Genomic DNA, 139,743 nt, shown 5'->3' with positions numbered 1-139,743 from the left:
AAGGGTTTGGGAGACACATTGCCAAAGTGCAGAATAGCATCATTCCAGGGCAAGGGAGGGATTTGAAACAGAATTTCAGGGGAACTTCAAGAAGGGACCTGGAAAATGAAAGGAAAGGAAATAATAGGCTCAAGAATCAGAGAGTCCCTCTTGAGCTCATATCTTGAGGGATGCAAGGAAATGACAAATACTCAGGTACAGCTCGCTGATAGATATATAGACATTAATCAAGTTAAGCATTTGTTTCTTTAATTTCTGACTTTGAAAAACCTTTGAACTGCCTTATTGCTTTTGGCTTCTGCAAATGGCCTTAAAAGAAATGAAAGTATTTATCCTGGCTTGTGCTAAGAGTGATTTTGAGATATCAGTTAACATCAAGTTATTTCATGGTTATCATGATAATTTCTGAACTGCACAAGGGCCCTGGCAATTCAGTGCTTTTCCCCAAAGCAGGGAAACTAAAATGGGATGTATTCACTAAAGATGTTGGCAGACTCTTTGAAAGCTGGTTGCATGGAGTTTTAATAGAAGATGTCTCCTCACTGCAAAACATTAAATAAAGAAAATCTGCTGAACCTGTAATCAGCACTTCCTTGAAAAACTATAATCAATGTGATGTCAATAAATGTTTGTGAAATTCTGTCTTTGAAAAGGTAATAGCTTGCTACTCTGCTGTAAACCCAAATGTTTGTTACCATGACCCGATTTTCATAATTTAATTTCCATTATACACAAAACAAAACAGAGAAGTGGTTTGCTAATGGGTCTTGAATACAAAGAAAAACCCCAGTATAAATAACTGGTGTAACATCTCAGTGTACTTAGACCTAACTCTAAAGGTCTCAAAGTCTCTGTAACATGGTTGACAATCTGGAAGTTTCTGCACAGCAGCTCCATCTGAGGAATTTACTCAGCACTCTGACATCATTCAGCACCCATTATAGAAGGGAAGCAGGATTGTCCTCTGCAGCCCAGGCTTTTGCCAGCTGCTTGTGCTCCAGTCTTTTACCTCTCTTAGTTTACACTTCATTCTCTGGCCCATAGAAGAAGTGCCCTGGCTCCTCTCTTCACCCATCATTGACTGTGGTCATACAGCTCCAGAAAGGCCTGGCATCCTTAAGCATCATCCAAACTCTAGGTGGATATTTGCATTTTTTTCCTTTGTACTTTCTCCTGCAAACCGTTCACCCATACTCTTTGTATTTTATGAAGAGATGATTTTATTTGATTTTGTTTGCTTTTATTTTAATCTTGCTTTTCTTAGAGTGATTTTCACTTGAAATCCTTCTGGTAATCTTAAAAGATAATAGCTGTTTTTCAGGTCCACAAGCTCCATCTTGGTTATCTCAAAGTGGCTCTGTCTGTACCTACCTTTGGAGAATAGTTTGAAATTGGTTAATAAGGGTTTGGGAAGAGGAAATGTTTCCTGCTTCTCATTGTCAGCCAGAAAAGTTCTCTCATATGTAGCAAACATGGAGAATCTCACCTTATATCCAAGGGTGGATATAAGGTTAAAATTTCTCCTTGATAGATTGATTTATCCTCTGAAAGGAAAAACATGGGAGCTTAGAATAGAGGACATCCATTCCTCAATGGCCATTGGCCCTGATCTAACAGTGTAATGGTTCAACTATTCTAGTTGACATTTTCTTCATTTAATCCATTTAAACTAGAAAAAAAAAATTAAAAAGAGAAGGTTGGGATGGGAAGGCAGAAATAAGATAAATTCAGCTTCAGGGTAGCTAACTGGGCATAGCTGGTAATTTGACCAAGATAGCATGGAATTGAAGTAAATTAATTTATCCCTGGCCTAAGAAGGTTTTGCAGCCTGTGCTGTCCTCACTATTACTTCAGGGGTTTTATATGTGGCTGATCCAGCCAGCTTATGCACATCTACTCAAGCTGTTCTTGAGCAACACACACAGTCATAGCAGTTCTTTTCTTTATGGGTTGTGTTGTGCATATTCACTGGGAGTTAATTCTGCTTCCTGGATATTAAATGGAGTGTGACTCTTGGCTTCAGTGACAGGCAATCACTCACACAAACACCCTCCCCCCTCAATATTCAGTAAGGTAGAATGGCTTGGAGTATTGTGTACAACAATATTAATACAATATTTGGAGAGGATGTGGATTTTAAATTGGTGGCAAAGTAAGCAAAAAGCTGTGCTGGGGTACTAAAGACTAAATAAAAATACAGTTGGCTAACTTAATTGTCACTGGCAGTGAAATTACATGCCATTGGTAGGATAATGGAATTGAAATATTGCTGTGTTACTTGTACTTATTTCTGTGAATCAGCCTTTTGAATGGTCCACAGCAAATGAACAAGCACCAAGTTTATATTCAGAAAGTGCTCACTCTTACAGCTGTGTGTCCTGTAATCAGACACTCTGCAAGGAGGAGCAGTCAGTGCTCCCCCATACATAGTATTGAATCTCATCATTTAATCAGCCATGTCTGGGGAAGGATGAGCATAAAGAAATTACTTTCTGTATTCAGCTGAGGAGCCCTGATCTTGGTGTTGCAGATGGCTCTTTTCAGCTAAGTAATTAAGTGTAATGTGTGAGAGAGTAGAGGAACAATTTTAAAATTCCCAGATGCTGGAGCATTCCCCAAAGGTGACTTTAAGAAACATAACCACTCCTGGTAGTGGTGATCTCCTGCTTTCCTACCTCTGGTTCTTGAGAGGTGAGAGGAAACAGAGCCAGGCCAGATGCTCATACACTATAAATTTTCACTGTTCTGCTGGGTTTTAGCCTTTCTAGGCCAGTCATTGCCACCTGACCAGCCAACTTAAACAAATTTTTTAACTATTGCAAACACTTAAATAGACAGAATTCTCCTTCAGTTCACAGGTTGATTTACCTCTGAAGTGAAAATACTAATACTAATACTAATACTAATACTAATACTAATACTAATACTAATACTAATAATAATTCCTTAGAACAGATACAAGAAATCCCATGTCATGCTATACCCTTTAAAGTCCATTTCATGAAGCAATAAATCATAATGCCATAAAGGCAACATGTATGGAAATTTGCTGATTATTCAAGGGCCTAATCTTCCAGGTTAATAAGAAAGTTTAAAAGGTTTATCTGACTAAATGTAGATGTCTACGTATGAATTACTCACCTTCAGCTGTCTTCACAGATATAGTTGAAAATGTAATAGATTCATTATGAATATGATTCATGCCATAAAATTTAGCTCTAGAGCAATTTCTCCTTCTATTGCTCTCCATCAGATACAGTGGAGTTCCAGAGTACTTAGACATCTGCAGTATAATTATCTAGATCTGACTTAGAGTGAATTGTGCCTCTTCATCTGTGACTTCAAACTTTTGCCTGCAACCACAATAACAAAAGATGTCTGGGTTCAAATACCAAAACAACCTAAACTGTGACAGTGTTGAGATGCCCCATGATTCTGCCTATATTTGCACTGCAAACTCAGGAGAAGCAAAGCCAGTTTGTGAAACCCTGCAACACCCCTTCTCCCTCCTATGCCAAGTCAATGCCAACCACAGGTAAATGCAGAGAATCCCTCTAGCAGGCAGCTGTGTTGAGCTTTCTTTGCTTGGACATCTGTTTCCTCATCATCCCCCACAAGAAATCTTTTATTCCAGGAGGCCTCATACGGAGCATATCTGTTGTGAGGGGTCTCTGACTACCTTAATGTAAGTACTGGGTTTGAGGTTTTTAACTATAAAGTACCAAATGCTCAGCTTTATTGCTTACCCTGGAAAGCTCACTGAATTATTGCTGAAGGTGATGCTGAGAGAATCACAGATTTACCCTTGGTTTTGGTGCAAGTTAGAATCTGCTGGCTTTCATAATATAGTTTATAGCATCTTCATAATCTAAAAATACTGCCATGGCTCTGGATGTACAAGGCAGAGCAGTTTGTTTCCACTGATAGACTTTACAAGGCTGACAGTGATGTATATAAGGCTGCTTCTAGGAGGAAGCAGATACAAAAAACCCTTGTGAAGATGTTGGCAGTCACTGAGCTTTGTGTGATACCAATGTTGGAACTGATACCAGGTCTGGGATTGGAAGATGAGTGCTGAAGATGTTACTTTATCACTAGATCTGGCCAAGTGCTCATGTTTGGACAAAGGAATGGTGCCTGAAACAGACAAATTAATGATGCAAAGTATCTGTGGGGTGGTGTTCACTTGGAGTGTAGTTGAGGCTTTGCTTTGGCTTTGTTCACCATTCAGATCCACCAGAGACACACATGTAGGTTTTTCTGGGTGTCAGCAACTACTTTTGAAGGGAGACTGGTGTGGGGCTGCAGTAGCAGTTTCAGGGGTTATAGTTAAGTTTAGCCTCCCCCTATCGACTGATGGACAGCTGGGTTGGACAACCAGGCTTTAATCTGCAGAAGGAATGTCACTCTGGCCTTGGCTATGGGCTGGTTGCAAAAGAGAAGCCTATTATGTGTCATTTTGTGGCCTTCAGCTAAGGCAGAGGTTATGGCTAGCAGGGCTTGATGGAAAGTAGATAGTTTTGTGGCACTTTAGGGTTGGGGCTGGTAGCCAGAGGGCAAGAGCTCATTCTCTTTTCAAGCTATGATAAGAACCTAACTCTATGGCCAGGTGTCATGTTAGGGAAATAGAACAAGGCCAGAAGACCAGTGTTTAAAGGTGCAATCCAGAAGGAACTGTGGATACAGGTTTGTGCCAGGAGGCAAGAGTACTTCATGCTTCTCTACAGTTTACAGAAGGGTCTCAAAGATATGATCAATTTTACAGTTGGAGACAGCAGATCCTGAAATACTAGTTTGACTATTTGACTCCTTAGAGGTGCTGGGTCTAGGAATCAAGCAGATATCAGCTTTTTAGCCTCACAATCCAGTCTATAACTATTCCAGCTGGGGTTTGGATTTTTGGCTGCCAGGCCCTTACAAGTTTGACTTAAACTGAGAACACAAAGACTCTGCCTAGGACAAAGGGCTGTATAAAACCTTGGGGATTTTGAATGGTGTTCATATTACTTTGACACCTTCAGAAGGCTATATACATATATATGTGATGCATGTGTGTGTATATTGTCTTAGTTGATTTTCTGTGTTTGTGTAAAGGGTTAATAATCTAACTTGTGCTATGACTGGTACACTTACTAACAGCAGGTTCTGAAGATTTCAAGTTTTATGGCTACAGTCTTCAAGGCTTAACCTCCTAGAGCAAGAACCATTGCTAGAAGGGAGGAATATCTTCCTTTGGGTTTGTTTGTTTCCAGCTAGGCCTCTCTGTGTTAAAACTAAAGCCTAACTTTGTGGGTTGGGAATAAAGCCAAAAGTTTTGGTATGTCAAATTAGATACATTTAGTATGCAGGACTAGTCTAAGCCAAAGTTTTGTCAGTGAGTTTTTTACCATGAATAGAAGAGAGGAATCATTTCCCCACCACTGTTGAGCAGTAACCACATTCCTGACAGTAGTGGTACCAAGAGACACATCCCAGCAGCAGATGGATAAGCAATATAAGGAGTTTGCTTCCTTTGGTATCAGTCCTCATCCCAGTCTGCTAGGCCTGACAAGATCCCAGTCCTCCAGCAAATGAGGACTCTGTAAATGAACCTTAACCACAAAACCTAGCCACAGGCTTAACAATAATAAACAACTTATCAAACAAGAAAAAAGGTCATACTTCCCTATTGGTATCAGTCCAGCCCACATGCATCTCAGTATCTGTGAATCCAACTAGCTCTTCAGTTGAATCTTAATTATACAGCCCAGAGCTGTCTCTTCTCTGCAGTTCTCCCCTGAACCTGGAGTAACAAACCACACATGGCCCCACATCTCATCCTCAGCAGTGGCCCTTGCATCACTAACTTGTGATCTTCAGCCCCTTTTCCATAACTCTTATCCCCTCTCCAGCCTTAATCATAGGTGTAGATAATTTTTCAAGAGATGTAAAGATCACTTTAGCTACACAGATGAGCTTCTGAGTAACCTTAAGCCAGTTTCTTTCAAATGTGAATTCTATCCCACTCCTCTGCACCTGACATGGCAAAGCTGCTCCTGCTCTCAGTAACTGCAACCATATGAAGTAGCCCAACCTTTTTTCACAAATGTTCTAGAAATTGGAAAATATAGAAAAAACCACACAGTACTCAGCAAATGTCCTAGCAATTTGATCCTTCCATTCAGAGCTCTACATCTAAACCTCTCCTGGGTTTAGACTTGTTTAGGGCCAGAGAGACTCCTGCTACAGCAACAACAATCTAATTTCAGTATTCACCTTTATTCCAGCTCAGAGTGACTTCTAGTTTACTTTAACCTTTCTTCACCTGCACTTTCTGACCCTTTCTGCAGCAACAGTTCTAGCTGTAAACCTATCAATTATGTAGAAACATCTACCTGGAAAAAAAAAAAAAAAAAAAAGTGAGTTATTCTGTTCCTTGCTTGACCACATTTGTTTTCCATATCAGTGGACCATGCAGAAATGAGCCTTGCCTCCACTGCTCCATGTTCATGCCTTATCTCTGTTCCAGCTCATTCTTCTCCTGTCCTATAAGTGTCACCATGGCTGTTTCCCTACCTCTGAGTTTTTCTTTGGCCAAAGATATGTGAGAGAATGGTGGGCTCAATCCCTTAAACACAGGAGCTGTTACAGGAAAACATCCAAGATTAACTGCTTACAGACCTCCTGGACATCCTTTTGTTTCAGGAAGAAGACAATGAGTTCCTGGTAGTTTGTGTTAAAGATCTCTGAAGCTACTGTTCAAACTCTCTAGTTCTGGGTAAAAAGAGTGGAAAATGAGTAAGAACTTATCCAGGTATTTGCTTTCCTTGAGTTCTTGGAAAATAATGGTGCTTTTCATGGGACCCAGTCCAACTGGTGCCTGGCTGGGGGCAAGCAGAGCAGCATCAGCATCCCTGTGTGCTGCAGCCTCTGTGGCTCACCAGCTGGGCCAGGCAGATGAGCCAAGAGCTGCCAACCCTTTGGAGAGGGGCAAGAGAATCCCTGAGGGAGGAAGGGCTGGTGCAGTAGCCTCATGTTTCAAAGTGCAAATACAGTGTCACCCAGCACCTGTCACCTAGAGGTTAACTTTATTACCAACAACTAGGGGGATTTGTTAGATTAACTGTGTCTGTTAGAAACCAGACAAACTGCCGATAATGAGGACTGATCAGTATCCCAGGTTCTCCTGCAGTTTCTCGGGCTCTGGCAATGCTCCATGAAGTTGGATGCTGACAATCTCTCTTTAGTTTTCTTCACCACTCATCTTTTCTCATCAATTTCTCTTTACAAGTTCCTTTGTACTATCCAAAACTGTTTTTTACACCCAGTCAGAGGTTTTATCTCATCTACTATGGATATCTTACTCTGATTTATTTTTTCTTTTAACTTACTGCAGTCTCTGAACTGCCTCTATCCAGTTTATGTTCTTACTGAACTTAGATTAAACACAAGTAAGACCTTTCCTCCTACAAGGTCAGCTTTTTCTCAGGTCCTTGCATAGCAGTTTATCTAGCCAGGTTGTTTTGGGACCCACAATACCATGTGAATAACAATTCCTCCCATTGCAGCTGGCAACCAGCTGCTAAAACCTGCTTGGAATCTCCAAGAACAGACTGTCCTGCAGACCTTGGGGCATAAGCAAAACAGATTTACAGACTCAAAAGCCCCTTTAAGGGTGGGAGTACACTTGAAGGGACCTTCTAGGTCTGTTTTGAAAGGGGTCTCTGTGCACCCCAGCTGCCCAAGGTACAGCCCAATGGGTGCTATGTGGGTACCATTAGTGAATTAACTTTTAAAGCATGTTGTAGCTCCAATTTAAGAAGCTATTGTAGAGTTACACAGTAGAATCCTGAGAACTACTCCAGTAAGCCTCACTTGGACCAACACAAATATCACCAATTCTGTGCCCTGATAATGTTGCTCCTCTAGGGCAGCAGCTCTTCCATTTGCCACACGAGGTTCTGAACCTTTGCAAATTCACTGGAGCAGGGAGCTCTCTCATCCCTCCTGGGAGCACCAACAGTTTTCCCTTGCTACTCATCCTATGTCCCTGCTGCCCCTCTTAGCTCCTGCCAGCACAAATGAGACCTGCTTAGGCCTGAGTTAAGCTTTAGTCCCCAACACAGGTCTTACACTAGTCCTTGCAATTTTTCAGACCCACCTGCAAAGCTTGGACCTTACTGGCAGTAACCTTAAATCCTTCTCAGCCTAAAAGCTGAAGTAAAACCTTCCACCCCATGTCCTATTTGTATGACCTTCTCTTTAGCACAAATCAAACCCTTCACTCTCTGCTTTCCTAAATAAAAAAATTTAACCTATCCCTAATCCCAGTGCAAGTAGTAATCCTGTTACCCCAGCATGATCTGGTATACCAAATGACTGTGACTTTTTGGATCCTGTTGCTTAATGGTTTGGGTTTTTTTCTTAATTGAACCCCAGCTCATTATAGTCAGTGTCATTTATTCTCTCATTTGTTGCCAATTCTCTTCTTGATGCTAATGAGCAAATGAAAAGCACATGTAGGCTGAGTTAGCAGTCAGGTTATGCTAACAGCAGAACTAAGGGCTGAGGTTGTTTTAACATTCAAGGACAACAGAACTAGAATTTGGGGGTGGAATTAGGTGTCAGAGTAGGGCAGAATGCTTTGTCTTTAGCATAGGCTGTACCAGTGCCTCTGGGCAGTGATGAGAGTACTAGGAAGTCTGGATTTGCAGCTAGGCATTGAAGAGTTTGGTTTGCTGTTGCACCCAAGAGAGCCCACACAGGTGGTCTGGAAAGGGCTCTCCTGGCAAGGATACTGCCCACACCAGCACCCAGTGCTCTTCTATGAAGAATGAAGGGGATTTTGCGCTTCCTTCCCTTGGCCTAATTTAGGGTGGGGCAGTTTGGGCAGGCATCTGCTGCACCTGGCATCTCACTGGTGTCAGTGAGCCAGTGCATGGACTGAGAAAATTCCACTGCAGTGTCTTCATTACACAGAAGCTTGTCCAAGAGCAGATGAGGTGCAGATGTCATTCAACAGACAAGGTAATTAAGAGAATTAATATTTATTCCATGGTAGTGTCACCATCAAATGTAGACTCAAAGTGTTTTATTCCCACAAGGATTAGAGAGATTTAAGTGAGCACCTGAAACTTGCATACCTTGCCAGCAGACCTGAGCCAGCACAACAGGTTTTACTTGGAGTTGCCATAGTGTCTTGTTTAACCTAAATAACAACAGAACTGAAATTCTCTTGATGTGGCAAGAGGTTAATTTTGCTGAGCCAAAGGCCTGCAGATAAAGAGGGATCCCGTGACAAAGATAAAGAGGCAATTTGCAATAATGGAGGTCCTTAAGTATGCTGGGAATTGTACAAAAAAAATTATATAAACATATTAACACGATACCTGTAAAAAACTGAATGTAAGTCTTGTTGAAACAGGTCACACTGGCAAGCCTAGAAAATGAATTCACTGGTTATATAGAGCTAGCAGCAGTTCATTTACCACAATTTACAACACAGGCCTGTTTGAAGGCTGAATTCATCATGGTGGGCTTACAGGGAGTCTGCACACATATCCCAAGCAGTTGGATTTTTCTGAGCGATGATGAAATTGAGGATTTAAAGGGCAACTTTCAAAAATGTATTTGTATTTCTGAACCTCTCAGCTGCTGATGGAGAGCAGGTAGAAGAAGTGTGCTGTGTGGCCTGTTTTCAGCCTTGTGTGGGTATGGGGCTGTGTCTCAGCCTGAGACATTACATACAGTGTCTAATCCTCTAAACCATAAAATCTCACGTGAATAGTGCCATTGATGAAGCTTGCAGGCATGGGCTGCTTGTGTGAATGACTGCTTGAAGGACCCAGCCCTCTAATGTAGGGAGCTGTCCTAGCTGTGTTGTGTGTAAAAACACCTAAAAATCAGATCCTAGTAGCATTCCTGGCAGACTTGCTGCTGTGGTGTAGAAGGCATTGCTGATATTTAGCTGATGGCTGTGACTGTGCAAGACGATGAACAGATTAAGGTTCTCGGTGGAGCTGATCCTATTGCACTGGGAGCAGACCTGGCTCCCAAATGGTGGTGCGGCTGAACTCTGGGACTGGGGATAGGAAACAGAGACAATCCGTGAAAATGCTGAGAGACACAGTGAAACTGACCTTCCAGGCTCAATTTTGTGCCCAAAGGAGAAGGTGGGAGGCAGGAAAGAGGGAAGGACTCTGGTTAATAAACTTGTGTTCATGATGTGAGTCATTCCTCCAGTGTCTGCAAGGAAGCAGTTAATTTATCTTCCAGGGATAAATTAACACTGTAACTGCTTTGCCAGTCTAATTACCTTACAAGCTAAAGGAAATGAGAAGTTGTCCCTTAATAGCTTTTTCTACAATGAACTGCTGCAAACATTGGCAGTAAAAATAATGGAGATGAGGAGGTGTGCCTGGAGTGAGACCAGTGTCTTGCTGTAAGTAGAGAGGTTTGCTCATTCTTAGAGAAACTGGAGAGAGGCAAATTTTGTGCTCTAAGATACATTGGATATATGGGGCAGACAGCTGTCTCGGGTTAAGAAACTTGGAGAGTCTTCTTCCTCACCAAGTTTGCTCTGTTGCATACAAGGACTATTTAATTCTAAATGTTTTACATGGATATGAGCTATTGATCATTCCAACCAGGAGAGAAATAGGTTGGTTGGTTTTGGTGGTTTTGTTTTTGATGTTTTGGTTTTTTTTTTTTTTTTTTCTTTACCATTGTATATCTTCTTTCATGCAAGGCATAACTGGAGAGATAATTCACATAATTATTTAGACTCATATTCCAATACAATACTACATTTTTTGGTCATGAAACAGGTTTTCTGGTGCACCCAGGAAAAGGAATATTAAAACCAATATATTCCTGGGAAAGTGAATTTGAAGGCTTCAGAGAGCCAAAACTCTAATTTTATGTCTCTTTGCTCTTCTTTGGAAGTTTCAAATGATGCCACAAATTTAGCTGTGGGCACTAGCTGTGGAAAAAAATCAATGGCTATAGCATATGGAACTGGATCTGAGGAGAGTTGTCAGGTAGTTATTTATCACATGGTAAGCTTTTGACTAGATGTTTCTCTAGGCAGAATCAAACATTTAAGTATTGTTATAAAGGCCTCTGCAGGTGGGATTTAAAATTTTAGGCTGAAAATCTCACAGGATTTAAATGTCACAGTACTAAAATTCTGCAGTATAGGTAAAGGAGAGGTGAGCATTTTGGAGGCAGTAGTTGAAGAAGAAAGAATCAAGAAACTCACACTGGGAATATTTGTACCTGCATCTTCCCACTCAAACCCAGTATTTACTGTGAACAGGCTTTCAGAGACTGTCTAGTGTGACAGTTGCTTGAATTAAATGCCAATTATTCATTACTTAGTCACCAAAATGTCTGATAGTGCATCAGTTTCTTAGCAATTGTACAGCTGGTTAGGAAAAAAATAATCAATACAACACCTACTCAGCAGAATTTATTGATTTTTAGTCAAAACTAAAATGTTATGCAGAGATAGTTCTGATTCAGTGTGAGCCACAAATAGATATTTTCCCCTGGGAGCACTGCACTTGATGAAAGGGGTTGATGCAGCTCCTCTGCCAGAGGCTGTTACCCCAGCTGAGTTCTTGGTCAAGGGCTCCCTAAGGCCCATCCTGGAAAATCAATCCTGGCAAATCAGAGGGGCAGGTGGGGAATAATGGGCTTCACTGTTTAAATGAATGAGGGAGTGCTCAGGTGGGAAAATCCTGGGAAGCAGTATCCTCTTCCCCCTGTATGGCTGGACTTGGAGGAACACCCCGAAGTCTGAGTGCCTGGGACACTTGGGTATCCGTGAACCAGGTTTGCTTTTGCCTTTGTTTTGACTCCAGACAATTTGTTTCATGGTTCCTCTGTCAGGTGCTCAGTATTACACCCTGGGAATTTCCAAGCCCTACATCTCTGGGGCACCTGGCCAAGCTGAGGTTCTTTGGTGGTATTTGGTGGAGATGCTAAATAATTTTTATGCTGATAGAGTTTTGAATTGTGCCAGAGACAAAACTGTTTCAAAAGGCTGAATTCTTCTGCACAGAGGAGTCTGATCTCACAAGATGTCTCTGGCTGTTTTGAAATCAAAATGGTATTTTGACTGAAAGTGCACAAAAAGGCAGGCTCAAACTGAAAACTGAGATCTAAAGGTGGTTCCTGTGCAAAATAGGCAATTCTACTTAGCTGACATAGTGTTGTAGGAAACTGGAAGGGTGGTGAAATAAGTTTGGAAACTCTTTTCAGGGAAAAATTATTTCAGCAAGCTTTGGAAAATCTCACAGACTTTTCTGGTACCCCCTGACACCCCTCTTCTTCCTGTGTTATCTCTCTGAAGTAGAAAGAGAAACGTTCAGCATGCAGTGATCATCTCAAAACCTTTGTGAAGAATGCATTTTGGGGCAAAGAATTGAATGGAAGCAATAGAAAACCAGTTTGCCATGAAATGGCTGGAGGTGCAGTTGTGCCACCTCTCAATTTCTCTATTACTGAAGAGTCTTTGAAATACAGATCCTTCCTGTGTTGTGCCACCAGGGCAGTGTGTCTCCCACACTGTGGTTATATGGCAGCATATGGCTTCTCTATGAAAGGAGTAGTATATCACAAATAAGGCCAGCAGAAGAAGATTTTATCTTCAAGTCTCTCATTGGTGGCAGTAATTCAAAATATTAGATATTCTGATTTTGAAATCTGGAAAATGTATGAGTTTTGGGATAAAATTACTGGAATCTTGTAAATAATTGCAGAAAGAACTGTGCTTTTCAGTCTGAGTTTAAATCCATTAAATTATGGGGAAAGAAAATGCATTAGTTTCCTAATTCTATATTTTCAGTAAAATGTGGTCTTACTTAATTTTTTGCTTTTGTTAATTCCTTTTCCAAATTCTTGATTTATGTCCCTATTAATTAGGGTTTTGTATACTCTCTGAAACAACATTGTTGATTTCAAATTAGTTGGCCAGGAGAGAGTAAGGAATCAGAGGAAAAGTCAGGGGATTTTGATGGGTGAGAAATCCATCTGCTGGATTTTTCTATTAGAAATCCAACGTTGCCTGAGAGAACAGGGTTAGTTAGAATTTGTAGTCAGAATTTCAACAACAATATTTTGTGTATTGGGTTTGTTCCCTGACCCTAAATTCGTCAGATAAAACCCAAAATATCTCATGTTGATTTGAAATGTGCTGGAGGTTTTTATAATCATCCCAACATTGGGGGAGAAGAAAAGAAGAAGACTGAGTGCTAGAGAATTAAATTAAAACTGAGTATGATTGATTGTATCTGTGTTTTTCACTTCCTTCATAATGTATTTTTTCTCTTAGAATAGTTTGTCTTATGTGCCAAGATGTCAGGAAAATGTTTGTTCAGTCTTATGAATCTTATTTAAAGCTAGAAAAGGAGATGACTAAGTAATACCAAACCTGTAATAACTTTTTATAGATGTCCCCAGTTCCTGAGGACTTTCTTACAAAGCTGGATCTTTTCATGCCTCCAGGGTACGTTGGTATGATACACTTTTAACCCTGTTATCTGCCTTGTGCACAAACAAGATTGCTCTGCAGTTATTAGACCATTCTACTCACCTGTGGAGCTTTCTTTAAATATATATCTATAAATATATATATATATTCAGTACCTTCTTTCTCAAAAGACAGGAATAGTCACAGATTCCACAGTGTAACAGGAGAACCACCATTTTTGGGGAATGGGGGCAGTGAAATAAAAAATTGAATGAAACTAGAATATAATGTTATTAAAGTTGGTCAAAACCCAGTAATTCATTATTACTGGCTGCACTATTGGTGGCATTACACCTGGCATGCTGGTTTAAACAAGTGTGCTGTCCAGAAACTTCCATTACCTTGTGGAGACATGAGTAGTTATATTACAGTTCTTCATCTTAGAAGGTGGTCATAAGAAAGTTTAGTGCTGAAACTAGAAGAATTATACCAGAAATAAAATGCATAAGGTCATTGAAAATGCTTACACAAACGTGTGTGGTTATTCAGTTATAAAAAGCCTTCAATTTAGTAAAATATCTGATGTTTAGAAAAGACTGAAATTCTTATAAAGGTTGCTGTGGGACTTAAAATCTATTAAAAAGTATTGTGAATAATTACTTTTGGTAAATTATACTGACATTGACTCATAGGGTCTGATGTGCATTGGTTTAATGTTTCAAATAACAGGTCTTAAAATCCAGCTTCTTCTACTTTCAAGTGTCCCTAATACCCTGATAAATTAACTCTTAGATTAACACTTCATTGAATTAAGGTAATCAAATACATTCTTTAGAATCTGCATGACTCTTTTATAAGATCTCAGCTGTGTTTTTCAGAAATAATTAAAAATGTAAAAATTTTGAAAATCTCGAGTCTGACTTTCTCATAACTTCTGAAAAACTGATTAATTTTTGTTCTTTTTCTTTCTTTGTGTGGCACCATTCCTTCTTTGCTCACAGAAACAGCTTTGCTGGGCAAAGATGGGTGCAGTGCTACTTGTGTGTCCCCAGCTCAGGAAGTTGTTGTAGCAGATCAGGAGAAGGTGCTGGAAGGGCTGGGATCTCTATTTCTCTGCACTGGGGTGTGTGGTCAGCTACTGCTTGTTTTCAGGAGCATCCCTTGCTCCACTTGCCTCGTGGTGTGTGTGTTGTAGTTATGGTTTAAGGATCCATCTTCAGTGGGATTTCTTTTCTCTGTAGGCAGACACACCTTCCTTAGTGTGAGGAACCCCAGACTTTGGATGAGAACAAGAAAATCTGTCTTCTAAAGAAAAAGGTGTTAAGCCACAGCTGAGGATGACAGACTTTTCCCATGAAATCACTGCATTGCATTAAGTGCTGTACCTCTACCCCAGGTAAAGAAACCTTCTTTGAGGGGGAGAACTTCTGAAAACTTCATGTTAGTGACTATGTAAATATAATATGCTTTACTGGGAAAGTCAGTTCAGGATTTCACAAAGTGTGTTGTGCTAGAGAGTGATGGAATGCCATTTCACTCAGGCATGGCATGGAAATTTCTGTGCAGAAGTCATAACAAGGCCCTCTGGAAATGTTCATTTCTCAGCCTATAAATAGGTGAGACCACCAGCCCTGTAAAGGGTTACTAGGCTGCTGGCACTTTCTGGGCAGGCAGGGAAGTCATAAAATGAGGATTTCATTACTTGGTTGTGGAGCTGGAAGAGAAAAACACTGCTTTCAGAACTGAGGAGGGGAACAGAGTGAGAACTCAGAAAAGAGCAGGAGTGGAGGCTCCATGGGTGTCATCAGAAGGCTTTGAGAAGGATTTTACTCCTCCAGAGAGGTTCACTGTCACAGACAGTGCCAGAAGGATGGGGGCCCACTACTTGTTGAGACACCAAGTTTTGAATTTGATCAAACAAGAGTTTACATTGGAAAGGATCTTAACACCATTAGTTCCATACTGAAATACACTTTACACTCACTTTCATTTCTAAAATACCTATAGCCTGTGCAAAACACTAGAACCCGTGATTATGCTTAACTGCTCCAGCTTTTGGGATTTGGGAGTGACTTTAATTCTATTTTTTATTACTTAAATATTAACTAAATAGAGTACATCCATGGTTGGTTGTGAAACAAGACCAGTTTGAAATACTAGCAATGTGTTATTGCTTTGACTGGTGTCCATGGATCAGGACCATGCCAGTATATATCTTTTCTTGCCTGTTTTGGAAGAAATGCTCTTTCTCACCTTCCTGAGAGGAGGAATGACTTTGCACAGATCAGTTTAGGTGTGTGGGCATAAGGCTTATCAGCACATGCAGAAAATATTTCTTTGACTGATGTGGTAATGTCAGATGTAAAAGAGCAGGCAAAAGAGAATAGATAAGAAAAAAATATTGTAATATAACTTGTACAATAAAAACTCAACAGGTTTTTGCAGAGAACAATGAAAATTAATGTTGTAAAAGTGGCAAACAGGAATCATACTCTCTGCAGCCATTCACATAAATCTCTTTACTATGATGGCAAATTCAATGTAATTTTCTACTAATTTCTGAAGCACCTTAGGATTTTAGATTGAGCACTCCATTTTGTGTGAATAACATGATACTGTGTCAATTTAGAACACAATTAAAGATAGCGGCTACTGATGCCTCAAAACCTTGGAAATATCTGAATATTTCCAACATTTATTGTTGGGTAGGTAGAAAAGAGCAATATGGTCTCTACAAGAATGTTTTGAAGACCTAATTTAAACAGCATTATGAATATACAAAAATGTAACAAATGCACTACAAATTGGTGACTGGGGCTTAACCTGGCCTACTTCTTCTTGCAGTTGCTGCAGCTAATGCTACTGTTTAGATAACACCATCTTCCTGTGAATTTGTAGACAATAAGCAGCAAGACTTGCTTTTTGCTTAGCTTCTAGATCACAGGCATTTTAAATCAGGGGATAAACATACTCCTGAAGTAGATTCAGCAAAACCTTTTGCTTGTTTTCTGCAGATCTGAAAAAAATAAAAAAAGTTTGGAAATAATTCTGTCAGCTTTCTAAACATGGAAATGTTCAGGTACACTGTAGTAAGAAAGATGTATACCTTACAGTGAGGAGGACCAGGAAGTATTTTACAGCTCCTGTAAATTATTTCTGTCCATTAGTTAAGTGTTCAATAATTAAACTTTGTTTATTAAGAAGAGATTCTTTCAGTGATTGCATAATGCTTCTCTTCAACAGCATATAGTATGGGTTCTGAAAGTCTTAAAATAGTCACATCCTGACTGTGATACATTGGGAGAACTTCTATAAATATGTTAGACTGTTAAAAAACTGATTATTAGTATTTTGGTTGTAAATGTACCTATGCACAAACACATTATTGCCCATGTCTGTACTACCTCTGGAATGCCTGACTTCCTTCTGATTTCACAAAACAAACAGGTTTGGTTAATTAAACCACTTTCCCTAAGAAAACAGTGCAGACTTCAGACAATTCTGTTTTCTAGAGATTACAGATCAGATGGAGGTTGGGCACTGTGTTTGTCTGAGCAGTGCTCTGTACTGAGAGACCAAGGAGAATATGTTTACATGCTGTGAGAGTTTCAGAAATTATATAATTTTCTGACCTGTAAAACTTATTTTCTTGATTAAAGTCTACAAGTACTACATTCATATCTATTGCTGTAATACTGGAAGACTACTTCTCTTGAGTAAACTGGCTTAGACAATCTGTAGAAAACTTAAAATCAGTACCATCATAATTTATAACTTTTAAATAATTTGTACTGCATGTCTAAGAAATGGATTTTAAAAAAAAAATCTAAAATGGGTAAATGTTACTTTGAGTAATAGATAATTGCATTTGAGTGTATAAAACTTGCATTTGCCAGAAAAGTACCTGACCTGTTGAGAAACGTTTTCCTAAAACCCCTCTTAAATTAAATTTTGTCGATGAAATAGATTTTTGTAGGGGAATGAATAGTTTGTTGTGTCTGGGGTGGATATGACAAAAAGGACACCTCACTGTAACTTTAGGCAACAACAAAAGCTTTCCATCAAAGTTTCTAGACTTTCAGCAGATTCAACAAGTATCAATAATTAAATGTGTGTACTAAGTTGAACTCAGGAAGGGAACTGGTAAATTATTTCCCAGGATCCTTCTAGCTTTGCATTCTTTCCCATCACGTCACCACCCACTCTGCTCCCTCTATCCCCCCCACCAAGGAGCTGGTCATTAGTCCTTTTCAAAAAAGGAATGAGCTTTCCTAGACTCCCTGAAAAATCTGGTTATAGCCCTGCGGTTTCTGTGTCACAAGCAATGAGTCAACTATTAAATCAGGTGCTAAAGCACCTCACAGAGTTGGTTCTTGTCTAGGGCTTTGTTCATGGATGTGCTTTCCTCTCACTCTCAGACTGATCATGGAAACCCCCAGATGTGGGCTTTCCTCCCCCAGAATGTGGGCTTTCCTCCCCAGCCCACTCGTGGCATCAAAGCCACTCAAGGGCAACCCCCTCGAGGCAAACCAGGCAGTAACCACTGCCTTATTCCCAGGGAAAGTAGGTTCAGGAACCAACCTTTAAAGCCATCTGGATTTGACATGGGATGGACAAAGCAAGATAAATCCCACTGGTTCTTAACTACCCCCGTGTGTGTGTGCTGCCAAGTTACCTGCTGTGTGGCACACCCTTCTACAGGAACTTGTCCTCATGTGGTTTTCATTTCAAGGAGAGAAGTGCTCGTGGCTGGCAGACATCATCTTGTCTTTGGAAATATGTCATTCTTACAGTCATGGCTTTCTGCCTCAGGGTCAGGTTTTGGTCCATTTGTTTCTCTCTTTAAAAGAGCATGGCAAAAAGAGGGGGTAACCAGGGCAAGCGTGTACATTTAAAAATATATTCCAAAGCATTTTTATGTTATTCATTAGTACAAGCTGCTTCACCCACATTTCACCAGGTGGTATCTGGCTTTAGTGAGAGTGTTCTGTTTGATCATGGTTATATTGTCATTTGCTGGGTACTTCAGATCTTGAAATTAGGCTGAGTGGCCTATAGTCCTCTCACGTCATACCTAGCAGCCTTCTTTGGCAGCAGGAAGCACACCTGCTTTCTGTGTGTTTGCTAAAGGTTTTGAGATTGCTTTGTACTCTTTTAAACAATGGTGTCTTGATATTCTTTAGACTTTGTTTCGGTGCTCGGTGCAATTTATGTTGCATTTAATCAGTGGTGCCTGCAAGATCGTCTTTGTTCCTTTACAATGTAAGTTGATTCTCAGTAGCACTACTTGAAATAATAGCTAGCTTGCAAAGTCAGAAAAAGAACAATCTCTTTGAAAAAATCAGGATGAGAATGAACAGAAGTTCACTTCTTGATTTACAAATGGAGAAATAAAATTTGGTGTGTAATTACTTATTTAATCTCTAACTGAACATAGGCACTAATTTTCTGATGAGAATATATGCATATTAATAGAAAAGTTAAAAAATATATTACAGATGTTCAGAAATTTGTTGATCAACCAATCTGGTTCTTTTAACTGGTGGCTCAAAAGTAATAACAAAATAAGCATGTTGCAGAACATTACATATGTAGGACTTTTAATGCAGGCTGGGGAGTGCTTAAAGAGGAGAAGGAAAAGGTTGTTCTTGACTGGCAGCAGGCTCTAGAGCAGATAACTCGAGGACTTCCACAAATGCTACTGGTATGGTCTTAATGGGAAGCTACCCTGAAGCAGAAATTCAATTCAGTTTGGATTTATATTGTATTTTCTCTCCTTTCTGGACATGTATACTGGAATGTGGCACTGTCTGGGAGGACAAACTGTCTGAAGGACTCAAGATGGATGTATAGGGATCAATCAGATAAAATACAGGTTGCAGAAAGAATTCACTGAAAATTAATTATTTGAACCACAGCCACGTCAAGCCTTTCCCCTTCTTATAGGAAACCATAAATCCATGAAGATTAAACTATCCTTCCCTTCTCAAGTTTTGCCAAGAAGTTACACAAAACTTCCTGATCAGCATTTTTCTTGATGCTTTTTGCAAAGCTCGGTGTTATAACTCATCTTTATTTAAGCCTGGAATAGTGCCAGAAGAGTTGTATCTCAGTCATTTCAGGAAGCAATTTCTGACACTTGCCCAGTCCAAAAGGAAATAAAAGTTCCAAAGAATTTATTTGCAGTGTCTGAATAGCTCCTCGTGATTGCTGTGTTCACCAAGGAGAGTACAGGGGCTGCTTGCTCCTGGTGCCTCCAGGAGGACACACCACGCTGGTTCAGGGAAGGGGTGGAGCTGAGGTGGCACTGTCCCCCTCAGCATGACTGTCCCCCTCAGCATGACTGTCCCCCTCAGCATTAACCAGGTCTGCAGAATAAGGGAGGGAATAAGGCTTTACTAAAGCAGATGGCAAAGTCCAGCTTCTCCTGCTCTGCTCCTCTGCACCTCATCCTGTATCCTTTGATATCCTTAAAATCAAAGGGAACTGATGAAAAGTCTGCCTAGAACTTTCTAAAATCCTAATTGGACTTCTTTCAGGTCATTTAGCACTGACAGCTGGGAATGCCCCTGGTTTAACCATTTTTTGATTCCATATAACTGCATCAGAGGCTGCTGGTACCCGAAGGAAGGGCAGTGGGTGCAGTACAGAGCACATTTACCCATCTCAGTGAGCTGTGTGACCAGAATACAACAGTACAGTGCGTTTGGGATTCACAGACCCTCAGAAACAAGGACTAGCAGTATGAAAAAGGCTCTCGTTGTTGAAGAGTCCTAGCCAAGCTGCTCTGCAGCTTTTTGTAGGCAGCATTTTCTAGCTCTTACGTTTTATGGCTGATTCTTAGGAACAGTAGAAGTGGCCAGGGTGTGAAAAGAACAAACAGTTCAATGTCAAGAGCAAATCATGTGGCTGCGAGTCAGCCCGCTTGCTTGCCGCACTGAAAGTGCAGCCAGGTGACAGCTGGAAATTCCCACTCGGGACACAAAATTAAAAACTGTTTTGCCCTGAAAATGGGAGGTGTGGAGAGAGAGACAGCCATCCACTACAGCAGGGAAACCCCCAGGTTCTTGAGGGGGTTTCAGGATGGTAGAAAATCAGATTTAGTGGTGAAGGTGAAATGGCAAAGGTACCTGGAGGCTTCGGCGCAGTCCATCAGAGACGTGGAGCTGGAGGCAGCTCCTGCCCAAGCCAGCCTGCTGTGCTGCCCATGCCTGCCTCCAGGCTTTCTCTGGCAGCACCTATCCCTTCCATCAGCCCAGTCCCACTGCCTGTGCCTGCTGCCCCTGGGCAGCTGCTGGTCACAGCAGGGCCCAGTCAGGCTCGGGGGACTTGCTGCCAAAGCCTCTTTTACACAGGCACATTCTGCCAGAAGAAAGTCAAAGAGCTTTAGGGATGTTTATTTTTACTTCCACCCCTCTTCTTGCTTATTTTTGGCCAAGGTATACGCTGCACTTGCTTTAGCAGAGGATTGATGGAATGTAGCCTTCCCTTCTGACGTTGTGCTGTTCTCAGGGCAGCAGGACTCACTCCTGCTTTCTTTCCCTGTTTAACAGTTAATGATCTGGAAAAAAAAACAAGGGCTAAGGTGACATTGGCAGCACTGCAGCTCCTGGGGGAGACCGGCTCTCTGCAGGAGCTTGTGCCCTCTCTGGCTGTTGGGGGCCAGAAAGAAAAGCAGCTGCTGGTGCTCCCAAATAGCAGCCACTTCTTATTACATCTTTTATCCTTGACACTGGGATGGAAAGGCAATACTGGCAACTGCAGAATGTCTTCTTTGAAATTCTTTCAGAACAAGGCTTGTCTTAATTTGCCCTTCTGGACTTTCAGAAGATATATAATTTTCTCTCAGAAATTGCATGTTCGAGAGATATAAACAGCCAGCTGCTGTTCTAAAATTGTCACCTCATCACAACTGCTCAGGTATCAAGAATGTCAGCAGTACAGCAGGTCGATGAGAGCGAGGGACTTTACCTCCCACCCTGGATAAAAACACCATGATCACAGTAATGATATTCTGATTCTGTAGTTTATAGCAGAGAAAAGAATCAGAGGAGGCAAGGAAGCATACTTCAGTTTTATACTCTGAAAAATTTTTCAAGTATACTTATATTTTTCCGTTGGGTGAATTGCTGGAAGACAAGTTTTATTTCTTCCATGAATCCAAGTAAAAGTGAGGCATTGATTTAAGAATAAATAAGCATTGATTTCTTTAGTCACTGTCACTTTAACACTCACAGTGGCAGTGCTGCTTGGAGAAGGTGAACAATGTACTTTGCTGGCTTTTAAGTCGCACAGCAGAGAAGGCAAAGCTCTTCCTGCTCAAATTCTTGATGGTGCACTGCAAAATGATATGATAATTGCATCATGTTGAGCACAAGTTCACGGAGTCAGCAGCTCAGTTTTGCTTAGCTTGCAGCATGCCATGGGTGTTCAGGGATGCTTTTTCATTTGCTGGTGAGATGGAATCTTTTACACATCAGTGTGGCTTTGGGACTGTAGTCTGGAGCTAATCAGGAGGTATCTGCATGGTGTTTTCTGTTAGACCTTCTCCTTCTGCTCCTTCAGCCAAAACATACATGTATACTCTCAATACTAGTATTTCAGGTTTGGTATCAGTCTCTTTGGCTATCCATTTGTTTCTGAGAAGTATTCTACTGCATTCTTTTACAGAGGGATGATCAAGAAATGCAGTCCCCAGGCTCCAAAAACATAGAAATGTTGTTGGTTCAGATGCTTCATTTCAGAAAGGTGAAACCACGACAATTCAGACTTCTCAGTTTCCCTGTGTCCCATCATGTGAGACACCTTGAGTCAGGTTATTTGATCTGCAAGGGCAAAACGCTTGCACAACTGGTCACTTGTGGGAGGATGAGATGAGGAGGCCCAGGCTGGTGTGTCTGCTCCCCTGGCAGAGGATGTGGGGCTCAGTGATGCTGCAGGGGGGCAGAGAGGGGCTGTAGCACAGAGCTGCTGCCAGGGCTACCAGTGGTGCTGGAAGGAGAGTGCAGGGCTGCAGCTGATGGGCAGGTCTGATCTCTGGGCATGGAGCTGAGTGGGCCCAGGGGGTTTGGAGTCAGATTCAGAGAAAATACTTCCTTACAGTATCATGCTGCTTGCTAAGTCATGAGCTCTTCAATTAATTCCCAGTAACCATGATTCCAGTTTGGGAACAGCATCCACGGAGGCTGCTGGGAACTGGCTGCACACTCACTACTTGTGCCAGCAGGTTTCCTCCCATGAGCAGTTCCTGGTAACTGGTAAAGGATGTGGGCAAGGCAGGCTGGTCAGAGCAGCTCTTTGGAAATCATTGAAAGCTTTAGGAAAGAAACTACTCTGTCTTTGAGCTGGCTGGAGGAGGCAGCGAGTAACTGTTGCTTAAAATGCAGCTCCAAAATGCAGGAATTTGTTCTAGTTTCACCTTTCATGCTCCTTAGGACGTGCCTACAGAGCCCAGCTTATCCTGCTGTGACCTGTCAGGTAGATAAAGTGGTACAAGCTCATTAAAGTGGGTACAGTATAAAGAAAGCAAGGTTTGTAAAGAAAAGCAGTACCCTTGTTACAGCAACCAGTGTACTGGAAAATAAATAGAGAAGGTTTCAAGTACTTGGGCCTTTTCCCAGATTGTCTGCTCCTTACACAATCACAGGCACAGACATGGTCACTACAACACTGTAAATGTGCTGTAGTAACACAGCTGTTCCCAGGTGGAAAAGGAAATACACAGGTAACAAGCCCTGCAGTAGGTGGTTATATTTTAAAAAAACCCCCAAAACCCAAAAAACCCCCAACCAGCTGAAAAAACCTCACAAGCAGAAAAACCCAAAGTAAACCACTTTAGCTAAATCAACTGAACTCTTCCCAGCTCAGTTCAGCTTTAAACCAGGATTTAGAGCAAAGTTTATCTTGCCACATATTACCAAAACACGGCTTTGCAAACAAGTCCAAATTTTCTGCGGAGCAGAAAAAAGCGTAATCTTTTCCATTGCACTGTGAAACTGGTAATTCCTTTTGCTGACTGATAAGTTACACAAGGCATGTACACCTGGAGGCTTGGTGATAACTGGGATCTGAAGGTTCCATCAATGCTCCTGGCTGCAATCATATGAGGTCAGGGCAGGCTGGGAAGTCCAAGCAGTCACTCTGAAAATTGATGAGTTTCATACAGTTGTGAATAATGTCCTTACATTTGTTTTCCTGATGCTTCTTGTATATTCAGTGTTTTATGCAGTGCCTGGATTTCATCCTACCAAGAATGTCTGTATTGCCAGTTCATCAGTGTGCCATAGGAATTACAAGGGATGAACCTGGAAGGTTTTGACCACTGGCTAGAATGTTACTGGCATTCAGAGAGGAATATGTTTAAGTAGCACAATTATTTGTGAAACAGCTGAAAAAACCTCATTATCCAACTGTTGCTTGTAGCTTGGTGATCAAGGAGCCCACTGAATTGTGTGTGATGATTTGTGCTTTGCAAACACCAGTGATTTACTCTGACTGCCAAATTTGGGAATTAATGCTGGAGTGATTTGTGCATGTTTCATGTTTTCGTAGGCGTCGATCTGGAGACGTAGATCCAAAACCCTTGAATTTGGGGGGACGGGGGGAATACTGAACTCCACGGAGCAATGATGAAAGACTAAAATGCTGGATGCCATTCAGCCATGCCTGTTAAGGCACACTGTACCTTTGTTCTCAGGGGCTATTTTCTAGACTTTTAAAAAATTTATTTATTTTACTTTCTTCCAAAAGACTGGCAAGGAAATATTTCAGAACTACAATAGCCTTGCAGTGGAATTGACTTTGAATTGAATCTAGTTTCTCTGTGCACTTGAAATAACAAGGGGGTCATTAACTGCACGGTTTGTATTGGGCTAAGCAAACTGACTAAGAAGTGGTTACAGAGAATGCAAAAAACATCTCCTAAACAAGAGAATGCTTCAGATGTGTGAGGAAAAAAGTTTTGGCTTTTAAAGTGGCTGTACAGGCAATAGTTCTTTTAGGACACTCAACTGAAAAGTTGCTTATTTGATCTCACAGGGAGATGGAAGATCTCTTAGCACAAAATGCTGAACCATTAGGAGATTTGGATTAGGAAGGAATAATTTCTGTTCTGAGAGCAAGGGAACACTGCAGCTGAGATTTTTATTCTACAAGGATACATAAAGGGCTAGCAGCAGAACATTGTGCTGCTGCATTGGCAAGATGACAAAATTTGAAGATGGCAGATTTTAAATGAATAGGTGGAGATGCAATTACTTAAGATAAATTGGGTTTTGTCTCTTTTTATTTCACTGTTTTTATCACTTTATTCCATTATTGCTGTTAAGGACTAATTACACTGCGATTTGTATTGCAGTCTGTAAGAATAATTGGTCCTGTTTTAAAGCACATCCTATAAAAGGACCATGTTACAAGGCATTGACAGGAGTGCTAAATCCATTCTTGTTTGGTGTGCAGTGAATCTCTGGTAAGACACAGTACCTGTTTCAGGAATGAGCTTCTGTGGTTTTGATTATTTATGCAGAATAACATCCTGCTGAAATTCAGGATCATACTAGAAATCAAAGACAGGACTGCATCATTAATGCCTGAGTTTATGTGGAATAAAACAACTTCAACCTTTAACTGCCCTTTAATATTTTTAATGTAACATTTCCTATAAAATAATGTAAGGATATGGATACACACAAAAATTGATTTTGCTTTAAAGGTTCATTTCTTTCTGCCTTCCTTTTAAGTGCAAAAACTCCTCATGGAGCAAGATTTTGGATTTTTTTTAAAGGCAGGAAAGGTAGGCAAAGCAGCCCATGGTCAAGCAGTAACCAGAGTAATGCCAGAAACCACTTACCCATGCTGAAGAAAGGCAGAGGCATAAATTGTTTAATGTCTCCTGCCTTTGTTTGCAGGGCAGAAGGAAGGTTCCTCTTCTTGGAGGGTTTCTGGTGAGCAGGCAGCCTCTGAGCAGGCTGGGAAAACTCTGCAGCTTCTACCAATGTGAGAAAGGGACTGCCCAGAAGCAAATGAGCACCCATTTAACTCCAAGCCATGCCATGGTGAATAAAACCAACTTACATGCCCAAGGACAAGAGGGGAAATAATTTAGCTGCTTGAGCCAGTGTGAGGGTCCTAGATAACAAACAGAGAAACTGGAATTGCTCATTTCTGAATGTAAATTCAATAGAGATGGCATTGCTGGAACTTGATGGCAATTTTCTGGTGATTGAAATCTTTAAATCACAGGTAAAAGTCTCTGAAGAAAGGTCTGGTGGACAGAAGGGGAATAGAAATGGCACACTATGACCAAAAATAACAAAAGGACACGAATATTTTACTAGAGACAAATTACAAAGAAATTATCTCATAGACTGATTCCCCACTCTGAAAAGTGCAAAAGGAAGTAGGATTTTCTTTCTGTGTGAGAAAACCCCTACTTTTTATGAGGAACAGGTGACTGGCTCTATCAGTTAGTGTCTATAATTTATGGGAGGAAAAGGAAGATTGTGGGTTTTGTGGGAGACATTAATCCAAATGCCATATGCTTGCAATCTCATGCTGCCAGCACTGAAACATCTTCAGAAACACTAAATAACATTCTTAATTTTGTTTCTTAAAGATAATTGCTCCAGATATCAAGAAAACTCCAGATTTTGCCTCAGCAGAGGAGAGGAAGCACAGTAGTAAAAATTAGTGGTACAATAAACAAAAATATTCATAACTCAATTATGTTTGTTCAAGGAAAAAAAATGCAAATTAGTAGTTTTAGCTGATAAAATTTCACAAAGTGGAAAACAGTTTTGAATGAAGTCATTTGGGGGAAAAAATGTAAATTGTAACTGTAAAATGTCTAAGAATATTTTCCAGGCTGCCTAATAAGCCCAAACTGGGAAAAAATAAGGGGACATTCATTTCAAGAAAAACAACAACATTCTGGCTGAAAGGGAACTGTTAAAACAATAATCCTCCTCTCTTCTGTGAATATAAAACATGAATGGGGAAGCTGAGAATAACAAATACAGGACATAAATTTCTAGCTGGAAAAGCTGATACACCTCTGTCCATAGGATAAGATACTAATTATATGGAATAAGGTAAGATATTAAACCCTTAAACCCTAGGCTTTTCTAAGAATAAAAATCCACCTTCCCTTCTCAGCTCAGCTGTGCTCCTGGTCACCTACTGGTGCTGTTGGCAAAACAAAATCTTTGTCACTAACAGCAGAGAAAGGACTTAGAGATATTTATAGATACAAAACAGAGACATCATAGCTATGTCATATGACCGTATATCTTATCCTCTGGTAATAAAATGGGAGCTTGCTAAATTGCAGCTGAACATTTGAAAATGTGCAACTTCCCTCCAGGAAATGTAGCAGGCTGGAAGTCTGTTGGGGTGAGAGTTGTTGTGGCCACCAGGGAAGCCCTGAGGAAGGAGGGGAGGAAGCTGCATCTCAGAGCCCTTAGGATCTCACTGGGCACTCCCAACTGTAAGTCTGTTGGATCTTAATCACAGGAAAAATAGCAGAAACCATGATGGGGGGACTGGACTGATAACAATTTGAAAACAGATTAATGGAAAGCATTGTCCTATCAAACTTGAGAGGTTTGTAATGTTGTTATAAGAGGTGGCTGATATCTATTGTAATGTTGTCACTGTATATTTAGAGTTGTAGAGTGATTTTTTTTTTTTTTCCTTGGATGGTATTTGACACTTGTGTAGAAATTGGGAGTGATACAAAAGCAGTATAGCACACTAACATAAGTAAAGCAGGATAGTAATAAAAATTATTTACTTCAAGTGCAGTCTCTGAGTACTGCCTTTTGTTTGTAAGGTTTCATCAAATTCCTGAAAGGCAACCTTCACTCTGAGTCCTGAAGGAGTGACATGAGTAGAGAGCTAAGTCACTTCTGAAAAGGATCAGTTTGAAAATTATGTCTTCAGTGTCCCTGTGCAGCTCATCTTCCTCAGTTAAGCAGAGAAAACCCGATCTTTCCAGCTATCAGTAAAGACTAATATATTGAAAATAGAAAAATATATCAGAATATATTTCAAATATAATATAAATATATCAAAGTATTTTAAAAGTGGCATGTGGGTAGAGACTTAACAATGTTAGCCTTATATAAACAGTTAGATATCCCCAAGGTCTATTCACAAATAATGAAACTCATTTTCAGGTTTCATCCTTGGAGAGTTCATAGTTTTTAAGAACTGTTTCTTGCCAATGTTCTGTAGTGGTAATTATAGGAAAAGGTTAGTGCTTGCAGCAGGTCCTAGAAAAAAAAGACTTAAAAATTGAATAGATCAATAGAATAATGAAGTAGTATTTAGTCCTCTTGTCCCCCACCCATACATTGTGCTGATACTTAAGGCAGTGACAGCAATTTCTGTCTGTAAGAACTGGAGCTTGAGATGAGCTAAATTCCCATGTATTTAATAAGATTGAAGAATGCTCCAAAATGGCTTTAAGGTGTTCATTCAATAGCACACTCTCTCTGGTAATGCTAGAAATGGAAATGTGATGTTTATTTAGTGAGTTTGCTCATGAGAGCCAGAGCCAGTGTTTTAGGAAATGTCTGTACTTTCACAGTAAAGAATACCAGAAGGAAATTTAGGACAAGTCTATAGGGAAGAGTACCCATTACTAAATTCACTGGTTTCTCTTCTTGATAACAGCATGACCAGTCCATTTACAGCAAGCAGAATGAGTTCTGAAAGGTTTTCTCCACCATCACAGATTTATGAATAAATTCCATATTGGTTGGCCAACTTCATTGGGAAATCTTGGGTTTGAGTGGGACAAATGAAGTGTCAATGAAGAGCAGGAGTCAGAAATGCTCTACATGTAAAGTGCTAAGGTTGTACAGAGAAAAGCAGTAGTTACCTAAAGTTCCTCTATACCATAGCTTGTCTTAGGGTCTCACTTCTAAAGAAGAAATGGAAATAATTATCTTTAGTTTCAGTTATGTTGCTAGTTCAGTGCAGGCTCTTCTGAAGTCTGTTTTTCACCAGGTTCACAGTATGTTAGATGTAGTCCTAATCTTTCATTCTCCAGTTTGCTCTTCCTGAGGCAGTGGAACTGGAGCAACACACCTCCCTTTTATCAGGCTGTTTGTAAAGGTAACTGTGCTTGAAGAGCAGATGCATTAGAATATTTTGCTGATTGCTTGCAAAAACTGTTTCCTCCTTTGGTATTCCGTTTGTCTCCCCTCATCTTTTAAGGCATGCACAAATTCTTCACCACCATTCTTCCCTCCCATGGCATGTACTCGAAAAGGCAAATTTGATTTTAGAGAAAAACATGCTGTGTGGGAGAAATACACTTGGCACCTGCAGTGTCTCAGTATATGTTCTGGGGACAAAATGAAGAGTAGTTTCATTTAGGATAAGTGTGTTTCACCAGGTTCCTCCCCCAGGAGAGATACTGGGAGGTGTGATCTCCTCTCCCTGTGGCTGAAGATCAGGACAGCATCTTTGCTTGTTCTGTGAGGGAGTCTCTCTTGCCAGGATGTACTGTGATCCTGCTGGGCTGCCCTCAGGTGAGATGTGACAAAGATGTGCAGCACTGTTGGCTACAACACAGAGTGAATGGTTATTTGGTTTTGTGATTCTGTCAGATGGATGCTTTAAGTCCTAAATCAAAGAGGCATGAGCAGAGCTGGTTGTTGTTCCACCCTGATAATGTTTAGGCATATTCTCCATGGCAGGCCTTGGGATGTGTTATCTCTCTGATTGCACAGTCAGTGTTTCACACAGCCCTTGGGGCTTTGATAAGTTCCTCACACTCTCATGCGTGCTGCTATGGTGCTCTGGGAACCTTGTGATTGATTTAACATTCAAGAGTGGGATGGGAAATGAAACACAAATTTCTCCCTGAGTCCTTGGAAGCCATTACTTCTGGAGAGGCATCAGGTCTGCCCTCAAATATCCTCAAAGACAGCCCTGGTGTACTGGGCAGTCCTCTCAGAGACAGCTTTTCCTCCTAAATATGTTCTTTGACTTGTGAAACCGAGCAGGTGGAGTCCAGCACTTTCCACCTCCACTTGTCTGCAAGCAGGCAGGCTGGTGTCCGTGGGAGCTGGCAGATTGGCTCAGAGGTGATGCCTCTTTCTGAAGGGCCTTTTGAGGTATTTTGTGCTTTCCCTGAGCCAGGCTGTATTGGTAAAGTCCACATCATCAGCGTGGTTGTGAAGCACAGGGGACAGACACAAATACAACCCTAAATGTAAAACCTGGGATGAAGTGTAGCTTACAGCTCAGTTCAACAATATGGACATCCCTCTGCCTGTCACACTTCTGACTGGGGCTGCAATTGAGGATTTTGTTGCTTTTCTGTTTAAATACTGTGAAGTTAGATGTTTACTTCTATAAAAGAAACTACATGGCTTTACATGCTGCATGAAAAAAGCACAACACAAACTTTGTGACACATTTGTGCTTTCCCCCTGGCTTTTTTGTCAAAGTTTTATGGTTACAAGATTCTTTTAAAGTAGTATCATCTTCCCTGTGTAAGTGATGCCATTTTCCTTTGTGGCTTAATCTGTCCACTCCTCTGGGAGTAAGTATTAGTTTCCACCACTAAACAAAATTCTACACTGTGTATTAACAAGAAAGTAATGTGATGGTCTCTCCTTCCAATCCCAGTTGCAGTGACCATCTGGAGACCTCCCATTCAACTTTGGATGAACTTCAGCTGAAGTGTGAGAGCCACTTTGGCTCCATACAAGCTGTTCCAAGCCTCATTGTTGCTATTAGCAGTTTGTCTTAGTGACAAGGCTGCATTTTGCCTATTGCAAGTCCAGTTTTAGTGATTCAGCGTGTTTCCATTGTCCACAATTGAGAGTAGATCATTCAGGCTCTTATGTTTTCAGTGCTGTGGATACAATAGCTCATTATCCTGTGGAGGCTTTTTTGTTGGAGGTTTTACGGGGGTTTTGGATAGATGCATAATAGATGCAAGCTCTTTTCAGGGGCAAGTTCTTTTCTTGATACCCATGCACAGTGTTTATTGCAATAGGACTCTGTGATTTTAGCCTTCAAAGCAAGCCAGTCATGGAATAGAGTGAGGGCTGTAACCCCGAGTTTTTGTTCAGAAAGGCTGCAGCTCCTCAGCCTGCATGTAGCTGTGTCAATAGGTGATTGCATCTACACAATTCATCAGGGCACAGGTGAGACTCACAGACCACACAGGAGAAGCTGGATTTTATTGTCCTCTAAGTCCATTGGCAGCAGTGGCTTGGAAAATAATTGCAATGAGGGTGAAGTAATGACGATAAGGAAAGTTATTTGAAGGACACATTCTTTGTTTCTGATGGCTTGAACTGGGAATTACTATCAAAACAGGAGAGAGTTGGACTCTTACAGGAAAAACTGGAAAACTCCAATGATCAGAATAGCAGTGATGAGAAAGAGTGCAAGGTCATGAACCTAGAGGCTTAATAATACGGGAAATGGTTATCCACTGAAAGCAACAAAGGCAGAGCAAGCCCTGAGTGCTTTGGTTAATCATAAATTGGCTCTGAGCTACAGTGTGGTGCAATGTGGCTGAGTAAAGGAGGAGTGTGATTCCAGAGTGTTCTGGAGAAGAATTTTTCAGGAGTGGCAGGGAAATACTAATGGTGTTGTGCTCATAAGCCTGCACCTGGAATTGCCTTTTGAATACTTGTCACCTATGTTGGAAGACATGGATTCAGCTGGAGCAGGTGCAGTGAGTGGCTACAGGGATTAGCACAGGGCACTCTAATATACAGGAGTAAACTCTTCTAGCAGAATAAAGGCTAAGGAAGAATGTAATTGTGCTCTATAAATGAATTAAACACATCAAGTGAGAAGGCATATTTAAACAAAAAAAAACAATATTGCCTTGAGTAAATATGTGTGTGTGGCTTGGCTGTGATTTAAGTTTCTAAACAAAAGGTTCTTGAATATGAATAGGAGAAAAAAAACAAAGATACTTGTTAGGATTTTAATAATGGAGATGACTGTATGAAATCGTTATCTACATTGAGAAATCAAGCCCACATGACCTCTTACAGTGTTTTCCTGGGCTTCCTGAAGTATATTGTTAATAACATGTTTTGATCTTTGTATTTTGTGTGTCTGTGTCAGACGTTATATGTGCCTGAGTAGCACTTACCTTAGCACTAAAAGCTGGTGAATGCAAGTCTTAAACGCTCTGGTTTTTGACTAAATCAAGCTGCCACTCTGTTCAGAGAGGTACAATTTATAAAAGGTGCTCACCTTTGAAGATTTCAACTTAAGAACATGAGGTCAGGGCCCTTCCTTCACCAGAATACTTCTGATGAGCTTTGTGGGTCCTTTCCAACTCAGAATCTTCTGAGATTATATATGCTTCCTCATCCCCCTGTCCTTTATATCTTCAGTCTTCTTCTCCCAAGTCTGGCTACTTGAATGAGTTATCAGCTTTTATGACAATCCTTTCCCTCTTTTGTGGGCTTTCTACCTCCTGATGTTTCTCAGCTTTCCTAGACAACGTTTCTGTGTTTCTCAGTGTCACTTCCCAATCTGAAATGTCCCCTCCTGGGTGGCAGAACAAAGTGTCTACTGCTTTTCCTCCATACACTGCAGTGCAGGAGCACGTCTCCCCTTTGGGAGTGGTGCTGGCCATGTGTCACTATCAGTGCAACAAGGAAAGACACACTTTCACCACTAGCTTTCACACACAGTGACATGCAAAGAACAGTCTCTTCATCTGAAAAAGATTAAATTTCCAGCTCTTCGAAGTCCATTTCATCACATATTGTGCTGCAGACTTGGCTTGTGACTCTCTACAGCACTTTCACTCTTACTGTGTGGTATCAGACCATAGCCTGGACTGTGAAATGGCACAGGACATGGCAAAGTGCCCTGGCTGCATTCCTGCTGCTTTCCCTGAGAGCCCTGCACCCCTGAGATAAAGACACCTTTTACTGTTGTTCTGCAGCACCTACATGACGATGCCTGTGCTGGATGGGGGGAAAAAAAACTTTCTTCTGCTTACAAAGGAAGGTTAGCTTGGAATCACTTAATTGCATCTGGACATTAGACAATCAAAGGTGTGGTGAGCTAATTAAGAAAATTGTGTTTTTCATTTGTTGCCTCTCTCTAACATTCCTGTAACTGGACACCATCTTTTTTATTTGAGAGACAGATGAAAAAATAACAAACTTAGATAAACCTTTTTTGCTCCTCCAGCTTTTTTGTTTATTTCGTGCTCTCTCTGGTGGCATTGTGGGCATCAATTTAACATGAAGCATGACTGCCATGAAACTCCAGCTGAGATTTTTAGGCATGCTGTGCACATCTCTTTCTCCCTTTTCAGCTGCCCATCTGTATGTGAGTTCAGTGGTACTGTTCAGTATTCTGCAGGGCGCAGCTGAGGGGGAGGCCTGTGGGATTCCCCAGGTAGGGTACAAAGCCCATTCCCTATTGCAGCTTTCCACAGATTAGTTCCTGGGTGAATCATAAAACTCATGGAGAAATGACTAACACTTTGGAAGTTATAATGAATTCGTAGCTACTCTTAAATGCATGATACCTGAAAACTAGAAATGCAGGAACAGAGAAGAGGCAGCACTCAATTTAAATTTTGCTTTGAATTTCTCCTTTTAATGAGTGCTCTTAAAGAAGGTGAGGAAAAACTCTTATGTGGAAACTGCATAAAGTGCAGTATCAAATGGCAATTGTATTTAAAAACATCTTAAGCAAAAGCTCTTGACGATTTAATCTCAACAAAAGTTTTTCCACTATACAATATCCTTACAGGTTCTCATTACCTGAAGAAAAAACAATTTGCACCAAAACCCAGATTGCTTGTTTGCTAAAGCTCTAGCTTTTGTTTCTTTCAGGAAACACTGGAATTATCTGGGCTCAATGTGTGCTAAGGTTACACCTACCTCCCACTGTGACCATGCTGCAATGCCATGAAACTTCCAACTATTATTTCAGTGAATTGTTTTTCAAGACAGCTGTACAAAATGTTTGCACAGGCAGAGTTCTGGGTTTTTCCTTTTATTTTTTGTTTTACCTCCAGACCTTCCTGCTCCTTGGAATTCCTTGCTTCTGTAACCAGGGGTTTTGAGTCTAATTATCTGGCATATCAATTTTTCTGTTCTTAACTTTGGAGCCGTGACTTGGCATGGGGGCAGCTGCACAAAGCTCTGTTCACAACTACAATAACTATATGTAGGTGGGGGTGTTAAGCTCCTCTGGGAACTGCTGGAGGCTCCACGGTCAACTACCACTTTTTCTAATATGGAGACAGCAGAAATCTCTTAGCTATTCTCCTGCAGTGTTAAGAAATTCTTGCTTACATCCTCCAGCAGCTTGACCAAACTGGTTCCTAGGTTCTTACCTTTGGTTTGATGAAATTCCAGGTTTAGAAAGGGGAGGGCAGGAAGAGAATATAGGTATATGGTCCCCAAGAACACAAACCAGCTAAGAATGGGAGGGGGACAGAAACCTTGTTGGGGCTGCTGTGAAGGTAAAGTACAGTCCTCAGCTTGTTCTCTTCTGCAACACTCTAAGGTGCTTCATGTCTCTTCAGAAATGCTCTCCACAGCCAGGATTTTATCTCGACCTCTGGGCCAAAGACATTGACCTTTTCTTTCAGAAACAGCAAACAGTAGGTCTGGGTTTGAGATGTGCACGCTAAAGAGCAGCTATTTTAAGTCCATATCCAGGTACAGCAACTTGGATAACCTCACATAAGAGCTCTGGTCAGCAAGCTGCTGTAAGACACACCTGCATGATTACAGCACACCTGAATTACTAAACAAGTAATTTCACATCAGTGAGAATATTTTATTACGATTCTCAATTCATCATCACTCACTAATAGAAAAAAGGAAGTTCCCTACAGACTGTTCGACTGTTCTATGGAAAAAGATAGAGTGAGGCTGCAATTAGGCTGTACCTTGATCTTTAGTATTTAAAAATATAATCTAGATTTTTAAATGTGGGGTTTTTAGTTGCATAACATTCTAATTGTGTAGGAAAAGTATTGAAAAAGCTCACTTTGGCATACAGAAAATTCACTGCAATTTTTAGATGTAAGGGTTTTTCTTTCTTATATGGTGACAATATGGTACATGGCAAGATGTAATTCAGGAAGATTCTTTATGTTTCCATAGGAGATTCCACCTCAGTAATTTTCCTCCCTCTATACCTTTTACATCTCTGGATGTTGTAGATATGATTGAAAGTGAATCTGACACAAAACATCTACAAACTTCATCCTTCATGTTTTATAACTATCAAGAAATGGAAACTGCAACATTTGAAACAGGTTAATAGCTGTTTACTAAGTCTTCCAGTCGACAAGATGATGGTTTGGAAATTCAGTTCAAATTACTATTGTGTTGAGTGACTGTCCATGAAGGGATAGATGGCATTATTCCTACAGAGGGTCACACTGCATAAGGTCTCTTTCTTAGTGAGTTTTTAAGTGTTGATTATAAAGAACAGTGATGAAGGAAGAAGAAAAGAACTACTCAGGTACTACTACACCTTTCCCCAAAAGGTATCTGGAATTCACTATTCTTACATGGATAGAAGCAGAGTAATCTGCATGTTTTCTAAACCCAGAGGTTATTTTCACCTCCTGCACGAGTTAGCTAGAAACATGGAATATTTTTGGTTTTTAAAATGAACTAACATTTCCACATTGTGAATTCTCATAAAACAGGGATCTAAATGCAGGTGTGATTTGCTTTCTCATAATTACTTTAATAAGCATCACATAACAGATGTGCAGATGTGGCATTAGGATATGACTGAGTGGTGAACTTTGTGGTGGTGGGTTGGACTTGATGATCTTGAAAGTCTTTTCTAATCAAAATGATTCTATAGTTCTATGTTATTCCCTTATTTCCTTTCGTGTTTAATTCCTAGTGAACAGTTCCTTAATACCTTTGTTCCAACAGAGCTTGTCTGGCTATTGCCATTACAAAAGTCTACACTCCAGAAGGAAACCAAGCCCTTTGGCAACCATGACGTTTTCACACAAAAGTTCAGGTTAGTTCTTTAATTGGTCAGATACCTTACACACCCTCTGGGGATTAAAAAATCAACTTCACAGGCATAACATACACAATTTCAACCTGATGTTTTTAATATCAATAAGAAATGGCTCTTAATAACATGGTAATGTTTACTTAATGATTCACTTTGCCTTAATTACACTGTAACAAGCTGTCGTGATTCCATTGTGCATTATTGTGTAACATCTTAAAACAGATTATTACTTCTGCAAAAGACAATTAACTGCAGAAATTCATTTCTTGACCAACCCCCCAGCTTTCATGCTCCAGCTGACTAGCAAGTCCCAGGCTATGAAAAAGAAGCAGACTTCTGATGCTGAAAGACACCACTGTCGTGCCTCTTTACTTCTTCTAATTGAATCACTGGGAATTGTACTTGTTTTTCAAACCATTTGGCTACAGTGAGAAGCTGCTTCTCCTGGAATGAACGTCCAATGAACTGAAGCCCAACTGGCAAGCCTCTCTCTGAAAGGGCTGTAGGAACATTTATGGCTGGCAGTCCTGAAAGAGAAAAAATACACATGCAAAGATGTGTTATTAAACCCTAGAGTAATTTTTGTATCAATTTTAAGAAAACCAGAAAAAAAATTATGTAGAGAAAAAACAGCTAAAATAATTTGATTCCATGAACAGAATGCTAGATGATCACAAGAAATTAATTAGAGAGATTTTAGAGGTCAGCATCCTCTGAAAAAGACAATCAGCTCTCCTTAGAAAGATTTCTTTCTCTGGAACATCTTATCTGCAGCTCACACTCAGCTCTAAGGTGCCCTGCATCAAAATATAGTCTTATGTTTTGAAGCATTTAATAAACTGTCCTTAGACCCAGTTACCACTGTAAGACTTACAACACGAGGGTGAAATATTTTGATTCCAAGGAGGAGGTTAAATACCTAAAGAGACAGACATTTAAAATGACTAGGCAGAGGGAAACAAGTTGAGTTCCTGTCCCTACTCACCAGCCATGTTTGCAGCCTGTGTCAGGATGTCATCTTGAGCACTGCGGGTCCTGTTGTCTTCCTGGATGAATTCTGTGTACGGTGCTGCATCACTCAGAGTGGTGGGAGTGAGTAAAATATCAACACCGCTCCTGAAAACCTTCACAAAGTCATTGGCAATGAGACGTCTCACTTTCTGTGCCTTGACAAAGTACTTCTCATAGTTCCTAGAAAGGAATAGGGACATAAAGGCCTGACACTTTAATTCCCAAAATAAAGAACTTTTTTTCTTACTTACTATGGAAAAGAAAAGCCCAGTAATCCTTTTGGATAAAACTTGGACTCACATTGGAAGCTTAGTAACTACATGTGTTTATGCTCTCATAGTAGAGGAGCTGTCAGAGAAGGAAGAGATGAGGGCATACAGCTGAAGAAAGGTGAAGGGAAAACAAAACCCTACTTTACAATAATTAACTTAAAATCAAAACAACACATTTATGGCCATTTGGAAACTAAACTGAGTATTCAATTTCTCAGAATGATGGAAAATGCTGAGTTAGAAGGGACTCATCAAGATAATAGAGTCCAAGTCCTGTACAAGACACCCCAAAAACCACACAACATATATGAGAGCACAACTCTGGCTTGGTGCTGTGACCACTTCACTGGGGAGTCTGTTCCAGTACTCATCCACCCTCTGGCTGAAAAGCTGGTATCTGGCTGAAAGTTAGGTATCTAATCTAATTTCAGTGCACTGCAGCACAGCAAAGTCTAGGAAATACAGAACTACACAGGTCTGAAAAACAGGAATTAACCATTTAGGATTCAATCCAGCAAGATACCTGAAGCACATGAAAAAATCCCATCATCTGCAGAGAACACCTAATGGATTTAAAATTATGTATGTGCTTATACTATATGTCTCTGTAGAATACTCTATAAAGATCTCATCTTTACCCTTGTTTTTCCCCTCATGTAAACACATGGTCTATGGATTTCCATCTTTACACAACTCTAAAGAGAAACACTTTACTCAACTTTAGGTCTATTGTTCCTTTTAACTTCACATGCAGAACTGATAAATATGGAATCTTAAATTCAGAGAAGTTCAGTTTCAAAAGTAGCTATCATCTAAACACTCAGCTATTTGGGAAAGAAAAAAAAGTAAAGTGAAAGAAAAATGGAGTGGTGCTACATGCCAGAGTGTTTACAGATAAAACAACTGCAACTGTCTAAACCCACTTTGTTAGAGTAATCTAAAGATTTAAGATTCTGAAAAACAGCAATGAAAATGGTTATAATCAATAAACAGCAGATTCAAATTAATAAGTTATATAATGGGAATTAGACATTTTCCTACAATCACTTCAGAAATCAATCTAGTTGTTAACTTCAGGAAGTCCCTAAGTGACCCATCTACATGTCTTTTAAGTATCTCCAGGGATGGGGAGTTCACCACTTCCCTTGACAGCCTGTTCCAACACTTGACAACCCTTACAGTGAAGATATTTTTCCTAATATCCAATGTAAACCTCATGGGGTGCAACATAAGGCTGTTTCCTCTTCTCCTCTCACTTGTTACCTGGGAGAAGATACTGACTCCCACCTCGCCACAACCTCTTTTCAGGTACTTGTAGTGAGAATTATAAGGTCTCTCCTGTTCTCCAGCCTAAACATTCCCATCTCCCTCACCAGACTTGTGCTCCAGACCCTTCACCAGCTCTGCTGCCCTTCTCTGGCACTTCAATGTCCTTCTTGTAGTGAGGGGCCCAGAACTAAACACAGGATTTGAGGTGTGACCTCACCACTGCTGAGTACTGGGGGGGCAATCCCTGCCCTGCTCCTGCTGGCCACACTGTTGCTGATCCAGGCCAGGATGCCATTGGCCTTATTGGCCACCTGGGCACAGCTGGCTCATGTTCTGTTGACCAGCACTCCCAGTTCCTTTTCCCCTGGGCAGCTTTCCAGCCACTCTGCCCCAGCCTTTGGTGCTGCCTACAGCTGTTGTGACCCAAGGGCAGGATCCGGCCCTGTAGAACCTCAAAATTCAGCCTCAGCCCTGCCTGTCCAGATCCTTCTGCAGAGACTTCCTACCCTCCTGCAGATCAACATTACCACTCAAACTGGAGCTGTCTGCAAACTTGCTGAGGGAGGACTCAATTCCGTTGTCTAAGTCATCTCTAAAGCTGCTAAACAGAACTTCTTGAACAATCACCTTAGTCGTTTTAAAACTTTGAAAAGCAAGATAAAAATGAGGTGTAAAAGGCAACATTTGCAGGAGACACAGCTGGGTTTTCTCTACTACTTATTCTAAGAATGCCTTCTGAATCCTGCACTCTGTTCTTCAAGAATAATTTACTGTGGAACAGAAACACAATTCTTCCTGTTCCATCTCCGTAGAGCTAAAAGTGAATTCCTTCACAGAAGAGTTAACTATGTGAATTTTAAAGCAGCCTTAGGAAAGCTGATCTGGACAGTTGTACGCAGAGGGAGCACACTTGGCAGGAATATCGGCATTCCATAAAAGCTGGTTGTTACAGACTGACTGACAACATTCCTGTCTCTGAGAGCAATTAGAAGTCACATCTGATGAATACTCTTGCTGACAGAGCTCTTTCAAAGCAAGTGCACTACAGAGACTGATTACATGCCTAATATTTTTGTTAGTATCTGAACAAATTCAGACAGAGAAAAACAGCACCTTTACTAACATAAATTAGGACTGCTGGAAAAGGATTGAAAACTAAAAATGTAAAATTGATCCATGCACCAGCTTTTCTATGTGAGCTGGATAAAACCCTGACTTCTGTAAGGACTTCAGAACTTCTGCCAATGCCAAGCTCTTTCCCTGTACATTGAGGCGGAGAGCTGCAGTTAATTTAATTGCTGTGTCTCTGGCTTTCTCTAAAAACCTCGCTACAATGTACCAGTGGTTTCTCTATGCAGTTTTAATGAGATTAACAGCTACAGAACTTCTAACACTAGGACAGTAATGACTTCAGTATGATTTCAATGTTATACTATAGGGTATATTTCTGCCTAATTTAACTAATGGATGCCAATAATGCTCTGGTAGGGGAAAAAAATATCACTAAGTTGTTTTACTTATTTAATTTAGGAGGCTCACTGGTAAGACTCAGGGAAAACATTTTTGTTCATTATTAACAGTTCACTGGGTATTACTGAGCTAAAGCAATAATAAAAATACAAACAGCTCGTAGTGTAAGGGCAATTTCTTTTTCATGTCATGATGAACAATTAATCACCATTTGCTCAAGAATTCATTAAGGTGGAAAAGCTGAATTTCAAGATATTCTGCTTACTGTTTCAACAAGAAGTAGTTTCCTGATAGAATCCTTCCTCTTACGACATCATTGAAGCCTTCCCGCCGTGTTGCAGCATACATGCTTTCGGTGGAATCCTTCACGTTGGAACGATGTCCTGAAAAGGCATTTTGGGTATCAATAATTCCTGTAATCCTTAAGATTTAATAATGTCATAGTAGTACAATAGGTCACTGTTTGCTGCAGTCTGACATGCTACTATTCTGGAAAAACAACGAAACATATTCCTATTTTATTATGGAAATACAGAAGTAGATTTTGAGCTCAGACACTGATATACCTAATAATGAAAAATATTATATAATATTTTTACACATTTTTATCTGCACAAGATTTTTTACTGTATTCCATCTTGGAGAAACAACATCAAGCATCCAACCATGAAAAGAAAATCTACAAAAACTAATACTTTTACATGGCATCCAGAAATGTTTCTACTGTCTGAGAAAAAAGTTTTTTCAGAGGCCTTACCATATTCCAGTCCATCAAACCTGGCCATGTTTGATGCCACTTCTGCTGTGCACAGCACATGATAGCAGACAATTGAGTAACGAGTGTGTGGTAGGCTCACTTCAACCACTTTAGCCCCTGCATTCTTAAACAGGTCAGCAGCCTTTGACCAGAGAGTCAGAATTTCACTAGACAGCCCTGGTGCATGATATTCCTTAGAAGAAAAACAAGAAGAGGAGTTATTTTACACACTGGTTTACTTCTAATAGCAACCAAGACACAAATACTCCTTACTAAAAATACACTGAAACCATTATGTCACGACTACATGGTTTAAAGTACTCATTAAAGCTTTTTGCATCTACTAAATTCTATACAATCAAGAAGTATTAGATTAACATGATTCAGTCTTCTTAAGAGTATTACATTCATCTCAGTAGGATCAACATATGTATCAGAGATAATGGAATTTCAGCAGTTTCTTCTGAAGGAGTAATTGCTCAGTTATCCATATTTTTATCTATCAAAACTGTACTGTACTGCACTGCTTTGCAGTCATGGATATAATTTCTCCAGGTCTAAATCCTAAAACTAGGGCTGCTGCAAGCAGGAAAGATAAAAAGAAATGGCCATAGCATTATCAGTGGCAGCTGGCACACCTTGGTAAAACAAATAAAACCACCCACCAAAGAACTACAACCAAGGGGCTGGGAGAAGACTTAGATTAGCTACATTCCTATTTCACAGCCAAATTATAGACAGACAATCTCTTAAAACTCCTTATTTTTGAAGACACTTGCTTTTCTAACCCATAATATCAGGGTTATAATACTGTCTGATTCCTGAGTAGCTATGACCCATGTTTAAGGTATGCACGGATCTGTTTAGAATAACCTGTAGCAGTAGAAAAAACTGTCCAAAGGATAGGAAAAACAAACCAGTATCACCATTTTAGATTTATCAAGATTTAAACAGTAACCAGCTGATCAATTTTTTAGGCATGTAATTTTTCCATTTCACAGATGGTGAATAATTGGTCAGTAAACATCTCTGCTTACCAAATTAAAACTTTTGGTATGCCTGTTATAGCCTGGGTTCCAATACTGAGAATCTAATTAATAAATGTTATTCACATTGTCTCTTTGAAGGCAGAGCCTTTATTAAATTAAAAATAGGCTGAAGTCCCAAATTTTGTTCCCAAATTTCAAGTACTCTTATAGTTATAAACATGATTGAATTGCATACATCAGATGCCAAATTACAGATGTCTTTCAGTTCTTATTAGAACTCTGCAAATCACAGCTCCTTGTGCCATTCAACTGCCTTTAAAATTCTGCTCTATATTAACACAGTGCCATTTAGGCAAGTATCTCAAAGCTCTGCACAAACCAGTACCAAGCTCACTGTGTGGGAAGGCACCAAGAGCAACTAGTTTGAGGTTACAGAGTGGACTAATGAAAGAGCAACAGAGAGAACCAAGAACTGAAGTTCTCAATTTCCCCTAAAGCTCCCGATAGTGCTTCCCACTATGACCACAACATGTTTTAGATGATGAATTAGTGTATGCTACTCCAAATTGCCTGGACAGGCAGCAGAGCACACACATACCATTCTTTCCCAGAAGCTGCTTTTACTGTCTTCACTGTTTCAAATCATGGGCGACTAGAAGGTGGTGGGAAAGACAAGTATTTTTGTTATGTGTCTTTTATTTGTTCTTCCTGTCCATAACTGTTAACAGGATTTAAGTGTTACCTTTGGAATTCCTATTGAAAGCTTGCTGACATCAGTCAGATTAGGTAGTTCAAATGGCTTAAAGTCATCCTGAACAGTGGTAGAGTCCTTAGGATCATGTCCAGCAAGTGAACCTGAAATACGACACAGCACGTGAAGACCAGGAAAAAGTACATTAGTTACGTTTTAATTAACATTAATTAACGTTAGTTACATTTTAATTCAGAATTCAGACTGTTTTGAGGAAATGTTGTAAACAAAGATGTATGACATAGTAATACCTAACAAAACTGCTGCATCATCCACACATCTGGTTAGGATTCCTGGCACATCCATGGAGTTCACTAGAGGAATGAGACCATGGCGAGAGATCAGTCCATATGTTGGCTTTAAACCTACAACACCACAGTGAGCAGCAGGGTTTCGGGTAGATCCTCCTGTGTCTGACCCTAAGGCTCTATGGTTTCAAAAGGATCATCATTAGTAAGATAATTCAGAACATTTCCAAATCATAAGAATGTGTGGCTTTAAGATGCATGGATGTAAAACTCTGTGAATTCTTACAGATCAGAAATCGTAACAACACAGCCTAAATTCCACTCTGCTCTCTATGTCTATTTTTCATTTGTTCTCTGAATTTGCCATTAGTTCTCTTCACAAAGCACAGGCAGATAGGTAGAATTCAGACTAACTGAAAATGGCCTAAAATATCTTCTGTCTTCTGTGTTCCAATACTGTGGATTCCAACTGATATATCTCATGTGATTTAGGGAATAATTTTCAATACTGATATCTTATTGTGTAGCCAATGCACCATGAATCAGCATTTCCCAGGATAAAAATGAAGAGCAACACTTTTTGCCCCTAAGAGGAAGGCATACTTTGGAACGATTTCCCTGTTTCTGAATCTACAAAGATTGATCAGAACTCCCAGTTTACCACAGCTTAAGTACAATTAAAACACAGTATATTATTATTATTATTATTATTATTATTATTATTATTATTATTATTATTAGGTTTAATCCTTTTTTTTTATTCACAGGTAAAACCTTGTTCTTTCTAAATTGAAATTTTTATTTCAAAAATTGTATTGAAATGAAACATGCTGTTCTCTTGATTTTGATAAATTTAACTCAAGTGGCATTAAAAAGAGAAAGCAGTTTTCATTCAAATCTTTGCCAAAACAAATTCAAATTTCAGGAACAGGTATATCTTTTATTGAAGTGAGTATATGACTTTTCCCATAGCCATTTGTTTCTGAGATGGCTGAACCAATTCAACTGACTTTCCTGAAGTGGAATTTTTTTCAAAGTCTCTGTGTTCATGTAAAACATCCTCAATTTTACAGCATTTTTGGACATCCAAATCTCAAATTGAATTAATAAGACTGGCAGCACTCCCGGTGTTTGAAAGACGCTAATAGGATGGATATACAATAGGTTATATGCAATAAAATAGGTGGACAGAAAATCTCCCTGATCTGACAGTGTGCTGAGCAGTACAAAATGGGAGCCCAGCAACATAGGAAAAAGTGCCAAACCCTCTCAGGATCAGCCCATTCTGGCTCAGGATGAGGACCAGCAGCCCTTGGGAATGGCTGCACAGAGTTCAATTTCAATGGAATTAAAATATTGAGTAGGTTACATCCCAGTAAAGGGTAAGGAGATCAAGAGATATATAATTTTTAAAAGTAATTTAAAAAGTTATAATCAACATTAGGCAAGAATATTTTAACAACAAAATAGATACTTGTAATGTAGTTTATGGGTAAACAAGGATAAAATAACTAAAGAGCATTTTTAAACACGTTCCAATTAAGAGCACAATTGAAATAATCTTCTATAAAACATGCTCCAACATGTAGCTCTAAAACTTGCATAAAATGCAAGGTGTAAAGGTTTGTGATCAGTTTTTTTTTTTGTGATCAGTCAGATGAGAAGCATAGTATAGTACAGTATAATTATAGTATAGTATAGTACAGTATAGTATAGACAACTGATTTACTAAATAGTGTGTTGTTATTCCATACAGTTAATAATTACTATTTTTAAAAAATCCAGCTTGTTTACATTTCTTTAGGAAAAAAACCTCCAAACAACCATAAACACATACTTGCCTTAAGAACACCCCAACAATAAAACTGTCTTCTAACTTAAAAACAAGGAAGTCTGTAAGTATCTACATAGTAAATACTCTGTACTCTTTTGTTAAAAGAGTATGGGATTTTAAAGATTTTAGGTCCCAAATCTCATGTACTATTACATAACTATGCTGTAAAAACAAAGGAGCGGAGGAAAGATTATTCTACAGTCACAAATTGAGGGATGTTTTAATTTGCTGAATTACATTTTCAGTGTGTATTTGTGTAATGCAATTAGTAAGGAAGAGGATGTGTCACAAACCCCGTAAGACTTTAAGGGATTATTTGGGAATAAGAATAAAACTGTCACTCCTTTACTGCCATCATAATTTTATTTCATGCAGTGCAAAGTGGTCATACCACTGAACAATGCCTGAAATAAGTAAATCTAAATTTGCCTGCATGGATTAATTCTGGCTTCATGATATGCCACAAATAACCTAGGGATGCTGAAATAAATTTTTGCATGCCAGTGCCAATAACCCTCCTATTTCATACTAGCTTATGAGAAAATTATAAAATTAAAACATTCCAACATATTTTGAGACATTTAGGGCACGACAATTTTAAAAGTCTCTTACGCAAAACATGTGAAAGATGACACAGCAGCCGCACTGCCTCCTGAGCTCCCTCCTGATATTACCCAGTCAGACTCCTTGTCTTCAGAATGCGATTTTGGGACAGACTTTTCCTTGTACTGTTTTGAATAACTCCAGGGATTTCTGACTGGTCCAAATATTCCATCTGTACTCCCAGATCTAAGATAGTCAGACAGGACAAATACAGACAGAAGTGACAAATGACGCACTGTATTCACCAATTTAATTTTTAAAATCATCCTTGCAAATTCAATTTCAACACAAGAAAACTGGTGTACGTAAATCCTTATGCAGTCAACTTCTACAACATTTCATACAACTGTAAAATTTATAGCTGTTCATCGGTTTCTGACACAGAACCTGAACTGTTACATCTTTCTATCTTCTGCTAATGCCACTGAAACGAACAGAGTCACAAAGACATAAAAGTGATTTAGGGTATGTAGAAGGACAAGAGCACATCTCTTTCAAAACCAAGGTATTCCATGTTTCCAGCCCTGCATTTGATGCAAGATCACAGTTGTGAGGAAAAACATGCTGCTAGAGGTGGAGAAAAAGCTCCACAATACCAGGAACATGCATTTCTCTGAAATGTCACACTATTATTCACCCTGTAGCCCCCTGAGAGGCCACAGTTCACTGGTTCAGAATGCCAGACTGGCTTCTCAGAATCTGGTTTCAGTCATCTTGTGTCACCTAAGTGTGAGCTGCCACGAGAAGCAGGGCCAGGGTGTACTTTCCTTCCCCAGGTCCTCCCCCCACACTCCCCCTGAGTGCAAGGTGCCAGTGTTACCAGCTAAACCATTAGACAGAACAGGCAACTGACAGCAGCAGAAAACCAACCTTATTTAGACATCATTACTTTAGAGCTGGATCCACTCCCTGCCCAAGAGATCATGCAAACACAGACCAGAATGAGAAGCCAGTATTGGGATAAGCTTTTTAGGAGAATCCTGTGCTTTAATGAACTTAGATCAGTTGTAATACTGCATTATCAGGTTTTCCCCAAGCTGTTTGCCTGCCTTCTCTTCCACTGAGGAATAGCTTTTTTACACAAAAATTACTTTATTCAAAAAAATATTGGCAAAGTATTTCCACCCCATTCACGTGATTTTCCAATAGAACCTTCGACATTGATTTAAGTATAATAAACCCAAAATACAGCATTTCCTTTTTTCAGAGGTAACTAAAGTCCCAGAGATTCCCTTCCAAACCTAGCAGTAATTCCCATCCCTAACAGCCCGATGCTGTTCTCTGCTACAGCTTGACTGCCTTCACTGATTTGCAGAAGAATCAATTTGTAGGAGCATTTTTCAGTGTGCTCCTGACAAAAAGTTACCAATGTTAGTTTAGGCAACTTAAAAGCCTTGCTCTCTATTAGCCTGTGTGCAGCAAGTCAGGGAGTACCCATATAAATTACCCTAGTGGCCAATGGCAGAGGCAGTGACTGCAATTGGGGGCATGATAACTATTACCTAAGGGCAAAAAGCTGTCAGTAAGGAGAGAGGAAAAGGCAGCAATTAACTGTGTTGTAACCAATTCTATTAACACACTACTGAACCTACAAGAAGGCCACTTATCCTTGGCCTTCTGCAAAAGCTGGACTGCTTCTGCCTCTCAAGCACAGCCACATTTGAACACTATGTTCACAAAACTCAGCGTCTGTATCATTTACACAACACTACAAATGCTCAGGGAGAAGTTCATGCAGCTCTGCGTACCTCTGCAGTTAAGTATTCATTGTTGTCTTGCCTCACAGAAAAACGAGTTCAGGATTACAGGGAGATTGGAACAGATGGTAGGTATGCTATTATGTAAAATCAACACGTTAAAAATAATAAACATCACTCACCCCATTGCAAATTCATCTAGGTTTGTTTTACCTAAAAGCACAGCTCCCTGATCCAGTAGTTTCTGAACCACTGTAGCATTGTATGGAGAAATATAACCTGAAAACAAACAGAAAAATTAAGAGCAACTGGTGAGATACAAATTATTTTTACAAGTAGCTACTCTGAACATTTTGAAGTTGTCATTACCACTCAGACCTTACATAACCTAAGATAAGAACTATGACAGTGACATGAGACCTCAAGTAGTAACCAATTCACTCCATGAATGATGTCAGGGGCTTCTCCACTCCCACCTTCATCAGGAACAGGAACATCACTCCTAATATTCATTGCAATCAATCACAACAGGTCAGAGAACGTGCTTTAAGTAAAAGCATCTCACATAACATAACAATTTTTACAACAGAGAAGTAATATTTTTTTCCTTTTGCAATTAAAAAAAACCACAATCAAATTAGAGGTCTGCTATTTTGCTTCTACTATCTTCCACAAGGATTAATATAAAGTTTTACTTTATGAAGAGTAAAACAGATATAAGAAATGCTTCCCACTTTTGCTTTTATTATAAAAACATTGTAATGCCTTGAAAATGTTCATGACTTGTTAATAGAAACAATAAGTTTAGGAAACTTAAAAGAAAAAGCCTTAAAAGCATTATAGAACATGATTGTATGTTGGGATTGTTCACATCTACTTTTCCTACAGCCATATGAAAAAACTATTTAGGCCAACAATTATAAACAGAACAACAACAAAACAGGACTGTTTTTGGATTTCACTAGGCAGAACAGTACTGACTGCTCTCCTCTAGACCTAAAAGCAATATGAAGGAAAAATGTGAACTTCAGTACCATTTTACTGTGGTATATAGGCTTTTATTATAATTTCTGTTAAATGCATACAAATATAAATAGAGAGAATGTGCTTAGAAGAAGAAAAGGATCCATCTGTAACACCAGATGAACTTGGCCAGTGAAATTGGATAAATGTATTTCCTCAAATGACACCAGCTCATTTTTTGAAAATACTTGGATTTCTGGAAGACTCCATTCCATATGCCCTCTAGAGAGCAAAAAATCTGATTTTACTTTAAAAGCTTTACTGTACCTTTTAGCATATTTGATGCACATGTTGTCTCAATGCCAGCTGTACTAAAGTTGTCTTTTACAGCAATAGGAATTCCATCTAGAATGCCCAGTGGCTGACCTGCATTAGGAATGATTGTAAAACAATAGAGATTAAAGCAAAATCTGCTATATATATAATGTTCTCATCAATTACTGTTTATTTTACATGTCCCTTTGGGTGGTTTTTGGAAGCAAGATTGCTTTCCACTAGGCATTTGATGATTGTCTGTTCCATTCTCAAGAACCATCTACCATTCCAACTCAAGTGTTGAGCACTCTGCCAAAACCAGACCTGGCCTCACAGAGCAGAGCTCTGTGAATGTGTCTAAGCCCTCCAGACAGGCAGCTGTTTTCATACAGGCTATTCCAAAGGAGTGCATACCTCTTCCAATGTGACAACACAGTGCTTATTTTGGCCATAGGTGTTGCTAAATTCACTCCATCACTAGGCTGGGAGCCATAAACACTGCCTACTCGACAAACACAGTAGATATGAAAAATTACTGAAGCAGAGAAAATCTTTCCCAAGTAATCGATTATCTACCATAAAAAAACCCCTGAACCAACAAACAACACCACAAAGAAAAAAGCCAACCTGAAAACTAAAAGGCCTACATGAGGAAGGCAAGGCAATCTGGCTGACAATTTTATTAAGCTGCCAGAGGACAGCAAATGTCACCTCTTGGAAGGAAAGTGAGGATCTTGTAAGTGCTGCAGATAACAGCACTGAAAGCTGTTCTGTTCTCCAATTAGTAACTGCAATTAATGAAGGTGCTTTATTTTAATTTGCTTTCTTAATTAAAACTCAACAGGCTGTGGCAGCTGATTGTCTATCCCAGTCTGGAGGCCTGTGAATGACCACTGCACTTGCCTATTCACGGTACCTGCTGGCTACATATTCCAGATGAACTGCTGAGGGAAAGAAGCAGCAGACACCAAGCAGCAGTGCTGTCCAAGAGGCACAGAACTTCTTTAAGCTGCAATGCCTCGTTTGGCCCAGGTTTTCCCTCTGATTTTTGGACTAAATACTCTCCTGAGTGCCAAGTGTACATCCACGAGCACCCACGGAAACCTCATGCGTGAGCCTCACCCCCCAACAATCAAACAAGCCAAGACACCCCCTTTAAAAAGCAAAGGGGCTTCGTCTAAGACAGACAGCTCCTCCACAGCAGCTCTTTAAGGACTAACATTACTTACAAACCAACATACCTCTTTTATATCTCTCCTCTGATTCTTCAGCCTGCTTCAAAGCGGTCTCTTCCGTTACGGTAATGTAGGCATTCAGAAACTTGGTGCTTTTGATGAGGGCCAGGCATCGCTGGCAGAGCTCCGTGGGAGTGACTCGTCCTTCCTTCAACGCCGCCGACACCTGAGAGCGCAGCGCGTCCTTCGGGTCAGCCGGGTGACAGAGGCCGCGCCGGGGCGGTGCGGGAAGAAAGCGCCATCCCCGCTGAGGGCAGGAGCCCGCGGGAAGCGCGGTCCCGGGCCGCCCCGGGGAGAGGGGACACGAGGGGATCGCGGTCACCTTGCGAACCCGCCGCGCTCCTCGGCAGCCCCGGCAGGCGGACAGACCGCACTCACCTGTCGGAGAGAGGCGCGCAGCATGGTTCTCCCAGCCCGTCGCCGCCGCCTCACGCCCGCCGAGCGTCCACGACCCTTCTCCCGGAGCGGCGGCCGCCCGCCGCCATCTTGCCGCAACACCGCGCGGCGCCATTGGCAGGGCTGCCAAGAAGGCGGCCGCCCATTGGCTGCGGGGGCCGCCGGGGCTGAGCGCTGAGGCGCGCGGGAGCGACTGGTCCGATCGCGATCCTCATCCCGATCGCGATCCTTATCCCGGTCCCGATCCCGAGGCTCGGCCCGGCCCGGCCCGGCCCGGCTGCCCCGGCCATGCTGTCGTGGGGAGCGGCGGGCGGGCGGGCGCTGCGCTGGGCCAGCGGGCGGGCACCGGCCCGCGCGTTCCGCGCCTCTCCGCGGGCGCGAACCGCCATGCCCAGCTGGGTCATAGACCGGTACGGCAGCAACGAGGTGCTGCGCTTCACCAGGGACATGATGTTCCCCATCATACACTTCCCGAACGAGGTCATCATTAAGGTTCACGCTGCGAGCCTGAACCCCATCGACCTCAGCATGAGAAGTAAGTGCCGAGCCCCAGCTGCCGGGAGGGCAGGGGCTGTGCCGGGGCTGTGCGGCCCGAGAGTGCCAGGGCCCCGTCCTGCCCGGCAGACACCTGTCTCGGCACTGCCTCAACACACGTGTTTCCCCGAGCCCTGTGGAAAACCGCCGCCTCTTGGAAACTTCTTTCGGGTTGTCACGGAAGAGACGTACAAAAAGGTTTTGCTGAACTTCTTAGGGGAGAACGAAAAAGCCAATGACAAGAGTGTGTGTGTGTGTGTGTGTGTGTGTGTGTGTGTGTGTCTGTTGCGAGGGTGAGCTTTCAATTGAGTGATTGTGGTGCTTCTCTCTTGATTAAGAGACGTCTGGCCAAGGAGCTGCATCCCCCCTAAATGGTGCTGGATTTTCCCGTCTCCTTGAGGTCAACGGGCTGGAGGTCCAAGGTGCTGCCAAGTTGGCATTTGCAACCTAAGGCAATGAACTAATATTCATTGCTATGCCCATCCTGAATTGGCATCTGGGAACATGCTCTCATCCCGCCCAGGAAATCTGTCTCTTTCACTGCCCGGCTATTTGTATTTGACAGATTTAATCAGATTTTCCTCCCCAGTTTCTGGGTTTGAAACACAAGTTGTGGTAGTGGAATACCTTACATTTCCTGTGTAGAAGTGCTTGCAGATCAAATCAGATTCAGTAGAACAAGCAAATACATTTGCAGGAAGCTGTCAGAGCTGCAGTCTGTGTTTTGGGTCTCTAACAAATGAATTTTAAAAAAATCATTGAATATAATTGGGAGTTTGGTGATGGGACATTTCCTTCTTGAGGTTCCTGTTAGGGCACTTTCTAGCATGATAGGGCTCCTAGTCAGACTTGTCCAAACACTTGAATGGGCATCCATACCCAAATGCAGGCTATTTTTAGGCTGAGCAGTATTATTAGATAGGTAATTCTGAGACTTCACAGCATTTGTCTGTTGCTTACTGAATAGGAGTCCAGGTTACTCATCTTAGGAGATATGCCTTATTAGTTTTTACACTTGCTCTTTATTTCTAAAATCTGTAAAAGTATGAAATATTGCAGGTTTTTTTGTGTGTTCGGTTATAACAGAAATGAGGCACGTTATGTATAGATAATGCTTTCTAATTGGAGTTGCACAATTAATAAATTGTGGTTGTTTCCATGTTTTGCAGGTGGTTATGGTGCAACCGCGTTAAATATGAAGCGGGATCCCCTGAAACTCAAAACCGGCGTTAATGAATTTCCTATGACACTTGGTCGAGATGTCTCTGGTGTTGTTATGGAATGTGGTCTGGGTGTGTCTTATTTCAAACCTGGAGATGAGGTGATACCACCAATATCTTATTTTACTTTTTTCCCAAAATGTATAGTTAAAATATACTATGGGATGTTCAGCATTAATTCTCCTCTTAATTGTTTTTTTAAAGCTGTTGAACTCTTAATAAGGCCTATCTGGAAGTAAATTCCTAGAATACTGTCTTCCTTTAATTTTTTCTCTGAAAAACATGGTCTTCTGCAACTTAATTTCCCATCTGTGTTTTAGTTTTTGGTCCATTTCAGCAGTAGCAAGAGTGGAATTTGTTTGCTTATAAGTGCACACTCAAGGTGCCGCTTTGTTTTTAATTGAAGGTAGAAATCTAACAAGAAAGGGTTTGTTTTTATTTGTCCTGAGTAACTTGGAGTAGGAACTATGGCTTAACCAAAGAAGCACTTCTTGGGTGCCCACACAAAAATGCTGTTTGCTTTCACCTTCACCAGGTGTTTTCACATTTCACCAGTTTTAGCCTAGCAAATCCTGATTCTGCACCATCCTCATCCCTCTAATCTGGGCTTTCCCAGTATGGGAGTAGTTTGGGGAGGGGTTGAAAAATTATGTCTTATACACAAAGCAATGGTAAAAGTTATTTACATAGCCGTCCAGTCCTTCATTTAGTCAGTTCTGTGATTTTCTTTTTTTTTTTTGTGTAAAATAAGCTAATAAACTAAATAAGGTAAATAAACTGGTTTCTGGTAAACAGTGAAGACATTCTGTGAATTAGAAAAAAAGATTTCCGTAATGAAGGAAACCTCTGTGTACATGCAATTGTGTGTAAAGCTATAAAAATTGATAGTTGTTTTCTGTTTGGTTTTAGGTGTGGGCAGCAATTCCCCCGTGGAAACAAGGCACTCTGTCAGAGTTCGTGGTAGCTAGTGGAAATGAGGTAAACTTTCAAAACTGTGGCTAACAAAACCTCAAAGTTGCAAAGACTGGCATTTTTCTTCTTCAGTACCAATGTAACTTTATTTCTTAGTGCTTGGATTGATTTGTACTCCAGCTAGTTTTGAAGATGACTGAAAAAATGTGCAATACACGGTCTGCAATTCAGTAAAGCTTTTTAAAATATTTCAGTGTCACATAGAGCTGCTGTGTGACTTAGATATGATTTTATTTCAGGTCTCTTTTAAGCCGAAGTGTCTCAGTCACACAGAAGCTGCTGCCTTACCATATGTTGGTCTCACTGCGTGGTCTGCACTTAACCAAGTGGGAGGACTGAACCAAAGCAATTGTAGTGGGAAAAGGTAAGTAAATAGTTCCAGTACTAAAACTAAAGTTCTTCATTTTTATATTGATGAGCTGCTTCTAAGACATGTCCAGCAGTCCTAAAGACTGTTATACCATGACATTCCTAAAGATCAGCTGTCTGAGGATGATGGATTCTGTCTACACAGCTGCTGAGAGAGGCTTCTTTAGAGGAAGGCTCAGATGAGGTCCCTCTGTAGAAGTAAGAAATGTCCAGAAAAGTTGTGGATGCCCACACATCCATAAGTGGAAATATTTAAGGCCAGGTTGGGTGGACATCTAGGCAACCTGCTCCAGTGAAGGGTGTCCCTGTCCACAGCAGGGCATTTAGAACTAGATGAACTTTGAGGTTCCATCCAACCCAGGCCATTCTATGATTCTATTATAATCCAATATGTATCTAGTGTGTGTGTTATATGGATAATTTGAGGATATTATCTCTAGGAATTTATAGGGAGTTCCCCTTTCTGCCTGTTACAACAGCTAGCCAAGTGTAGTATCCTCTCAGTTATACTGGCAGCTCATAAAAAGCCCTCTCAAGGACAGACTTGTGGTTCACTCACTTCCTGCATGTGTGGGCCATTTGGAGCAGACTGGTTTTCCAGCTTTTTAGAGAAAAATAAGCAGGTGACAGACTCTTATTTGACCTACAGGCCAGAACTTTGATGAGGTCAGGAATGCAGACAAGAAAAGGAGAACGTGCAAGACGAGCAGCCAATGAAATAGAAAAATTGACTTTGTTTATCAGTCTGTTAATCTGACAATGGCAGATGAGGAAAAATGCAGTGAAAGATTGGAGCAAATACCATTTTTCTCCTGATAATTGAAATTTTCAGTTATTTTGACCTTTGGATGTTTGAGTAAAGAGATAGCAAGATCTTCAGAGTGGAAATAAGGGCAAAAGTAAAACTATGGGAGTTGAAAAATAGTAGTTAAAATTACTATGTTGCATCACAGGTTTAGGTCATGAAGTAATTATTGGGCATCAGGAGTCTGGATGCCTGACCTCTTCTTATCTTGACTGATACTTTGTAATGCAACACATTGCAAGGGACACTAGATCTATTGAAATTCTTCACCCAGATCTCTAGAAGACAATCGAGTGAGTGGTCGTTCACATGTCACAGTGAACTTCATAGTGAAAATATTGAGTACTTGTTTTTTCTAAAGATAAACAATGAATGACATTGTAAAATTTAAAGGAGTTTTAAAGAGACATAATTGAAATTAACTTCCAGCTAATAATAAAATTCTAGATAAGACCACTTTACGTTTTATTTTTCAATATTTAGACTTTTCATTGTCTTGACTTTCACATGTAAATATAATTAACCTAAAGATACACTGATAGGCTAGCCTTATTTAAATTGCCTTTCCAATCTTCAGGTAAGTGTTTAGATTGTTAACATTAAAATTCAAACTGCATTTGTAATGTGTCTTCACATTTAATATTTACTTTCATGTTCCAAATAAATTTTTAATTACTCTGCCAAAAAAAAGCCCATTTTAATGTACTTTAAAAACATTATATTTCCTCTCTATAAATTTTGAACTGTAAAACCAGCAGTGAATGACTTATGTGATGGTACCTTTTTTTCCCCTGAAATATTACTTGTAGGAAAGTGTTTAAAATGCGTTGAAGGAGCTGTGCAAAATTATATTCCATTAACTCTTAGGGCAATAATTTAAAAGTACAAGAATTTATATACTGTTTCCTAATTTCTTTAGATCATATATTTGGTAAGAAGTTACCTATAGATGTGATTTTATGTCAGTCTTTTTGTCTCCTGTAGTTATATGTGAACAGCTGTGTAGAAGGGTGTATGTGCACACAAAAATATCTTACTTTGGCAGAGCAGCTGTATTCCTTGATGGAAGCTACTTCACTGGTGCTTTAGTGCAGTGTTAAGACATCTTAAAAGCAGCCAGATTTTTCTGTTGGTGTGTTTTCTTATTTTTGCCTCTTTTAAGGTGTTAGTGTGGGCTAACCAGAAATACTTGCTGCCAGTTCAGTGTCTGACAGATTATCTTCTCCATCTGCGCATACTTTCACAGGTTATGTTTTTACAAGTTTCCTGAAGTGTGCTCTCATTGTTTGTGAACCCTCCTGCAATTCCAGTCATTTTTCCATAGTTTTTATTCTATACCACTCTAATTAATGTCAGTATTTTTGCAGAAGCTTAAATGTTCTTACTATCCTAAGTGTTCAGAATTACTCTTGTGTTGTGCTGAAGGTCTCTGTGGATACCTGAAGCTTCTCATATGTGCCATTGACCTGTTTCAGTAGAAAGGGGTTATGCTTGTTCAACACTAGCTGTTAAATATCTTGTTTTCTGTATTCACAGAATGCATGACAAAACCAAACCTGACAGTTTGGGAAGTTATTCAAAGTGCTACATTCCTGTTAAGTAAAAGTCTTTACGCAAATTCAGAGGCAATATCTTAGACTTTCATGTATGCTGGGCAGAAATGTTGGATTCTGTTAATGTAACTTATCAATGTACACTCCTGCTTTATATGGTTACAGTGAAAATTTGAATGGCATAATACCCCAAGAATTTTTTGTTTCAATGTGTGTGTGTTATTTCATCATTTTATCTGTCGAGAAGTGCAAATTCAGTGTAGGTTGTAAAACTTCTTGATAGGGCAAACACTGCTTGATCCAGGAATAAATTTTTTGGAGACATTTTGTTGGTATAATCAAATGAAATATAAATGTTACATCTAAATAAAGTTCATATATTTAGTCAATAAAAACATCAATTTTATAACCATATTAAATTGACGCATTTATTAAATTTTTATCTTGAATATAACTCAGTCACTGAAAAATTTTAATTGTTCATAATCTGGAGAAAATATTAGTCCTTGACCTATACCCCTCACTGCCCACCCTTTGCATGTTCTGGGGGGATGCACACACAGGTGAAACAGGTCCTGCCTCTCTGATGCTCCTTTCTGATCAAACCGTAGTTCCAAGCAGGGCCCAGGGAGATGGGCTAAACTTTCAGATCTTATGGTGTGCTTATCTGGAGAGATCTCCCTGTGATCATTTGAACTGCTGGGGCCCCATGGGGAGCTTGGTGAATGTTGTACCTCTGTCAAAGGGAGAAAAGCTTGGGGTACAAATGTTCTTTTTGTTCTTTTGAAAGAATTGGTTCCCTTGGGTCTCTGTCCAGGTCAGAAGATTTGTTAGTTTGTTGCCTGGTGCACATAATTGTATATTAGTTTACTCCTGAGCTCGCCCTTGCAGTGGAAACAGGTAGTTTCTATGTTGTGTTTTCTCCTGGCTGTGTTTTCCTGAGGCAGTGCAAACAAAACCGTTCCTGCTTTGGCATTTGCCACCATCTGTCATTCAGTACTGTCCTAACAGGTTCTGCACCTTCAAACACTCCCCCTCTTACTTGTATCTTGCTGTTGTCAGTGCTGTAAAAATGCTGATCTGTTGAGCTGCTGCACATGGATCTCCTGTGCAGATGTAGTTTATCTCAGAAATGAAGAGCTTTGTGAAGTCACAATGTGTGGAGAGAGTTTTAATAACTGGAAGGTGTGGTAGAAAATAGCCCATGTAACATAGTTACAAACCAAATCTGGAAAGTATTTCTGCCGGAAGGAATCTTGAGGGTTTTTATTGAAGGGGAAAAAAAAAAGTCCTAGCCAAGCTGCTCCCCAAACTGAAAATGTTACCTAAATCCTTTGAGCAAATTGTACATTTAAGGCTTTCCCCCAGATATGTAGTAGAAGAAATGCCCTGTAACTAAGGAGTGAAACTGTAAAGGTGGTTTGAAAAGGTGCTTTGAAAGGATCTCATTTTGACTGTTTTTTTTAAGGATAAAGATGGGTTTAACCCAATATCTTGAGTGTAGCTTTTTCAAGTATACTAAAGTCAAAATATGCATGTTGCTCCAGGCATCTGTCGTTAGAAGCCTGCTTCTGAGGATAAGTACATTTTGGCAGATTTAAAAGCTTCAGGCTTTGTGGTATTGTGGTTTCATATTCTTAATCTGAATTTTGCAGCTTGAATCAGTGAAATGGGAGGGAACAGTATCCGATCACTTACAAAAAGAGCATTTTAAAATGGATAGTGTGACCAACGCCAAGTCTCTTAAGCTGCTTCAAAGAACTTTTGTAAACTGAGACTCCAGATTGTATAGTACAGTTTTGTACTGTAAAAAGCAATTTCCTTCAACATCTTTTACTGTGAGATTTAAAGCAGGAGTTTCACCAGCTTCTGAAGATTCTGAGATTTTTCTGGCAAACAGAAGCTCTAAGAAACACGATGTTCCTCAATCCTATGCCAGGACTTGTGTCTTCTTTTTGTCCTAGAATTAGCAAATGGATCCAAAGTCTGTTTGCAACTTGAGCTGCAAGGTTTTCTTACTAATTCACTTTCTGATGTTTATTTTTTTAATATTTGGATTTTGAACAGTGATTAAACTTCTAGTAGTAACGTCCTCTCACAAGTAAACTTGTATTAATTTTTTTTGAAATTTAGGGTTATCAGCTAAAATGAACTCTCAGTTGCTAATAATTTGGCAGTATACTCTTTCATTTTCTTGCTTGCATGCCAGTTTCCACAAGCTGGCTTTTACAGGGTCTTGTTGAGATGTACTGGAAGGAACTAGAAAAATTGTACTGCTTTTTTCTAAAGAAAAAGAGACTTCAATAGAAATGGAACTTGTTAATGGTGAGGGTACTTCATTGTATTTTTATTTTTTAGATACACATTATGCAATATGGGAAAAAATTATGTTCCATATATTCTGCAGTTCACAGTCTCCTTACATAATGTGATACTAAACTACTTTTTCTCTTAGATAAGACCAATTTGTGTAAAATGTTGGTAAATTGGGTTTTTTTCTTTAGGAGATATGACAGTGGAGTCTGGGAGATAGAAAGGACTCTTAATTGATTTTTCCCAGACTAAACAATTGTGTTTGGGAAAGTAAGGACACGTACAGGGTTTTTGAGTGATATGAATGCTACTACCTGACAGCTCCACTGCCTGCATTTAGTGGGAAGCACATATGAGGAAGTCTCTTTAGCTGTGCTGAGATAATGCTTTTGGCACAGGACACATGATCAGCAATGTTAAGTCATATTTCTGGCTATCTGAGCTCTTGAATAACATTAAATGACAAAACCAGTCTTTTGCTAAAAATAATTCAGCGTCAGAGATCTATAGGAAACATTAGAATACATAGTTACTACAGAGTTTACTTAAAGAACTATTAAATATATTTTAATTTTCTCTTACAGAATATTAATATTAGGAGCTTCAGGAGGAGTTGGTACATTTGCTGTACAGGTAATATTATCCAGCATGCCCAGGATGAATCTTTTAAGTGTTTCAGTATGAAAGAATAACAGAAGGGAATTGAGAGAAGAATAGCAGGCTACTGATGAGTCTGCCTGATTGAGATGATTGATATTTCCAAAAGTAAAACATTTTCATATTTACTGCTTTCTGTTTATTATGTTGTATTTTAAAGTAGGAAGCAGAGACTTTCAAAAAAGGGCATTGTGTGTAAGATCACATTTCAGAATTTAGATGCAGGAAATCTCTTGATTGGTGTAACTTGAAATATGCAGCCTGTTCTCATTATCTTTCATTCAGCTCTGCACTCTAAATATGAACAGAACTTGCTGTATGAGTAGGAAAATGGATGGAGAATGTCACCTACCACAACTGCTGTAGTTGGTCAAACAATGTGAGAGGCCATGGGGCTTTTGTGTGCCATGGCTGTAAAGCACAGAGGCTTAGATTTACTTTCCCTCACTGTCTTTGCCCTGCTGCCCTTTTGTCTGTCTGTTCCATTAGCTCTAAACTTTGGAAAATCAACATGCTCTTTTGTTGCTTCATTAGTTGTAGAACATCCTCTTTCATGCTCTCAGTTAATTTGGGAGTTTTGATTCTAATTACTGTCATCTCATGCTGAAAAATCTTTCTCTCAATATTATAAAAAAATACAGAAGTTGGGTGATTGCATCACTGCTTTCCTTGTTGCTAGGCCATAAGCACAGTGGTTAAAGAGGTTTACAGCAGAATTTTTCATGGTAAGCTATTTGCCTGATCCATGATAAAGCAGATGACTTTCAGTATGAAAGGCTGACCAGTCACTGACTAGTTACAATTTGTAACTGATCAATCTTGGATAAACTACATTATTTAACCTGGAATAAAGATAAAAAGTGTTACTGTTGATGAAAAAATGAGATGCAGAAAGAGATAATAACTAGCAAAAATCATTTACTTTGCTGTAGCTTTTGGAGTCGAAGATAACCTGATATTGTCCCTGTGATAAATCAGAGATTACTTCCTTCTTTTTCTTGTTACTGGTACTTAACCTATTTGCAGCAACATGAAATACTTAAAGGGCATATTTATTAATATTTAATGATACGTCTGGTGACAGTTTGGTAGATTAACAACTTGGACAGTGCCTCTTGCTGTATGTTTAGCAGGCAGATTCAGATGGCAAACTGAGAGCCTTATTTGTCATGAAACCTGCTGTCTTTCAGTGGCATTAAAAAACCCCCACACTCCTTCCTTCTCACCAGCCCCCCTTCCCCACAACCACCTTAAATATTGATAAATTCTAGCCTTTATTTTGTCTGTGGGATTTATGACAAATTATCTTGTATTGGAACAATCTCTCCACTCCCTATTAAAGATGCTCATTTGTTCTGTAAATATAATGAGACTTTGCCTTTTAAGTTGTTCTCAATATTTCACTAAATTTTAATCTTTGGACTTCTTTTTTTTTATACTTGTTTTTAGCTAATGAAGGCCTGGAATGCTCACGTGACAGCAGTTTGCTCTCATGATGCCAGCACACTGGTGAAAAAGCTTGGAGCAGATGATGTGATTGATTATAAATCTGGGAATCTGGAAGAGCAGCTTAAAACATTACCCTTGTGAGTGTTAGTGTTGTTTAATACTGGGATGAAGGAGTTGGTGGTCAGACCTTCTGCCTTTTGATTGCTTGACTCTATCAGAACTCCCTACATTTTCCCCATTTCTAAAGCATTATTTTGTAAAGCAGATTCACCTTTTTGATTGCAGTTTGCAAGTGAGTATGCCCAGCACAGGCTTCATTGTAAGACTAATCCAGGTAATTGGGAGACTCACTTCCATGTGCTTCTCTTCTATGACTGTGATATGAACAGTTTTGTAGCTTCCATCCAAGTATCTTGGAGAATATACAATGCTTGAATAAATTGAAATAAGCCTCTGAAATCCTGAGCAAAGCTGGTAAATATGGAATTGATCTTATAGAGGAAAGAACTATATAATGAAGAAGCAGTGACTTGCACTGTGCAACTCAGCTGGGAGTAAATTTCTCTTCTGTTACATTTTCAGCTGCCTCTGAAAAACAATCACATTTATCTTGTCACAGCAGCTATGTTTAAACTAGCCTGGGATTTTTCTCCAGAACAGAAGTATTTTTTGCTTTTGTAATCATTCCATCTGTTTAAACGTAGTCTACTGTGACTCGTATTTGAATACGGTACTTACACTGCTCTTTTTAACTAGATTGAGCTAACTTTCTGAGAGGGGAGATAGAAGCTGCTGGATCTGTGAGAGAATTTTACTGACAACTGTGCTAAGAAGCTGTGTGCCCTTTAACTGTAGTGTGATTGTCAGCAGGCCTGAGGGCAGTTGTGAGGGCAGTGACACTGTATGGAGGACAGACTTTGCAGTCAGTGCTAAATTTGCCTTTGTGCAGTTCAACACTTTAGATGCTAAACACCCATTCTAGCAAGTGACCCTTTCTAAGAGATACCAACAACAGTGTCCTGGGGTGCAGTTTAATGATGCAGCTAGGCTGATCAGTCAGCTGGATTGATGTTTCAGAACCCATAGTGAGCTACTTTTTCCAGGAGCATTAGTTTTCATGATCTTCTCTTGCTGGCAGCTAACTGTTACATTAACTGAACTTTAATAATGAAATCACGCCCTTGGTAGACAGGCAGGAAAACTGTCATTCCAGAGAGATAAGTACTTTTTTATTTAATTTGCATGAAGTATTTTCCCTTGCATTTGTAAGTTATTTAGATTAGAGATACGTGTATTTACATATCTACTGCAATCTGGAGATTGCTGGAAATTTACAGATGAAAACAAGAATGAGTTGTGCATTTAACAGAACAGGTGCATAGCTCCCTGTTGCCCTATTCAGCCTTTACAGGCTCACATGCTGAGATAATGAGAAGGAACACTGAAACTATGGCTTTTTGTCAGAGGCTGCATATGCCCATTCCATGGGGGGAAGGTTTTAGATCCTTTGCATTGTTAGGTTCAGTGTTAAATAGGTAGATGTGAAGAAAAGAGCTATCAGGAGAGGTAAAATGGTCCCTAAATAAATAAGGAGGTAAAAAAAACAAACTTGGAGAAGTGAAGCTGAGAATTGGGTCACAGAAGGATGTGAGGAAATAAGCATTAGTAGAATAATTTGTTTATGTAATTTTATCCACTGGAACTGGCTTTTGTGTGAGTACAGCGTGTACAAGAGCTGTTCCTAGTTGAGGGCATGAGTCCAGACTAGTTTTTACATGTACATACCATATTGTTCAGTGCTAGACCTCAAGGCTGTTCCAGTAGTCTCTGTGGGAGGGCTGATGAGATAGAGCTCTAGAAGGCTTTAAGCAAGTGCAGAATGTAGTTGTGCACCTAAGTTTGTTTTTTGGAGTTTAAGTGTGCTTTTAAAATAGCCTGTGTCTGCTGTACAGGGAATGGGCAATAACTGTAAATTTAAATCCCATTGTACATTAAGATGGGAATCTACTGAAGTCCTGAGCATTTTTTGCTGCTGTCTTACAGGCTGATTATTTTATTGCATTGCAATGACAGGAAAAAATGTGAAGTATAGCCAATTTCTGCTATTAATTAGCTCAATTACAGTGAAGCTATTTTTCCCATATCAAGCTTTTAAACATGTTCTTTATATGTCTGCAGGTTTGATTTTATCCTAGATAATGTTGGTGGATCCACTGAAAAGTGGGCACTAGATCTCTTGAAGAAATGGTCAGGAGCAACGTATGTTACCTTAGTGACACCTTTCCTGATCAATATGGACAAACTTGGAGTGGCTGATGGAATGTTGCAAACAGGAGTAACTGTTGGTTCCAAAACTCTAAAGGTATTTGACAAAAATCCTATGTACTTTCATATTTTGTAGTACTTTAGTGACTACTTCTGTGGCTTGGATGTCAGTCACAGAGCTCATGGAGAGGCAGCTGTTGCATTGTCCTCATATGTCATTAAGTATACTATTCTTCTTTTCTTTCTTGCACTGAAATGTGTTGGGGTGGTGCTGCTGGGTGTATGCAGTAGTTTGGGGAGCTTTGAAGTTTGATTCCTTATTGTGCTTTCCATTGTGGCCTTTACCATATGGCCTCCCTGGTGAGTCCTGCTGACAGCCAGGGTTTCATAGGAAACACATCAAATCCCTGCCTCACTGAAGTGAGGGCAGTTTTGTTACTTGCTTTAGACTGGTCAGGCTTTCTCTCAAAAACATTGTTCCATGACTGATTCTCTTCATCCTGTTCCAGCACCAGAGAGTGGTTGAGGGTGGCTAGGAAGTCTTTCATCTCTTTCATGTTCATGTGTCTGGATGGTGATACTGATTTTTCTAGTTTTCATAAGTGGATCTTAAAACATTCTGCCAGTGGCCAGATCAGTAGGGCTTTAGAACTTTTCTCTTTCTTCTCTATGCTTGTGTACTTGCTTTTCAAGCAGTTGCTATGGTATTCCTGTGAAGGCTTGGCTGAATGAGATTTTAAGTCCTGCAGCAGTACTTTCACAAAAAAGCCCAAAGACAAAATGAAAAGATGGGGAAGAAACAATGTAATATTATTTCTCAGTGTGCATGTTTCCATGATGAAGAGGATTCTATGCCATATATAAAAATCTCTCTTTGGCAGATGATGGCTTTTATTCCTGTAATGACTTACTCAGTGGAGATGCTCTTGACTTGTGTGTGTGAGATCTTCCTGAAATGCTGTTCATGTGACCTGCCATCTGTCATTGGACAGTGATGACTTTGGCAGATACTATGGTGGAAAATGAAGTCACTGATACTGAAGTGGAAGGTTCTAAATGTCACACTGCTGGGTTTATTTCACCCCCTTTGTGAGTGTACATGAACACAAAACACCATTTCTCTCTTGTATAACAAATAAGGCTGTTTCTAGCTGCAGAGACAAGGTAATTGTTTTTCTCTACTAGCTGACTTGTGCAGTTAGACACAAAATTCATCCTGATCCTATTGTGGTAACACAACATCCTGGTCTGTACATTTAATCCACATGCTTAGGTGTGAATTTTTTCAGACACTAGCATATAATTTCCATATTGTTTCCTTAAGTTACTTCTTCAGAGATTCTGTCATTAATTTTAGTTCCCATTTCAGTTTGCTCTCATGATATTTTAATGGATTTATCATCTTTCTTGCAGCATCTCCTTAAAGGCGTCCATTATCGATGGGCATTTTTCATGCCAAGTGGCCCAAGTTTGGATGAAATAGCAGAACTGGTTGATTCTGGAAAGGTATGTCAGTAATGGTTACTTAGGTATTTGTGCTGAACGAGATGCTGCTTGGACTGAAAAATGGTGTAGTTCACTATGGGGAAATAAAATGTTCTGAGAATCATGGTAGGTAAAACTAAAAATCAACTTGTTCCAGTTTCTAACTTCTGCCTTTTGCATGGAAATTTGGAGTTCATAATGCTTAACCCTGTTCTGCCTTCTCCCTCTTGAGCATATGCTTTTAAAAACACAAATCTTACAAAGTTATAAGGACTAACGTCCAGTGATTTATTATTTTTGCCAGCTGGAATAATTTTTTATGAACTTTATATGAAAATTATGTTTTAAGAGGTGTCACATGGTTCATTTGGGCAGAATAAACATGGCTGTGTATCTGCATATGCAAAAATTGCTTAGCCTGGATGGTTGGGTGTCCTGCCCATAGTGTGTACACAGCTAGAATATTCTGATTATTGCATGTGATAGGTGATTTCCATTGGCAGAGTGGTGACAAGAATCTTGTGTTTCATTATTTCAGTACTGCAGAGTATGATGCTTGTGCTAATTCAGCACAGGGACTTGGAATGTTGTGAGCATTCATAAGCTTTTGGGGAATCTTAGTGGACTTAGGGGAAAAGGTCAAGATATTTTACAGTCTACTTTTGTGATCTTTTCATGTTTATGAACTTGTTACAAAATATATTGTGGGGGTGAACAGTTTATTTCCTATGTGTTGGGTTGTGTGGCGATAAAGGTCCTAGCAGTGTCCTCTTTGGGAATTTTGTCAACATGAAATTATCCAAGAGTAAAGAATATGGACAACTGTTGTTAATCTTTCTGTGTGGTGGGTAAGCAGAAGAGTAAACAGAGTCTGTCATGACTGCTGGTAATTCCAGTATGTGAACTGCCATCTTGTGTTCAAAATTTGCACATATTAGTAAAATTTAGATCTCTCAGAGTCTGAGTGTTGATCCCCCTTTTTTGGTATGCAATATGTTCTAGAGTTTGGAAAAGACTAAATAAACTGCTGTTGTACTGAAGACCTGATTGCTTCTATTTTGCCCCCTCAGTGCTGCTGATAAAAAGTTTTCTGCTTTGCATTATGTCCAGTGCTATAGGCATAATCCTGTGGTCAAGAAAGAAGCTGTAGAAGGTTCTCATCCTGTGATTGCATTCAGTCACACTGCTAAATTATAAGTGTCTAAGAAAAAGAAATGCCCTTGTCTTTGTTCTTATCGTTTGTCCTGTTCTCAGCCAGTTGCAATTTGTTTTGTGTTCTGCTCCTACCTTGTATGCAAAACAAATGCAGAATATGCTCATGAAAGCCTCTTGGGAAACAGCTGTTTATGCAATAGAGATGGGGCTTAATCAGTGTTCTTTGCTTACTAACCTGGACAGGTGAATTGTAATGCATTTAAAATGTACGTCATACATACATGAATGTCCTGATGTACTTCTGGTTTGAAGATGATTGTGAGGACAAAGATGTGCAAAAACAGGTGCTAACATCAGACTGTCTGCAGAATCATTATTCTAGCAGCATTTTATTCTATTTTGTGCAATGTTATAAACATTGAGCTGTCATCAGGATTTTATAAGACACAGTTGTGTTCCATTTAGACAGATATTAATAAGACTATCACCTTTCTTGTTTAAACACAAGAGTTCTCTTAAAAGGACAGATCATCCATTCAGAAGAGTAGGTGTTTGGGGAAAAAAGGCAGGAGAATTACTAGAGGAATTGTAGCACAGTTTCCTATAAGTAAGTGAAAATAAATGTTTATATTTGGATAGGAAAGAATAAAGAAGAAATGAAAAAAGCACGAAGCAATGAAGTGTATCTAGAAGCTTGGGGAAGCCAGCAAATTGAGCTCATGTAGTTGAACTTGTTACCTTTGAGTGAATACTTTTTAGTAATGCAGGGTTTTGTTTTTTTTAATTTTAGTCTTTTCTGTTAGACATGTTAATTTTGAGGTGGTATGAAGTGAGTAAGAGCAATTAGAAAGCTCCTGAAAATGAGAGGCTTTTTTTCAGGAATAAATTATATGGGGGGATTAAATGTAGGAAATTAAAAAGAGATGATGTTTTAAAGAGATGTTATAGTAAGTGAAGCATTGAAGAGCATACCTCTGAAACATTTACAGATAATTTTGATTTGACAGTGTTTCTCTTTACAGTCCTTTGGCAACAACAGAGACTTTTAGTTCTGATGAGTTCATCATCTTCCTTTGTGAAAGCAAAAGGATTCTGAATCCTTCAGTGGATGAAGTATAAGCAATTTTGTTACTTGGTTTTCACCTGGATGATCTTTGCAGTAAGGAATAGAGATTTGCAAAATATCAGCTCTGAGGAGGAGTTCTTTTAACAGCCCTTTCTTAATGGGAGAGTGAAAGAGAGGATTTGATGAGTTGGTAGTACAAGGAAAGAGAATAATTTTCCTTGTGTAATTTGCCTGGGGAAAAAAAAAAAAAAACATTTTCAGTTTACAAGCTCTTTTCTCTGCCTTGCAGCTGGACATCTTGCAAAGAGACTATTGCAAGACTGAGGGGCTGGGGGGCCGCTGCAACAGTTGTGGACATGGAGAAAACCCAGTATTTCCTTGACAAATTTTAGAGAGACTGGCTATTTTTTAAACTGCTGGAGAATCCCTGTTATGGTTTGAATTGCAGCAGTTAATTGTAACTCTGTAAGGACTGGCTTTATGTGGGCTCCACCAAATGAGTTGATAAAGCCCATTCAGAAGCTGCTGTATGTCTTTCTATGGTAGCATGTTCCTGGTGAATTACAATTCTCATCTAAAGACAACTGAAATCAACAGAGCCTTTAATTCAGGACATAGATCTGCTGGCACACTGTTCGGTGCAGCATCATCACTGAAAGGCTCGTTAGGAATTAATTTGGTGCGTTTGTGGTTGGTGTTGTGAATTTAACATTGACAGTTTCAGTTTTTGCTGCTTGCCCAGCATTTTCCTCCTAATAAAATGTCATATAGTCCTTGCTGAAAATAGGCCAAATTCATATAGAAGCTTCTAACTCATAACTGAGCAGTTACTTTGCCTTTTTTTTAAGCCTGGTGGAGGAAAGCAGCCTCAGTGTCATAAGCAGGAGCACTGAGTGTGTTGTGTATTCCTGCAGGATCGTAATAGGATTTGGGTTAACATGTAGCCCAACAGGAATGTGACATTTTCATTTTAATTCAGTGCTATTTAAATGCAGTACAAATGTGTGTGCAGTATTTCTGGTGACTTAATATTCTTTCCTTCAGAGCATTGTTGCATCAGATGAGCTGATGGGTGAAAGTTGTTTTTGCAGAAGGAAGGCCAAAGGGCAGAGTCTCCAATCATGAAATGAATAGATAATTCTCTTTAATATTTGCTTTTTAGACAGATGTTCCAGCACAGGCATCCATAGGAAGAACAACTGCATGCCTATATTAATGTAATTTGTGAATAGTGTTGATTATACATTTTGCTGAAGGCACTAGAGGCTTTGGGCTTAGCACCTGCTTTTATGGTTTGGAGAGCTGACTGTTCTTTGGCCCTGCTGCTGTCTTCTTGTGCAATGCTGAAGAAATCACATAGCCCTTTGCTACCATCATTTCTTGATCTAATAATGAAGGCTAATGCCCTTTATTCACCTTTGTTGATTTGCTCTGAGATACCTTGTTAAAATGAGGAATTGGATTGCTTTCTGTTCCTGGTCTTTCCTATTCAGGAAGTAAATAACACAAATGGACATGGCCATCCACTTTGATATGCCATGGGTTCTGAAAGTTTTTTGGATGGCCTTGATTTAAGATGGCTTGCACCTTCTTCTAATGTAGGTCATCACAGGTTTTGTATCCTAACCTGTGTGTATTGATTTGCTTCCAATCCATCTTGTTTCAGTTCTGCAAACACTTTTCCCCTGGCTCTTACTGCACTATTGTTGCATTTCTCCCAGCTGTGTGAATATCAAACAGTGAATATAACACTGAGTCCTTGAATGTTTTCCAAACATGGCATCTATAGTTGTAGCCTTCTCTACAGTAATTCCAGACTTTATGACTGTGATAAGGTATCCTGAGATACCTGAGAACTCACCCTTGTGTGGTGTCTGCTTCAGTCTCTCTTAAAAAAGGCACTATGGTGCCTAAGTATAGCAGTTTCTACATTTAAATGTCTCTCAACTAGAGATCAGTCCTTCCCACTGTCTTCCATCACACTTGTTCTGATTACCATCTTTCTTCATGCTAAGTTGCAAAGCTTGCACCATTTTTTTTTCTTTTTATTTTGTTTTCCTGTTGCAGTGCATTGGCTTGCCACGTTGGTTGGCCAGAGCACAGAGAAAAAGGTCTGTTCAGCCCTTTATCTTCCAAAAAGAACCTCTATCTGCATTTTGTCATGGCCACAAAAAAAAAATAAAAAAATCCACTGTGATTTTTATTAAACATAGTAGTTTGCTTATGCTCTTTATGAAAGTGCTGTGTGGTTACATCACAAAGTCTCTGTGAAAGAGCACTAATGGAAACTTTGCATACTGTGGGGAAATAGGGTTTCAATATGTAAATTCACTGACACCACAATGAGGTCTGGAAAAAAATTCATCATCATCTACTAGGCATTTAATCAGATCCCTTAACCTGATGTAATTGTAAATTGTGTGGAAAGTCAGTGCTGGTGTTCTGAGCTCTAGCCTTCTGGTATAGGAGGGAATTGTGCCTAGTGCAGGGGTAAAGTGCAGACAAGGCAGTCCTTGTCTGCTGTGAGTTTAGTTTGCTGAGACCGGGAAGATGTGGATCATGCCAGGACTGATCTTCTAATTGCTGTATATGATATGCTTTCATATGTAAATATGTATTTATATTAAACTGTATCAAAGTTGCTTCTATCTTAAGTGTATGATGACATTGACCAAGATTGCAGTAATTACCAGCATAAATATCAGGACAACTACCAAGAACGTGCCTTACCAGAGGTTCCAGAAGAGACTAATTGTGCTTTCCTTTAGTTAAGTTTTTCAGCATGGTCCAGTATGTAACTAAACCCAGGATCTTCCTTATTTCTACTGATTTAAGCTTGGGCTAGGCTGGCACACACTGCAGTTCTGGGCTTGTCCCAGTTTCTTATTGTGTTCTGTAGAAGCTGTTCTGCCAGGGCTAATTAACAAACAAGATTTTGAAACCTTTTCTACACTCTGAACTGTACCCTGATAGCTTACTTAACTGGAATTTGTCTGCTAGCATTTTTAATAACTGTACATGATACTCATGAGTTCCTGTGGGCTGCTGCTAGAGATTTGATATGAAAGAATGTACTTTGGTTTAATAACCAAACAAGATGGCTGTGGGATTAGACCTGGGACACTTGCCTTCCATTCCCATGTCTTAACCACTGCAGCACCATTTTTGTTATGGGTGTATTAGTGGATCACTTTTACTTCTGTTAGGTATTTGGGACAGAAATATCATGTACCTGATGTCCTTTAATGTGCTTATGGATGAAAGTGCATATTCTCTGAAATACAAGTTAATAAAAAACACAAGGAAAGTTTTTTACAAAACATTCAAAGATGGGGCTCTGAGCCATCTGGTCTAGCAGACCAGACCCTGCCTATGGCAAGGGAGTTGGGCTGAATGGCCTTTAAAGGTCCTTTCCAACCCAAACCCTCCTGTGATTCTGTGCTGGTACTGTGCAGTTGCAAAGCTACCTACCTGTACAAGATGTGACCAGAGGCAGCTGTTGCAGAAGGCAAGAGCTTCAGTCTTTGTCTTCAGTGAGGGATGACCCTAGAACTTGCTGTTGGCAAGCAATATGAGGCTTGGCATACATTGTTGCATGCCATTTTAAGGGGAAGAAACAATGAAAAAAGGAGTGAGATTAAGATCCAAGGAGCATGGAATACGAGTACAGCAGAGAAGATGCTTAGCTGAAGTAGGAGTGTCCCAAAACAGCATCTTTTTTCCCCCTTGGGATGACAATAAAGTAACAAATAGATAACCATTTGCTTAGTTCCAGGACAGGGACTGTTCTTTTCAATGATTTCTCTTCACGATTCTTGTTGACATTGATGAGAGACTCACTAAAGGCCCAAGGAGACCCTCAAGCTCTGCATTTGTGCTCACAGACTGCATTTAGGCCCGGTGGTAATTTGTGGAGGAAGACAGCCTTTATCTTTCAACTCAGCTAGTCAAAACAGCAGGCAGGTCTCTTCCATTACAGCAAGCCCTCAGGAGGATTTCGATGTCTGGTGGAGCACATCCCAGCTTTTGTTCTGTGCACGTGCAAGTTCCTTTCCTGGAGAGTGGTGTATGGGAGCCTGAGCAGCCTCACCAAGGTGGAGGAAGGGGATGTGCTGTGGGAGGCAGCAGCTGGGAGGGAAGCACTCTCCCAAGCTCTAACAAGGCCATCCTTTGCAGACCTGGAAGAGAGCCAGTGCACTGTCACTGTCCTTTGAGTGAGGGCACTTTTGTCCTCCTGTGCTCTGAGCTAGGCTTGCGCTCAGTTCCTCGCTCTCCTGAGAATTTCAAGGCTCTTGCTCTCCCTCCAGTGGCAGGAAAAAGCTCCACATTTCTTGCTACCAAGAGGGTCAAAGCTGTCTCCATTCCTTTCATGTTTTCTCACTTGTCCCCTCCTGATAAACTAAAACTGTGCCTTTGCTACCACAGAAAGTGGAACCTCCAAGGGTGGGCCTGAATTTGCCATGAGCAGGAGTGTGTTCCTGCTGGCAGTCAACTCCTGCCAGTGCTGTTCTCTGCCTATGGCATTCAGAGCTGGAGTGCCTGGGACACCACCTCTGTGCTGTGTGTAGGATAGCCTTAATCAGCATCAGCAACTACTCTTTTTATTTTTCCAAACAAATGAGTTCATTTCAAGAGACCGAGATTCATTTCTATAGTATGTCCTGCATTGGAGAGAATGAAGAGGAAGAAAATACCTTTCAGGCCCAATCTGTTTTCAGATAAACATTTCAGTGTGGGTATGTGTAATCCTTTCTCTCCCAGATTTTAGTTTAATCCCTTTTCCCTGAATAAATAGGTGTCCTCTGGCAAGGAATTGATGCGTGGCTGTAAATAGGCAGTGTTTTTATTATCCAGTTAATCTCCATTTATTATCACACATTCAACAAACAGCAGACGCTCCCCTACTTGTTTGTCTGCTCACAGGAAGAAATTTTATCTTAGTCAGTGGATTATGGTAAAGGCTGAGTGAATCACTGTGCTGCAACACGGTCAGCCCTTTTAGGGTTATTCAAACAATGGGACTGTCCAGCCAGCCAGATAAAATGTTTAATGCTCTAGATTGCCAGGATCATCAATTTGGTATTCATGTCTCTCTATAGCACTGCCTAAAGCCAGCATTTAAATGAAGCTAGAGGTTACATCAATGTAGCAGATGGGCTTTGAGCATGTGGTGGCTGCAGTGCACACAGTGTTTTGAATTGTGAGGCTGAATTCAGGACTCCTCTGAATCTCTGTGTCACCACTTTTCAAATGCAATGCTTTGAACTCTGCCCAACAGGCTGAGGGTGTAACATACCTCACTCTGTCAGTGTTATAAGCTGCAACCTACAGAAAGGGACTGCGGGTTAGCAAAACAGTGAAGAATCTTGTTCGTATATTCTCAGTTGCTGCATGTGGCTGAAGTTAACTTCTGCCTTTCCCTGGACCCCCTTGCACTTCACATCCCCTGTACTGCTGCTCTGCTTTCTTCCCTGAATATTTTTCCTCTCCTCCTAGCCTGTTGCCTTGTCAGGGTCATCTGTGTCCATGCACCAGCAGTCTGTGTTTCTGTATCTCTTTTTTCCCTCTTAATTGAAGCACAGCTTTGTACACAACTGCCACTAATAATAAATACTGTACAAGTGCTTGGCTCTGCAAGGTTCCTGAACTGTGTTTTCCCAAGCATCTGCAATGAAACCAAGGGTTGGTCCTCCTGAAAACAGTCAGTACTGATCAGCAGCACGTTCCTCCTGCTGATGGTCACAGCAGCTGCAGCTGCACTCAGATGCTGAGTTTACCCCAAACCATTGTCTAATTCAGTATTTTTGCTGCCTTGAGTCCACGTGCCTGACTTCACTGATGTCTAAGACAACATTTCCATTCTGTGCTGAATGCTGACCAGACATGAGTTTGTCTTGAACATGATCACTTATACCCAACATTTCTTCCACAGTTGCAGTATCTTTGTGGTTCCTCTGCTGTGCATTGCTACTCACTTTGCTAGGGGTTGGTTACAGCAGAACAAGGGAAATAAATTGCAAAGCCTTTTATCTTGCTGCATGGCAACTTTGAGGCACTCAGTGACTATATTTATTTGCACAGTTGCTCTCAAAGTGATTTGTCTGCAAATTTTGATGCATTCTTTGGAAGAGATTAATTCCTGATTTTCTGCCGTGTAAAGTCTCACACTATGGCTAAGTTTGCCTTGACAAAACAAAAAGGAAAATCTAGTGATATTAGGTGATACTGTGCAAGTTAAGAGTACTGATGTCTTGGATTACTGTTATCATACAAGTAAAGGCAGTAGTTATTTAAGTGCAAGGAGGGGATGTCAAGGTAGGGCACTGTGTATAAATGAAGAGGAAATTAAGAGATCTAAGAAAAGAACCTCCCTGAGCACAGAAAACTATCAGAGAGCATTTGCTGTGTTGTTGGAGAGGGTGCTAGGTGGTCAGCACTGCTGCTAGGAAAGTGTGTGTGTGTGTGTGAGAAAACCTTTTTTTAGTAGTGCTGCACACTCACCTTCTAAATAGCACGCCTGAAAGCAAAACCCTTTGTCTCATGGTAAAAGCAAGGCAGCTTTTTGAAAGACAGAACCATTCCAAAGCTGGCACATTGTTTGTGTCCTTATTGCTGCTGTATTCCTTTTCTGTCTAGCACAATGCATGTCCTGCCAGCAGAGAAATTACCAGTTCTGGCTTATTCAACAAGAGAGAGTGCATGCTCACAGCTGTAAGGAAAATGCAGAAGGTATTTTTTTCCCTGACACAAGTGAAAAGGATCTTCTAGCACTGTAAATAGTGTGTTTGGATCTTTGGTACTTCGAATCTTCATCACTGCAAGTGCTAGCTGCAGAGTCATCTACTGGTCATGTTTTCCTCTGATAAGAGGATTAGGGTCAGTGCATCAGTGCAAGGACATGCACTGGGCTGGTGTTGTAGGATCCAAGGTAAAAGACCAACCTCAGGGTAGGCAGATCTTTGGTAGGAGGTGTGGGAGGTACTTCTGTAAATAAATCTTATTTTGGCATTTGGAATGCTGACTCAGAATTTGATAGTAGAAAATAACCTCTTTCCTTGGACCAGCAGTGACAAATATTTTTCAGAAGAGCTGAAATTTCTTCTGCTTCTGTTGTTACACTATGACATCTAAAGAAAATGCTTTTGGGGGTTTCAGGCTCCTTAGTTAATAATGGGGGGAGTGAATAATCAGTTTCACTGTTTTTAGAAATGAGTCTAAAGCAATCCAGAAGGCCACTCTACAAAATTAATGTCAAAAGCTAGGCTTAATAATGATTTATGCCTCCTGGAATACACAGTAACTGAGTTTTCAAGTGTAGTTAAATGATTCAGCAAAAAACATTGGTGGACTTTTTATTTGTACTTAATTTGTGGTCTTTTAAGGGTACTGAGCCATGTGCTAATGCAGACAGGCATCAGATTTATAGGTATCTCTAAAGTATCTGACATTGTGAGAATTTTTGAGTTTAACAAGAAAACCAGTAGAGAATTCTGTTAGCATATCATTGTGGACAACAAAAAGTTAAACTAGAGTGTCAAGTTTTTGAACGGATGTAGAAGTTAAAGCCTTACATGGTGATGTTAGGTAAGGGCTCTAAACCTGGTGCTTCAAAACTTGGGCAGAGCAGCAGAAAGCCTTCTTCTGGATACAGAGTTATCCTTGAAAAATCTTAAAAAGCTAGTGGCTCTATGGCAAGTTCTTTCCTAAATACGTTAAAGAAACCTTCCCCCTTTCTTCATACAGTTTTGAAGTCTGAGGGTGATACATTGCTTTATTCCTAATCTAGTGACATTTTTTCTTTGTTCTCTAGATTCAACCAGTTATTGATGAAGTCTTCTCATTTTCTGAAGTTCCAAAGGCCTTTCTGAAATTGGAAGGAGGACATGCACGTGGAAAAACAGTGATCAATGTAGTTAGTAGACAATAAAGTATATCTAATCATTATTCTGCCTGCAGTCAGTCCTTCAGCATGAGTTGGTATGGAGCAAGTGTTTATTTTTTAAAAGCTCATACAGGATGCCTAGAAAAGCCTCTGATTCCTTCATACACTGCTTGTTAATAAACAGACAAGACATACTAATGTACCTTAGGCATTTCTAGCTGAAAACCATGTTTAGTATGTAGTTGTGACTTTTGCAGAACACCCCTCACTCTTAGGATAAGAGGAACAGTCAGCAGCATTTTCCTTTTGTATATCTTGGAGCTTTTATTTCTCAGATGTAACTCCTGAAATGGTGAGGCACACTCTTACCTACTTGTCTATATGAAACCTGTGCTGCTTTTCCTTGGCTTTCCTAGTTCTGTTTACCTTCACTAATGTAGATTATCACTCAAGCTATTTCATTCTCAGAACTAAATGGTCACATCACTGTCTCAAGACTGATACTTTGGTCTTATTATGGCAACTGTCTCATGACATAGCTAATCTAAACAGAAGCATGGAACAAAATCAGTCTGTAACTGATAATTATTCTAATTGCCTAACTCCTGGCCCAGATTCAGCTGCAGTGTTTATGCAGGTAGGGTAGACATGATTTTGTGTCTCTGTTCCTGATGTGTCTCATCAGTGCTGGTGAAGCACTGGAGGGGGTGTTTGTGTCTGGTGGGCTGTTTTTCAACTTGCCGTTTTGCCAGGGATGGGCTATGGAGCAGCTTCCCCTGCAATTATGCAGGTGGATTGAAGAAACTGGCAATCTCTTAAATGAGAGCTGTTCATTTACTGCAGTGCAGCTGTGGTGGTGCACAGACCATGTCATGCAATGTTTCCACCAGGGGACAGAAGTGGCAGCCGTGTGATGGTGGCTCCGTGCACAAGTGCCCTGAACACACATAGAAAAATCACCCATTCCCCAGAGCCTGCAGCTATTCCACACTGTGTATTCACTCTTCAGGGGCTGGCTGTCACAGAGGAATTATGGACCGAGATGGGCACAAGATGAAAACAAAACTAACCATTTCACATTTCTACCTTTAAAAATAATTTCAATAAAAAGTTACCTAACTTAAATTTATTTGTAAAATGCTATATTATATATAGCAAGAGCACATCAATATGACAAAGTACCACTGTTTGGAAGCAGTAACAAATTTTCTATTAAGGACTAAAAGCAGCACATTTCAGAGCAACAAAACTTCAGTGCATCTTTACAAAAAGAAGAAAATTAGTAAGGCACTTTCTCTAGGGTGCTAATAGTAAAAGCACCACTATCCTTTGAGGCAACAGAATAGTAATGAAAATGTTAATTTTAAACAGACTTACTATGCAAGACAAAAGCCTGGATGTTCCTTGGAGCAGCTTGTAATAACACTGGTCTAAGCCAGAACAAAACACAGCAGCATAGTACCAGAGTTTGTATTTTACCTTTTTGCCAACATTATTAAGGAAAACTAAGGTTCAAAGCAGGGCAACAGAAGGACCTCCTGTAGTCATCAGAACATCCTACTTGTCACAAGCTCTTTACTGAACCAGTGACACTTACTTGGAATGGGCACAGCCCTTGTGGCTGAGCACGTATCCAGGCTTGGCAGCTGTGCCCCTTCCTAGAGGAGTCTGACACTTCTGTCCAGTGGGAGCCAGGAGCCCACCACAAACATTGCTCTCCAGCATCTCCAGAAATACTGGGGAGTTGGGCATTCTCCATGGTAAGCCCAGCAGGCAGTGGCTGGAAAATTCAGTAACCACAGTGCTTACAGGCTGTTGCAGTCATATTCAGTAATACTTTCCCTAAGAATTCTTGTTTTCTATACAATTTTGGAGTTCAGTAAGACTCTACTTACTGGAACTGTTTTAAAAGGTACAAATGTGTCTTGTCAAAGAAGAAAAATACCCACAACTCAAGAAGTCAGGCAACCTAGAAAATGGGCAAATTCTTCACATTCCAATGCATCCTTTTGTCAGCCCTCTCTTTTTCTAACAAAATATCTGCTACTTTACATCCTCTATACATGAGAAAATCTAGGGTTTTTTTCTTAATTTAGGACTTACTATATTAGCATACTAACTATACTTGAAGCCACATGTTAAAAAAAATCTTTGGATGTGCTGTACTAGCAGTCTTTAAATTTTCAGTAAACGTAAGTTTGTTCTAGTGAACCAAATATATTAATTTCCCATAGTGAATATTTCTCTATACTACAGCCCATAGGTCCAAGTTGCTATACCCACAGACACACTGCACTCCTGTCCTTTATAAAATAAGTTACACTTACTGACTATTCTGGATTAACTACTCACTCACATAACTCCATGGGGTCTCTCCCATGTTCAGTTGTTCCCTTCTAGCCTGAGGCATACTGCCACTCTCTATCCAACACTGAATTGTAAGGATTTAAAAACAAAAAAAGAAGGTGGTTTTGAGATACTCAAGCTTTTATAGGGAAAATAATCTTGGATAGGGAGGTGAAATCATTCTGTTGCTTGTTCTTTTTAGAATGGTGAAGAGAAGACATAACTCTCATCGTTGATCCTGTATCCTTCAGAGATGGCAGTGCCAATTCCAGTGTCCAGAACAGTGGCCAATTCAAACATCATCTTTGCTTCATTGGGTTTATACAACCAGTGGTTCCCAACACTGCGTTAACTTTTCTTCATTGACTGTGTTGACAACAACGTGGTCACAATCATACTGTGTGCCTCCTGTAGAGAGAAATGTCAAAGAGGGGAGGTTATCTTTGAAAGAGACAAATACTCCAGGTTTCAGAATAGTTCCAGTAAGAGCTGGTGTAGATAGTTTCTCTTTGCCCCATGGCTCTGAGAAGACAAATGTATTTTTGTCATTGCCTGCTTTTGGAATTTATTTTTGAAACCGTTTTTAAATTAACTGGGATCAGTCTGCCTTATTCTCTCCACCCCTTTTGCAATTCAGTTTCTCAGCTCTTTCAGCCTGGATGGAAAAGGAAAAAAACACTGCAGTACAGTCAGGTGCAGCTCCTTGAAGACTGTCTCTTCCCAAAAGTCATGCTTGACTATTCAATTTTCCTGCAAGAGTTGTCAGTTGTCACTTGGCTTTAAAAATGGAGTGAAAATGTTTAGATGATGAAGTAAGTCCTGTTGCTAACTGACAATACACACGTGACCGTGTCAGGGACATGATCTGGCACTTGTTTACTCCTTGCCATTATAATCCTTTATTTTGACCAGATGAATCACAAGTCATCATGCACAATGTATCACTCAATGTTCAGCTGTTTCCACTAGCAGCTGAACATATCTGAATGCAAAATAGAAACATTTCTTAGAAGAGCTTAATGTACTTACACAATGCAATGCCAAACATGCTCTTATAGAAGAGCACCATTAATACCTGACTCAAGAAACTGGAAAGCAAAGACATGTTTGACTGAAGCTGAAAGTTAGAATTGATGTTTTTTTCCTTCAGATCTAGTATGTGCTGCAGAAATGTAGGCCACATGCATTTCCCGTGGTACAACATACCTGCAAAGCAGGTGGTATTCCCACTGGAAGCAGCCATCTGTGCCAACCATTTATACAAAGCACCAGGACACTCCCATGGACACTGTCTTTTTGTTCTGCACCCCAATTGCCTCACCCTCACTGACTAAGCAAAATACAAGCCTGGCAGCTGAAAGCTTATGATGAGTGTAACATTCTGAGCTACATAGCTAATGCTATGCTTTGTAGCTCAGTTATCACTGTGAATGCAAAACTTGTTTTTAAGTGGTGTCTGATAGGATGTAAATATGTCAAAATGGGAAAAGATGGGATTTTTTTTCAGTGGATAGACAAGGCTTTGTGCTATGCCAGTTTATCCACAAGGTGGCATTGGCAACTGCACAGTTACACAACTGCATTCATTTGCTGAGGAATTCTTTAAAGCACAATTTATGGTCCAGAATGGATCAGCAGAGTTGGCAGAAACAGGCAATGTTCCGACTAGGCATTCTCTAATAATAGCTAAATGTATCTACTGTTTCGTATTTACTGTTCAGATTTACTTTGTTTTAAAGCTAAGAGTGCATCTATACTTCCACCACCAGACCTATACATTGTAAAGTTCTTCAGTTACAAATGCAGAATACATAATTGCTTTTAACATGATTAACTGAAGAAAAGGCAATGCAGTAGTATTTCTGCTTGTTTGGTGCTACTTAGATTTTAGAAAAAGATATGCAGTCATTGTGACTGAAGATTGTCCTTGAACTGGAGTGTTTTTGCTAAGTTTGTAATTAATCATCACTAGGTTTTTATGGCAGTAAGGAGAATTTGTGACTATTTGTGCCACTGTTGTGTTATGGTCAGACATCAGATAACCCTGATTGCACAGTTCTGATAATCCTACCCAGCAGAGGTGGGTGATTGTCCCACTCTGCTCCGTGCTCCCCTTCAGTGAGCAGCCTCACCTCGAGTTCTGTGTGCATTTTTGGGCACCACAATATAAGAAAGATATAAAGCTATTAGACAGCATCCAAAGGAGGGCAACAGAGATGGTGAAAGGCCTTGAGGGGAAGCTGTATGAGGAGTGGCTGAGGTCACTTGGGTCTGTTCAGCCTGGTGGAGACTGAGGGGAGACCTCACTGCAGTCTACAACTTCCTCATGAGGGGAAAAGGGGCAGACACTGATCTCTTCCCTGGTGACCAGCAACAGAACCCAAGGGCATAGAATGAAGCTGGAAGTTTTAGGTTGGATATTAGGAAAAGGTTCTTCCAACAGAGGGTGTTTGAACACTGGCACAGGCTCCCCAGGGAAGTGGTCACAGCACCAAGCCTGACAGAGTACAAGAAGCTTTTGGACAATGCTCTCGGGCACAAGGTGTGACTGTTGGGGTGTCCTGCAGGGCCTGGAGTTGGACTTTGATGATCTTTCTAAGTCCTTTCCAGCTCAGAATATTCTATGATTCTAGGTTCAGTCCTGTTTGGCTCTAAAGGGCTGACTGTTGACTATGCTATTTTTCTGGTTGGTTTTGGTTATTTGGGGGGTAGTGGTGGTTGTAATTGACATAATTAATGACACAGCATCAATTAAAAATCAATTTTAAAAGCTAAAACAATTAATAGAATAGAACAGATATAGAAAATCACAAAAAAGAGCAATTATGTAAGAACATCTGATTATGCTAATTCTGCTTATCATTCAATTTTCCACATTTTTAGACCTTCTGTGAAGCTCTGAAAACAAAGTTTAGAAACAGTATCTACACAAATCAAATTACTATGACAAAAGTGACTCTAAAATATCATCAAGTGCTCTCAGACCCCAAGCTACTATGGCAGAATCTCATGCTTGCTGTATAGGCATAGTCATTAATAAACAAAAGAACCCCACCTTTTTGCATCTAATCACATCAGTATACAAGCCTGCTTTTGCTTTCCTAATATCCTTTGGCTATTGCATCTACAACTACTGTGTAAGAAAATTTGCACCTACAGAAATTAAAGTTAATGAGAAGTTAGGTTGTTCTTGCTTCACCATTTTAAATAATCATACTCACATTGCCCAAAACTAACTGAGGCTATCTACAGTGAGTGGACACTGAGAATACAAGATAAGCCAGTGCTGTGAGTTACTAAATTGTATGTAAGAGAAATGAAATGAAGTCTTAGGGCCTGTATAATTCAGGAGGTCAAACTAGCTGATCGGGTCTTTTTTGCCTCTAGATTAAAGCACCATCCTTAATTTATAGGCACATTTAGTGTGTATCCCATTGCAAATACCATGTAATTAAGACCCACTGTAATGAGATAACATTTGCTTACCTTTGATATCTAAAACCAGCTTGGGTTTCATCTTGCTATAAATTCTGCCATCGGGACTAATATGCCAATATTGTTTGTCTTCATTCCGCTCAAATGACAGGCCGAGTTTAGAGCCAGGAGTTATAAGATTTCCAACAATTGTCAAGCAGCAATCCTCTGCCATCTGTGTCATCAGAAAGGCAACAGCAATTATTCAAAATGGCCTTACTTCTACTGTCCACTGTTGTTTTGTTTTTTTTATCGAGTAGGAGAGATAATATCAGGTGAAAACAGAATTTAGGAATTACTTTCCCTCAAGGAATCTTATTTTTGCCCCAAACTCAAGACTCATCTTTCTTTTGTTCCTGTTTCTGCTGACACTCTCCACTACACAGGAGCATTAAAATAGCTATGCTATATCAGATCAAAAGAAACAATTAGCACCTGTCTCTAGCAGTGGCCAATAACTGAAGATTACATTGATACCATGGAGGGTTACATTGACTGTACTCTTGTATGCAGTATGTTCCTGGTTATCTCTTCCAGGCTACAGCAATTGCCAGCCCAGAGACTTTTCCATGCATCCCGGTAACTTTAATGCTCATTTTCTGTTCCATGTGTGAATTTATTAGTCACTACCCACCAAGATCAATGTAACCCTTTAACATGAACACCCTTGTGTATTGTAACCCTTCTATACTGTGGCAAGCAGTTCCAAATCCTAACTACTACTATTTTAAAAAAATATAAATTAAAACCAATTTGATATGCGACTCATTTTATTTGATGCTCTCCTTATCCCTTGATTATTTTAAAGGATGTGTTGTTCATGCTATGTTTGCAGAGACTTCATGCACATCATCCCTTTGTAGGCTAAAATATCCTCCCTATTTTGTCTCTTCCTTGCATAGAGGCTCTCCATTTCCTCTGAACATTCTTTTTTATTTTCCCCCTATCATTTCTAATTTTGGAGTAACCTTTTCATATAAAGGACATAACTGCACAGTATCAAGTGTATGAATTTCACAGAGTATCACAGTAATATTTGCTTCTTTGTTCTACACTCTTTTCCTAGTCACTTGTATTACTTGATTCCAAACATCTGCAAATGTCTTCTTCGTTAAAAAAAGGGTTGGCAAAACTTAAGCTTATTTCAAAAGAGTATTAAGGCTGTATTACTAAGTAACAGTTAATTTTTCTAGATAAACAGTAATTTTCAATAGATCACCATGAACTACACCTTTTAACTACTAAATGCACTTCTGTAGCACATTGAACACTCATCTGTCATTGTTGAAATGGCCCTAAATTATTTTTACAAGTACTATTTCTTGAAAAAGTCATACTTCTGACTACCATAACCTAGAATTAAAGAAAGTCAATTTAGTTGTGAAATTCTCGCTTGTATCTGAAGCATTCTAGTCTCTAGTGGGACTAGGAAAACTCTGACCTTAAACATTAGGCCAGAACTTCACCCATTTCCATGAAACTCAAAGAATAAGGAGACCTGCACTCATATCTGTTTCTGAAAAAAGAGCAGAAAGACTTTCATATCTTGCTTACTGGTTATCCCACATACTTAAAACAGCCCTTCCTTGAAAATCCCAGGCACAGCTCAAGGTCGCATCTCATGACTCAGTCACTGTGATGATCCAAGCTTACAGGAAGGTGCAGGTTCTTCCAGTGACCTATGTCTGCCTCTGTGCAGGTAGCTACCCATCCAGGAGCTCAGTTTTCTTTGTAATATGTGGTAAAACCCAATTTTTGGTTTGTGCAAATGGATTTACTACTATTCACCAGAAAGACGGCAGAGCTCTGTAAGAGTTCAGTCACTTAACATCAATGTTGCCAGCTTGCACTCTGCACTAAGCTACCTGATTGCTATACAGCACATGCTGTGTATTTTCTGTGCACAGAAAAACTGCTTTGTGAGACACTGAAAAGGGGGAAAAACCAGAAGCATTTATCTAAGCCATACAATACCACACTGTCTCAATATGAAAACTTTCAGTGATATGTTTGAAAAGCACCATCAAAAGAGAAGTCTTTTGTATGTCATATTAAAGCTTTTAGCTTACTTTGCACCATTTTGCTGTCTGCATAAATCCCTTTTACAACTGTATGTGTCCTGTAAACATGTCCAAACAATGCCTTAGCTTATTAACAGTAAGATTCTTCCCTCCAGCATAGATGACATAGTTATAAACGGCTCCTTTGAAGTTATACAATCCTATAGAAAAAGTTCACATGATTCTTCACAGCCAAGCTGTTTAACAGTATTAAAGTAACTTAATTTTCTTTTGGCTGGCATCCCTACTAAGACTGTTCATGCTTAAACATTATATGAACTGAGCATACCTCTGCTCACCTCAATGACAATTTGCGCATGATTAATTTTATGGACTGTGAGAAAAGTAGGGCTTCATTTGGAAACTTGTACAGAGGAAAGGAAAAAGAATGGATTTGACAAATACAGGGATAGCCAGAAAACAAACAAAAAACACTGAAAAAAAACCAAACCAAAAAACCCCCACCCCTAAATGACTCGAGTGGGATCTTATCTTTAAGCTTGCCTAAATGCAGAAGAGGATACTGCCCTGGGGTGACTTTGTGATGTCTGTATTTTCAATCATCTGTTTACTCCCTAATTTGCCCAAAACTAGTACAAATACCAACCTACATTACACTAACTGTCCTACTGCAAGGTATGCATAGGTCAAAATATTATCAGGACGGGTCTGTACTTTAAAAGGTCTCCCCTGCTTTGATACTTTCACAATACTTTCTCTGAAAATTCCATTATATCAAAAAAGTATCATACAACTAGTTTGTATCATCTGAAAAAGCCAGAGTTGATTAAAACAAAACAAAACCCACAAAAACCAACTCCCTACAGAAAGATTACGTTATAGTTGAAAAAGAGTAAACCTATAAAATAAATGAAGATGCTGCTGTAGGAATTAAATTCATAAAGCCCTACTGCTGGAGAGGAAAAGAAAAAAATGCACATTTAACTCAAACCTTACCCGACACTTTATGAATCCATCCTGATAAACCCAGATTTGATCATCTGAGTCTGTATCTTCTGCAACCTGTATTCTGAGAAGATTCAGATTATCTAGGTTTCCATCAGCTGACATGAATTTTCCTGTTTCCTTGTTTCGAAGCCTGAAGTACACACGTTTCTGCACAAAACAAAAGAACTCTTTAACCACAATCTTAGCAGAGAACACATCCTGCTCTGAGTTAATTTCAGAGCAGTTACTGTCAGTGCTGAATCCCAAACCTCCCTCTTTCGTTCTCAAAGCTTAACTCTCTTATTTGAGAATTTAATTCAGAAGTCCATAAACATCTGGACAAGACAAGCTGTGAGAACTCTGCATGGAGAGTGTTAGGCTTTCCTGTGCACTGAAATCAACACACAGCAGAGAGCTAAAAATTTTAAATTTAAAAATTTTAAAGAGCAGAACTAACTTGTCTCTGCTAATTCCTTCTATAGATGCTCTTAGCTTTCATTAAGGGTGCACTTGTGTGGCCTATTAGACATGAACACTTCTGTTCAGACAAGCTCTCAGCAGGGCTGTCAAAATGCATTATCCTAATTCTGCTTAAGGCTATACAAAGACAAAGCTATGACAGCAAGCAAACACAGTTGGTTACAGGTACAAGTAACCTATGAATTAGAAAAAGCTGTTTCTCTAATGAAATATGGCTCAGCAAGAAGCTCAGATGTTAAAGCTCCCAGGACTGCTGCACCATTGGACAAGGTCATATGGTCTTTATTTAGAGAACAAAATAAAGAGTGCATGACAAGAATAAATTTTGTATTAGATTTGCAAATTATTCTGCCAAGTAATAAGCAGGGAGGGACTTTCCCTCTTAAATCAACACAAAATCACTACTAACTGAAGTATCTTTTTTTTTTTAAAACCAATTTTCTTGTTGTTCCATAAATAATGCATATATAGTACAGACAGTATGCCAGCAACCAGTCTAACTGCAAGTTATGAAACAACTTAAAATTATTTATACATAGCAGTTATTGCCATTATTTATTAATCCTTAATTAATCCTTATATGCTGTCTTCTGTACTTTAGTTTAAAGGATGCTTAATGAACAGTTTAAGCAGTGTAACTGCAAAGCCATGTAGCATATTCATGCAGCTTTTATTACACACAAAACTCTGGAGTGATTTCTTTACACAATTGCCAATGCTTAAGTTTGTCACATGCCTGTGACAAGGCTGTAATGCTGCTTTAACTGCATAGTATCTCCCCAACCCCATGACAAGATATCAATTAGTGCTTGATGAGCTCATGTCAAAGCCCACTCACCTGCAGTAAAGGTCTCAGAGAACCTATCTGACAAAAGCCACTGGCTTTATACCAATCTGGAATTTCATTTGGCGTTAACAACATCTGACGTCCCCTGTAATTACTGTGTTCATAAATGATCCATCTATGAGGAAAAAAAATAAGACAATGTTTTAACTGCCAAATTCTGCTTTGGAATCAATAAATGAGTTTAACAGAAATCTGTCCCACAGAGTAGTAGTGCTTAGCTTTGGAAAGCCAATGACGTTCTTTGTCATGAAAAAAAAATAAAATAACATCCTGATTTACATCAGCCACATTGAGATGGGTATACAGGAGTTTGAATTTTAGAGTTCTGTTATTTAAAAACTACAAGCTGAGTGAAGCAAAGCAGTTTTTTGGGAAAACCTAACTTTGAAATACCGTTTGTTTTTGGGAGGCATTGTGACTCGTGTGCTGTACATACTACATTGCTGCAAGTGCATAATCAGCTGGTTTGTGTATCTGAATTTGGACAGGCCTGGTTCACGTGAGAAAGAACTACTATGGATACAGATTGGAACAAGCAAATACTGCAAACTGCAACAGGGTGAAGTTCTCTTGGGTATTTTGATAGAGGTTTTATTTCATAACATCTCTCTTCTTTCCAAATACCTGCATGGGGGGTTGGGAAGAGAGAGAGCAAGAGTGCACATAGAAAAATTTGTTTAGCATTCCCTAACACGCATCCAACCATGCTTAAAATCACACATTGAGTGTAATCTGTCAGAACCCAACTTCTGATTCTCCATTATAGGTACTGCCAGTGAATTATGTCTGAGCTTCAAAATACTCTGCCATACAGTGCAATTTCTAGAGTTTCCTCTCAGTGATGTGCTGGGACTGTCCAGTAGCCATGGGGGTTTGTGTACCTGAACACTCGATATGCTCGTTTTCAGGTTACCTCCTTCCTCTGACTGATTTGTCACCAGACCTCTCCATCCAGAAGCACACTGACTTTAATTTTGGTGCTTTTTCACTGCCTAATACACATCTATTCCCAGGTATGAAATTAAGAGAATTGTAAGTGGAGGCCTCTTAGCAAAGGAAGAGAAGATGAAACCCTCTTCAATAAGGGAGGCAGCAGGGGCAAGGAAACTGTAAATCCTGTATCATGACACATTTCAGCACCTGACACTGCTATAATGAAATCAAAATTGTCATATCATATTCTGTGTTTCCAGTGATCCACCAAAAATAAACCTCACATATATTCATTGGACAGGAAGCATACACAATTTACAATTCCATTACCTGGAATCATGATATTGTCAAAGAAGTAACTTGATGTTTCACTTCCTGCTATGGAAAGTGACAATCATATATTGTGGTTATGGTGAAAGATAATGAAACCTTGGGAGGCTTCAGAATATGAACATGTACCTTTTCTTATAACCTTTGTTTCAAAGTTCAGTTCAGCCTGTTAGGGAAACCCTTTGACCTGCTTATCCAGATGGGGAAAATGATTTGCTCTACAGATTTGCTTATCAGCTATCCACTTGAGGGCAGTCTTAAGCTACCCACAGCATCTCTCTACCTCTGAGATTTACCTCTTCAAAAGATCACATTTAAATGCAAAGCAACAGTAACATGGATCTATCATTAAAAAAACAAAAAAAAACTCCAAACTACAAAAACCACCAAAACTGGGGGCAAGCTTAGAGGTAGAGGTTAATAACAGAGGAAAAACAAAAAGAGAATTTAACAGATCTTGTGTAATCCTAGAATATAGGACAGTAGTTTTAAAAATGCTTCCAAACAGATTTTAAGCTTCATCACAGACTATTTTTTACAAGATCTTCAAGGTAAATTTAGAGAACACTACTGATTAAAAACACTTACCAAATCTAACTGCTAGATTCTCATCCAATTATTGAAGTAAAAGGGACTATTACTACTAACACCAAAAGAGGTGAGACCATGGTCTGTACCCCTGTGTCCATAGCAGAGATTAAAGGATGACCGTGAACACTTATTAAAAAACATTCTGACCTTATGACACAGATCACAAACCAAATTATTTTTTTTATGACTGTGACATAAACCAAGAGCACAGAAGTTGGTTTTAAGGATGCTATCCAAGCTGATTTTTATAATATGGCATGAGAGGAAGACATGAATTTCCTTGAGAGCTTTATACAAATTCATTTCAACTCCTAGCAGAGGACATGAGTCGGTGATAACACATTATTGAGACAGGATATGAAAATGCTCTGTAAGATGAAACTACATAATTATGTTATTCTAATTTTGCATTCTCTAGGTCCATTACACCTGTAAAGTTGAGGAAGTACTTCATTCTAAAGAATCAAAAGATGATTTTAAACTTACATGCCACCAAGGACTTGAACTGAAGCTATTCGAGGATTGTATCCCAGGAACTGAAGATTTAATATTTCTGTACTGAATTCGATTTTCTTTCCTTGGAAACCCATCTTTTCAAAAAGAGCTATGCAGGGCTCAGACAGTTCCTGCAAAAGGAAGATAAATGCTTTTATAGGATGTTGGAACTCCAGATGGTGACTGTGAAGATCAGTACTCCAAATACCCCTTTTATTTCAGAGGTTTCTTCTTGATTGTTTAAGATCAAAAACCCTTAATCAAAAACCCAACTCTCTTCTTAAACTTGAAAAGTCATAAAAAACCCTTATACAAAATACACAAGGGGTTTCTTGCATGGAACATAAAACTTCCTTATCTTAATGCACAAAGACCTCTGTGGCTGATTCTTGCACAATACCTTGAGTATGATTTAAAATACATTTTAATCAATGCCATATCTCTCTTCCATTACACTAACCCCCACTCGTGGGAATTTTCATAAAAAGAGCAGAACAGACAGTAAGATAATATTGATTTCTACAGCTTCAAATGATGACAGCCTTGTCAGCACTGCTTATCACTTATTGCATTAATTTTTAACTTTTACAGTAGGTTACAGCAACTTCAATCTCTGACTAGACAAAAGATTCAAGATTCACACTACTGAGGTAAAATTCATGACAAGTGAAAACTACAACATCAGAATTCTCCAAATTGCTGCAGAGAGATGATTCTTCTGTCAAAATGCTTGTGGTGTCACAGGGTTTCTGCCCACACGAAGCTCTCTGCAACACTGAATCCAGTTTGAATGTCTTCTGGCAAAGGAACCTTGGACTCTTTTCTGTGGGGCAAGGTATCTGTAGTGGACTAAAATAACCTGTCATAATGAAGGCCTTCCTGTGGAAGCTGGGAGGTAGGGCTTGAAATTCCCCAGGGTAAAGTCAATTAAGCGTGAGTGTCCTTGTGTTACAGTGTACACTCGTAGACAGAAATGACACTGCCACTCCCTTTCTCACCAATCTTCCAGCCAACGAGTGCATCAAACCAAGGCCCAGCCAGCAGTCCTTCCCTCTGGCACGTTCAGCGCGCTCGCACATCAGCTGCATCGGGAACGCCTGACATGACGCAAAGTCTCGACAGGCTCCCATCCGGCCTTGGGCAGGGAAACAGGCCCTCCAAGGGAGAGCTGGCTCCATGCATGCGTGGCAGCTCATAAATGCATGCCTCCATGTGAGGTTATTAGGCAAGACATCCCATCTACTGTTTCTAGACAGTGCTTAAATTCCTCTTTAATCTTCCTTTAGATGTTTAAGGGCTCAGATGACCACGTTGCATGAGCGTCACCGTTACCTGTGCAGCAGTCCAGCTTAGCACACAGCAGCTGAGTTGTGCTTCCTGATGGCACACATGCTGCTAGGCTGTGGAAAATGCCAGGAGAGGCCTTTTCACTCTACTCCAAAATCAGAGTATGATCAGCCCCACCATGAAAGGCAACACCCGTTAGATTGTCATGTATCACCATGAGTAAAGATCCCAACAGGACCAGTCACACTGTGATGTCCCAGTGCCCCTGAACTCTAAGCCCTTTTACAGACTGACACCTGCCCTCTGAGACATGAAACTTCTCAGGCAACAGCCTTTCAGCCTCATGCAATGCTTTAGAAATAATCTTCTTGCAAAGAAAACAAACAGAAAAGGAAATCCTCCAATTTTCTACCACACCTTACCCTGTGCATTTTTTTGATTCAGCAGCAACATTGTTATATAAAACAGTGAGAAGTGCAAGCTCAGCTCATGAATTTTCTGTCATTACTTCCCATGTACTGCACTGTGCCAAGCTGGTGTTCCTGCATATCTACATTTAGTTATTCCACAGTTTCTCATTAAAAATTTAAGATGGTAATTTCAGATGACTGTTCAAGTATAAACCACATTCACAGCTGTTTTTTATAGTATGCTCAGGAAGAAGAATGTGTCAAATTCAAGGAAAAATGTCATTTTCTATCTGCAGCACAACCATGTGGAGCACGCAAAGCAAGCACAACCAAGACATAGTAGAATCTAACCCCAAAACCCTTGAGCTTATAAACAGCCCTTAATATAGTTTCATAAGCTCCCTTATTTAAAAAAAAAACAACCTTTTAGCTTTCACTTACAAGTGTATCAAATACCCTTTTAATTTCATTTTTTAATTTTATTTCTCTTTTTACAAAATGATCCCTGCAAAGGGGAGTTTAACTAGATAAATACAGAAAAATGACATTAAAATAGCAAAGGTGCTTCTTGTATAGAAATGTCATGAGAAATCCTGAGGACAGTTTTAGAAATGGCAGATGGTGGGAAGGAATTAAGATTGGCACCGCCAAAATACAGTCCCAAAATAACTCTGACAGGTGAAACCAGGAGCTTAAATAATAAGGTTCAAGCTTTTTGAAAAACATGGAAAACAAACAATATAAGTAGTTGGAAATTATAATTTTTTTCTAATCTGGTTTGCTAATAAACCAATGAGCAAAGGAACCCATTCTCCTCTGCAGCTAGGGAGCCTCTGAATAAGGAAGCAGCAGCACATCATTTGCAGACAGATGCAGCTCTCTGCTACTGTCTGAAGTGTGATAAAATAGGACTAGAACAAGTTTCACAAGTGTAAAGAACTTAAAGAAGCACAGAACTGGCATTTCTATTTTAACACAAAAGTCTCTGTCACAAATAGTAAATCTTTTAAAAGTAAGCTGATCCTTCCAGCTTGAAACAAGCATTTTAAACCCAGGAACTACTGACATGTACAGAAAGTTTATTTTAATTCACGGTGATCACCCACCAAGCTTGGCTAGAAAAAGTTCTATTGTTTTTAATACATCTGTCTACTGGACAGCCAAAGAGTTCAGAAGGCAGATGTACTTGCTACAGTTGTTACAGAGTAGATCAAAATTCTCCAGAGCCATGAACGAGGATGACATTTTAGCTCTCCTTCATCAACGGCTACACCACTGACAGATTACCAAAATTACACTGGAGTGCAATAAAGTTGCCAAATTCAAAGAAGAGATTCAATAGTGAACTCTTCCTTTTTTAAAATGAGTACGATCTCCTCATGTTGCTGTAAGTTCCTGGAATCTTGACCACAATTTGCTAGTAATTACTTTGATCTTAAAAGATACTTGCAGATTCCATAAGTGATCCATCATAATGATTAGTTAAGGCTTGAGAAAACTCATTCCTGGCCACTGATGAGTTACAAAATATGTAAATGTAGTTTAGTTTGTATCTACCACACATAACAACACTGTCTGATTTTGCCAAATAGTAGTGGGTGTTGCTTTTCCTTATCTAGAAGAGTGCATTATTTTGTGATTAACACAAATTCCATTGTCCTGATGATAACAACAGTGTCTTATAATTACATGCATTTCATGCAAAGTTGCTTAATTAAACCTGCTTTTTAAATATGCATCCAAAACATGGTAGAGATATTTCTTCACACTGTCCTACCACTTTCTCAAGTGGTCTCTCCTACCAGGAAATAGACTTGACTCTTTACAGAAGTTCTTTTATAAGCTGCTGTTAAGTACAGGCATCCTAGGAAGTTGTTTCTGTAATGTCCTCTCCTTTACAAAAACAGCACAGAGGTCAAGAAATCCTAACTGCAGCTAAGACATTTAACTGCTACTGCACAGAAAAAAACCCCAAACCCAAACAAACAACCTCCCCCTCAACCCAAACCCTCTTCTCTTGTATGTATGCCCTAGAATTTTTACTGTTGCAAAAAATGGGGAATCATCACTGCCCTTATCTTTACAATATTTCTAATAGGTTTTACTTACAATATTTATGATCTGCAAAGACTTTAGAACTGTTTGGGGTGAACAACCCATTGCTGTCAAATCAGGATAGATCCCTTCTTCCAACACATACTGGTTACCAGCGAATTCCTCCTGGTCATACACAATGCAGCTGCAGAAAGAAGGAGAAGTTTCCTCTTAAGACGTCTGTGTCAGTAAAATGCAGACACATTATGTACAATGTTTTGTCCTGAAAGATTGATGTGCAAACGGCAGAGCATTGTTCTCTATAAGTCCCCATATGTGCAACCACCTCATGTGTTAGAAAACTGGTTGCTTTTCTAGAGCTTCTACCATTTTAGTGATTTTGCAGTATTCATTCAATGTAACTTACCTGCCATCTAAAATTTTTGAAGACTTCACAGCAAATGAATCAATACATCTTGTGGTTTTTTCAAATATTTGGCAGTTACCCTTGAATTCAGGCTCTGAAAATAACTGGACCTTTAAAAAGTTATAAACATATTTAAGGAAATTCATTCTTCTACCTCCATCTCCACCAGTAATTCTATAATTAGATAAAAAACATACTTAAAACACCCAGACTTCCATGGTTACCTATGTTTGTCACCTCTTCAATGTTACAATCCTTGCTCAAGAGAGCAAGGTAACAATTCCAAAATTACTTCTGGCTCTAAATCACTTAGTGACATACAAAATAATTAAAACAACACTAACGAGTGTAGCTCCTTGGTCTATCTGCCTGGTAAAATGCTTAAATTCCCACATAATGGCCAGAATAGGCACACATTTATTAAAGGGCCATAATAAGTTTTCTTTTATATTATCAATCTGCTTAATTTCCAAAATGCATACTCTTCCCAGTAAATGAAGACTCTCTGCCTCTCAGAACAATAATACTGCATTATCCTGGCAGAGGACTCATGCCAAAAAGCATGGTATATATTCCCAGGATACATGAACTTTATGAGCCTGTTACAGCTACAGACACAGTCTCGTGTTGGTTCTTTCTCTGCTCCAAGGATAAGAGAGGATACATCCCCCAGAGTCTTCTGCCCTTATTAATGGAAAAAAAAAATCTAAGCAGCAAAGTGGCTAATTTGGCTAGAGGATAATTAGCCGTGATCACACAGAAGTAATTCACATTACAACATGCCCACCAGCTTTATTCACTCTTAATAGAGATAGGAGTGTGGGCAGGCTCCAAAGAGGAGCACACTGACGGTGGATGCAGTGTGTTGGCTGCAAGCCACTACTTCTTTGTCTCCTTAGGATAAGGTCTTCCTTAGGATAGGGTCTTAATAGGCATATAATGTAAAGATGCAAATAATTTTTCATGCACACAGCTGAAAATAAGCAGCCTTGAGATTTTTATTCCCCGTAGTTAATGCATTATCCCTGTGCAGGATATTCCAGTGAAGTGTGCTACTAAACAGAAGTAGCAAACCAGGACAGCTAAGAATTTTCTCCTTAGTTTTTAAGGCCATGATATACTCACCACATAGACAGAAATTAAAATAAAAATAACTTTGTACAGGTTAGGATTTCTGAACTTGAAAAGGTTCAGAATTAAGAAAGATGAAAAAAGCTGCCCATTAGCCTCACTGTCAAAACTACATATTAGTACTTGCACAAAGGAGACAATCCAATGTAGAAATATATTAACTCACTGAACAGACAAGTTCTCCCTGCCATTTCCTTCTCTTATGTTATTGACAAAGGTGGCTTTAACTTTTAAGCACAACTCAGCAGTATTTGTGAGTGAACAACTCCCTTCAAGTGCAACCACCACAACCAAAACTCTTATCCAAAGAAATAGGTTCAAAAGGAATTTAGTCAGCTGTTCCAAGAACAACGTCATCTACCCTGTAGTGTCCTCACCAAGAACAACTTTGTTATCTTTGTTTATGTCTTTGTTATAGAGCCCTCACCTCAAGAACAGACTCCATGTCCTGCACCTCTGGAAAGAGGGCTTCAGGCTCCAGCTCCTAAGAACAATCACTGATACCCCAGAACACCTCACTAGCTGAACCAAGACACTGCCAGTGCCCTAAGAAAGTTCTGATAGCAATTGTGTATTAAATCCCACCTTCCTTGGGTCTTGATGTGCCTTACTCAAGAGGTTTGGAAAGTAGCCTTCCTCCACCTGCAGTTTTCACTCTTTGTCTGACTAGTCAGCCATCTATGCAAATACCTGAGTGTTCCAATGGACAAACAACCACTTCTTTATTTACATGTTACAGACATTTCACAGTATGTTTCATGTGCTTAGAGAAGTATCTTACCTTGACTTTACCCCTTTCGCTTCCAACAATATCCTGCAAAAGTTTTGAGGGGAAAACAGGGAAAAAATATTTTAAACAGTGATAAAAAACATACAAAATTTACTATTAACTATCACTTAAATAATGTAAATATACTGAATTTGATAGAAAAAGCAGAGTTCCAAATACTTCAGAGAAACTTGCAGAACAAGTATAAAATTAGCTCCTTACCATAACAATGGGTTGAACTGAAGATATTTTGCAATTCTTTCCCCCCCATGCCTCAATGCTGGGATACAGCCCTTTAGCCAGTATATACTGCTCCCCTGTAAACTCAGGATTCTCATAAGCCACCCATCTAAAATAGAAAGAAGAGGAAGGTGGTTGTTAGAAGTCACACTACCTTTTCAAAATACAGATGTGTGTTTTCATTACTGCCTTAATGTCAGAACAAATAAAAAGTCTCTGCAGTGCCAAATTGTGATGCTGTTAAAACCCTAAACAAACCAGTGTATCTGATAGTGCAAACTCTATGCAAATTTTACTACCTTCTTGCACTATGTTCATACCAATCAGAATGAATTAGCTAAAGCAAACCACAGGTTCAGACATATCATCTGCCACATATCCTAAAAGTTATCTCCAGTAAGAATATTTCAAGATGTTTTACAATGCTATTATTTTACCAACATCAAGTTCTTCTCTAAAACCAAAAAAAACAAAACCAAACCAAACAATAGGATAGATATCAGAATACACCTTTTTCAATACAACTAATTTTCAGAGTAATCTGGGCAGTAAATGTAGCAATACTAACTTTTAATGTTGCCTGTAGCTACAGCTCAGTTGTGTTTAAGCAAATACACACCCCCAACAGGATGTTGAGCTGCAACAACAGGCATATATGCCAAGCAGAGAAAGGAGACTGTTCCCTGCAAAGAATCAGAGAGAGAAAGAAGAATATCCCTGAAAGTTAAGCATTAAAACCACCACAAATTTGACCAGATCAACGTATTTAAATGCAAAACTGTTATTGTAACTAATCAGTTGAAACTCATGCTTGACATAGGCCAGAAACTCAGATTTGCATCAAGTCTTCTGTCTCAGTCAGAATATGCCTTTTTGAAAGACTTTCAACTTTTGAGATGATACACACTTGAAGTACTAGAAAAAGTAACCAAATCACTACATGTATCTCTCTGGTATCCAATTGCTCCTGCAGTGCTTTAGGTCCAATCTTAAATATCTGCTATCAGTTAGTCTTGCTAAGCATAGTCTATTACAGTCAATAAATCTTCTATTGTGTTCTTTAACCCTGGTTCCATACTGAAAGCCCAGAGCACTTCCTGCATCTATGCTACCTTTGATTTTGTGATAACCTGCAGAACTTGTCTTGCCTTTTACTGCTATACTTCCCAAACCCTCCCACACTTACACACTGACTTTTTTTTTCTGTTTGGTTGTTTTTCGAGTGCCCATATGAGAACAGACCACAGCAGCAGCTGTGTTTCATTCATTATATTTATGCAGGAATCAGGACATCTTGCTAGTTCCTGATTCTACAAGAAAAACTTTTACTCATAGTCAATCTGCTTTTAATTTTAGCTACTGCAGTGTACAATGAATATATGGTAGATTATGCCAAAATCCACCTTCAGTGAGCTCAGAAACTTACTGAGTTCCTACACTAACAAAAAATTTCATATAATAAAGCAAGTAAAATTATACAGATCTTAAAATCTGCAAGGAAAGATAACTCTCAACATCAAAATTCCCCATTACTTTTTTATGTGTGTCTGGATCAACTGGATTCTGCTAAGCTGCAGTTTTATTCCAAGTACAAATGCCAGTCTCTGCAGATACAAGAAGTGGGATAACCTCAGACTGAAATAAAGGGGCATGAACATGTATGTGCCAAGAGTATGAACTTTGTTTTACTTGTCCATGGCAAACACTCAAACAGTGATTCACATATATCACTATTCACATCTTTTGGTTTGCCTCAGATATAATCAATTATTCCAACTTGTTACGCACTAATTACTTACGGCATATTTCAAGGGCCATTTCAAAATCACCTCAGTAATTCATCAAAGAGACATTGGTATGTACCATAAATTGAGCAGAGAGTTCAAATGTCTCAGGTGTGTCTATACCTGTACCACATATACCAAAAGCAGTGAAAATAAGGTTTCCTTAAACAATTTCTTCAGCAGGCATTCATTAGATTTTTCAATGCTAGGATACAGCTATGGTGCATGGTAATTTTACTCAATTGAGATGCAAACTAGTGTTTTTGATATAAAGTGAATTGTAAGACATGTCAGCAGCCTCTTAAGAATCCCTTGATAGCAGTTATTTCGTTTCCCCCATCTAAAAACAAGCCTGAATGCACAAGTAATTAACGAATCTCACTTGCACATGTTTACATTTAAATAAATGGGATTTAAATAATTAAGTGCCACTCTTCTATGCAAGTCAGCCCATGAAGTTAGACAGTTCCTAGAGTCAGGGCTTAATGATAATACTTGTGCTTCTCCATTCAGAAGCCCATATAAGCTACTGAAAGAAGTAATAACATCATCAAGGACAGGCAGCAGAATTCAGTACCAGCTAAACCTGTCCAACCTCAAGATTATCCCTAGGAAGGATCACTGCCTTAATCCAACTTCTAACTTAACAGGAAGGCCTGGAGAGCAAGACATTGCCTCCACAGCTGAGCAAGAGAGCCACATTCCAGCTGCCAGGCACAAGAAAAACTGAAGTACTGCTCTGCAGCATGGCAGCAACCATCCTGCCCCACAGGCAGTGAGCTCTCCTAACACAACAGATTTTGTAACCCCCAGACGTACAAATTGCCTTAATGAGGCTGAGCAACAGCTCCATCCCAGGCTGCTGGCAGGAGGGTGCTGGAGACCTTCACTCCTGGGCACCATCCATGCCCCTGAAACCAGAAGAAGTGTAAAGCTTTCATTATATATTGTTAGTACTATTGCACACAGAGAATCTTTCTCCAAAAACCTCTAGGTATGACATCTAGGAAGCACAGCCAAGAAAATAATACAGACATGGGTAACTCACCAAAAATCAGATTTGCCCTCAGTTAGTCCAGGACTCACCTTGTCTAACTTTAGATCAGAGGTCAGAAAGTTAACTGGCACTTGCAGATTTGTACCACAATTAACAGATAGGATGAGGTAATAAAATTCTATTTATAGGAAAGAGAGAAAACGGCATGCTCCTTTGTGACTGTGATTCTTAGTATCCCAGGGACCTGCGAGCTTTAATTTTGTGACTCCTTGAAAGGTTTTTTCTGAACACGAGTTCAGACATAGAGAGAAGTTAAAGCTTTGTTTGAAGTGTTCTTCAGTGGGGTAACCAGGGGGATGTGCCCTTTTCAGCTCCCAGTGGATGTACCTTGTGTCTCCAGTTTCACTCACATTAGCTTCCTGAGTGCACGTAGGTTAAATTTACTACCTTCTGGTTTCTGTATATGAACCATTCATTATCTAATTATTGCCTTAATATCACTCACTATCCATATGTACTCTAGAAACAACCCAATCTACATTGTGGATTACTTACAAGAAAACTAGGGGAAAACCAGGCTGATAACTCTACCACAGTAAACAGATGACTACATAAAATAAACAAATCTGGGAAAATTCTTCCAGCAAGTTCAAAAGGAATCAACTGTAAGACAAGAGCTTCTTCAGGAGCTTGGTGTGTTTATGGATAAAGAAAAGGCACATTTCAAACATGCAGTTCCTGTGATTTTGATAAGTATTAAATAAAAGCTTGAAGAAGTTTTTAAGCAGAGGGGAAATTAAAATAATACAACACTTGATTTTAGTACGTGCTTGAACTTGTAAAGGGTGTTACCTGTTGCTAGCAAATAGTTCCATTTTCCACCACTTCAAATTCTGCCAGTTTGGAAGTAAACATCAAACCCTACTTAAAAGAACAAAGGCCCCTCCTATTTTCAGGCAGCCTGGATTGCTTTCTCCTACTTTAATGGTAGAAAAATAATTTTATGAATTCTATGTCTGACTAGTCTCCAAAAAATGCTCAAGAGCAAAACATTTTTATTTTCAAAGTAGTACATTTTCATTTTTCAAGAAGTCAATCCACACCTCCTTAGGATATATTTTTCAGGATGTCTTTACAATGGACTTAGCAAAGACATGAAAATATTGCTTTTTAGAAACATTTAGAAATTTTAATGCAGCTAGTGCTGAATTACCCTAAAATGGAACAGTCACTCCCCAAATGCAGAGCTGGGCTGTCTCCAGCAATATAGTTTAGAGCTGCAGTTGAGCTCACAACTTGTTCATCAGTATCTGTGCACTGCAATGTCAGGCTTTCTCTTCTTTGATATACCCTTTAAATTACAGAGCAATCAAATTAATTATGTGGGAAATACAGATCATCTGTTATCTTACTGCTCTAACTGCTTACCCCAGATACCTGTAGTTAAAAAATTGCAATGAAAGGTTGAGGGCTTCTTAAATTTTTGACTTAATTGTTTTCAATATGATACCAGGAAGGTTACTTCAAAATATTATGAAAAGCTTTTATTGAATCTGTCACAGTTCACTATGTCATCATCTGCATTACAGTCTAAACAGCTCAGGAAATTGCTCAATGGATTATTCATTGCTCTATGACAGATTTCTTGGAAGGAAAGATATAAAAAAGCCTTCTACCTGAACAGACGGTTAACACTTAAAATAAAGTACTGTATTGCCAAACATGACTTCACAGAGATCATTCAAGCTTTCTCACACATTAACATTTAGTGAGGTCAACACAAACCCCCAAACACTCACAACCTCTCTGGACAAGACTCTTAAGAACTGAGTACTAAGCACCTGTTATGCACAATGCATCTGAATTTTTCAAAAGCTTATTGCTACAAATTACATCTTTTGGAGTCTACAACGTGAAATTACAGGAGCGGTGGCAAGAGTCTGTGGGACAAGTTTTGTTCACAAAGACTTCTAGCCACCTTTGCCATCAGAGTATTAAAGTCACTCTTAATTACTAGAATACTCAAACTGATCTATGATTCCTATCTCAGAGGCAACAGACACATTTACTGGAACAACTACATGAAGGGCATGATAGGTAACCCACAATTTGTTTCCCAGTTTTGGAGGCGACTCCTTCCCATTAATTTCTCTTGCATATTACAGAAGACAAAAGAGCAGAGCTGCTTCAAAGGTCACAAGGCAGAAAAAAATCTGCTGTCACACCATATTCATATACAAATTAAAAGCATTCCTCTGGAATGCACCGAGCTTGATTCTGCAACCTTTATCCAGACAAAACTTGCAGAGATATAGCACAGATAACACACAGGAAAGATTATGGGTGCGGCTGGGTAAGGCAGAGCTTCCAGCAAGTCACCTGCATGCATACCAGGCAGGGAGACAGACTGTACATCTCACGCTTTTTTGGTTCTGCTACTTTGGTTAATTTTGTGTGTTTGCAGCCATGTTTACTAATACTTGTCTGCATTTCCAAAATACTTTGATACAGTCTGCAAGGCTGTGAAACTCAATCTGCACTTGATGGACTTGACTAATCAAACAGCAAAGTCTATAAGCTGATCAACTGCAGGTGACAGCACTCGTGACACTAAGTGTTGGTTTGTTAATGGCCATGGCTAATACAGACTTTTGGGAACCATATGTTAAAAAAAAACTCTAACAATAAAAGAAACACCACAGCACTAAACCACTGTTAACCTATAGGACTCACTGCAAAAGCAATGTTAATTTTCAGAACAGTTACTCTCCCTAGTATCAGAAGGTATTAGTGAGCACAGTAAAAGTTCTCTCTAATTAAAACACAAGTGAGAGAAAAAGCAAGGAATCTAGCTCTGATCAAATGCAAGAAGCCTGGAAATTATTTCCATAACAAATATTTCAAAACTGGAAATTGTTTCCATAACAATTCTGCTGTTGAAATGCTTCAAACAAATGCAGCCACAAGACCAAGCTATTTCTTCCTCTCTTGATGAAATCTTGTCTCATGCTTTCATACTCTGTGTATCAGGAAGTCAATGCTTCCTAGGACCATCTTATCCTACTGTAAGAAGACAGCCAATTTACTGCACATATTCGCCAAAACTTTACTTTTCTCATTTTGTGGTCAAGGGCAGAAAATTTTATCTGAAGACTCCACATAGAAATCAGAGTCCTGAAAACATCTGCAAACACTATCGATTTCTATAAAGACCAGCATGCCTAAAATGAAAGAGTGAATAAAAGCATCACTTACACGCCACTTAGCACATTTATAGACTGTGTCCTCAGCCCATATCCAGTGTCTTTCAAATTGGAAATGATACCTAACACGTTGATATTGGAACCCTTTGATCCAAAGTCTTTTTCACTGTACATTATCATATGGGAGCTTGTGAAGTCCTGTTAAAACAAAGAGAAGCACCATAAGGAAAGTGCCACATGACATCACAGAGCATCAGGAGACACCTGCTACGTGTCCTTGGAACTTACACCGACAATCGGTCGCAGGGACTGCACCGCCTCATCGTAGCCACCCCAGTCTGTCCAATCCCGATACGCTCCTTCTTCCAGCAAGTACTGATGGCCTTCAAACCCAGCCTTCTCGTAAGCAACCCAACTGAACAACAACAACAGCAACAACAAAGAGTCTGCACGTGAAAATGGATAAGGGCCACTCCATGTTTTCATGAAGCAGATAGAGATATGTGTTATTTATTCTTTTGCTGTGATTATTTTCAAATTTAACCCTGGTGTATACCTCAACCCAAAAATTACAAAAACAAAATAAACAGGGACTGGATTTGTCGACTGCAACTTCCAGCCTATGGAGTTACTACTTCAGCTGAAGGGTAAATACCACTTTTCCACACTTACACTCCTCCCAGCACTTTCATGGATCCCACTGACGTAAATGGAAGTCTTGTCTTGTCTTCTGATTCCTTGTCATCAAGCATAAAGATCTCTGATTCTACTTCCACATGTCTTCCTTCAAAGAAAGGCTTCTCATAAACAATTACCTGGAGTGGAAATAAAGTGAAAGAAAAATTGCAGGGAGGATGATGAATTCTGACAATAGACAGTTTCTTTTCACGGGCACATTGAGGGAGAATGCATAATGATGAAACCAACTAGTGGGATCTCTCCCTACTCTACAAGAGGATGCACTAGAGATCCACTACCAGAGATGCAACATGAGGGCTTGAGCATTCATTGCCCATCTGCATTATCTGGACTGCTGTTAATACTGTCATATATACACGTGATGGATGCAGAAATGTGACAGAAGTTGCATTTTCACTATGTGGTCACATACAAAAGGATTTCCCAGTAAACCATCAGTAGTTGGTATCCCATCAAAGCATACTTATCTACCCATGTGTAGTTCATGTGCTGTAAAACAGCTTTGGACAATCAATACATACTGACTTTTACCTTTGGCTCCCCACTGAATTCAACTTTGCGACCACCCTGTTAAAAGGAAAAAAAGAAGAAAAAAATTAAGCTGTTCATGACTTAGGCAACTTACAGATGTCTTTAAAAGTCATCAATTATTTACAAAAAGGCAGGACTAAGATGAAATATTCCTTACAGAGTGCAAGTGAAAATAAAAGGCAGATTAATGGCAAAGATGGATGCAATCAAATGCTGTAAGCTCAAGAATTTTACACCCTAAAAATTTTGGGTTTTTAAAACGAGTTAGATTTTTGTGTGTCCTGAAAAATCTAGCCAGCTTAATACATTATTTATAACACATAAACATAGGTTATTTAACTTGTAAGTAATAACAGTAGTTTACCATTTTCAAGGGCCTCATTGACCTAATGTAGGCTTCCTTCTTCTCCCAGAATAATAAATTAGGATATTCACCAGGCTCCAACATTACAGGGACTCCCTGAAAACCAGGTTCTTCATAAAGAAGCCATCTAAAAGTAGAGGGGGTGGAGGGATAAAAGCAAGACATAAAAACCCTAGAACATTTCCAAACAGTAAAGAACAAGACAATATGCTTACTTTAGCAGCAAGATCATTGTATCCTCAACAAAACCTTGTTTCTTTACTACCAAAGCTGCCAGCTACAAACTGGCATACTGACAAACTTCTGTGCTCCAAAGAACCACCAATCACATGGGTTTTGTTTCAACAGCCCAAAAACCCAAACAAGAACAGTGAACAGTAAGAATTTGATTCTGTATTATCTGAAGGCAAACATATTTAGACTCAAAAATCAACATTTAAGGTTATTCTATTATTTTTAAATAGTTTTAAAATGCAGAACCTATTTACAAGATTTTTTAAAATACCTACTAAACCTTATTTGTATTTGATGCAAAATCTGCTCAATAAAAAAGTTCTAACCTTATGTTGTTTACTAATATATAGAAAAATCTGACAACTCCTTAGAAATCTATGTCCTCACAACTTGTCTCTGCTAATAAATCTACTTTGAAAGACATAACTTTGAGAATTCTTTAAAAGGGCAGCAAAAAATAGTTTCTCAAAGCTTTTTAAAAATAAATCTTAGCCAGTCATCATTTGATGGAAACAAAGATATCTGATATACTGCTGATATCTACATAAGGAAGTCAGAGTATTTCTTTAATTTAAATGTGCTGATCTCAGAGAAGTGCAGTGTGGAGCAGTATTAAACACACAAACAGCAACATCTTTTGCAGCCAACTCTTTATTTGTGCAAGGACCATAATGCATAAATCTGGTGATACCAAAGAGATTAAAATAATCCATCACTCTGTCACACATTAAAGGGAGATTCCAAGCTAATATAAACTGGCACAAACTGGTATCATTCCATTGTAGACACATGGCTCCAAGAAACAAGCAAGGTGCTGTAGTTTTATTACTGTCTATAGCTGAATGTTTAATATATTGAGTGCCCTGTATTCACACCACTCAGTAAGCCATTGCTTGTGGCTGGTCACACGTGGTATTTCCAAGGGCTCCATACCGGGGTAAATTCTGCTCAATATCTTAATATCAATGATTTGCATGAGGGGATTTGAGTGCTCCTCAGCTGTTTTGCAGATTACAAGAATTTGGGTGGGAGCATTGATCTGCTGAAGGGTAAGAAAGCTCTACAGAGGGATCTGGATCAATGGGCCAAGGCCAATGGGATGAGGTTCAACATGGGAAAGTGCCAGGTCACAACATTCCCAGGCAGTGCTTGAGGACTGGGGAAGTGTGGCTGAAAAGTTGCCTTGGCAGAAAAAGACCTGTGGGTGCTGGTCAACAGCAGTTATACACAAGCCAGCTGTGCCCAGGTGGCCAAGAAGGCCAATGGCATCCTGGCCTCCATCACCAACAGTGGGCCAGCAGGACCAAGGCAGGGACTATCCCCCTGTACTTGGCACTGGTGATGCCACTCCTCAAATCCTGTGTTTCAGGACCAGTTATGGGCCCCTCACCACACGAAGGGCATTGAGGGGCTGGATTGTGTCTAGAATAGGACAATGGAGCTGGTGAAAGGTCTGGAGCACAAGTCTGGTAAGAGTGGCTGAGAGAGCTGGAGGTGTTCAGCCTGGAAAGAATGAGACTCTGGGGAAACCTCATTGCTCTTTACAACTCCCTTGAAAGGAGGTTATAGCCAGGTAGTGACTGGACAAGAGGAAGTGGCCTCAAGCTGCACCTGTGGAGGTTTAGACTGGGTATTAGGAAAAAATCATTCACTGAAAGAGCTGTTAATCACTGGACCAGTCTGCTCCGAGGAGTGGTGGAGTCACAATCCCTGTAGTATTTAAAAGATGTGCAGTAGAGGTGTTTAGGGACATGGTTTAGTGGTGGACTTGGCAGTGTTGGGTTAATGGTTGGACTGGACGGTCTTATAAGGCCTTTTCCAACCTAAAGGATTCTATGACTAACTTCACTGCAAGATCTGACACACATGGAACAAGGAGAGAGTACAGTCAGAAGATAAAGGTGCATTGACTCATTTCTGTTGGCAGCTGTTAACAAACAGCAATTAAGCATGAACACCGGGAAACTTTAAGATGATACAACCACACCCACATGGCAAGGTGACTCAGAATCAGAGCCTCCCTCACCTGCCAATACAGTGAACTATGTCATGCTTGTAAACTAAAGGCAAAAAACCCCTAACCCTGCACATGCAAAAAAGGAGAAGCCATCTGCTGAATTTCTCATGGATAAAACTTCTTTCTACACTGGACTAACAAACAGAAAGACAGTTGAAAAAGAATATATTTCACTTCCTAGTGAAAATATTAGTCTGCTTTCCTTCAGGGATACAAATGCAAGAGAGAGATATTAAGATAGTAAGAGTTTATGTGGATTTAGTAAAACAATGCTGTTACACTAATGCAAAATAAAAACAACTGAGACGTGCACAGGCTCTGCCTCCTTTCAAAAAAAGTTTGTAATTTTACTGGTCAGAGATAGCTTTAAGTGAGACAAAATAAAGTGGAGACATGGATGAAGTGAATTAACAATCGACCTCCAAATAACTTATCTGATTTCATTACTCTCATGAGACATATAATTTGGATTGAGATTGCAGTTCACCAGAAATAACTTCCTGTCAGAGAACCAACTACTTGGACATCTTCACATTTGTCTGTATACCAAACTGCTTCACTTTTTTCCCACAAATCAAGGTGTAAATATTTACTCAGATAAAATACCCTTTTCCTAACAACAAAAATGTCCATATATCATGTGGTAGATGTGAAAAATCTTTACAGCAGTATGTAACATCCACCTTCAGCTGGGCAGTTTTTGATAGTTAGACTATTTGCAGCAAGGCAAGTGCTATCAGTGCCCAAACATAAGAGCTAACAACCAAGGTCTGTACACCCTTTAAGAAGTTCTGCAGGATGACTGAAAGTGGCTCCTGTCTCACTTTTTCTGAAAGAAGCCTCTCTCTCCTGCATACTTTTCCCAGTACAACTTTGAAGCATGTTTTCTATAAGGATTTACAAGTTTATTTATTAAGCCATGAAAAATAATATTGGTACAGTACCTGGATTCCTCCTTAGAGGTCTCCTTTCTCATAAAAGCTTGCTTGGCTTACAATATTACCCTCCTAGCTCAGATGGCCAGATATTTTCAGGTGACATAATGTATTTGTATTAAACATCACCATAAAAGCCCAAATCAAAAGGTACAGTGAAATACAAGAATGTCATGAACAGACTCTCTAAAGCATTAAATCTCAGTTTATAACAGAAGGACATAAAAAATTATCTTCTTTTAGTAGGATGATTTCAAGTTTAGAAGAAAGGAAGTGGGAAATGTGGTCTTATTATAACAGCTCATTCCCCACCCTCACTTATGGTAAGTTTGCCTCAATGAGAAAAAGCAAGAGAGGCAAACTCTTATTCCTTGGCTACAAATATGCAAGGGTTATTCAGTATTTACTACACACAAAAAGAAGAAAATCTAGCTCTAACAAAACATTGCAGGTCAGATTCCCCAAGAATAAAGCATTACAGTGATGCACTAATACCACTGTCAACAAATACTGCCAAAATATAGGACTAGAATAAATATAGCCTGCTCACAAGTCTGACAGGTGTAACCAATGGTTTAAAGCAAATTCCTTTCATTGCACTACACATTCATACAGAGCTATATACTTACATGCCCCAATGTACTTTAATAGAGCAAGTCTTCTGAGTGGTTCCAAACACCCCTGTTTCTTCAGTGTCATCAAAAAAGGAAGTCACGATTCCTAACCCTTCAGGCTCTGTATACAAATCAATTCGGCAAACCCTGTAATCCTGAAAAATGAAGATCGCCATAATCACTTGATCCGTGCTCCGAGTTCTGTAATTACTGTGCATAACTAAATCAGTTTTGAAACACCTGTTTATTTTAAATTGTTTCCCCCCTTGTCAATTACTACTGCTATTAGGTGCCTATAATAAAAGTATAGCTAAGCCAGTTTGCCTGTCTCTGAACCAAGACAGTCAATCTCTAATCAGTATTTACATTGTTTACTTTCTGCCATCTAGGCAGGAATGCGTCTTCTTTCATCAGTTTACATCTCCTCTAGCAAATTAAATCCTAAGATAACACCAAACAAGCCATCCTTGAAGAGAACTGCAACTTAAACAAGAATTGTAGTTACAAGCAATATATATTCCTCCTTTTTCCTTTCCTAGTCAAATAACTTTATAGGTTGTGCTTGTTTTGGCAACCTGCAACTACAACTACTTAATGGTAGGTTAAAAGTGCATGTAGAAAGGCTGTTCCATCATGTGTGAAACTAACTAGTAAGTTTGCCCATACCAGGCAAACCAAAGTTGGGTGTTTCACATTGAAGTTTGCATTGAGTGCAAATTTAGTTTGTATTGGAAAAAAAAAAGAAAAACCTGTATTTTGAAAATACTAAATTATTGATGGTTTTCTGGATGCTTTTCCTGAGACTGACCAGATTACAAAGCATATGCTGCATGGTAGCATTTTGATGGCTATTCTAATAAAGCTCCCCAAGTTCTGTTCCTACCCTCCTTCTTCTTGATATTACCACAATCCCCCTTGTGCAAAAGCCCCACATGCCTTTTGTGATTAAACATGAAATTCAGAATGGAAGATTGTTTCATGCACTTGTAGCTCATGTTACACTTGTGTCCTACTGGACCAATCACACTCTCTATCAGTATAAGACATCACTATACATAAAGGTCTATAAAAAAAGTTTTTTACATATACTACTTGCCTTAACAACATGTCTGATTGAACCGATCACTGCAGGCTCTTGAGACTTGCAGTCACTTTGTTCTTCAGAAGTACCTGCACCCCAAATATCTGTGAGTTCCAACTCTCCTTCTTCCAGTGGAATAGAGGGGCCTTCAAAATTTGGTTTCTCATAGAGTATCCAGCTTAAAATAAATTTTTAAAAAATCTAATTTTTCATGGTTCTTTATCAAGTGTGATTTGCAAACATCATGTTCCCACTTAACAAATCATTTCATACACAGTACTGTTTTCAAACCCTGCCATTTCCCCAATACAGCTTATTCACCCAACACTGCTGATGCAAGTCTCTGTGATACCTTTAAAAACAATGATAAAAACAAAGATGCCTACTGCTGAATTGTACTCTTACAAAAAAACTCCTCCATCTTTCTAAATTGATAAATTGGGGCAGCAAAGACTACTGTGTCTGAATACTAGACTTTGTCTGAGATATTAATCAGAACCAATTTGTACATCAGAAAACAGTGACACTGCAGACTGCTGCATCATGTATAAATAGACAAGTTGCTTGGATCCTGTGAACATCATGGAGTTCCATAGGAGCTGGTGTAGATGTGCCAGAGGATAAGACTGCTCAGAAGACTACTTCATTTTTAACAGCAGATTGCAATATATAACTAAATAAGAACTTTATCCGTCTGCAAATACAAACCCTTCACGCACTTCAGTGGAAGGAGGAAAAAACCCCAAACCCAGTCCCTCTAGACCATGCTGGAATGACAACCTGGTTTACAGAGATCAAAAGGTTTTTGTTCCAGTTTTCTGAAGCTAAACAGCAATCAGTTTGCTTCCCAGTACCTCCTGTTGCAGCTAGCCCTTGTGTCTGCACCTTACTATCAGATAATTACTTTTGAGAACCTGCTATTTGACTGCATTATAGCCTGGCCACAGTATAACTTGCCTTGCTAGCCACACTACTAATGGCCCTTCTGTTGACGCTATGAAGAAAGCAGGAGATGAACTTGTTTTGAATTACTTTTGGGCAATATAGCTTTTAGAGCAAAATTCCTCCTTTTGTCAGAGAAACAGTCAATTATTTCTACTGCACCATCTTCTTCCCTTGGTCATGAAATAATCATGTAGGACCTGGCTTTAAACTTATTTGCTAGCCCTTTTAGCCCAATCCAAAAACTATGCAAGAATCCCTAATGACCAGAGGAGTTGAAGGGCAAAATAGGAGGACAGAATCTGTCATGTCATCCCACACCTATGTCCAGTGAAATCTTGCACCCTGCCAGATGGTAACACTCACTCAAGTAGTCAGCAAAATAGGTTTTCCAGCTCAGAACTTCCTGTTGCAGAGGTAAACTTCCCTATTTCTTGCTCACAGCTGTTCATGTTACATTGCCTTTTACAAAGCAGACTTACTGTGAATCACATGCCAGTTCTGTTTCAAAACATTTCTGGATAGAGTAAAAATCTTTGTATAAAGAGTAAAAATTTATCTCTTACCATCCTCTGATGACTTTAATTAAAATTGTTGGTGACAGAACCCAAGAACTGCAATCTGGAACATCGTGGAAAACTTCAATGCCATCTTTTTGACAGTCTGAGTCACAGTATATCACTAGCTGTATTAAAAAAAACCCAACAAAACAGAAAAACACACCAATAACATACAGTTCTATCTTCCTAAGCTTTAAATATAGAAAGGAACAGTAAAACTATTAAAATTGATCTTACCTTGCCAGGTCTGGGATTGATTTTACTTTGTCCATTTCTTGGAAGTGTCTAATAGACAGTGAGAAGAGAAAAATCACAAAAAAAACCCCCACAAAATCCAAAACATTTTTAATAAAGATACTCAGCTATAAAAAGGGTTAGTAGAACAAAACAAAAACTAGTCTAAATAGTAAAAGCTGGTTACCTTTAAACTATACCTATATACCCCTTCAATCTCTACTTCCCCTTGCAGAGCAGCATTTTGCCACAATTGTATAAATTTATACACTTTTTAAAAACTCTGAATTATCATCTCACTGAAGTCTACTAACCTCAGATTTGAAATGCTTTACTATCATTCTTATTAGCTTCCTATATATGCCAGGAGTACAATACCAAGAGATTACTTTAAACATTGCCACTGATAAGGTACATGCTGTACAATGATAAGGATGAGTTTAAATGTCTAAAAATATCAAGCCATAAAACACAATGTATTTAAAAGGAATAGATGAAAATACTGAGGATGCAGGATGGCACATACATGCATGAGCTAACTAGCATGATCAATTTTGTGAAAAATTAATCAATTTTGAGACTGTGAACTAAGTGATAAAACTACAAATATTCAGAACAAGTAAAACATACAATGTCTAAAACAATGTTAAAGTCAGCAGTAAATTATATGATATAGAATATATGGGAAAGCTGTGGTTTCATTGTGTCATCTTCAAACAAATAAAGTAAGTATTGAAATTATGTGTTTGGTTTCCTAGCAAGGAGAGGAGTGCCCTTTCTGGGACAGGGTCCTGCTCTTCCAGGAATTATTCACAAACAAAAAGACCAAACCAGATCCTGCCCCTAAATAGGCAACCAGCAACACGTGCAAAGAATTAAAGAGAACATAGTAGTTAACATGCAGAGCAGGCAGTGGTCGCAAGACAGCTCTTAACCACCACCAGGTTTTTGTAGGCATCATCAAGGCATGTTGAAGCACGACTGGTTTTTTAGCCTGCGCTTCAATTCCAATTAAAACTTGTTCTGTGTTTTGAGGAATGCCAAAGTCATTGTTTTGGGCTGCCCTTACTCTTTCCTTCACATTACCCACTAGCCATTGCATCATCATTTTCTTAGTCAGTGGAAGATGCACAGCAGGTACACCTCACAGAAACATTTTTGATTCCTAACTTGAGCCAAACAATTCGGTCAGCAACGGTGCCACAGAAATCCAGAAACCCTTTGAAGTCTAAAGAGATTCTCTCAAGTGCAGCCATAGGTATGTACACACTCCACTGCTATATCAGGCCTACACACATACTGCAAAACTGGAACACACTCAAGAACAACAGTTTAAGTAGCAAAGACCAAACTAAGACAGTACTAGCTTTAAATTCAAGTTTTTAAATCCAAGCAGTACCATCAGAGTAAGAAAGCCTCTTTAACTGGTAGCATAAATCTCACTACTGTAAGTAATACCCCTAATTTTCATCACCGCTCTAATTAACACAACTTCCCATACGAGAAGAACCTACATTCTCAAAACTGCAAGGTACCATAGATGGTTCTCTCCTGCAAGGTACAAAGAAAGGAGCTAATTCTGCTACTCCACTCCTTTTAGTAGAACTGTTACAGCAGATAACCATTACTTTTGGAAAGTATTTCTCAAAGGTCTTACATGCTGCTTCAATTCCACAGGTCACATTCATGTGGTATTAAACTTTCTGAAACATATTTCTTCCCATGGTTCTTAGAACTCCTGATTAATGTTTTCCTCTCAGGTCACAATAACAGCTGACATTAACAGAAATATCAAATACTACAGGACATTGGTTCACTATTTTAAAAATAGAAATTACAAATATATTCCATATTAAAGTTGCTTAGAGGGGAAAACATAGGTCTGTCTTCAGTCATGAAGAACAGATACTTGTAATAAGACCAAGAGACAGCCCTCCACTGTAGCAGTACTTTCTATCCAGTTCTTAAAGTATTCTTAAAGAATATATATCTTTCTGCCAATGCACAGGAATACAACAGAGGGCTAAAATAAAAAAATTTGCTCTGTTACTTATTTAACTGTACAATTGCTAATGTCCTGTTGGAAGAGAAGAGAGATTACTTCAACAGAAGTTTTCTGAAGTTCACAGAAAGCGTTCTACTAATTTGCAATAAAAAATTAAAGTTAGCATAAGATTTGTTTCAATATAATACAAAATCAAGTATGAAGACATATTCAAAAAATGCTTTCCATTCATATTTGCAGAAAATCTCAAAATAAAGACCTCTTAATCATGTTGATAAATGTCACCTCATTCTCATTTTCAGATAAAACAGGTACCATACCTAAGTTCACCTCAATGTATTTGTAATCTATATATATCCCAAAGAGGGGAAACAAAACAATGTATGCACATTGTCTATTGAAAACTTTGCAGGCAGCTTTTTAAAAACACAGTACTTACATCCACATCTAATAAACCAGGGGGGACATTTGACTCATATCTGCTTGCTCCTAACCAGCTCGAAAAACTTTTCTCAGGGTTGCCGTAGTTGGGCATTTGTAAACTTAGCTCTTTTTTGGCACCATCTGCTTGCAGGTACTTCTCCACAAAACTTGGAAACTTCATATCTGAAAGAGACTGAATTGCAAAATCAAAATTAACACTCATTCAACAGGTAGACAAACATTGTTTCATTTCCTGAATGATCTTTATTACCTCAGGTTTTTGAGGCATGATGAATGTCCCAGAAACATCCTGTTGTAAAGGAGGCATCCCTGAGGAGTCAGTTGCAAAAGCCGTTGTGTTATTTACTGAAGTGACAGAAGGGCTAAAAAACTTTTCTTTAGAAGATAGCAAGCTTGAGAAGAGGGAGCTTTTTTCAAGTCGTGATCTCTTAATTTCACCATCTGTACAATCAATGTTCTCTTTCCCATTTATTTCATGAGGAAAGGCAGGTTCCTCTCTACATGACTGCAGAGCTTTGAATATTATACTTTGCTCCGTTGATGCACGCTTGGGCCTGACTCTGGCTATTGTTTCCAGGCTTTGCATTTTAATTTGTTGTGTTGGTAACAGATCCTGTGTTTTTTCCCTCCTGATTCCCAAACCAAAAGTAAATACACTAGGATCAAACACTTTCTCTAAGTTGTCTTCATGAATGGGAGGCATTGCAAAGTGGGGTGCTGGAGACTTTGGAAGCTTTGACCTCTTCTTTTTCTGGGGTAAGCAAACTGAGCTGTCTAAGTTTTTTATAGTTTCAGCAAACTTCTTCATGTCAGATGGGGAATCAAAAATGCTGTCGTCTTCAGCAGATCCATTGCAGGTTTTGCCTGGGCTCTTTTGTGTATCGGTGTTGTGCTCTGATTCCAATATACTGTCTTGACTGCTGTCATCATACTGCAGTGCTGCAAAGTCCAAATCTCCTGGCTTTACCTTTTTATCTCCATTTTCCATATTCTTAAATTCTGATCTGGAAACCTGATGAGATGGTAGAGGATAATTATCATTACTGCATGGTGATAATGTCTCTGTGTTTGGCAGCACTTTTTCTTCGTTTCTATGGAATTCTGAGCTCGTGTAATTTCTTTGGTAGAAAAGATCTTGAGCATTTTCACTTTTAACAGGTGAGTGCAAAGGCAGTTTTAAAGGTGAACTTTCTTTCCTTGCTGTGGTTAATTCTGGTTCTGTTTGCTTCAGAGAGACACTACCAGCATCACTTTTGCTGCTTTGGTTAAAAAGGGATATTGCAGCTTTTACTTTAAGTTCTGTTGTCTTCCCAATATCCTCATAAGAGGCAAAGCTTTCTTCATTTTTGCCTTTTAACTCTGCAGTGCTTTCTTTCTCCAGTGTGCCATTCTCAAATAACTTCTGGCGACTGCTTTGCTTATTTAGTGTTTTATCAGGCTGTTCATTTTCTTTAGATTGTTTTCCAAATTTAAGCTTTGCTCTGCCTACGAATGTGCTTGGTACAGCACTATTTTTTGAAGCAGGGATGTCAGTAGGCCTCTGGCTCTGGTTAGCACATTTGTTTTCAAACAAGGAAATTTTGTTGGCAATGTTGCTGTTAGTTTTATTAACTGGTTTTTCAAGTGTCTCCTGCTCACTTTCTAAATTGTCTTGATTTGTAGGTGTTTTAAAATTCAGCTCTATGTTCTTCGGTTTGGCTGGACTACAGGAGGCAAAGTGACACAGAGTGACATCTTTAATTAATCTTGAACAGGCTTGTAACAATTTTCAGAACAATAAAATGTAGAATTATAACCATAGACTTAGTTTAAATTTTGATATCTCAAAAGGAATTAACTAAAAGGGGAGTAACTATATAGATTTAAAAATACTGAATTTTAAAAATACTGAATAAGAAGTATATATTTCAAACATGTACTTAGCTCTTTAAGGTTAGTAAAACAAACACAGCAGCCTACAACATCTGCAATTGAGGCAGAGAACTCAACTACTTATGACTGACAGACATTAAAATTTAGTAGTGAATAGGCAGAATAAATTATAAACATGCAATTCCCTACAGAGTTTAGAAAACAAATCCCAATTCATTAAGGTGATAATGAGTTGGTTAACATTTGCATATTCTCTCCAACGAGTTTTGAAGACATCTGCCCAGATTCTTTGTAGCCTTTACACCTACACTGCAGAAGCAACCTCAAATTGAAAGAACTCTCATGAATGCTTGCAGAAAATGTTAGCTGTCCCCAAGCACTGCAGCACCACCTTAGCTAAGCGAACACCACATCGTCCACTTTCTTCGGGCAAACTTAGCTAACAATTTATATTGTGTAAAGTAAGGCTAATAATTTCACAAGAATTGAACTTGGAAACTCAAAACTTTTCTATCAGAGTGGACAGAAAAGCACGTACAAGTACATGCACACAGTACTCCTGTGCTATGACAGAAGGCTGAAGATGCACAGCTGACTGTTTCAAGCTCTTTTCTCTCAATACCTACAACCAGGAAAAGTTATTATTCCACGTAACTGGCTACTGCCAGTATGTATGAACAGCTGTGAAGATGCAAGGCAGATGGCTTCAAAATTTACCAGTCAGCTCTAAGGAGTGTCAAGGAGCCCACCATCACCTCAAAGACAGTCCTGTTCTACAAAGGGGAATCTGGGGGACACTCAGCAGTAGGAGGACAGGTAGAAACTGCCCTACATGAAATCTGACAAAGGTGAGAGATATAAAGAAAACAGCCTGCAGAAGTCTCCAGGGTCCCAAATAATCTACCAATCATTTGGTGATTCTGGTATTTAGTGCTTTCCTCTTTTTTTAACCTACATAAATTGTGTTCACTAAGTTCTCAGGCAGTTCTCTAGCCGAAGAAGGAGGTGTGAGATACAGGAACAACCCAAAAAGTGAGATCCTTTCCCCTCTTCCTCAAGTGATCCATCCCAAATAAGAAATTAAGCCCTCCTAATGCAAGACTCTCCATTTCACAAACTTTTTTCTTGGGAATACCATGAGGAACAAACCAACTGAAATAAGAAGAGGATTCAAAAATTTTTACCCTCAAATCTATACAGAGAGAAACTGTTAAAAATCACAGAATCATAGACTATTAAGAGGCTGCAATGAATCTTAAAAGATCATTTAGCCCCAACTCCCCTGCCATGGGCAGGGACATCTCCCACTAGACCAGGCTGCTCAAGCCTCATCCAGCCTGCCTTTGAACACTGCCAGGATTGGGGCATCCTCAATCTCCCCAGGCAACCTTTTGTAGCGTCTCTCCACCCTCACAGTAAAAAGTTTCTTCCTAATATCCAACATAAATTTCCTGTCTCTCAATCTGTACCCAGTACTCCTTGTTGTATCACTACAGTTCCTGGCAGAGTCCCTTTTCAGCCTCTCTGTAGATCCCCCCTTCAGATACTGGAAGGTTTTTATGAGGTCTCCATACAACCTTCTGTTCTCTGAGAAGCCCTGACTCTCTCAGCCTGTCTCCATAGGGAAGGTGCTCCAGCCCTCTTATCATCTTTGTGGCCTTCTCTGGATTTGCTCCAACAGTTCCACATCCTTCTTATCATCATATCATTTCAGAGAAGCCTTCCCAACATTGCTTCCTGTAACTACCAACCTATTCAAGCTGGTTCACAACTGGAAGGCTCTTATGAAGAATGCATGATCAATAAAAGAGGAAATGGCAAACTTAAAATCCACTGGCCGTACTTCAGATAGGTGCTAATAAAACACACTTGGAAAATGTAAGGAAAAAAAAAACCACAACAAAGTGTTCCTGAAAAAGGGAAGGTATGAAGGGAACTATCATACAGCATAAATTAAATAGATTGAGGAACTACTTTTCATTTGAACTATAACTGGTTTTTTCCTAAATTTTTAAAAGTTAAATTATTCTATGACTTTTCTCTTTGGAAAATGAATACAAGTTGCAAGGGACCTCTAAAAATCAGCTAGTCCAACTTCCTACTCAAAACAGGGACAGCTTCAAAGTTAGATCAAGTTCCTGGAGGCTTTGCCTGACCAAGTTTTGAATAACTTCAAGGGTAAAGATTTCACAACCTTCCCAGTGAAGCAGGGTGGCCAGTGCCACTTTGAATTATTTTTGCCTTATATCCCATTAAAACTTTGTTGTTACAACTTGACCTGCTGGCTATGCTTCTGCCTATGGAGCACAGTACAGGCTTAGCCTTTACCTGGTACAATGATGCACTACTGACATGTGCTGAATTTCCTGCTCACCAGGACCTTTTATATCCTTTGCTGATTAGAAAAAAAATGTACTTATCCTTTTCTTTTACCTGTATTTTCAAGAGGTAACACTAATGGCCCAATTATCTTAACAAATTCATTCCCATACCACCCTTCACTTGCAATACTACATGCATTTATTTCAACATAACAACATGTATCTTCCCCATAAAATCCGTGTCTCTCTGTATGCCCTGACACAAGCAAGTTTAATGGCTAACAGTGATACTTATCAGCCACACCTAAAACCTATTTTAAATGAAGAGCTCACCCCTCAAAGGTATAGTTTCAAGCTTTGCAAATTTATGCAGAAACAACCACTCCAACACTTTGTATTTTGTATTCCCCAGTATTTCTGCACAGCAGCAGCAGCCAAAGAACATGAGAAAGCTCAGCCCTGCAGCTCCATTCATTATAGCTGGCCTCCTCTAATCTTTTCATTACAGTTTTTTCCACACAATGAAATACTGATTTTAAATTCAGCCAAAAGATGCACTTTATTGCAAGAACTGAGTTTCTAAGCTTGTTTAAAAAATGTTGTTTGAGTATCTTTTAAGCCTCTCATCTCATATGGGGAAAAATCTTAACAGTACAAATGCTTTCCCACAAGCAGTCCAGTGTGACTGATTCTTCACTACCCATTCCTGATCTGCAACGCCAGGAACAAGCAGGCACAAGAGAAATACCAATGTCCTTCTCTTTGGCTACACCTTGCAGCTAAACTGTGGAAGCAAGCAGTTAAACCTCTCCCAACAGTCAAAAATGGAAGGTGAGTCACACGTCAAGCATGCAACTGGTGCCAAAAACACACTGGTGCCAAAATATCAGATTGAGGTGAGCAAAGAAAGATGGCATGTGAAAAGAGAAGAATAATTCAACAAGTGAGCTTAAATATAAAGGCAACTACAAAACCATGTCTGAACATAAAGTATGACAACTGCCAAGTTTTCCGCTAAGCACATCAAAGTAACTACTGCCTCAGGTTTTATCTGCCAATTAAGATTTACCATCAACCTCATTTTAGTCTCAAATCTGATAGATTTCCCTTCCAAAAGCTAGAAGCAAAGTATCCTGTGACTTTCAAGTTATCCAGGACACTAACATAAATGGAGAAAAAAAATTCTGTCTTTATTTACAAGGCAATCTACATTTCTGGAGGTGAATGGAGAAACTGACCTGTTTTGAAATTGTTTCTAAAGAAATTTGATTCCCAGAATTGGCACAATGTCATTAGTAAGAGACACCATGCATTTTTAAGGAGAACTACTTGTATTATATAAAATCCATATTACAAGGGGCCAAGGAATCTCTAAGTAAATAGGTATTCTTTAATCAGAAAGGAAATTATGTGAACTACCTAACAACAACTTTTCTAACCTTTGAAAATGAAAAAGTTATCTGTTCAAAGCAATAACTAGAGACCAAAAACACACCATCTCCTAGTAATCACCATCTTTTCCTTTCCCATTTCACAGCACCTTAATCCACATCCAGGTTTACAGATCATATATTCTAATGAATGACCATGAACTATACCAGATCACCTGAGCATGTAACTCTGGCTAAAGAAGTGGTGCAGTGCTGTGCAATGACAGCTATCAGATGCATCAGAAACCTTGCAGGCAACACGGCAGTCCCCACCCAGGGCTAAAGTTCCAATAGCAACAGATAAGGCCAAGACACAGTGTTACACCCCCTACAAAATGAGATGAAATAGAACTGGCTGTTTGCTCCTTAAAATTCAGTCTTTCAGACAGGATATTTGTCTGTTACTTTATGAATACAGTAAAATATAATTCACTGTACAGCAAACCCAGGAGATAGAAAAAATTAAATCCAGCTGTGCAGATGTTTATAACTCCATCATCACTAATGACAGTAACACAGAGAAAAAACAATAAAAAAGCTACCTTACCTTTGAAGCTGTGAAGATATAAAGAGTTTAAGATTTGTGATCTATATTGCCATATGGCAAAACATCACCTAGTACGAAAATGCCACAGTTTAACTTTCAGTACTAGGCTTTTTAAACTTAAGTTACAAATTAACAACTCAGATGTAGAGTATTACAAATTGTGCAAAGGAAATTGCTTGTGCACTTCTCAGTTGTGGGAAGCATAATTGGAAATCGAGGTGTCTCTGAAACAATCACCTTGAACCACCACATCCCTCCAACACAACAATTATGAATGCTCAATGTTCCTCAGGTGGGCCTACAGGATTCAGTGTACCCCAACATGTACAACTGAACATGCCAGAAAGAGGAGTGCAATAGCACACAGCACACAGCCATGACAACCAAACAACAGAAATGAATAACGCAAACAAATCATTCCCTGCGGATGAGAATGCAATACTAGCCAAGTAATCAATCACTGGTCTCATACTAGTGGTAACGTGAACTTTATAAATACAGCCGCTTCTTTCTAATCCTAAGGAAAGCTCTGATCACCTGTTTGACAGAGAGTTTCTTCAAGTGTAAAATCAAAAACTGAAAACTAATATATGCATAATTCTGCAAATCAAAATTTAAATGATTCATCCTGCACATACTTAAGAAAGCAACTGTATCCATTCAAATCTCAGGAGTGTGATCATTTGAACAATCAATTTCTGCATCGCATCCTACATTTCTTCATAAAATAATAGCAGAACTTAGGCTCTTTCATAGAAAACTTAAACATATTTCTTATTCAAAAATTTTCACATACAAAATCTTCAACAACATTCTGATTTGGTTACAGAGGGAAAAATTACATTAAGTTCAATGATAGATAAATTAATCTGATCCACAACGATGATGACTGAGCAGTGTTTATATATGTTAAATTATTCCATATAATGGAACTCAAAAAGACGTTCCCTATCAATTTAAAAAATGAAAAAATGAATTATTTTTCTAATGCATATAGACTACAGTGCTTGTTAAGTGGTAGTTTTAATTATGGTAATTTTTTTTTTAAAGGCAGTTCTTAACTGAAAACAATTTACACAGCCAGTGTTTCCATAGAATTCTAAACACAGATACAAGCAAAATTACAACTACAACAACAAGGCAAACTAATTTGTTACTTACAGGCTGATCTTTGTTGTGACTGTTTTGGAAGCATCCAAACTCTTCAGCTTCGTGGTGTCTAAATCAGAGTTTGTCTGTCTTTCAGCTGACAGACACAGGTCTCCATTTTTAATCCCATCAGTATGCAAGAAAGCTTTTCCATCTGCACCATTACCATGCTTTACTGCCTTGGTATCATTTCTGCCCTCAGCAAACACCAAGGCATTGTCTTCTGTCTTAGCAGCCAAAGAAGCTTTGGGAGACTCCAAACTGTCTTCCCCAAAAGCCACAGGAGTAGCTCCCTTTTCCACTGAAGTTCTTTTTGTTACTGGGTTCGTCTCTGGTGATGCTAAAGGTTGCCTTTTTGAAGAGTAATCTTTCACCTGACCCTTCAAACCAGTAGGGGAAATGGGTACAGCATCCGATTGATTCTTTTTATATGATCTTCTCCTTGCAGAGGTTGTGTTTGAGATCTGCTGCTTGCCCTTGTCAGCTTCAGCTTTAGATGCCCCTTTGTGAGCAGATCCAACTTTTAGGTCCTGATTACTACCTGAGGAAGAGGAATTTCTTTCAGGAGTCTGTTGAAGAGATCTCACTTTTCGTTCAGGGTTTATTATCTTGTCTGAAAACACCTCAGAATGGGAATCATCCTCAAAAACAGATTCTTCTCTTGCAGTATTCTCAGTCTGGTTTTTCTCTCCATTTGGAATGTCATTAGATGACTGAGACTTTCTCCGTTTTCCAGATCTTTTACTAGCAGATTTTTTATCCATTGTGTCCAAATCACTGCAATTTTCTTCTGATACGAGAGTCACGGGTTCATTAAGGAGTTCGTCTGTTTTTCTTAGATAGATATCAACTGTTAACACTCTAGCAGAATGTGTGTGCTCACTCGCTGCAGATTCCAACTCGTATGGCAAATCCTTCGGTTTTGCATGCCCAGGCTCCTCAGACACCCACGTGTTCACAAGCTGCTTGTGACTTAAGATACTCTTCTCTAAGTCTTCGCTGGACAAATTTCTCAAGCTCTGTATGAAATCTGGAGTTGTGGAATTATTTATATCTGTGACGGATTCTTTCTCCAACCCCAGAGTTTCCACATTCAGGCTGCTCTCACAGAAAGAGTTTTTAATGGTTTCGCTGCTGCCGCTCCAATCTGCTGACCACTCGCTGTCAGAAGAGACTCCCCTACTACTCCATTCTGAAATGGTGTCGTGATACAGCGGTCTCACTTCCCCACTGAAATTATATTCCTGTGCCTCGGAAAGGGCACTTACGTTTCTCACTTGGTTCTGTACTTGAGGAGCTTCGTGTTCTTCTCTGAAGTGCCTACAGTACACTGCCTGTGCCCCGTGAGGAGAACCTGACCTCTCACCCTTATGATGTGAAGTGTGTTCTAGTGAGCTTTTGACATTTTTCCTCTTCCCTGTACCAAACAAATTTCCAAGTCTTTCCAAAACGGGTTTCTTTTTATTTTCTTCTCTGGAAGAATCTGGAAGGTGTGAGGTGGACTACGAAAAAAATCAAACAAACAAACATTTCGTTAATGTCAAAATTGCTTCTATAATACATTTGTTTGTTTTAGGACCACTTATAAATTAAAAGGACACAGTGAATAGAAACAAAACAGTTTACTGAATAATACTGGCTCTCAAAAAAAGAACAAGAACAACAAAACCCTTGAAAAACAATTAGGACTCCACAATGCTTCTGTATGTTTTTGCCTGCATTTGTTTACAAGTGTGCTCATCTTGCCTTAAAATGGCAGCTTATAATGGCAGATGTGCCAAATCTCAAACTTTTGCACAATTAGTTAACATCACCAAAAATGTTACAGAAAAGCATCCTGGTGCCTGCAAGATCAAGGTCAAACTTCATGGTCAAAATTTTCCTTACAAAAACATGAGTGAGGAGTTTAACTTTCTCTCCAGAGTGGCTGAGTCAGTTTTCACACTTGTGCCGGCAGAGAATAGTTTCAAAGGTGTAAGTTGTCTTACAATTCATACATTTCTCATTAATGAAGTTCAGTAAATATTTGGTTTGTGTTTTGGGCTAAAAAACCCAGAATAACAAAAGCCACTGCATCACTCAGTGAGTATTACTGGGTCAAACACTGCCCTGGATTACTCTTGGTGAAATTCTGCCTTACAACTTCTAATTAACATGGTAAACAGGAAACACGCAACAGCATCGCCGAGTACACATGCATATTTGCATTTTAATATATTAGCCCTTTTTACATGCCGGTACGATGAATACTTGTTTTGAGACGTCTATTTCAAAACACGGCGACTATTTTCTACCCCGGCGCACCAGACCTCCGGAGGAGAGCGGGTTCCCTCGGCAGCACGGACCCTGCTTCAGCAGTTTCCACCTTGTTTCTTGCCGCACATGTCCTGCTCCCCTGCACTGCCCGGCGCACTCCGAGCGCCCGGCGCGCCCCCAGCGCCCAGGGCGGGCCGGCGCTGGAGCCCCGCGCAGCCCCGCGGCCGCCGATCCCTTCCCTGCGGAGAACCGGCCGGGCACCACCTCACCGGAGGAGCCACAGCCCCCGTCCCGCGCGTTACCGCGAGGGGGAAGCCGCCCGAGGCTGCCGCTGTCCTCCCCCGTCCCAAAACGGGATAAGCAGGAGGAAGGTGCCGTGGCGGGCTTTACCCGCCGCCGGCCGCGCCGCATCCTCGCCTCACCTCCCCACCCCGCCGAGCGCCCGACACTCACCGCCCGGCTCGGCTGGGCTCAGGCTGGGCTCGGCGGCCCCTGCGCGAAGCCGCCCCACGGACCCGCCGCTACCCGCGCGGTGCCCGGCGCCGGCCGTCTGTGCGCTCCGCCTCGGCCCGCCCCCGCCGCCCGCCCCGAGCCGCCGCCCCGCCGCGGGCAGCGGCTCTACCCGGCCGGGCCGCCCCTCCCGGCCGCCGAGGGAGGCGCGGCGGCGGCGCTGGACCGGCCCCCAGCGAGCGCCGCGGGGCAGCGGGAAGCGCGGGCGCCCGCGGCCACGGGCGAGGCCCTGAGGGGGCGGCGGGGCGCGAGTGGGCGCCGCGCCCCGTACGTGCCCCAGCAGCCCGCGCTGCGGCTGCCGCCTTGTTATTGAGGGCAAAACGCCGCCCCGGGCAAAACCGACGCCCTTTGATGTTGAGGGAAAAGCACCGGGGGATGGGGGCGGGCGGATCGCGCCGCCGCCGCCCCGGCGAATTGCAGGGCGGGCTGCCCGACGTGAGGCGGCGCCCGGGCCGGGCCAGGGGCAGGGGCTCGTCCCGGGCCAGGGCAGGAGCCCTGGCTCGTCCTGGGCCAGGACAGGGGCAGCACAGTGCAGGGCCACCGGCTCGTCCCCGCCCAGCACGACGGCTGCGGAGCGTGCGGAGAGGCCGTGACCCGGCCGTCCCCCGATGCCGGCCGCTCGGAGGCGCCGGGAGCAGGCGTGGCATTCCCCCAACCCCGGGAAGCGTGCGGGGGCTGGCACCCCCGTGGGACATCTGGGTTCAAAGCTCTGCGGGAAGATGAACCCGCATCTTCCACCTCGCCCCGGGGCCGCGGCTGGCTGCCGTCTGTGCCTGCCCTGCCGGGCGGCCGGGGCTCCCCCCTGCCCCGGGCCGGGACACGGCTGCGGGCGGCCGCGGCTCCCCCCGGCCGGACCGGCGTGAGAATGACTCCGCGGCCGAATGATGCCGGCGCTCTCCCCGGGCGCTCAATTAGTATTTAATGTTTAATGAATGCTCAACTAGCCCTCTTCTAATTAAGGCTTAATGACTTATATGAAGTGGAACAGCTTCAACAGGAAGGACCACGCAAGTCTCACTTCGGAGCGTCTGAGGACCAGCGCGGAGGCGGGGGAGACACCAGGTCAGCCCGCCTGCAGCTGGCCGCGGTGCCCGGCCTGCGGTGTGTCTGGCCCTTTGGCTATTGAAGAAAATAAGGGCTTTTTTTTTTTTTTTTTTTTTTTTTTTTTTTTTTTTTTTTTATGGAGTCACTTCCTCCTCCAGCTGGAAAAGTGTTAAGTTAGTTATTTTTTCTTAATCAACAGCCTACACAGTCTTGGCTCTGGAGAGGCACACAGAACTTAATGCCAGTGAATGTGCAGCAGCAAGGCTGGCCCAAGCAATTGAGAAATACAAAAAAAAACCCATGAAAAACACAGAGCCTAAGCTGGGGAAGAGGTAGAGGTGACTTATACTGCAACCAAACAGAAATCCATGTAACCCTTGTCTTTGCCTATCTCTTAACCAATGTACTCAATTCAGCTGCTAAGCAGCTGTACCACCAACCGAGCAAGACCTGTGTCCTCACACAGGGATCTTTCACCAGTGGCCTTCAAATCTGTGGTCATTACCTTAAACTCAAGTTTTTGTATTGTTGGGGTTTAGGTTTCATTAGAGAGTGAAATAAATGAGAAAGTTGATGCCTGTCTTTTTCCTCTCCTTTCAAGGACTTTTTTCAACTAGCAGAACCAAAACAATTAAGTAAAGAGCAACATTAAGGGCTGCATTAAATTCATGTATCTCAGACAGGTAAAGTGCTTTCATGATAACAAAACCAACTATAAACTTCCCTATCAGATGCAACAATCATGAGTAATGCAGCTCAATTACTAATTTCTTATTCTATGTATGTATTCTATATATTGCTAGAACTAACTAATTATAGGGAAAGGATAAGGTTACAATAATGAACATTGCTATCTAAAATAAGTAAAAACACGAAATTTTTACACTTAATGCAAGTTAGTAAGGAATGATACTGATTTCTCCGAAAATTTATAATAACTACAAGTGTGAGGAGGATGACTATATTGTTCAGACTAAAAACTGCTGGAACACCAAAACAGGGGAAATTTAACTTTATTATGGTGTCAACCAGCATATTAATATTTGGATGAAAATAGCTGTCAGTCTTCTAAAGTAGTTGGGACTACATTATCAACCTGACCCTCATTATTACACTTGCTGTCAAGTTTTTAGTTTGCAAGATTACACCTGGAAAAATAAGTTATTTGAACTGGAGATCTGGATTTCTCTCTTCCCAGCCACTGATTTTCATAAAGTCCATGGGAACTTAATTATCATTGAGACATCTCCCCCTTTCAAATGTAGTTTAAACTACAACCAACAAGTTCAAAAGGTGTTGAATGGAAGTGAGGAGGGACAGCCAGCCAGTCCAGTCACATAAGCCTTGTTTCCTCGGGGAACAAGGCTAAAGATTTTTCCTTGATCTTGAAATAGCTGCCCTATGTAAACTGTTTTGAAGTAATTTCTTCATACAAAGTACCTTAATTATATACAGCTCTTTCAAAACACATAAAAGACCAGGTACTTGCCCTGAAGAGGTTGTATTTTAAGTCAGATAAATGTAGGTGAGCCAGTATTGCCAGTGCAAGAGGGCACAGAGACCAAGCTTCTCAAGGGACTCCCAAGTGGGACCCAGCCTGCCAGGGCACAGGACGAGAAGGTTTGATTTACAGAGCACTGCATGTTTGATTGAAATTGAAATGAGCATTGAAATGTTTGATTTCACAAGGCAAGAGTACCCTCACTCTGCAGATCAGGCTTCTTCAATGTGTTTATGCTCAGGCATTCTTACTCTTAACACAGTTGCTGCTTGAGAAATACCTGATCAAAGGCATTGGCAACTGAAAAATTTAGAGAACCTGCCTTTCCATTCCTTGGACAGTGTGGAGGAAGCCATTTCAAGAACTCTGCATGAACCTTGAAAGCTGTGTTCTAATCTGAAAGCAAAATGCTGTTGCCTTCTTAACCAAGAAATGTAAATCTTGTTTGTATTTATATTCATACGTGTTTATGCTAGCATTAAAATATTTCCTCTGTTTTTGGCTGGGGTTTTTTTCTCATTAGCTAATATAAGCTGCCACAGCCAAACCCCTAATTTAACAGTGCAATTAAACATGTGCTTTGCTGGTCTCCAGTGAAAAGAGACCATAAGCTGCTATGTTCTGTTGAATCAAAACTTCAGGATGTGTCTTGAGGGATCAGTTGGATGTTATTTTCTTAGATGAGTTCATCTGAGTCAGCTGAACATAAATGAAAACACTTCTTAGAGCACACATTAGAGAAAAAAGCAGTATTTTTACTAGTCATTAGCAACTTTGTGGTAACTAATAGATGGTAATATCTAATGTGGACAGTTCTTTAATTTAAACATTTCTTTTCCAGCATACGTTCATCTTCAGAGGGGAAAAAAGCAACGAACCATTTAGGGAAGAGTAAGTTTGAGATTTATCATTCATTAGAAGGTCATAAATAACTGTATTTCAAGTAACATGAAAACTTCTGAGACCTTTCTATCTTCAGCAACTCTAATAGTGTAGGACCCTTACAAATTCATGCTGGAAAGCCAGTAACATCAAGTATCTTTAAATCACACTATCATAATTCACCCAGCCATGAGAAACAGAAAGCCTTGAAGTTCTAGCAGTCACGTGACATCCTAAAAAGTGCTTTAGCCAAAAACATTTAAATAAATAAACTATTACTCTTCAGGCTTTGGCATTCTGCAGAGACTGAAACTTAAATATCCCACGCTAACAGTGCTGGGCTTTGTGAGGCTGAAAATTGCTCTGGAGTATTGCTGGCTCAACGTGCTGTGAAAATATTAGTAGAAAAACTGGAAAGAACAATATACAAATCAAAGCTAGGAGAGAGAAAAGTCTGAGAAGCACAAGACCCACTCGAGTCCTCAAGTTCCACAGAGAGAAGGTTTCCTACTGCTCTCCTGCAGGTGAGTGCCATAGCTACTGGCAGACAGAGAAGGAGTGTGTTGCAGATGGAAATAAAGGCTTGGTGCTCTTCTTTTGAAAGCACAGGGGAGAGATATACTTAACAAAACATTGGACCTGAGTCAATTCTTGTTGTGATTCACTGAAGGGAAAAAAGCAGTTATATTTTAAGTTAACCTAAATGATCTCTAAACTTAACCAGTTTAACTGACCTTGCTGTCAATCAAATGGATTTGAATTACTTTAATTCACCATTCTCATTGTTCATTGTTTATGCTGACCCTTAACAGAGACACAAAAGGGGGGTTGTTTGGCATATACTCTTTAAACATTTTCTTAGCATTTCTTTTAAGGATACCATGTTCCAGGTTGACAGTGTCCTCTTCAGAGTTAGAGAAAAAAACACACTTTAAATTTAAGAAGTCCACTCTAGCACGAAATTCACTCCCTGCCTCTTCCAGCTCTTTGCCTGCTATGCAGACAGAGGATATAAACAGCAATAACTGGATTTAAACTATTTCAGCTTTACCTGAGCAATTTGTATAGGCAATGCATTTATTTAGATTTGGGAACTTACCTGAATAAGCAAGGGGCTATAAATTTGAGACTTGAGCAGAGTGAAGTGAAACAAACATAAGTTTTCTTAATAGTCATTTTTTACACATAGTGTATTTTCTAGTAAGTCAGGATATTTTAATGAAACTATTCATATCTTCAAGAGAATAGGATCTGTCTGCTTCCAATTTATTTTTGCACCTTAGAAGTAAATTTCTAGTTCAAACGTATATTGAAAATTGACTATTTTGCAACAGCATACACTAATGAGCCTGCATGTTTAATGGACATTTTGGAAAGGAAATCATCAGCTCAAGAAGCATAAATGTGTATATAAATTATTTTATCCCATTTTATTTCTTAGGTGAGAAACACCTAGATTTAGATATGGATGTATTAGAAAAGAACAGCAAAACTGAAAGGAGCAAATCATGCAAAATCAGATGAATGGAAATCTTTCAAAAAAGCTCAGGAAAGACAAAGAAGCATTGATAAAATTAAACAGATCCTTACATGAGTATTTAAGAGACGAGGGAAATAAATAAGAACAGGCATGTCAGAAAAGGCATGTCAGCTCCCATCTCCTCTTCCCCAGAGCTAGTTATTTCCATAAACTAAAATCCTTCCCCCCACCCCTTCTGTCAAGAGGAGCATCTGCCGGTTAAAGAAACACTCTATAAAACTAATGGAGATTAGTTGATTTTTTTTATGAGTTAAAAAAATAACTGTGTATTAAGATTTCTGGTGGGGTTTAAAAAGGGAATAAAAGAGAGTGTTGTTTGCCTTACCATGATGATGATAATTCTTTCTGCTGTTAACAGAAGAATAAACAAACTATCATGTGTGAGATGCAGTCCTGTGTGCCACTAACCAAACCCTTTTTCTTAGCAATCCTCCCACGCTTTAACCCCTTCTTTCTTCTGGCAGCACTCAGGTAAAAACAAGCAAAAAAAAAAAAAAGGAAGTAGTATCTGACTTGAGCCTTTCAAACTGATAAGTCATTTGGCAGACAAATTAGAGGGGCTCAATTAGAGGATAGGAGAAAGAACTGCAGAAGGGTGGCAGCAAGTCCTTCAGTAAGCAGCTCTACAGAAGCAGAGAACATGTTGCAAAGAGCTACAAAGTTAGTGTTGGGCAAACGCCTTACGTGTATTAATTAACGTGCAATACCAGAGCGTAGATATGCAACAGTAGGAGAAAATATACCACACACGTTGGTTCTCACAGACCCAGTTACTGCTTTCTGATCCAAATTTAGGATGGCTACAGAAAAAAAAATCACCTGTGTCTTTATGCAGAAAGAGACTGATTTATATTGGCACCCTTGGTTCTTCACCTTCTTAGGTTGGTATGTTAAATCTGTATTTTTAGAGCTATTGGTGGTAAAACAGTACTAAAAAGGGACTCAAAAAAGCACAAAAGAACTAGCACCAAAAGCAAGAGCAGGGATTATTCAACACTGAGAGAATATTTAAGCTCTCCTGAACCTGAAAGACATCCAGAAAAAAAATTATATGCAAAACAATAGTATTAACATAAATGATTGCACTTGCAACTCTTTGTGTTTCAGTACAAGAGAAAGTGAGGAAGTTTGATGTGAGTTAGCCTCACATCTCTGCTCTCAGGATTTTGAGTCTTGCTGCTGGGTCAGAGCTGTATCATAAGATAATCTTCATAGTGTAAAGTTTCATCAAAACTACCTCTTTCAAAGTAAAGAGTGAATATAAACATATGTATGTTTTGTTCTAAGAGATAGGAACTTGAAAGTACTTTTTCTGTTAAGCAATAAAGGATAAATGGCAAAAGCATTTTGGAGAGGAAGAGAGTGGCTTGGAGTTAATTTTAAGTCTCCCCTAATCAGAAGCCACAACTAACAAATGTAACCCCTTTCCTTTTCTCATTTCTGGATGCAATTCACAATGATAAAGAATCTATTACGTAAGCAGTTTTGATTTAGCAGATCTCTTTCTTCTACACTTGTAAGGCTCTCTTCTGTTTTGTGAGAGCATACAGTGTCCTGTCACTAAAAGGTGCATACTGGTTAGCATAGATTTAACATAAATTGTCTAATTTAGATCTATAGCTTACTGCAACACTTACTTCTTCTGGATGAAGTATTTGTGTATAGTTACCAGAGACAAGAAATAAGATTTGTTTTCTGCAAACCCAGGAGTATCTACACCACAGACTGAACTATCAGTCTCTGGAAATCAGCTCTTTCTTAAGCACCATCAATCTTCATCTCTTCCTCAGGCTTTCACACGAAATTGTTGCTGTCAATAGGAGCTCAGCAGTCTGGAAAGTCTATGGCACTTGAAAAAGTCTTGCAGCATTACATTAAATGATTAGAAGGAAATAATCCCATGGAGCCACCTATAATATCAGTCTTTGCCAAACAGGGCACTGATGTGGCTACTCTGTGCTGGGTAACTGAACTGGCTTTTCCTGGGCATCTCCTTTGGGTGCCACAGTGCAACAAGGATATTAAGCTGTTAGAAAGCTTCCAAAGGAAGGTTACAAAGGTGGTGAAGGATCTTGAGGAGAAGCCATATGAGGAGTGGCTCAGGTCACTGGGCTTGTTCAGCCTGGAGAATGGGACACTGAGGGAAGACCTCACTGCAGTCTGCAACTTCCTTGTGAGGGGAAGAGGAGGGGCAGACACTGATCTGGATATCAGGAAAAGGTTCTTCACCCACAGGGTGGTCAAGCACTGGAACAGCTCCCCAGAGAAGTGGTCACAGCACCAACCTGGCAGTTCAAGAAGTATCTGGATAATGCTCTCAGGTACATGGTGTGACTCTTGGGGCGTCCTGTGCAGGGCCAGGAGCTGGACTTTGCCCTTCTAACTCAGGATATTCTGATTCTATGCAGCTCAAGAGTAATTTCTCATATGCTCCTGTGCCCAGTGTTTCTTTTTAGCTGGCTTTAAGTGCTCAGCATAGGAAGGTTATAGATTGTCTCACACTACTAGGCAGAAAACCTAGGTCTCACCTACAGTTTTAATTCAGTCTAGGGAACAGATACCCAGGAGTTAGTTAAACTAACTAAAGCACCGAAGTGTCCTTCAGCAGCTCTAGCTCTAGATATCTAGAAGTAACTCATTATGTAATTTGAAATTTATAAAATCAGAGATCTTTTTCTTGGATAGCAGACAGTCTGAAACTATAAATGGAAAACTAAAAGCCTTTTGCTAGCTACACAGGGACTTTTCCCAGGTCAGGCACAGTAGAATATAGGCTGTCAAAAGGCAAGAGGCAAAAAGCCATCCTTGTGAGCACTGTGTTGCTAAGGTGAGGCTGTTAAGGTGTGAAAGAATAAAGACAGTAAACAAACTGGAAATTGGACTGCTAATTTAATCAAAGCCAACTTTAATAAACAACAAAGTGAACTACATGTTTAACATGCTGGCTTTGGAAAGCTGATGTGATGGTCAGAGAAAAAAAAATCCTGTATGGTTCTGGAAACCATTTAGCAGGATGAAAAATGACAATATTTAATCAAACTGTATTTAAATATGAAATGAATGTAGTCTCTCTTCTCTATAGAAGCTCTCATTAAAGAGATTAAAATCATGCAATGTAAATCCTTATACCAGGGTATCATTGGGTACCTTCCAACTGAAATGTGTCTTATGTCAGCCCCCCAATATCAAGGTGCCCAACACAGCAGGTGCTCTGGAAAATTTGGATTTGATAGCCTGTGTGCTTCAAAGAGCCCTTTTATGAAATGCATAAAGTGTTTACACTCCTTGATAACTTCTTTGATGTACAGATTTTCCATCATGTACAAATGAAGAGTTTTAAGTACAAGGAACCATTGCTACTAAAATACCTTATCCTGACTTCATAAAAATCAGCTGAATACCTCATTTTACATCTGAATTACAGTACTATAACTTAGTATTTATTCCAAATAACAATGTTCACCTAAGGCTTCCAGAATTCACTAAAATTATTTCTTATAATAGTTATTACAGAGAACTGCCTCAATATTGGTTAGAATAAACTTATGAAGAAAATGGGAATGACTCCAAAACCTACTGGTTCCCTAGTGTTGTGGGCAAAAATGTAAATCAAGTGGAATAGTCCTTCAAACTCTCTGCTTATAATCCCACAATTACCTCCATATCGCAATATTCTCCATTAAGCAAGAGAAACTTCTAAGAGGAAATGTTCTCATGAATTGCATCTTTATTCTTAGGTGTGTTTATTTTAGACTCCAAACAGAACTAATTAATGCAGAAAGCATTCAAATAAACAATAGGTCTGTCTAGAAAACAGATACATTATTATTTCTGAAGAAAAAAGGGAGCTACATGTTTTCCTGCTATTACAGATTAATTACTACAGTCATGCTGCATTATGCTACTGTGCACTCAAACTGCTAAATGTTAGCTACTAAGAGATACAACTACAACATCATTTAAATTGTACTACTATTATTGGTGCATAATTGGATGAAATTTATAATTCCTACTTGGTATTAAAAAAGAAACCACATCATGTCTTACCTCTAAAAATATATTTTGTTGATCAGCAATAATGCAAGAGGGAATTAGACCAAACTAGATGCAACTGTATAGTTCAGAAATACCCAGATTTCCAGGAAATGCCAAGAAATACATAGAGTTATTCATTCTGCACTTGAATTTCTGAAGTTGTTAGTTCAGATATAGGCCAATCCAGTATACTCTACGATTGCCTTTGGTGTCTGTGGCTTAGAACAACAGATTTGACAAAGATACTTTTAAAGCTAACCCTGAAAGGCATCATGACTAACTACAGTTTTAGCTACAACAGTTCTAGTGTTGGGCTCAAACTATTTTAGAAATGAATTATAGCAAATCCACTCCATTAGCAACTCCTGGAATCCCCTTTGCATAAACTCACTCTATTATTTGTTGGTGCTTTGGAATGCAGGAGGGAGGTGTTGTGGACCATTAAAACCTGGTAGACAACAAGCATTTCCTGTATGCAGAAGGCAGGCATGAGTCTCCTCTCCTGTTCCTAATCTACCGCTTCCCTCCCACGCCTTCTTGGCACCTGTTGGGAAAGGCTGGGAATACAAATCTCTCCTACCTGCATCATTTTTGTCTTGCTAGCTACCCTTTTCCTCTGCAGGTGACTCCACTGTTTTTCTCTTCTGCGACTCAGGCTTTGCCAGCCAGCCATGCAGTGATCCTGACAAGGCTCTTTGGCTTCCCAGCTGTGCACAAGGCTCTGAGCAGCAGCCAGCAATGAGAAGGGGGAGCTTCTCTTCTGCTTGGCAGACATTTGGAAAAAACCCTCACAAATTGTCTACACATCTCCCATGTTTGGAAAGTGGGAGTCTTTTTCAGGTCCAAGAGTCAGAAATTTATCTAATAAAAACTGTCTGACACACCAGACAAAAAACATACTCTTGGTATTTCCAGAAGCAAAGCCATCAAAATTCTCTGGAGAAAAGGAAGAGGAAATACCCAGAATTACCTCTGATGAGCCTTTTAAAATCACAAATTTCTCCAGAGGAAACACAAAAATCCAAAACACATCTTGGTGGGTTTTTTATCTATCTGAAATCTGGCTGCTAAATATTTTGGTGTGGTTTGTCAGATTTCAGACTTTTCAAAAGCTAAACTTTTAAATCTCTATTTTCCTCTGAGATTTTTTTCCCCAGCAAATATACCCTAGAAAGGATGGTAGTTCCATCATAAAAGCAAAGTTTGTAGTAGAAAACATTACATTCTATTTAAATCTTTAGCTATTATTTGTAACCACAACGAACTGAAGACTTATCTGGTGAAATGTTGCCCACTGTGATTTTGAAAATTACATGAATAATACTAGTTTGCAGTAATAGTCTTTTACAATCTCTAAATCTTATTCAAACAGTAGTTTAGGCAGTTTGGCTTTTCAAGTGGATCATGCTTTGCTTTCACAGGTCTTGAGCCATGGCAGGTCGAGTGCTTGTTTTAAAGAGGTAAGTGAAGAAGCATTCCAGCTTATTCACTCTAATTCAGTTCTTGAGACAATAAAACCAGAAAGATGAAGTTTTTCATGACTACCCTCTTCAAACCCATTATTGGGTTTGAAGCAGCTGGCACAACAGAGCAATAAATTACACATATATGTATGCATATACACATTCCTAATTGTCATGCACATTACACAGCTTAAAAAGTGGCAAAAGCCTGGTCAGGAGGAATGGACTATTAGCAAAAGGTTTGTGTCGCAACCTCCTCAGATCTGAGGGTGCTCAGGTGTACTGTGAGCCACCTGGTCACGTAGCATGGCAAAATGGAAAGAGGGCCACACCCAGGGAGAGAGCACAGCCAGCTGCCAAGGTCCTGAAAACCATTCCAACACATTGCACAAGTGTGGAAAGGGTACAAGAAAAGCATGATGCAGAACAAGTCCTCAGCTCTCCACACTGCAGATCACTGCCCAGCAGCCCAGTGTGGAGGCCAGAAACAAACCCCTGGCAATTCAAAGAGCAACTTCACAGGACTGCACTCACCAAGGGAAAAAGGAGGGAGGAGTACACCCTTGGGAATAAAGCAGTCAAGTGCCGGGTGGCATCCTAAGGAAAAGTTACATGCTAGCATAAGTAACACCTGTGCAATGTTGAAATGCTATGTAGCTGCGTGTTTGGCATGATGATACACAGAGGTGGGGCAGATAAGGGATGGTCACCGATAATTCCAGACTGCACACTCCCATGTCACCATTACCAGAGTCATTATGTACTGTCAATGCTTGATCATTGATGACAGACCTCCTAAATAATTTGCAATGCATGAAGGGCTCATTGCCTTCCCTGGGCAATACCACACTGAGTATGTGGCTGTCCACATTATCTCACTCCTGCAAAGGGCAGAGGTGTGCTGGTTTGATAGACCTTTTATTTTGTCCCTGCTTGGGAGACTGTAGTTTATTCAGCAGCCCAGCCCTGAAGGCCTCAGCACTATCACATTCCTGGAGCACTGCTCACATGACTTTAGGCCATCATTAGTCCTCTCTAAAAGAAACACATGTTCATCTACTGCCTCCACTAAATTTGTTCACAATATTACATGGAGCATGCGATAACTCAGATGAAATTCAATTCCAAACACAGCTGAATACGAATACTATTCAGGATTCATATCCAATGTAGAGCTGAACATAACTCTTTTATACTTCACCTTCATCAAGGTGAATATATTGAATTGCTCCAAAGGAAAGTTATCCAAATGACATCTGTCTTAAGTTGCCAGCCAAGAATAAATACATGCAAGTTGCCTGATACAAGTACAAGTTTGTTTGGGTGTTTTTAACTGCATATATAAAACCCCTGCAATTTCCTCAATAAACTTTTTGAGTACTTGAAAGATGTCTACCAGAGTAAGAATTGACTGGTATCCCTGCCTTCAAATATATTCTGAAGGGGTGAAGGGAGCCTTCTTGACTCAGTACATCCACTGCTGTCTTGAATGCCAAAGTATTAGACTACAACAGAAATTCCTCCTACACCAGTATTCCAGGACCTATGCTCCTTTTATGAAAATGAAACATAACTCCATCTTCCCTCCTGTGTTTTGCCCTTCTCTAAGGCCCATGTTCATTGTCTGCTGTGGTCCTGTACAACTACAATCAACCATAGCTTAGTTGCTGTCCTATTAATCTCACCAAAAAGCAGCAGAAATAGAAGAGAAAAAGACGTTTTCAAGGTCTCTCTGAACCAGCCACAAGAATGGGACATAACCTAACCTAGATGTTATTTTTAGGAAATAAGAGAGTTGGTGTCTTAAGCCATATTGGAAACAGCAAAATGAAAACCTTTGTAAGTTAGTAATAAAATGAATTTGTGGTTCAAATGGAGATAATGAGCTGGGGATATGGAAAAAGTTAACTGACAAGGAAATTGCCATGATGCCATCAGTCTAGTCAGCAGCACAGTATTTTATTAAGCAGAGAAGTAATTTTGTTGAGCAATACTCAGAGAGGTTTTGTCATGGATAGCTGAGAACCTCTCTTGTGCTGTAATTAGCCATAGATTTCCAGACTTTTTGGAAGACAAAAGGATGAGCGTGTCTTCAGTGGGCTAATGCCAAATCACAATAACCAGATAGTTTTAGAGTGGACCTGATGCCCAAGCTTTTTGACATGGAGACTTCTCAGAATTTTGGTTCTCTGCCTACACAGTGAGTATGACACTGCATATGTAACTAGTTGCTTGATTCTTCTGTCTTCACTATCAGCAAACATGGCTGAATTGAGGACACCTGTCATCTTCTTCTGTTAAAGAATCCTATCTTTGTATCCAGAGCATCTCCATTGCAGTGTTATGAATGCTTGCCATGTCCTGGGAAACCTGGGCAGAATGATGCTTGACCAAGGTTCGTATCATTATGGATACTCTAAACTAAGGAATCCTTAATTCTGTCTTATGTCTTAGATCAATTGTGTTAGAAAAGCAATTCTACTATGAATCACTTACTCTTTCAGGGATGCAATTATCAGAATTTTAGTTCTTTAAGCAGAGATATAAAATCAACCTGACTTACAGCAGAATCCTAGAAAAGCACAAACCTTTTATCATTACCTGAAAGCATTTAAATGACAGAAACTGCTTATTCAGTCTTCTGAACACTCCTACTTCCATTTTTGGGTTAGCTTTCTTTCCTATCTGCTGTGAATCCAATCTATAAATAATTTATTCTTCTGCTTTGGGGTTTTAGCTTGCTTTTGTGCTATCTTTTTCATCTCTCCTCTCTAGTATCCCTCTTGTCCCCTCTTCCCTTCTCCTACTGAGTCCGTAACAAAAAACAGACACAGAGAAAGCAATGGATGTGCAATTATCACAGCCCAAAAGCAACTGGGCTTAATGTACACAAATTCATATAGCATTTCTCTTTATTTAGTTCCGTAAAAAAAAGACACAGTGTCTAGATTCTATCACTGCAATAATTGCAATAAGCACAATGCTGACTTACAGCTGGCTGCCCAAGTGCCCTGATTCAGCATTCCTACAGGAACACCACCCCCCATGCACTATTAAAAGTATATTGCCTGTATAAGGGCTCTGCTATGTTAAAGCACAGTACCATATGTTATTAAAAGTGAAAGAATTAGCAAAAGTGTAGTTCAGTCTTCCACTCCTACTCAATGCTGTTCTTTGGGAAGAGCTCGCCTACATGTGTATTCTCACTGGCAAGTGGTATTGCACAAAGACCATCTGGACATGCTGGGGTTAATTTTGCTTTGTCTCCACGATCCTGAGCACCCCTTTAAGTTAAATATACTTATGGTAGTCAACACTGCCATTATGTCTCTGTAGACCATGTTCTTAAATATTCTCTCTGCAGAAAAAGCTTTGATAGGCTTTTATATTCAAGTTATTCCCCCTGCGCTTTGTGGGTTTTAACATTTGCCATGCCACTTCAGTTTCCTGGTTATGACACTACTCACCAAACACTGTGGACAAGTAACTTAATATACAGTAGCTTCTTGGAACACAAGTGATTCTGGGAGACATCACTGTGACTTAAATTGCCAGCATTTAAATTCTGTCCCAGTTCTGAATTTCCTGGCTTCCATAATGATTTCAGTACTCTCTAAATTCTGCTTTTTTCTTAATGTTTATGGTGATGTTGCGTTTTTAATTATGAATTGCATATTTATCAACTAAATAAATCTGAAAAAATACTTCTGTATTAATTATCTCATATTATTGCAAAACAGAGCATGACTCAGAGCTAAACATCTTTGAAAAGTCTAAAAGTTTAAGGGACAGAGCAAATTAAATATTTGTTAAGTGTATAAATGCTTTGTCAACACTCTAAGAAATGCTGGCATGGCCAGGGCAAAATGAAGCCTTCTTTTTCCCTTCCCACATTTCTCCACCCTACTCAACTGGTTTGGTTTGAGAATTTGATTACTTCCCCTCCATGAATTTCAAAGTAAAGACTTCAGTGTTCTTCTCCTATTAACATCACTTTCTTGCCCAAACCACATCATGGTTGCAGCCCAAGAATAGGAACAAATTGTGTTGAAAGGATAAAAGGAAAAAAAAACCCAACTTAGTTAAACCAGTATGGCATTCTCATGTTTTCCTATACATTTTAAACCATAATAAGGAATTACTGTGCTAGTAGCACAATAGCATCCTATTAAAAGGATATAGAGAATGAATAATGTAGCTGTTCTGAATGTTGTCAAAGGACTATCATGATCCAAGCTTCACCACATCAGTTCTTTTTCCATTCTCTCTCTATATTGTTTTCTTCAACTGATACAAATACATCAGGACAACAATCCCAAAACCACGGTTTATGAATAAAATCCTCCAAAAATCCTTCCATTTAAATACATACCCATATATACATATCTCTTTATAAATAAAAATGTAAATAAAATTAGTACACATATTTTAGCCTATAAAATATTTTTTACTGTATTTTTGATTGATTTAAAGGAAAGAAATGTATTCATTCAGATTTCCCATAAATTGTGCCTCTCAGAGGCACATCACATGCAAGCAACTCTCACAAGCAGACCTGTCTATGTAAAGAACTTAAAAGTTATACTTTAAATTTAAAACATGGGAAGCTACTCTCTCCTCTGTAGGGATGATAAAGGGGAGCAACATGATTAAAAAGTAGCCCTAACAGAGTGAGCACAAATATGAGTTACTGAAAAGGGAGTAAGTGAATGTCAGCTTTGTGTAGGGATTATCAAAGGATTTTGAATCTGTGTGTCTATTAGCAAGGGGTAATTTCTAGTAGAGAAAAAAATTAAAAGTAAGAAAAGAAAGAAAAAAGGAAAGGAAAGTGATTCAACTGGTTAAGCCTGGGAAAGAGGTGGAAAATGTGACCATTATTTCCAGGAAGCAAGTTACGCTTGGGGAAGGATGGTGGCTGGAACCACCACTCGGTAGCAAATGACCTGTCTGCACTGAACACACACTCCCAGCGAGGTGTACAACCACCCTGAGTGACCCTTCCTGTACTTCCCACACAAGAAATAACAGTAATTTTATGAAGTAAGGAACACAACAGCTATACCAAGGAAGAGGGGGAAGAAAAAAAAAACCAGTTGAGCATAAATTGAACAAGAATCCAGACACGCAGCACAGCACTGAACAGGCTCTTTTCCTGTCTTTGTCCAGGTAATACAATAAAAGTTTGTCCCTCTGCAACATTTAATTAGCTGGAAAGATATAACCTATTCTAAACAGCTGAGGGAGGACCTATCTAGATTGTAAAACAAAACAAAACAAAACCAAGGAGGCAGCCCCTGCCTCACTTATGCCTCTCTCAGGTGACTGCCTTCCTATAACTCCACCTCAAAAGAAAAGGATGCTTCAGTGTCATAAAGTTTCCCCCCCTTTTCTCCCTTCAGTCTTTGCACAAGGCAGGTTTGTGTTCTCCTGAAATTGTGGGTGTTTTTATTCCTCTGAGAAAACCAACACCAGCAAATCTTCTCGGCCCCTGCATGACTCATTTTTCAGGTCCTTGGCTACCAGGTTTTGTTTAGCTTTCTGATCCCAAGCTGGAGAAGGAGGCCTCTTCTTTCGGTCCCAAATTCTGGGAGGAGATTGGTTAACCACTGAAAGGTCTTATCTATTAAAAATTGAGGTGAACCTTAAGGCAACAACTTGTTCTCCTCTGGACAGGTTCCTCTCACCTATCCATGAACTGATAATTTTGTTGTCTGTTACTTTGGAAAGTGACTCGCCTGCTTTTTCACTTATTTGGTAAGGAAGTTTATCAACTGACAGTACAAAGTTCTTTATTTCTACCATTTAAACATCACTCTGGGAGGTAATTTAGTAACCCCCACAGATCCCAAACAGACTTTAGGTTTTGTTATTTCTTGAGAAAAGAAACCACTGTAAGAAAAAGCAGTATGACCAGCTAGGCTGAATGTCTTGCTAACATTTCTCTGCTCAAGGCAGACAGAAATTAAAGAAGCAGATGAGGAATCCAAACCTGAAAATATCTTAGACCTTGATGAACTATCATCTTGAAAGATGAGTTAGAAGAGCAGGAGGAATTAGAGATCTGCATATCTGCTGTCTCAGGAATATGGCAAAGGCAGCGATAGAATAAACTCATTTAATCCAGTAATTTGACACAGAATCAAAATGGGCTTCCATAGCCACACCTGGGTGTTAGAAGTACTCCACCCAGTTTCCTTCGATGAATATTCATGTTACAGAACTAAACCTTTGTGTGAGAGGCAGTGGCTGTGTTCAGGTAGCAAGTAGGTGTGAGAACTCTTATCTAGATGGAGAATCCTGAGAAACCTTTAGACAGGTACCTGGTTATAAATCTGAAAATATGACTAATCAACACCTGAATATAAAAGCAGTAACAGCATTAGAGCACACAGATGCGACTTAGAAAAAAAGATGTTGAAACCTAAGTATCTTACATGGAATTTTAAAGTCTAGATTTTTGTGATCATTATTCCTAATGCACAGGAAATATATAAATAATGAAGCATTAAGAACTCTATTTTCATTTACTCATTTTACTATCAGCAGAAGCCAATGTAAATTTTAAATTGTTCTCTAGGGGAATAAATGCCTTTCAGCATACCTATGCAGAAACCTATCAGCTTAACACCTCTTTGTCTTTAACTACATAATTTAAGGTCATTTGAGTTTGCCATAGCACAGGTAGGACTCCTTCACCCTTGCTATCAGTATTTTGTCACTGCTGAAGCTGCATGACTACAAAATACACATTTTATCAGTGATTTGGTTCTCAAATTGAATTATTATTTATCCAAAGAGAAAGAAATTAATCAAACATTCAGGAAGTTGTTTTTCCATTCATACTGAGAACACTGGCCACATTGTTTTATTAATAAGTCTAAAAGATACAAAAAACAGATAATAAAATGATGGCCACAGCTATCTACTTCATGCAGTACAGGCTATATGACAGCTCAAGCAATCCTCAATGTGAATCCACACAGCCATTCTAAATATAAACAGGAATCTAAGAAAACTATTTTTCCTTCACTTGCAAACAAACTCAAGGATACCAAAGGTTCCTATTTAGCTTCAATTAGAGAAACTGGAAAATACAACCAGTGACACAATGCATTATTTGGGAAAAGGAATAACCTGAGTTTTAGAATCTCGAAATAGTGTATTTTGTGGATCTGACATCTAGAAATTATTTCTGAGAGCTTTTTAATATTTAATAATGTGTTATCAAATGTCTATTTACCAAAACACTAAAAGAGAAACAGCTAATCTTCAATTTCATGAAACAAATGTTTGCACATTAAATAGCACAGGACTAGAAAGGTCAAGAATCACACAGAATCACAGAATATTCTGAGTTAGAAGAGAGCCACAAGGATAATTGAGTCCAATTTTTAAGTGAATGGCCTATAAGGGGATCAAACCCAAAAATGACATATATACTCAAATTTGTATAATTTTTAATTTCTTATAGTTTCAGTTACCTCCTGTGACTTAATAAACATATGCAATTTGTAATTTGGTAAGAGCACTCTCTAATCTCTCTTTCATTGCTATATAATTGACATTTTCAGTTTTTCCAATCAGAAGCTTCCAATACACAAAATTATAGATTCCAGATGGCCTTGCAAGGGGAAAGAAAGTGAAAATCTGTACAGAAACACAAGTACATCTGAATCAACATCAGAAGTATTTGATGAAAAAGAAATATTTTTTCAGAAGGATGCCTCTTTTTTCCTAAGAAAATTATGCAGTGAAAGGGAGTATTTTTGCCTTATAATTTGGGCAACACAACATTTACTCATTGAGTAATACTATCAAGCAAGTGATCTTAAACACTTTTTAATATCCTGCTCTTTTACCATCACTATTTATGGAAGCCAAACAAAAAGAAAGAGAAAGAAAGTTGCACTGTACATCAAGAACAGTTGCTGTGAAGTACAGGAAGAGGCGAGATGAAGATTTGTTAATCCTGGAAGAAGATGAAAAAGGACAACCTGGGTATATTAAGATAGAAGTTTATTATAGGCTAGCTTTTTGGGTGGAGAGAAGTCGTGTTTTTTGATCACGCAAGGGAAACATCTAAAAGGACAGAACCTGATGGCTTTAATTACTTCTTTTTTTTTAATTACTTTTTTTTTTTTTGTTGGAAAATAAATACAAGAGGGAGACAGTCCAACAAGTTCTTGGAATACGCTGGGGACAGCTTTTTCTTTAGAAGGTAAAGAAAACCATTAAGGGAGTGGCCATTTTAGATCTTCTGCTGACTAGTAGGGCATGGACTGGCTGAGAGGGAAAGGCAATCTAGGTGAAAGTGAACTCCATTGCTACCATAAAAAAGGAAAGAGGCAAAATCAAATTACTTTTTTTTTCCCCAGAAAACAAAACCAAAATTTTATGAGCTCCAGAGACTGATAAGCAAAGTTTTTTAGGAAGACTGTTTAATTAACAAAAGAATGTAGGAGAGCTTGTCTTAGTCATTGCTGGAGTCAGTTCTTAATTACCCAAGGTAAAGGGAATAATATAAATTAGGCAAAAACAGAGGATAAAACAAATTAGTCTGGGCACATTATTCTGCAAGACTCTACTCAGTACATTTACCTTTGAAAGGCTTATGAACAGATTTCCATGAAAGAACAGCAACAGAGAGGAGCCTGATGCAAACAACTTATGTTTTCTAATGCCCCGTTTTCTACCACTCTCCCACAAGAAATGCTGAGGGAAGGCAGGGCTTCCTTAAATCCCAATCCCCATAAACCATCTGTCATCAGCAGGTGACTGTGTTATTACACACATTAGGAGATTATCCCAATACAAAAGAAACTGCTGAATTCACACACACACACACCCCCAGGCGATTTCCTTGATTTTTATGATTTATCTAACAATCAGACTTTTGCGTTATACATCAAAGTATAAAATTATGTGGCCAAGTCTCACTCACTTTCAGAAGCTTCATTTAAAAGGCTGTAAATGTTCTTAGTAAAAATGGATTGATTCCAGGTTGGAGAAACGACACCCCTACAGTTTAATTTAGCTGTAAGTATGAACAAATTATTCCAAAAGAACTAAATGCCAACACAGAACTTTGTAAGCCACATCTGAACCCTCCCATTCTTCACTGAAAGTCCTTGCAAGAAGCTAATATACAGGACAGCAGTAGGGTGAACAGCATTTTTTTCTGTTGGAAGGACAATTTCCCAGCTAGCTTTACTACAATGGAATGTCGTCCCACCACAGTAAATGTGCCATTTTGCTGTTTTGTGAAGAACTGAGATCTTTTTGTAGGATGTTTCAACAGTATCAATAGAACAAAAATCCTGAATGAGACCAAAAGAGATATTTGGAGTTTGTGTTATTTATGTATTTAGCTAAAGACCAATGAGTCTTTTCCAAGTGCAGAAATTAGTAGATGAGATTTGCTAGCTTGAGAAGACTGAAAAATAAATGTGTTTGTTTTAAAGACAGAATATTTTAAGCATCAAATATATTCAGATGAATATTAGTTCCACAACCAAGAAGAAAGCAACCTTTTCAATTACTGGCCTACTGAGTGCTTTTGTTAATGTGGAAAAATAGTATTTCTCTCTCCACGGAGAGATTACAATAAAGACAAGAATGGCATTGCACAACTGTGTCTGCAATCTGAAATTAAGTTCTCACATTAGAACAGGAGTAATTAGCATTTTCCCTAGCTTGCTTCCATGCAGTAATACTGCTGCCAAGCAAATGAGTAACACTACATGAGCTAAATGAACAATAGAAGCAAATGTGTAGCCATTCCTCCTTCTCTGGGAAAAAAACTTACAGAGAAAACAGTACAGGTTAAGTGGGGAACTGTAGAAACATAGGTGCTGTTCCTTTATTATTTTGGATCTCATATTTTTAATGAACAAAAGGGAAAAGCCATATGGTTTGTGGGAGCATGTGGAAGATCTCCTCGAGCCATTTTCTTTTTTGTCTCTTCATGCCAGCTATAGTCATTACGTACCTTCCTTATTTCCGTACATGTTATTAACTTGAAAATCTTCCAGTACTTCAAACACAGGTCTTTTACAGGAAGATTACAATTATACCTTGTGTTAAATTCTGTTTTCAGAATGGACATCTTCATGATATATGTAAGCATGTTTGTGTAGATTATGTAATATGAAGTCACAGATTCAGTTGTGTCCTACCTTTCTGAGTGCTGCTGGTAGTGAGGCAGTAGACATTGATATCGCTGGGAGAGCGTAAGAGTGGGGGCAGATTACTGACGGAGTTTGGTTCTCCTGAGCAGTGCAGCGTCTGCCTGACACATCATAGTACCTGCAAGGAGAGGAAACATGGTTCAGATAAGGCATCCTAGGAAAAAAAAACCCTGAGTCGGTATTTGCTGTACTTCTGACAGAACACTAAGGTGTTTTCTCCTGGGGCTTCCAAAGCTTACTGCTTTATTTTAGTTAACCTACTTGCTCCTCTTCTTAGACATTAATTCATCCCACCTGCTTTAGCTCTCTGAAACTAACCTGTCAGCTTTTTCCTGATAATAAAACAACCAAAATCCAAATACAATACTCAGCAGGATAACCACATCAGAGCCACAAGGCAGAAAAATTAGTCGTCTTATCTCCTGTCACTCCACCTCTTCAGAGACAGCAGATTACAACCTTTGGGGTTTACAGTTCCACATTACATCACATGTTCTGTTCACCTTCCTTCTGGAAGCTGTCTCAATAAAGAATCAGTTGAATTCTCAGAACAAGACACTT

General features: G+C 39.6%; 3 protein-coding genes across 3 annotated transcripts; 1 reads left to right on the top strand and 2 right to left on the bottom strand.

Annotated features, from left to right (window-relative positions):
- Positions 1 to 35,538: 35,538 nt before the first annotated feature.
- On the bottom strand, positions 35,539 to 49,539 carry QRSL1 (glutaminyl-tRNA amidotransferase subunit QRSL1). Its single transcript, XM_056486731.1, has 11 exons — positions 49,257 to 49,539; positions 48,885 to 49,044; positions 47,656 to 47,754; positions 46,548 to 46,644; positions 44,678 to 44,854; positions 42,235 to 42,410; positions 41,975 to 42,087; positions 40,244 to 40,436; positions 39,752 to 39,869; positions 36,450 to 36,655; positions 35,539 to 35,991 (listed from the first exon to the last, which is right to left on the bottom strand). The coding sequence occupies exons 1-11, from the start codon at positions 49,278 to 49,280 to the stop codon at positions 35,780 to 35,782; spliced, it is 1,575 nt and encodes a 524-aa protein (XP_056342706.1). The 5' UTR covers positions 49,281 to 49,539; the 3' UTR covers positions 35,539 to 35,779.
- Positions 49,540 to 49,562: 23 nt separating this feature from the next.
- RTN4IP1 (reticulon 4 interacting protein 1) lies at positions 49,563 to 73,061 on the top strand. Its single transcript, XM_056486732.1, has 9 exons — positions 49,563 to 49,809; positions 50,978 to 51,129; positions 51,938 to 52,006; positions 52,240 to 52,364; positions 57,625 to 57,673; positions 59,147 to 59,283; positions 61,325 to 61,508; positions 62,825 to 62,917; positions 72,928 to 73,061. The coding sequence occupies exons 1-9, from the start codon at positions 49,563 to 49,565 to the stop codon at positions 73,042 to 73,044; spliced, it is 1,173 nt and encodes a 390-aa protein (XP_056342707.1). The 3' UTR covers positions 73,045 to 73,061.
- Positions 73,062 to 74,267: 1,206 nt separating this feature from the next.
- CRYBG1 (crystallin beta-gamma domain containing 1) lies at positions 74,268 to 139,271 on the bottom strand. The gene is made up of 22 exons (XM_056486730.1): positions 139,171 to 139,271; positions 115,777 to 117,266; positions 108,696 to 110,148; positions 108,441 to 108,617; positions 106,000 to 106,047; positions 105,769 to 105,887; positions 104,276 to 104,438; positions 103,195 to 103,334; positions 99,380 to 99,506; positions 99,016 to 99,051; positions 98,458 to 98,600; positions 98,074 to 98,200; positions 97,838 to 97,983; positions 91,784 to 91,910; positions 91,574 to 91,606; positions 89,662 to 89,771; positions 89,310 to 89,439; positions 85,495 to 85,634; positions 83,146 to 83,269; positions 81,837 to 81,995; positions 78,832 to 78,994; positions 74,268 to 75,753 (listed from the first exon to the last, which is right to left on the bottom strand). Exons 1-22 carry the CDS (start codon positions 139,204 to 139,206, stop codon positions 75,665 to 75,667), a joined length of 5,280 nt encoding a protein of 1,759 aa, XP_056342705.1. The 5' UTR covers positions 139,207 to 139,271; the 3' UTR covers positions 74,268 to 75,664.
- Positions 139,272 to 139,743: the final 472 nt, after the last annotated feature.

The sequence above is a fragment of the Oenanthe melanoleuca genome, chromosome 3 (assembly GCF_029582105.1).
Source record: "Oenanthe melanoleuca isolate GR-GAL-2019-014 chromosome 3, OMel1.0, whole genome shotgun sequence".
Lineage (NCBI taxonomy): Eukaryota > Metazoa > Chordata > Aves > Passeriformes > Muscicapidae > Oenanthe > Oenanthe melanoleuca.
The sequence above is the reverse complement of the archived record's forward strand: the minus strand, read 5'-3'. Positions and strand labels throughout refer to the sequence as shown.

Excerpts from the sequence above, each read along its gene's own strand:
- RTN4IP1 (XM_056486732.1), top strand. The coding sequence starts at position 49,563 with ATGCTGTCGTGGGGAGCGGCGGGCGGGCGGGCGCTGCGCTGGGCCAGC. Across the intron at positions 52,365-57,624 it reads AGCAATTGTAGTGGGAAAAG|AATATTAATATTAGGAGCTT; the intron begins GTAAGTAAATAG and ends TTTCTCTTACAG. Across the intron at positions 59,284-61,324 it reads CAGCTTAAAACATTACCCTT|GTTTGATTTTATCCTAGATA; the intron begins GTGAGTGTTAGT and ends ATATGTCTGCAG.
- QRSL1 (XM_056486731.1), bottom strand. The coding sequence starts at position 49,280 with ATGCTGCGCGCCTCTCTCCGACAG. Across the intron at positions 49,045-49,256 it reads TGCGCGCCTCTCTCCGACAG|GTGTCGGCGGCGTTGAAGGA; the intron begins GTGAGTGCGGTC and ends CTGCGCTCTCAG. Across the intron at positions 42,411-44,677 it reads TCATCTTTCACATGTTTTGC|AGCCTTAGGGTCAGACACAG; the intron begins GTAAGAGACTTT and ends TTGAAACCATAG.
- CRYBG1 (XM_056486730.1), bottom strand. The coding sequence starts at position 139,206 with ATGTCTACTGCCTCACTACCAGCAGCACTCAGAAAG. Across the intron at positions 98,601-99,015 it reads AATTCAGTGGGGAGCCAAAG|GTAATTGTTTATGAGAAGCC; the intron begins GTAAAAGTCAGT and ends TTTCCACTCCAG. Across the intron at positions 81,996-83,145 it reads CTCTGAGACCTTTACTGCAG|AAACGTGTGTACTTCAGGCT; the intron begins GTGAGTGGGCTT and ends TGTTTTGTGCAG.